Source organism: Daucus carota, chromosome 4 (genome assembly GCF_001625215.2).
Source record: "Daucus carota subsp. sativus chromosome 4, DH1 v3.0, whole genome shotgun sequence".
Taxonomy (NCBI): Eukaryota; Viridiplantae; Streptophyta; class Magnoliopsida; order Apiales; family Apiaceae; genus Daucus; species Daucus carota.
The window spans coordinates 34,058,640-34,201,050 of NC_030384.2; the positions used below are offsets into that span (position 1 = coordinate 34,058,640).

The 142,411-nt window shown below is 33.7% G+C and overlaps 15 protein-coding genes across 19 annotated transcripts; 7 read left to right on the forward strand and 8 right to left on the reverse strand.

Moving 5' to 3' along the window:
• Positions 1-2,107: 2,107 nt before the first annotated feature.
• LOC135151918 (sodium/calcium exchanger NCL1-like) lies at positions 2,108-3,518 on the reverse strand. Its single transcript, XM_064091014.1, has 4 exons — positions 3,379-3,518; positions 2,998-3,229; positions 2,632-2,877; positions 2,108-2,483 (listed from the first exon to the last, which is right to left on the reverse strand). Exons 1-4 carry the CDS (start codon positions 3,414-3,416, stop codon positions 2,235-2,237), a joined length of 765 nt encoding a protein of 254 aa, XP_063947084.1. The 5' UTR covers positions 3,417-3,518; the 3' UTR covers positions 2,108-2,234.
• Positions 3,519-26,164: 22,646 nt separating this feature from the next.
• LOC108217941 (sodium/calcium exchanger NCL1) lies at positions 26,165-30,405 on the reverse strand. Its single transcript, XM_017390853.2, has 9 exons — positions 29,840-30,405; positions 28,596-28,808; positions 28,267-28,457; positions 28,041-28,192; positions 27,675-27,951; positions 27,429-27,541; positions 27,048-27,279; positions 26,690-26,935; positions 26,165-26,541 (listed from the first exon to the last, which is right to left on the reverse strand). The coding sequence occupies exons 1-9, from the start codon at positions 30,252-30,254 to the stop codon at positions 26,293-26,295; spliced, it is 2,088 nt and encodes a 695-aa protein (XP_017246342.1). The 5' UTR covers positions 30,255-30,405; the 3' UTR covers positions 26,165-26,292.
• Positions 30,406-34,808: 4,403 nt separating this feature from the next.
• Positions 34,809-38,476, forward strand: LOC108217280 (inactive RHOMBOID-like protein 8). The gene is made up of 6 exons (XM_064092600.1): positions 34,809-35,201; positions 36,347-36,510; positions 36,619-36,782; positions 36,868-37,133; positions 37,242-37,368; positions 38,064-38,476. The coding sequence occupies exons 1-6, from the start codon at positions 34,867-34,869 to the stop codon at positions 38,178-38,180; spliced, it is 1,173 nt and encodes a 390-aa protein (XP_063948670.1). The 5' UTR covers positions 34,809-34,866; the 3' UTR covers positions 38,181-38,476.
• Positions 38,477-38,609: 133 nt separating this feature from the next.
• LOC108216560 (putative 1-phosphatidylinositol-3-phosphate 5-kinase FAB1D) lies at positions 38,610-48,641 on the reverse strand. 4 transcript variants are annotated; one of them, XM_017389354.2, is made up of 14 exons: positions 48,145-48,641; positions 46,271-46,380; positions 46,152-46,185; positions 45,389-46,060; positions 44,870-45,014; positions 44,442-44,783; positions 43,030-43,857; positions 42,529-42,863; positions 42,034-42,160; positions 41,733-41,897; positions 40,965-41,169; positions 39,799-40,877; positions 39,458-39,721; positions 38,610-39,217 (listed from the first exon to the last, which is right to left on the reverse strand). In XM_017389354.2, exons 2-14 carry the CDS (start codon positions 46,320-46,322, stop codon positions 38,972-38,974), a joined length of 4,494 nt encoding a protein of 1,497 aa, XP_017244843.1. In that variant the 5' UTR covers positions 46,323-46,380; positions 48,145-48,641; the 3' UTR covers positions 38,610-38,971. The 4 variants fall into 4 exon arrangements, with proteins under 4 accessions (XP_017244843.1, XP_063948667.1, XP_063948668.1 ...); XM_064092597.1 differs by having other exon boundaries at positions 48,116-48,641; XM_064092598.1 differs by lacking the exon at positions 48,145-48,641 and adding an exon at positions 47,782-47,892.
• Positions 48,642-51,811: 3,170 nt separating this feature from the next.
• Positions 51,812-63,789, forward strand: LOC108219131 (protein PELOTA 1). Its single transcript, XM_017392420.2, has 16 exons — positions 51,812-51,971; positions 52,064-52,146; positions 52,756-52,831; positions 53,307-53,381; positions 53,453-53,509; positions 55,033-55,078; positions 56,284-56,359; positions 59,002-59,077; positions 59,214-59,246; positions 59,341-59,409; positions 59,630-59,736; positions 60,727-60,799; positions 60,952-60,990; positions 62,583-62,677; positions 63,123-63,229; positions 63,459-63,789. Exons 1-16 carry the CDS (start codon positions 51,921-51,923, stop codon positions 63,530-63,532), a joined length of 1,137 nt encoding a protein of 378 aa, XP_017247909.1. The 5' UTR covers positions 51,812-51,920; the 3' UTR covers positions 63,533-63,789.
• A 6,156-nt stretch (positions 63,790-69,945) lies between these two features.
• On the forward strand, positions 69,946-80,951 carry LOC108215874 (protein PSK SIMULATOR 1). 2 transcript variants are annotated; one of them, XM_017388476.2, is made up of 13 exons: positions 69,946-70,053; positions 71,057-71,435; positions 72,839-73,164; positions 73,325-73,417; positions 73,513-73,603; positions 74,188-74,281; positions 74,932-75,029; positions 75,297-75,369; positions 75,807-75,901; positions 78,252-78,368; positions 79,783-79,859; positions 80,094-80,138; positions 80,215-80,951. In XM_017388476.2, exons 2-13 carry the CDS (start codon positions 71,112-71,114, stop codon positions 80,732-80,734), a joined length of 1,953 nt encoding a protein of 650 aa, XP_017243965.1. In that variant the 5' UTR covers positions 69,946-70,053; positions 71,057-71,111; the 3' UTR covers positions 80,735-80,951. The 2 variants fall into 2 exon arrangements, with proteins under 2 accessions (XP_017243965.1, XP_017243964.1); XM_017388475.2 differs by having other exon boundaries at positions 70,029-70,273.
• Positions 80,952-81,874: 923 nt separating this feature from the next.
• On the forward strand, positions 81,875-85,823 carry LOC108217281 (sucrose transport protein). Its single transcript, XM_017390119.2, has 5 exons — positions 81,875-82,072; positions 83,382-84,625; positions 84,861-84,924; positions 85,013-85,056; positions 85,285-85,823. Exons 2-5 carry the CDS (start codon positions 83,396-83,398, stop codon positions 85,459-85,461), a joined length of 1,515 nt encoding a protein of 504 aa, XP_017245608.2. The 5' UTR covers positions 81,875-82,072; positions 83,382-83,395; the 3' UTR covers positions 85,462-85,823.
• Positions 85,824-87,577: 1,754 nt separating this feature from the next.
• On the forward strand, positions 87,578-95,820 carry LOC108219253 (uncharacterized). Its single transcript, XM_017392588.2, has 14 exons — positions 87,578-88,048; positions 88,410-88,499; positions 88,732-88,793; positions 89,261-89,361; positions 90,274-90,363; positions 90,675-90,797; positions 91,423-91,500; positions 91,999-92,084; positions 92,736-92,784; positions 94,272-94,328; positions 94,432-94,562; positions 94,664-94,747; positions 95,071-95,140; positions 95,416-95,820. Exons 1-14 carry the CDS (start codon positions 87,792-87,794, stop codon positions 95,548-95,550), a joined length of 1,413 nt encoding a protein of 470 aa, XP_017248077.1. The 5' UTR covers positions 87,578-87,791; the 3' UTR covers positions 95,551-95,820.
• Positions 95,821-102,018: 6,198 nt separating this feature from the next.
• LOC108217283 (GRAS family protein RAM1) lies at positions 102,019-103,665 on the forward strand. Its single transcript, XM_017390121.2, has one exon. It carries the CDS (start codon positions 102,257-102,259, stop codon positions 103,631-103,633), a length of 1,377 nt encoding a protein of 458 aa, XP_017245610.1. The 5' UTR covers positions 102,019-102,256; the 3' UTR covers positions 103,634-103,665.
• Positions 103,666-110,628: 6,963 nt separating this feature from the next.
• Positions 110,629-116,204, forward strand: LOC108215961 (FHA domain-containing protein PS1). Its single transcript, XM_017388603.2, has 6 exons — positions 110,629-111,022; positions 111,822-112,030; positions 112,130-115,018; positions 115,137-115,269; positions 115,365-115,735; positions 115,823-116,204. Exons 1-6 carry the CDS (start codon positions 110,755-110,757, stop codon positions 116,066-116,068), a joined length of 4,116 nt encoding a protein of 1,371 aa, XP_017244092.2. The 5' UTR covers positions 110,629-110,754; the 3' UTR covers positions 116,069-116,204.
• Positions 116,205-116,561: 357 nt separating this feature from the next.
• On the reverse strand, positions 116,562-119,315 carry LOC108219566 (protein SENSITIVE TO PROTON RHIZOTOXICITY 1). Its single transcript, XM_017393070.2, has 2 exons — positions 119,139-119,315; positions 116,562-118,268 (listed from the first exon to the last, which is right to left on the reverse strand). The coding sequence occupies exons 1-2, from the start codon at positions 119,298-119,300 to the stop codon at positions 116,691-116,693; spliced, it is 1,740 nt and encodes a 579-aa protein (XP_017248559.1). The 5' UTR covers positions 119,301-119,315; the 3' UTR covers positions 116,562-116,690.
• A 2,851-nt stretch (positions 119,316-122,166) lies between these two features.
• LOC108215873 (tetratricopeptide repeat domain-containing protein PYG7, chloroplastic) lies at positions 122,167-126,941 on the reverse strand. The gene is made up of 5 exons (XM_017388474.2): positions 126,672-126,941; positions 125,267-125,321; positions 124,152-124,435; positions 122,822-122,968; positions 122,167-122,652 (listed from the first exon to the last, which is right to left on the reverse strand). The coding sequence occupies exons 1-5, from the start codon at positions 126,852-126,854 to the stop codon at positions 122,368-122,370; spliced, it is 954 nt and encodes a 317-aa protein (XP_017243963.1). The 5' UTR covers positions 126,855-126,941; the 3' UTR covers positions 122,167-122,367.
• A 421-nt stretch (positions 126,942-127,362) lies between these two features.
• Positions 127,363-133,620, reverse strand: LOC108219512 (dihydrolipoyllysine-residue acetyltransferase component 5 of pyruvate dehydrogenase complex, chloroplastic). The gene is made up of 7 exons (XM_017392995.2): positions 132,906-133,620; positions 131,882-132,276; positions 130,404-130,595; positions 130,222-130,309; positions 127,981-128,051; positions 127,811-127,894; positions 127,363-127,692 (listed from the first exon to the last, which is right to left on the reverse strand). Exons 1-7 carry the CDS (start codon positions 133,381-133,383, stop codon positions 127,588-127,590), a joined length of 1,413 nt encoding a protein of 470 aa, XP_017248484.1. The 5' UTR covers positions 133,384-133,620; the 3' UTR covers positions 127,363-127,587.
• Positions 133,621-134,965: 1,345 nt separating this feature from the next.
• LOC108216124 (uncharacterized) lies at positions 134,966-136,158 on the reverse strand. The gene is made up of 3 exons (XM_017388803.2): positions 135,861-136,158; positions 135,700-135,757; positions 134,966-135,568 (listed from the first exon to the last, which is right to left on the reverse strand). The coding sequence occupies exons 1-3, from the start codon at positions 135,935-135,937 to the stop codon at positions 135,296-135,298; spliced, it is 408 nt and encodes a 135-aa protein (XP_017244292.1). The 5' UTR covers positions 135,938-136,158; the 3' UTR covers positions 134,966-135,295.
• A 784-nt stretch (positions 136,159-136,942) lies between these two features.
• LOC108216123 (uncharacterized) lies at positions 136,943-140,349 on the reverse strand. Its single transcript, XM_017388802.2, has 6 exons — positions 140,084-140,349; positions 139,578-139,999; positions 138,987-139,328; positions 138,291-138,668; positions 137,821-138,041; positions 136,943-137,715 (listed from the first exon to the last, which is right to left on the reverse strand). The coding sequence occupies exons 1-6, from the start codon at positions 140,224-140,226 to the stop codon at positions 137,470-137,472; spliced, it is 1,752 nt and encodes a 583-aa protein (XP_017244291.1). The 5' UTR covers positions 140,227-140,349; the 3' UTR covers positions 136,943-137,469.
• Between the last annotated feature and the right edge of the window lie 2,062 nt (positions 140,350-142,411).

Genomic DNA, 142,411 nt, shown 5'->3' on the forward strand with positions numbered 1-142,411 from the left:
CAAGTTGAAATAATGATAACATTCTATATTTCAAATATAACTAGCACCCTCAAAACAAAATATATATAAAAAATATGTCTTAGACGTCTATTTAGCCAACAATTATAACACCCCATTGTAGATGCCAACTCCAACCATGAAAACCTTTTAGATAAAAAATGACTTGATGTACCAAAAATAAAAAATATTGATAATCTGATGAAAATATGACTATATTTATTGAACAGCTAGCAAATGCCACGTCATCAATTAGAATATTAAAATAATATATTCTAATTATAACAACTTTAAATAATAATAACATGCTATATTTAAAATATAGCTAATCAATATAACCAATAACATCGAAACAAAATGTGTTACAAGTTGACCAAATTTTACATAATATGTTACACGTGCAATTTAATCAATCTCATTAGACATATTTTAAGTAATAGTTTAGCCGCTTTGATTAATATAAAGTTCTTATTTTTTTCATATCACGACATTCAACTCATATTGACATCGTCCATAGTTAGAATCGTTGACTAGTTAAAAGTAATTGTTTAATTATCTTGATTATTGCAGAAAGACATGAATAAGTCATTATTTTTTATGTATTCACATAATTGAAATCACCACATATTAACATATTTATGATTGAATGGTGAAAAAAATAAACAAACATAACAGGTGACAAGAGTAGTTATTTAAAAATAACTATTTAATATTGATTATTATGGAAATATACAAATAAATATTTATTTTTATTTCTTCACATCGCTAAAATTAACTCACATTAACATATTATGTGTTGTTCATGAACTTTTTTTATAAAAATTATAAAATAATCATTCCTGACAAAAGCGACCGAATATTAATCAGTGGCTTTTGTTTTTATAGTTTTTTACTTCTCTTACGCGGGAATATTCCCGCTCAAAACATAAAAGTTACATAAAATTTAAAAGCGACCGCAAGACTTAGCCGTCGCTTTTATATTTAAAAGCCACCAAACAAAAGCGACCCCTCATAAAAACGCATCAAACAAAAGCGACCGCCAATAAAAGCTACCAAATACGGTCGCTTTTGTTTATCAGTCAACTCAAATTTCTATTTCGAATAAAAGCCATCACTTTCGGTGACTTTTATACTTGGTCGCTTTTATTTGGTGGATTTTGATCTTTTTTTTCTTGTAGTAGAGAATAAAGCTGGTTCATCAACTATCCAAAACATATCTAAAATTTATTATTTATTTTTTTTTAAGGAAAACATATCTAAAATTTAGAATAACTTTGATAACATAAATTTATTCGCAAACAAATACAGCCAAATACAATTGGAAGTCATCTAAATGGTCAAGAAGGAATTACATGTTTCCCATGAGTATAATGCCTATAAGCCCCCATAAATCACAGTGAATGAATTTAAAACACTCATCGCTAGTGTAGTATCTTTTACAGGAAAAGGAATTCTTGATTGTTTGGAAAATTGACACACATCACAGGTACTGGGGAACTTATCTGATTGTAAATCTAGGTAGGAAATTATTTCAATTGTAGAGAATGCAGGGTGACCTAATCTGGTATGCCACCCTAGTGCAGTGATGACATTACAAACATCTTGATGAAGAGCATGATTTATGTGGAGCTGATACAAGCCAGCAACAGTTCACCACTGCATTAAGTCACGGAGAAACAAGAGAAGCAAAGCAACGAAAGAGAATGTGGAAGTAAAATGCAAAATGTTTATCATATCAGACAATGCAATAATTAGTTCCTTTACAGAGTCTTTGATTATATATATGCAGATCTAGCAAAACCTTTCTAGCTTACACTAGAAATAATTACATACAAATTTTCTATATCATTTTCTGCAATCTCTTGTGTTTCAGAAACAGTGTCCATAACTTTCTGGTCAAAGTATTTAAAAACAACTTCAAGCTGCTTATAACATTTTATGATGCCTGAAAAAACAAGTACTATACATAAAATATTTCAATTTGGAAACAGTTATATACTACGAGATCACAATATAAAAAATATGAAAGACAGGAACAACATACAGTAATTGTACATGTAGTTGAATCAAATTGCATTATTTACTTAAAGGGATAAATGTTATGATATAATTCTTAATCAAAATACTTCGGAGCCTGAATAATGAAAATTTTATTATTAAATGTTTTAGTTCAGAAGTTTAAATTTCTGATTCCACCAATGCATACATTTGCTCATTTGCTTGTGTAAATAGACGGTTCAGGGCGACCAAAAGTAATCATCGACCAAATAAACGATGATCAAAGATAATGGATACAGCGAGTAGGCAATGAACATTATCCAAACTGGGAAACGGGATATGAATGATGCGATAAGCCCCATTATAGAGCAAACAATAACTACGATCATCACTTCAGCAGAGAAATGCCATACTAAACCACGGAAGTATACAACTGACAGAAGAACAGAAAATCCAAGAACATTGTTCATGAACACCCCATCATAGATCTGCAGTCACAAATTAGTATAATTTACTTTGTTAGTTAGATACTATATGAGGGAAAAAATGATGTCCCAGTGACAATGGTGTGTCTTTGTGTTTTTGACTTGTCAGATACTTCTTGAATTAAATTAAGAAAAATTAAGTGATGCGAACCTCAGAAAATGTCAAACGGGTATTTTTTGGTATCTTGTCTCTTACTGCTCGAATGGCTGATATAGCTGTTCTAGCACTTGTAGCCAACGGAACTAAAACAAAGGCAACATAAAATGATGGTATGTCTGCAGATGTTGCAAATTTCTGAACGCTGTGTATCAGGGGCTCGGCTAATACTGCTAACATTACTATTCCAACCACCAACAGAAATATAGCCTTTATCCACGCCCTTGCAGATCTGTCCACCTACACATTATATTATGTAATCAAATGAAAAAGATTTCAATTTAAAATTGTTGGCAGTGGGACTGCTCAATAGCCTTGACAATTTGTAACCAAGATTTGATTCATGGTTTAATTACTTACATTGTATTGTTGAGTATTGCCCCCAGTTTTCTTGATCCACTTTTTGAGTCCTATTGTGAATTCTTCAAGACTAATTTCTTCGTTTCCATCAGTGTCAAGATCTTCAAATATTTTCATCAGTGCCTCATCTTCAGCCATTTGCACCTTATCTGCACTAATATCTGAGAGCAATGCCTTCAATTCAGACTGCGTTAAAGATTTACTCTTGTCCACATCTAGTCTTTCAAACAACCTGTAAAAAATTCATTGTTGGTTATATACTCACAAAAAGTTATTGGTATAAGCTGAACAAAGTTTTAGAACAGCAGTCAAGTGTTTGATTGCAAAGAGACTGAGAATATTAAAATTGACCAATATATGCAAGAAGCACTGTGAGCTTACTCTATGATGGCAGACTCATTAGCTTCTCCATCTTTCATATGTCTAACCTGCTCAAGAACTTGCTTCTTCACATTCTTCAGTTTCTCTTGTTCTTCTAGCACCAGGGTAATTGCCTAAAAAACCATGTACAGAGCAATAAAAGTTAGAAGCAGAAAGCCAGGAATACAATATATTAACCATGCAGAAAATTCAGATACGGAAATAATTCAATGCATTGGAACTACCCCACCTCCAATTTGACCGTCCCTGGTAAAATTGAACATGTTTGGCCGAATTTTTCCTCAAATCTTGGAGTGCATGCACATATTAATTTGGGGTGTGGCAATACATATAAGTTGTCTTTGCACAAGTTGTCTGCAAAGGTGATGAAACCATGTATATATAATTGTGCTAAAGCAGAAATCAATCAGCCTGTATTGATGGGTTTGAGAAAGAAAACTTGCTTCCTTAGAATTACGCCACCAAATTTAAAATGTATGTTGATTTATGTAGTTTTGTGTTAGCCAACATTATTGGTGCTAGATAATTTGATAGAGCAGAGCAGGAAACATTTTAGATCTTCAATGGGACAACCTGTAAGTAACTGCAGAGGAGTTGGCAGCCTGCAGTGTGTTTGAGAATCATCGATCACCTCCTTAATTACCATATATATATGATTCACAATTGAAGATAAAAAGATGTAAGTTGAATAAATAAATAAAAATACCTTGTTCTTTCCAGGCCGGTGTGTTAAAACTATTAAAAATGTAATCCTGAAAATACCTTGTCCTTTCGAGATCCGTTTCTTCTCTATAGATGTCATTCAGGACATCACACACATCACCTGCACCATTTCCATCAATGTTGCAAAGCTAATAGCTAGTTCCTTGGACAACTTAGAGAGAGTTATAGAACAACGTATTTTAACCAGTACAATAATGAAGGTGTTGTTTTTGTGATGCGTGTCATCTTTTGATGTTAGATTTTGCTTTTTAATTACCTTATGTTGTTGTGCATGATGGAGCTCTATAATAAATTGCCTTCAAATTAAAAAGATGACCATAGAGGACTAGGTGTGTGTGTCCTACTTTAAGCAATGTCAAGAAGCATAGAGCTCATGAAGACAAACGCTCAAAATTCACATAGTACACTACACCTGTTAAACAATATTCAAACAAAAAAAATATCATTTAAATTTGTAGGATGGAGAATATCATTCAAGTCCTACAATTGATGTTTCTGCACAACTAGTTTTAAATTTCGGTTTGCTTGTCTACCAACATAGAAAGGTGACTTGATCATTTCATCGACAAAGTTTTGGTCCAAAAGAACATTTACGATGTCATGGGGGTTGAATTTAATCTTGCTTGTAATTCCATTCAAAAATTAAAATGTGGAGTATCAGATCTCCCGAATGTAAGGTTTTTCATCATCATTATCTCAGGTTTGATCTGTTCTATGCGCCTTTAGCGGCACCTTGACTCGAAAAAAAACTTTTTTAATTAAATGGTCGGTTTCATGTATGAATTTAGATATAGAATATCATAAAAATTAGTTATTTTATGAATCCTTAAAAAAATTCAATATAAGACTGATTATCCTTCTCAATTAAAGGAGTCATCCATGTATGTCAAGTATTTCTTAGCAAACCTAAAGAGAGACTCACACCCTATCCTCTTGATTTTTTTTTTATAATGAAGTGATCATCTAAAGTTTTTATGGTAGATGACTTACTTTTGTCAGTTTTGGTGTCTCAATTTAGACAATAGTTTAAAAGGCAATATAATTGAAATTCAGATGAACAACACACAGCTTTCACAGATCATGAAATGTGCTCATATACTGATATACTAAAGAATATTTTATCCCTCCCCCGTAGTTTGCTCAAACTCGTAGAGACCTATGGATACATATCATCAATGTAGATTATGAAATCGGACACTTATAGCCTATTTTTAGATGACTCAAACTTGTTGAATAAAAATAGGCTTTAAGTGTCAGATTTTATCTACTTCGATGATATGCACCCATAGGTCTCTATGAGATTGAGCAAATTACGGAGGAAGGATAAGATATTCTTTAGTATCTTAGTATGTGAGCAAATTTCAGGATCTATGACAGCTGTGTGTTGTTCATCTGAATTTTGATTATATTGCCTTTTTAAACAATCCAAATTGAGACGCCAAAGATGACAAAAGTAAGTCATCTTTCACAAAAACTTTAGATGACCACTTTATTATAAAGAAAATCAATAGGATAGAGTAAGAGTCTCTCTCTAAGTTTGTTGAGAAATACTTGATGTACATGAATGACTTTTCATTGAGAAGGATAATCAATCTTAAATAGAATTTTTTTAAGGATTCATAAAATAACTAATTTTTTATGATATTCTATATCTAAATTCATATATCAAACCGACCATTTAGTTAAAAAAAAGTTTTTTTTCAAGTCAAGGTGCGGCTAAAGGCGCTTAAAAACAGATCAAACCTGAGCTAATGATCATGATGAAAAACCTTACATTCGGGAGATCTGATACTCCACATTTTGATTTTTGAAGGGCATTACAAGCAAGATTAAATTCAACCCGCATGACATCGTAGATGTTCTTTTGGATCAAAACTTTGTCGACGATCAAGTCACCTTTCTATGTTAGTAGACAAGCAAACCGAAATTTAAAACTAGTTGTGCCGAAATAATCTGTATTCCTAAATTTGAGTGCTATCTTGGTATACTGTTAAAACTTAATTTTGTAAAAATTTACTTATGGGTGGCTTGCCACTATATCAAATAATCTTTTTAAAAAGTTTTAGGGCTTATACAATTAGGTGACCTTTCTATGTTGATAGACTTTAGGCAACCAGCTTCCCATAACCTGTTGTGTAATGCTTAGTGAGGAAAAGTTATTTTAAAGTTTATGTTTATATACATACTACTATATTTATTTATTTACATACTACTCCCTCTGGTCCTTTATATAAGGTACTTTGACTTTTTACACACAATTTGAGAAGCTTTGACCACATATCTACAATCAATATTTTTAAAATTTTCTTTTTCTGAATAATAGTATTTATGTTATATTTTTATTCAGAAAAAGAAAATTTAAAAAATATTGATTTTAGATATATGGTCAAAGCTCTTAAAAATATGTGTAGAAAGTCAAGGCGTCTTATATTAAGGACCAGAGGGAGTACTATATTTTGTAATCATTGCCTTTCTATATTTCTCTTTCAAGTTAATCAGTGGTACAATGAATGACATTATTTAGTGAACATAGAGGGATTTGATTGGGGAGAAGCTTTACATTAAATTAGGGATTGATTTGGTCCAAAAAAATAAATTGTTTTATATGAAACTATTGCGTTAATTTTAGCACTTGTTTTCCCAGGACACAAGCCCCTAAAGGAGTTTGATTGTGATATTGTTACTAGTTTGTTTGATAAAAATATTAGTTTATATAAAATTATTTTTTGTATTTCAGGTTTTATAATTTTCCTTCAAAAATCAACAAAAGCGGCTAAAGAACTTCAATTGGCATTTTCCGCTTTTGTTTAACTTCAAAAAATGACCAATGTCTAGTAAATCAAAAATTCCAAAAATATTTTATTATACTTTCTTGGTCTCGAAAAATATAATAATTTTCAAAGTAGTAAAACTCTTTTCAAGGATGCTATGAATATTATTTAAATAGCATTTATTTTTTAGAATAAATATTTTTAATTAAATTTTCTTATAACTATTTTTCAATATCAAGTGTTTTTGACAGACAAACAAATCAGTTCTTTGCTATTACAAGTAACTTATAATTTGAGAAAAATACAGAAGAAGTCATTAGTTTATTTTCTAAAAAAATGCATGATAATGTCAAAAGTGTACTCTACCTTACCTTTGCAAAGCTTCCTTCAACTCTTACAGAGAGATGCTTGTTTTCCCACCATGGACCTAAATTGTTTTATGAAAAAGAAGTAATAATGATATGTTATAACCAAAGTTAGAATGCAAGAAAGAACAGACTTCATAAACCTATAAATTTTAACCCCATCATGTATGTTATACTCCTATTTTTGAGGATACATCACTTTCAATATCAAAGGCATGTACTTTGCAGGAGGCAATTGATTCACAGCATATTTTAGGAGGACAAAGAAGGAGACATGTAATAGACAAGAGAAGTATTTAAATGTATTCTGTACAGTTTGATTTGTTATATGTAAGTACCTATTAAGTAGATGATACTCTAAAGATAATATAAAGATCAATAGAAAACAAAGTATGTTTCTCAAGCACTCACAATTCATTGAAGAAACAGTTATGCATATCCAAACTTACAAAGAAAGGCTGCAAAAATCATACAAAGAATTCAAGCAAAGGAAACAACGGGCCACTATAGACCTGAAATGCTAATTAAGGTTCTCATACCAAAGTTGTAAACTTCATGAACTTCATGTACATCACCCTTCACTTAGTGTTCAATTCTCGTATCTTCAGTAACAACACTGTACATTGAAAATTTAAGTAGTCTAATTTGACGTGTACTATGGATGTTTACGAATTTGAATAAGACATTAAGTCATCGTTGCCGTTAGATCAAACACTACTATATGCATCTACACCAAAAATTCACACTTAGGGGAATGAGCTTACTTACCCTCGAGCATCGACCAATATTGTCCCCAAGTGTTTGTTCCTCGAGTTTGTGGTCTCAATTGCACATCAGCCCTCAAAAGTAGAATATAATTTTTTTTTTAAACATTTCCTCGAGGCCATAATCAATACATACACATTACCTGAAACTAACTGAGAATCTCACGGTCAACAGTATGTGCACGTGAAAATCCACTAACCACAATTTTGTGGCTTTGGTAGGCTGTTTAATTAGCTTTTTTGTTTCACTGTAGATGTTGGATATAATCAATATTCATACAATCAAATAACATATAAACAAGTACATACTATATACAAACAATTAAATAAACAACTAGTGTGACCTAAATACTATTCATGAGTTCTGTATAGCTATGAAGATAAATACTAGCTATTGAATGATTAACAGCATTAATTTAAGTATATATCAAGCATCAATACATTTTTTGGACCTAATACGTCACATCTGACCAAAAATCTTGTAGACAATTATATATCCTGATATGTGAAATTAATATTATATATGCATCAGAATAATTTAGATTAAAATGACAAAACATCACCTGAACTAACAATTAACAAATTAGAGCTGCTACAAAGTTGAATCTTTGTATCACTGATATAAATTTGGATAAGATCATTCGTCCTTTCACGCAATTTGGCTTCACAGCTCATCCAGCCCTTCCATTTCAATATTTTAGAGGTTGATTCCATTTCAGTCCCTGCAAATTGATGTATATTAAGAACAAATATTAAATATATATAATCCAGTAGTAACCATGATTGTCTTACAACATAAATTACCAATTTATACTACAAAATGTAACAATTTATTAATTTCTTGTTTTTATGAATTAGAAAAGATCAAGCTCTTATTAGATCTACATGTTTGAATAGCTAAAGAGAAAGGGACATTATTAGATCACCCCTTTAATGACCAGATCTACGTGTTTGAAAAGGTAAAGAGAAAGGGATTATATTAGTTCACCCCTCTGATGATCAGATCTATCTATTTGAACAGCTAAAGAGGAAAGGATTATATCAGATCAGCCTTTTGATGACCGGATCTACCAGTCAAAAATCAACCGATTATCAGCCCAGCTGGTCATGAATCCGAGGGCACTGATCACCCAAGTGGAGATTTTTATACACACACAAAATAAACACCATATAAATATGAGGAGAGAATACATGTGAATATTATATGGGGACAGGAGGAGGGTGGGGAGGAAAGGACACAGGCATAGTGATGGAAAGAGAAAGGTGGTAAGTAGTGAGATGAGTATGGTAGATGATATAATGTAATTGATAAATGAAAATGAATGAAATTACAGGCCCATATGGCCCAGATTGATCATATTGGTATATTAATTTCACACACAAATATATATACCTAAGATACAAGTGGGCTTATTCTCTGAGGTTTTATGGGCCCAAAATTATTAAGAACTATTATATATAAATATGACTTTACACAACATTAAAAAATATATTATTACACAAACTATATATATAATCATTAATATTCTTAGTGTTCATTTTAAGTAACAACACTGTAAAATTGAAACTTTAACTAGCCTAATTTGGTGTGCAATGTCATGTGTTTATGAATATAACAAATGATGCATTAAGTCATCGTTTTAATTAGATCAAAACTATATAAACTATGGACACACACTAAAAATTCACACTTAGGGGATTGAACTTACTTATCCTCAAGTATGGAACAATATTGTCCCCTAGTGTTTGTTCCTCAAGCTTGTTCTCTTAATTGCACATCAGCCGTGAAAGTAGAATATAAAAAATAATTTCTACCATTTTCCTGAGGCCATAGTCAATACATACACATCACCATTAGGAGAATCTCACCACCACCAATATGAGCTAATGAAAAGCCACATACCATAATTTTTTGGTTTCTAAAGGCTGTTAAGAATTTTTATTTTACCCTGGATGTTGGATATAATCAATACTATAAATGTTAATGGTTTTCTTTTTATACTAATAATCAGAAATGTCTAGTTTTTCCGTCAATTATGTGATATTTATGGGTTAACATATATGTGATATGTAAACAAAACCGATTAATATTTATATTTTCTAATGGTGAAATTTAGTGGCCAGTTAATGTATTACTAGTGAAATTAATCTATTGATTTTGCATTTATGTTGATCTATGTAGTTTTACTCATATTTGTTAGTTGAAATGTAAATCATAGATAAATCATCAATGTGTTAAATGTATTTTACTTGCAAAGTTTAGTTTCAAATAATTATAATCTATTCCTTAAATATTTTTTAATGTTCAAATTTGTATTTATCCTTTAATCTATCATGCATTTTTTTTACTTGGTCTGTCTATGTCCAATTAGCTTTAAGGATGAAGCCAAATATTTGCTACATCCATATTAAGGTTGATTAATTACAATTTTGATGATTTTGCCTTTAAATAAATATAAAGATACTTTAGAGAACATATTATTAAAATAATATTAATCGTAAGTTTTTTAAAAATGTATCACGTCGGATAAACATATGACTACAAAAGAGAATTATTATTTTTAATAATATATGATATATATATATATATATATATATATATATATAGGGTTGCACTCCACACAGAACACTTTAAAAAAAGAACAACACAGAACACTATCATAACACTTTTTCTTTCATAAAAAATGATTTGTTATGATTATAATTACATAGTTAAGCGCTAACTAAACTTAATATATGAAATCTAACATCCAAATCTATCCAAATTATTAATATGAAATATTATAGAATCCAGAACAGAATGCAAAACAGAATCCAGAATAGAATCATGTATATATTCTTTACATGATTAATATCACATAGAATCATGTTATTTTTAATCCATAATTGTTGTTAAACATGCTAGATACTATTATTATTCATAATAAATGGTTAATTAGCTTAAAGTTAGAATTTAATTCAAGTTTTAGATGAGATTCTATTGTTCTTCTTTGTTCTTCTTTTAAGGGTGTTCTGTTTTGAGCAATGCCCTATATATATATATATATTTTAAATCTAAATTATTCATACCCACACACACACAAACACATAAATATATATATCATATGTAAATAATGAGTGTTGTATGATTGTGAATACTTATTGGGATTCACTTAATTAATCAAAAGCATAAATCTAAAATAATTCTAATCATATATAAAAATTTAAACAATTACAATGTGTACTTGAACATCAGAATTTTGAAAGTTTTCATTGCATAAATTGATAGGAAACATCCTAGGTCTTCCAAGTAACTGCAGAAGTGTTGTCGGCCTGCAGAGTGTGGTTGAGTATCACCGATCACCTCCTTGATTACCCTGTGATTAACAGCATTGAAGATAATTAATAAGCTGTAATTTGACTAAATTAGAAGAATTAAACATAATACCTGACACTGCATGCTCGAGACAGTGGTCTATGATGTGTTATAACCATTAAAATTCAATCATAAAAATACCTTGTTCTTTCCATGCCCGTTTCCTCTATAGATGTCATCCAGCAGATCACAAACCACCTGCACCATATCCATCAATGTTTCAAACCTAATAGGTTGTTCGTCCCGAATCTGTTGCACCAGTGCACGCACCTCATTAGGGGTGAGGCCATACATGTTTGGGTGCTCTCGGGCACAACTGATGGTTCTTTGCACCACTAGTATGAACAAGTCATCACTCATGCCAGTAACAATAGTTTGGTTGGGATTCTCTTCTTTGTCCCTTAAGCGCCGTTGTTCACTGGGAGCTGTATTTAAATAAATGTCACTAAACAAATTTGTATATAAAAAGACAACCATGGTAAGAGATAAAAAGTTTATAGATGACAATTCATTTCAAAAATAAATACCACAACATGTATATAAACTTACATATCACTTGGCTCACTTTCATGGGCAAGCTTCGTCTGCTCATGGTGCTGTTGTGTCTGATCATTTCCACCAAATGTTGGATGGCGGCTCGTGCCCGCTTTAGTCTCCTATCAGTGCATATCTGCCTGTACCTCTCCTGTCAATTAGACAAAAATTTATTTAGAAGCAACAAGAAATCGTAGTAGTATCATGCAGAGTAGCTTAACGGTAACTCATTACCATTATAGGCCTGGCCTTCGTACAAATCATTAAATCCTCGTCGTTCTTGCACTTTGAATGTGAATCGACATGGATATTCTCGAGATGTTCCTGCTTGCTGCCTAATTTCTTCACTGAATTCTGTCAAACAATAAAATTATCAGGAAGACGTACATCGTACATGATTCATTTGATGAGAATTTGATGCTAGAAAATTAGATAATACCAGTGCAGGATCCTCAAATGGGAGGGTACCGGAGGAGCTTGGATTCGCACAGCTCTTTGGGGTGGTCCGAACAGCAACCTGATTGTGGGATCTCTTATATTTCCAATAGCTGATGAAACTCCTCTTAACTGGTGCAGCTGAGTAACTAGGTCTTTGCTCCTCGCTGCTATCTTCCACCAGCTTGCTCGACTTTTTGTGCACCCTGTTAACAATGGCACTGCAGTTCTTTTTAGCACCATCGCCCTGTGCAGGAACTTGAGTGCACTTAAGCTGCAAAAACCGAAAAACATTACTAAACAAACTATCCCCATTCTGCAATTATTTTGTTACTTAAAATTATAGCTTTGATTTAGTAATTATAATATAAAATTCCTTTCACATTGTTGCTATCTATTGAAGATAGACATAAAAAATACAGTATAGTCTAGTAATAAGGTTAATCTTTTGATGCTATTCATGGTAAGTTCCATTATTTACCAAAAATAGTTCTTGAAGACGTGAATTCATGTGTATCTTAATTCGACACACTTGCATATATATCAAATTACCTTCTCTCCTTTCACAGGAGAATCATGAAGTACAAGGTCGGCAGATGAACAGTTAGCAGGAGCAGCTTCATGACTATCCTGGTGCTGCTTCTCCTTTTTCTTATTCCACACAGAGAAGTCCACTTCTATTACCTAATTAATGTGCAAATTTAATTATTTGAAACTTCACCACTTCACAAGTTGAAATTATATATGAAAGATAAAACCAATATTAAGGAAAGCCAAACCTTTCCAGAATCAATAGCCCTCAAAGGTAATATAATGGAGTGACGAATGTCTATTATATTACCCATATCACTATTCTTTGTCAGGAGGCATCCCATGTGGTCTGGGGTATCTCGTTTCCTTAATCATTCAAAAAAGACATATAAGACAAACCCTAGAAAATTTATGGAAATAAACAAAAGGGGAAAAATAAATGCATGCCATGGCGTACCTGCAAATAAATTGAACTTCCCCTTTATACAGTAGTAATTTAGGAGGAGGAGAACAAAAAAAAAAAAATTAAGTCAGGATTCTTATATTAATAATTATTCATATAATAAAGCATTAATCATCTATGTATCAAAACTTATTACAATTCTTACAAAAAATTAAGAAATATAAAAGAGATAGCATAGTTAAACTTAGTACACAATTTAATCAGTTACTTACCACATGTAGCTCCTGAAAAATATTCAACGAGAATGTATTCTACAGTGGCATAGGTATTTGTTTTCTGAAATTTGGCCGAAGCTCCTTTCAGAATCTTGATCCTTTGCCCTCGTTGCCAGTATTTTCCTTTCCTCCAAACTTTTTTACAAACCCTGACAGCTACATATACGTAACAGAAAATTAGTAATTTCTTGTTATTCCCCACGTATTCCAGATAGTAATTTTTCTTGCACTTACCATTGCTATTAATACCAAGCAAGTCTTTTCTCGAAGAATCAATATTGACCACCACACATTCTTCGTCCATGCTGCAATCAACTTCCTCATCAAAATCAGAATGCATGTTGAGTATCCAATTCTTATACTGGCTCTCCATTTCTGAAAGTGACAGCATCTTCCCTTCTTTAAGAATTCGAACATGAATTCCTATATGTCCATGCATGTGAAAAGATAAAAATTATTATTGTATTGTTAGTTATGATAATAAAGATAAAAGAGAGGAAAGAGTGTGTAGTGGGCATCCATTATTTGAACCTAATACCTTGTTCAATGCATGGGAGTCGAGCACCAAAGCTCTTCAAGGCTTTAGTGTAAGGATTTTCATCAAGCAAATCAGTCTAGTAATAAAAATCACTCATCAATCCAAACACTAATTAGGAAAAGTCCATATAAGGATTAAAATGCCCCTATGAACAATGGACCCATTAAAGTTTGGCAATATTCAAATATATACATACCTTACATGGTGTGGGGATGAAACAAGCATTGGTTTCTACAATCAGAATGAGAAAATTGTTAATAAGAACAAGTATAAATTATCTCTATATCGTATATATGTACGTTCATAGAGCAAGAAGTTCACCTATAAAGCATTTTACTCTAGAGTAGCATCTCTTCAATCTGTGTGCTTCATCACCCATTCGGTGCTTAGGCTCCATAAAAGGAAGTCGTGCCTGCAGAGGGTAAATGTTTATCATTTAAATATTTATCAAATTCATTACTGATCAAAATCTACAATAAATAGCTTACCCAGTAAGCATTTGGAAGCAGTCGGCCCATGCGCCTCACAGATACCCAACTAAAGCTTTCGATACCACACCCATTTGCATCTAGCTCTTTAAGGATTCTATCACTATTCTCCTCGCCCTTCATAATCAGTTATACATACTTAAAAACAACAATGTGTGTGTATTTCTTGATTTTATAAATAACAATTCTACTTTAATTGATACCTTGTGCAAGATAACTTCAATTTGTAAAACAAATCAACAACTGCTTAATAGTAAAAAGTGAAAGTACATTCACTTTTAACTTTCTCATTCCTCATAAGTTAAAGGTTATGTTTGTACTATACGTCTCATTTTAATCCCGATTATTTTATATATTATTAATTAAAATATATATAATATATATTACAATTAATGTGCATGGATATAAGCTAATAAATATGTTTTTTTCCAATGTATAATTTTATGCCAAGCTAATACTTTTTTGCCCTGACAATTAGCTTAAGTAATAAACACACCTGAATAAAATATTAATAATCACCCTTGCAAAAAATACAATTAAGGTTGTTGTGCTGGTTAGGTTTATCCATACCTGGGTAATTGGAAAGTAAACACATCTCAATCTTGCATTTCCTTTACCAGATGTGTCCGATGATCCTGAAAATTTACAGACATTCTTATAAATAAACTTAATTATTATAATTGTTAAGAAATCTTGTTATATATAATGCATCGTAATGCTTACCACAAGCTTGTGGGGTGAGAGATAATTCGAGCTCCAATGTAAAATGGGGGCCATTACAAGCATGAAATTCAGTAATAGATACCTCTCCCCCATCAATTTGAGCCAAATTTTTTCCATTGACCTACATGAAAATGGATGAAGATTCAAACTGAATGTTTATAAAATTAATCACAAACAAATAAGATGTGAAAACACTGTATTGTAATAAAGGTCAGACCTGAAACTCTATTGGCCTGAATTTTGCGTAAACATGTGGCTGATGATCAATCTGTGGCTGAGCAATATAACCAGCCTATGTAAGCTTAAAAAGGTAAAAGAGGAAGGCCATACCCGCCCTGGCCTTTCACTAATTTAATTTAATAATAGTAGCAAGAAAGTTACCAGAATGTAAGGAAAATAAATATCCTTAAGTTTGCAAAGGAGTTTATGTAACTCTAATCTTCCCGCATGTAGATTAAAAATTTCAACCTGCCATTAATTCAGTGTTGGTAAGGGTGTTCAAAGTTAATAAAGGATATATATTTCATAGTGTATAAAAATAGAGAGGGCTCATCGGTGAGCAATATTGCAATTTATGTTAAATTTTATATTATATGTGTCTTTAATTTTCAATAATAATTTAAATGCATGGTAATGTTTTCAAGGACTACGGCCAAAAAACTAAAACATTACCTTTGTAAAGCTTCCCTGAGATGCTTTTCTCAACTCTTCCTCTAAGATGCTAGGTATTTCACCTTCCGTCTAAATTATTTTTGAAACATAAGTGAAGTGTATAACAAGATAAACATATTTAGAATATTATATGAAGACCAAATTTATAAATATAGTGAAATTACCTTCCATATATGAGTTCCACTTGAACCATCACCTTCAATTTCAAAAGTATGTACTTTGTCAAAGGCCTTTGATTTTGAGAAAATTTTAGCACACCTAACCAATCAGATAATATAGGAGATGAATTAAAATTTACTGGGGAGAGTTGAATTTGTTACGTGTATGTAGGTAATATGTTAATAACTTTTTAATGCATACCTTCCTAACTGAACAGAGGAAACAGCTACTCCATATCCGAACTTGCCAATGATAGGCTGTAATTTTAAAAGAAACAAGTTAAATAAAACAAACAACTGACCACAAAACCCGGAAATCCTAAAATTACAAACCAAATTTGTAAAATTAAAATACATGCATGGATCAACCTTGTCTGAGTGTCCATATCTTTAGTAACAAAATAGAATACATTCTCTAAATTAATCTGTCTAGTCAAGTTCATGTTATCCTCTAATATACAATTAGTGTCATTGAGAACATATAAAATATATAATTAATCAAATATTAAGTGATTATTGACCATTAGGTAAAAGTCTACTAATTGATTAATGGACATAGAAAATGCTTCTTTAAACGAATAAGCTTACCCTCAAGTATGGATCAATATCGTCTCCTAGTATTTGTTGGTTAAACTTGTGCTCGGAAGAACTTTGGCCCCTAAAAGCTCAAGATAGAAAAAAATAAGCTTCAAAAATACAAATACACACACACACATATATATAATTCCCATAGGCTCATGTCAATGTTAAGCATACATTTTATTTGATAATGATAATCGAGGACCACAAGTCTATGCTTGCTAGCCATAAATTATCTCCTTTTGGTGAGGCTTTTCAGCTTTCTTATTTGTAAGTACAAATTCCACTCAAAAACTATATAAAATTAAGGACGAACCCCTTGCATCCTCATACATAAATTATATTATATCTAAAACATGCCCAAATCTATATCTTACCACTCCACAACAGAAGTCTCATGGCTAGAAATGCTACTCCCATTGTTAAAAATGGAGATGTTGTCTTCATTGATATCGATCCTACAAATATAACATATATCAATCAATATGGAATAATATTTGATGTTTAAACAATTAAACAAAAACAATAATATATTTTTGTAATTTTTATTGAGTTGAGACAAACATCTGTACCTAATCCATCTCAACTCATTGTCGTCTAACCATGAAGCTTGGAGCGAATTATCCTGATATGTGAAATTTTAGTGATGGAACATAAATTATGTTAATTAAACTAACAAGCTTTTATAGAGAACCAAACTTACAATTAAATCGGCTATAGCTGCTTCAAAATTGAACTTTTCCTCTACTGACAAAAATGTCGATAGTAATTTTGTTCGTTTAGATGTCTTGGGCTCGCTGATCTCCCCGTGCTTCCTTTTCAATTTTAAGTTGAGCTCCATTCCTGTCCCCGGTAATAATTCATGTTAAGCCGCCCGTATATATATAGCAAAAATATATAGTACTCTAACAGCCATAAAACTTGAGAATGAAATGTGATAACTATATAAATTACCAATCTACAAACTACAACAAATTCCAGATTTTTTCGCGAATTACCAGATCGATCTTTAGTAGAGTACCGAAATCAAAGAGCTGTTAAAGAACACCTTCGCTTAGATCTACAATTAGCAGATCTACCCTGTTGATGAAGAGAACAATTGGTCACTATTGGAGGTGGTGGTAATAATTGAATTGAAGAAGTTGGTAGTGAACGGGAGAAATCACATACACAAATTATATATGTTAACAGAAATAATTGGTTAAGAGTAATTTGAAGGGTAATTGGCTGAAAAAAGATCTAAGGTGGTGGAAGATGGTGGTTAAGCTTGTACGATGATTTCCCTAGAAATGCACAAAGAACCCACACTTGTGCTATTCTTGTAAACAGTCAATTCTTTCCTACAAGCTGCCTGATGAAGCCTCACCTAGTTTTTAGGGAAGAATAAGTAACCTAGATGGGCTAGGGTTCGAACATGTCCTATGGCCCACGTCCATCTATTGGTTTAATTTTGTGGTATTCCATGGTGGGCCTTCATCCATGGCCCATTATAAGTCATTGACATTCCATGGTGGGCCTTCATCCATGGCCCACTATAAGTCCATGTCATACAAGCCAGGATTCTACATAAGATTTACTTCAATACATAAGACTGCCCACCTCCAATTTAACAGACCCTCATTAAATTAGACATGTTGTGTCCAATTCTTCCTCAAAGTCAAAGTGCCCTTATTAATTTTCCTGTAAAACAATACATATAAGTTGTCTGCAAAGGTGATGAAATCATGTATAATTGTGCTTATCAAGAAATCAATCGGCCTGTATTGAGGGTGTGAGGGAGAGAAAACTTGCTTCCTCGAATTACACCACCCAATTTGTACAATTAATGTATTATAAAGTTAAGGACTACAAGCCGTTTCTTCCTTATAATTTTCTTAAATACTACTCCCTCCGTCTCAATTTATAGGTCCATTTTGGAATAAACACACATATTAAGAAAAAAGTTGGTTAGATAGAATCTTATCTCATGTATCATTAATTAGTGCATTGATAAGTGAGAATATTGTTGAGTTTCAAAAAAATCACAATAAATATAGGGATTTAATGCATTGAGAAATGAGAATAATGTTGAGTTTCAAAAAAATCACAATTAATATGTAGATAAATTGGTATTGAAAGAAGAGAGGGACAAGTATTTTGGGACAAATTTTTTTTTCCAAACTGGACCTATAAATTGAGACGGAGGGAGTATTAAATATCATCTTCTAATTCAAAATCTACAATAAAGTAATAACGTGTGTTACAAGATATAAAATAATATTTATAATTTTAGTATTACTAACAAATAGGGTGTATATTACTTACTTATTTATTTATTTCACTAAAATTATTTATATAAATGTAAAAAAAATTATTATTATTATTGTGTGTATATATATATAGACAATAAAAGTTTTTGATACAATAATTTTATTTAAAATGATTGAGAAATTTAACATTATATTCGGTATAACACAAATTACTAATCTTATTTTGAAACAAGAAAAAAGTTCCATGAAACGAGGGAGAATAAATTCAATCAACATGGCTTTACTTAGGATTTTGAATAAAATTAAAAAAGATTTTTTTAAAATATGTAACATACTATATATATTTTAGGTATGTGTATGGGGCACCCATTTTTCGCTATGTTACATAATTTCAAAATTTTATATTTAATTAGATTTTTAGTTTAGATGCTTTGTTTAAAATTTAAACATTAACTCTATAAGTTGTTCTATAGGAAGTTATTAATACGATGAGTGAAATGATATAATTGTGATATTTTGTATATATAAGAATTAATATATTTGGACCTTTACAAGCTCAATCAAATAACTAATTTACGTAAATTTGCTAGTTTTTTTTAACTAGCAGTGCACAAACTAACCGGCCGAAGTGTGCAATGCCAGCAATAAATTTCAAACTTATTTGTCAGCAATTCTCACTTTTATGTTATTATCTATATTATAGATAAACAACATGGTTGGGGCTCAAGAGAAACTCATCCTTAAAATGGAATCACAAAACCATTTATTTCTGTTTGAAAATCCTAAATTTTAAATAGATTTTCATGATCTAAATTTAAATACATGCTTTTTGCATGTGTTCAAAAATAATTCTAATACATAATATATAAACATAACACTTTTTGTATGTTATTACTTATTAGTAGTAGAAGGTTGTAAGGGTTACTAGGGGTTCTCACACTAAGGTTTTGCAAGGAACAAACAATCATTATCGACCATATTCCATCGACCACACTTTTTTGTAATATCCACAATCAGAAACTTAATGATAGTAGAAATTAAATAAGATAAGCATGAAAATCATTTGCAAGTGATATAGAACACCATTACACACCATATATTTCATCAACCAAACTTTTTTGTAATTACTCTTCAATGCTGATTTTAGACAATTAAACGTTGTTTCTCTTATCAATGCCCTTCAATAGCATCAAGTTCATCTTTATTAATTCAATGCATTGGGACTGCTCCACCTCCAATTTGACCGTCCCTCATAAAATTAAACATGTTTGGCCCAATTTTTCCTCAAATCTTGGAGTGCATGCACATATTAATTTGGGGTATAACAATACATATAAGTTGTCTTTGCACAAGTTGTCTGCAAAGGTGATGAAACCATGTATATATAATTGTGCTAAAGCAGAAATCAATCAGCCTGTATTGATGGTAGGGGTGTGCATGGTGCGGTTTGGTGCGGTTCCGGACATTAACCATAACCAAACCGTTAAATGCGGTTCGGTTCGGTTAATTATCATTAACCGTAACCACACCAATTAAAACGATTTTTCGGTTGCGGTTAATAATTAGTCGGTTGCGGTTTTTTTCGGTTTTTCTACTTTTGTCCATAATAAAATTTTTTTTAAAAAAAATATAAAATTTTCATAAACATGTAAGTTCGGTTACTCATGTTTCCATATATGAGGATATAGCAAACATTACATACTTTCATCTAAAAACACTTAATACATAATAAAAACTAAAACATACATTTTTCAACAAGAAATTAGATGATGTCAAGTCAATATAATTATCCATAATTAACTAATCATAAAATTCAAATAAAAAGTCTTCAAAAAGTACATAATAAAAAAAGTAGAATAGGTTTCATAATAAAATTTGATTAGCAGATTAACAACATAAATATTTCTGCTCTGTGGAAAACTACAGTAGTCCTAATCTTCTAAGTAAGCGCTACTCCAAATATTTGGGTGCTTTTCAGTTATTTAAGTGACTCAACAAGTGAGTGTCTCTGGACAAGAAGCCTCGATATATAAAATAAGATGTGAAGTGTAAAAATGATTGAGGTGCTTTATTACTATTATTAATATATATATATATATATATATATTTTTTGGTTCGGTTAATTTCGGTGCGGTTTTAGCATAAAACCGAAAATAAAACCGCACCATTAATTTCGGTTATTTTCGGTTTTATTTTCGGTTTGGTTTTTCTCGGTGTGGTTTTTCGGGTTTTTCAGGATTTTTTTGCGGTTTTAATTTTTTCTGCTCACCCCTAATTGATGGGTTTGAGAAAGAAAACTTGCTTCCTTAGAATTACGCCACCAAATTTAACATGCATGTTGATTTATGTAGTTTTGTGTTAGCCAGCATTATTGGTGCTAGATAATTTGATAGAGCCGGAAACATTTTAGGTCTTCAATGGGACAACCTGTAAGTAACTGCACAGGAGTTGGCAGCCTGCAGTGTGTTTGAGTATCATCGATCACCTCCTTAATTACCATATATATATAATTAAACAATTGAAGATAAAAAGCTGCAAATAAATAAATAAAATTAAACATAGTACCTGACACTGCATGCTCGAGACAGTGGTCTATGATCTGTATTATAATCATTAAAATGTAATTACGAAAATACCTTGTTCTTTCCCGGCCGGTGTGTTAAAACTATTAAAATGTAATCCTGAAAATACCTTGTCTTTTCGAGACCCGTTTCTACTATAGATGTCATTCAGGACATCACACATCACCTGCACCATTTCCATCAATGTTGCAAAGCGAATAGCTTGTTCCTTGGACAACTTAGACTTTTCTTCCCCGATCTGTTGCACCACCATACACACCTCGTTAGGGGTGACGCCCAAGATGTTTGGGTGCTCTCGGGCACAACAGATGGTTCGTTCCACGACTAAATATTTTCTCTGGTGCTAATTGGAATAATATCTATATTTGGAGGGTTAAATCCGCCAAATTAAAATATTCAAGCTGCATCGGAACACACCTCTAAACATTCAAGGTTAAAAGGAGATGAAGCCTACTAAACAAATTTGTATATAAAAAGACAACCATGATAATAGATAAAAAGTTCAGAAAAATACTCAACAAGAATGCGTTTAATAATATATTTATTTATTTTCAAATTTCGCCCAAGGTCATTTCAAAATTTTGATCCTCAGCCCTAGTTGGCCAAGATTTTCCTTTCCTTTGTACGTTTTTAGAAACCCTGACGGCTACATATACAATAACAGAAAATTAAAAAATTCTTGTAATTCCCCACATTTTTCTAGCACTCATCATTGGCATTAATACCAAGTAAGTCCTTGCTCGAAGGATCAACATCATTGACCACCAGACTTTCTTGGTCCATGTTGCCATCAATTTCCTTGTCAAAACTGGAATACATGTTTAATATTCCCTCATCCCCATTTTAACAATCTTGTTTGCAAATTTCACATATATATTAAGAAATATTGAATGTGATGTGTTATTATTATTGTCATTGTTAAAATTGAATTAATTACTGTACATATAACTATAACCAAGTTTTCATCCATTTTATTATAATTTCATAGTTATTTGCCTAAAAAAATTTAAAAAGTTGTGTGAATTATGATAGTTAACCTTGAAAATAATATAAAATTGCATTGAACAAAAAGAGGACAAAAAAAATTCATGAAATGCTAATACACAACATCTCATGAAAAGTAATGAGTCTTGAAGATGAGTGGAAAGCCCATAATTGATAAAATTTCTTCCATTATCAGATGTTAGAAATATGTTTTCCTTCGTGACAAAACAAAACACTTAGTGTACGTAATTATAAGTAAAATGTAGTTGATCAACATATAGCATGCTATATGTAGTATCCGTTTATCAGGTACCCCATCAATCGATGAGATCTTTATATATAGCAAATAGGTTCTTTATAGTTTAAGAGTTGATAGAATATATAAGTTGATCAGCTAATGTAATTTCTGTCTATCAATGGATGTCTAATTAGGATAATAAATTGTAAATATTTTAAGTCATCAAAACTACTCAAGTGAAATGAAGATCAACAGCTAAATCTAATTAAGCAATCAAAAATGCGGTTGCTTTTAGCTAAAAACGACCGTAAGGGTCGCTTTTGATTAAAAGCCACCGAAAACAGGTGGTAGCTTCTAAGGGGGTCGCTTTTATCACTTCCAGTCGCTTTTGATTAAAAGCCACCGAAAACAGGTGGTAGCTTCTAAGGGGTCGCTTTTATCACTTCCAATCGCTTTTATATAAAAGCGACCGTTTTTTTGTCGCTTTTATTAAATTTTAGATTAATGATTTCACTTCTATTTTTTGATGAAAATTTGAATCTCCGGCCTAAAAATCTTAAATTCTACCAATATCGGTGGAATTTGATAAGCGACCATGGCTTTTTCTGTTCACTTTTATATGACAATTTATAAACAAAATTTGCCTTTTTTTGGTACCTCCTGTTTAAAGATCAAGGAAGGGGATTAATTATAAAAAAATGTTATAAAGTTGCCACAATCTTAAACTTAAAATATCATTAACCATATATAACATTCAATAACTTCCAACACAGAATTCCATTACAAACCACAGAATGTTTAGTTAATTCAATATACTGTTACATCCTTACCATAAAGTAACTGCTAGTCCTATGTTATAAACTATGTATTGTACACAAAAGAAAACAGAAGTAACAATACATATTAACACAAACAGTCTCGAATAATTTTGCACATGGACTGTACATTTATGCAATGTAAAATTTTCCATGGAGACGTAAGAAGTACCAAAATTTCTATGCATGTCGTCGGCTAAATTGGTTAGTTGAAACCCCTTACTAGGGAGCTGGTTGATGGGAAGAGTTTCCAGCTGGCAAGCTATGCTTTTTTCCGGGGACTAAGAGATATAGGAATGAAGTATCCGGCATTCCTTCCTTTGAAGGATAGGCACGAACCATACACCTCTTATCAAAATCTCACACTCCAGTCATACACCTCTTTATCTTTGTCTGTAATTTTAGCTAAGCCCATGTGGATAGCTAGATTTGTCAAACATATCTGTAACAAGTATCACTTCATCGATTACTCATATTAAAATAGCATACATTTGTTTATAACAAGTTGAAATAATGATAACATTCTATATTTCAAATATAACTATATATAAAAAATATGTCTTAGACGTATATTTAGCCAACAATTATAACACCCCATTGTAGATGCCAACTCCAACCATGAAAACCTTTTAGATAAAAAATGACTTGATGTACCAAAAATAAAAAATATTGATAATCTGATGAAAATATGACTATATTTATTGAACAGCTAGCAAATGCCACGTCATCAATTAGAATATTAAAATAATATATTCTAATTATAACAACTTTAAATAATAATAACATGCTATATTTAAAATATAGCTAATCAATATAACCAATAACATCGAAACAAAATGTGTTACAAGTTGACCAAATTTTACATAATATGTTACACGTGCAATTTAATCAATCTCATTAGACATATTTTAAGTAATAGTTTAGCCGCTTTGATTAATATAAAGTTCTTATTTTTTCATATCACGACATTCAACTCATATTGACATCGTCCATAGTTAGAATCGTTGACTAGTTAAAAGTAATTGTTTAATTATCTTGATTATTGCAGAAAGACATGAATAAGTCATTATTTTTTATGTATTCACATAATTGAAATCACCGCATATTAACATATTTATGATTGAATGGTGAAAAAAATAAACAAACATAACAGGTGACAAGAGTAGTTATTTAAAAATAACTATTTAATATTGATTATTATGGAAATATACAAATAAATATTTATTTTTATTTCTTCACATCGCTAAAATTAACTCACATTAACATATTATGTGTTGTTCATGAACTTTTTTTATAAAAATTATAAAATATATAATCATTCCTGACAAAAGCGACCGAATATTAATCAGTGGCTTTTGTTTTTATAGTTTTTTAATTCTCTTACGCAGGAATATTCCCGCTCAAAACATAAAAATTACATAAAATTTAAAAGCGACCGCAAGACTCAGCCGTCGCTTTTATATTTAAAAGCCACCAAACAAAAGTGACCCCTCATAAAAACGCATCAAACAAAAGCGACCGCCAATAAAAGCTACCAAATACGGTCGCTTTTGTTTATCAGTCAACTCAAATTTCTATTTCGAATAAAAGCCATCACTTTCGGTGACTTTTATACTTGGTCGCTTTTATTTGGTGGATTTTGATCTTTTTTTTCTTGTAGTAGAGAATAAAGGTTCATCAACTATCTAAAATTTATTATTTATTTTTTTTTAAGGAAAACATATCTAAAATTTAGAATAACTTTGATAACATAAATTTTGCATCAAAAAACTTTGATAACATAAATTTATTCGCAAACAAATACAGCCAAATATAATTGGAAGTCATCTAAATGGTCAAGAAGGAATTACATGTTTCCCATGAGTATAATGCCTATAAGCCCCCATAAATCACAGTGAATGAATTTAAAACACTCATCGCTAGTGTAGTATCTTTTACAGGAAAAGGAATTCTTGATTGTTTGGAAAATTGACACACATCACAGGTACTGGGAACTTATCTGATTGTAAATCTAGGTAGGAAATTATTTCAATTGTAGAGAATGCAGGGTGACCTAATCTGGTATGCCACCCTAGTGCAGTGATGACATTACAAACATCTTGATGAAGAGCATGATTTATGTGGAGCTGATACAAGCCAGCAACAGTTCACCACTGCATTAAGTCACGGAGAAACAAGAGAAGCAAAGCAACGAAAGAGAATGTGGAAGTAAAATGCAAAATGTTTATCATATCAGACAATGCAATAATTAGTTCCTTTACAGAGTGTTTGATTATATATATGCAGATCTAGCAAAACCTTTCTAGCTTACACTAGAAGTAATTACATACAAAATTTCTAGATCATTCTGCAATCTCTTGTGTTTCAGAAACAGTGTCCATAACTTTCTGGTCAAAGTATTCAAAAACAACTTCAAGCTGCTTATAACATTTTATGATGCCTAAAAAAACAAGTACTATACATAAAATATTTCAATTTGGAACCGGTTATTTACTACGAGATCACATTATAAAAAATATGAAAGACAGGAACAACATACAGTAACTGTAAATGTAGTTGAATCAAATTGCATTATTTACCTAAAGGGATAAATGTTATGATATGTTTCTTAATCAAAATACTTCGGAGCCTGAATAATGAAATATTTATTATTAAATGTTTTAGTTCAGAAGTTTAAATTTCTGATTCCACCACTGCATACATTTGCTCATTTGCTTGTGTAAATAGACAGTTCAGGGCAACCAAAAGTAATCATCGACCAAATAAACGATGATCAAAGATAATGGATACAGCGAGTAGGCAATGAACATTATCCAAACTGGGAACCGGGATATGAATGATGCGATAAGCCCCATTACAGAGCAAACAATAACTACGATCATCACTTCAGCAGAGAAATGCCATACTAAACCACGGAAGTATACAACTGACAGAAGAACAGAAAATCCAAGAACATTGTTCATGAACACCCCATCATAGATCTGCAGTCACAAATTAGTATAATTTACTATGTTAGTTAGATACTATGTGAGGAAAAAAATGATGTCCCAATGACAATGGTGTGTCTTTGTGTTCTTGACTTGTAAGTTACTTCCTGATTAAAATAAAGAAAAATTAAGTGATGCGAACCTCAGAAAATGTCAAACGAGTATTTTTTGGTATCTTGTCTCTTACTGCTCGAATTGCTGATATAGCTGTTCTAGCACTTGTAGCCAACGGAACTAAAACAAAGGCAACATAAAATGATGGTATGTCTGCAGATGTTGCAAATTTCTGAACGCTGTGTATCAGGGGCTCGGCTAATACTGCTAACATTACTATTCCAACCACCAACAGAAATATAGCCTTTCCCCACGCCCTTGCTGATCTGTCCACCTACACATTATTTTATGTAATCAAGTGAAAAGATTTCATTTTAAGTCAGCAGTGGGACTGCTTACTAGCCTTGACAATTTTTTAACCAAGATTTTATTCATGGTTTGCTTACATTGTATTGTTGAGTATTGCCGCCAGTTTTCTTGATCCACTTTTTGAGTCCTATTGTGAATTCTTCAAGACTAATTTCTTCATTTCCGTCAGTGTCAAGATCTTCAAATATTTTCATCAGTGCCTCATCTTCAGCCATTTGCGCCTTATCTGCACTAATATCTGAGAGCAATGCCTTCAATTCAGACTGCGTTAAAGATTTACTCTTGTCCACATCAAGTCTTTCGAACAACCTGTAAACAGTTCATTGTTGGTTATGCACTTGCAAGGAGTTATTAGTATAAGCCGAACAAAGTATGAGAACAGCAGTCAAGTGTTTGATTGCGAAGAGACTGAGAATATTAAAATTGACCAATATATGCTAGAAGCACTGTGAGCTTACTCTATGATGGCAGACTCATTAGCTTCTCCATCTTTCATATGTCTAACCTGCTCAAGAACTTGCTTCTTCACATTCTTCAATTTCTCTTGTTCTTCTAGCACCAGAGTAATTGCCTAAAAACCATGTACAGTAGCAATAAAATTTAGAAGCACAAAGCCAGGAAGTAGGAATACAATATTAAAAATATAGAAATTTCGGATACGGAAATGAATGACAGCACTTGGGCATGCTCTATGATCTGATTACCTCATCTAAATGCTTGATTGGCTGTCCAGGATCATGCGAATGGCTTGCGGGTTCATCCACTGCACACATAGTTGTGTGAAGCCAATGTTTAACTGTTTTCATAAACTCTGTCAAACTGATTTGTTCATTCCCATCATGATCAAGTTCGTTCAAAATATTCTCCATAACCTTTTCCCTGCTTAATACTGACTTGCTAAGTTTGATTCTGTTGAAAAGTTCTGTAAGCTCGGCATGAGATAATTGTTGGTCTCCATCTTTATCCAACTTTTGGAATAGCCTGGAAATGTTAAATTGTACAAGAAAATTAACGATTTGCTTCAATATTCTCAACCTAAAAGTGTGAAGCAGAATTTCCAAGATAGTAACCTAGAAATTGCATCTTCATTAGGCGCACCATGGTCATCCAGGAGTCTTTCTGGTACGTATTCTTGCACATGGTTAATGACTGCTAAGACATGAGTCTGATGTTCAACTTTCAAATAATCCAACCTTCTATCTTGTATTGAACTGTGAGAGAACTGAAAAAAAAAAAACAGGCTCAAATAAAAGTTTCAGAAAGCTTATATATCATATTAATTTGAGAAGTGAATACCTGATAGCTGAAGTACGCAAGTAAGAGGACAATCAGAGCAAAAAGCGTCACTAATATGTCAATGTTATATGCCCTAGAGTTATATGATACATTAAAAATCTTTGGCGCTAGTATAATGATAAATGGTACTACTGAAACAAGCATAATTTTTGCCGTGAAACTAGTCTCTGCATCTGAGGTCACACCATAACCTGTGACAAAACAAACACGAATACATAAGAATAGTGAAGAATAGCACAACATGGATGACTAGTTGCAGTCCTGAGAAAAAAATAATATTGGTAGAATATAAGATCTATCAAAATTAAATCATATGGAAAAAATCAAACCGGATAATAGTGATGGTGGTTTCTTTTGTTGGCTTTCTGCAGAAGGATCGCTGACAGGGATAGAATTGGTTTTATTAACAAAGACTTGTCGACCCAAGAACAGACAAGTTCCCCACAACAGTGTGAGATTGAAAATGGTTGATCCTGCTACCATACCAACTCCAGTTAAGACATTTTCTTGAGCTCCCTCGTCACTGCTAAACAGCCCAGTTACTGCAAATAGGCCAGAGAGTTGAAACAGAGAGAAACTTTAGAATGCCTTATGTTATGATCAATATTATTGTATACTTACTAAGACAGAAGGTTTTACACTAAAAACATCAGTGGGTCTAAAATATATTAATCATGAAATATGTAAATTAATAGCCTGCCAAGAACTCTCCCAGGATCTTAAATCATGAGCAGAATTCCACCTTTGAATTTACTTTAATGTCCAAACTTAATATTCAGAATATTAATAATAGTAGAATTTAATCGGATCATATATTTTCTTGATGTATAACCAACTGTCAGCGCGGTTATAAGTTTTCACAACTTCAAGTCCATATAGCCAAACTCAACAGAGCCCATATGTCAACATCAGAATTAAAGAATTTCAAGTCACCCTTAACATACATAATTTCGCTTATATTCTAAAGAATGCTACACCAGAACCATTGTCAATCATCAAGGGGCAAATGAATTTAAAACAGTACTAAAAAATGATGATGCATTGATATTAGAAAACAGATTTTTTTTTAAGAAAAAAGAAGATTATTATTTATTACCTATTTCCAAAGCAACCTTATATTAAAAACGAGGGGGGTAAACCTCACATGTATTGAAAATATATATTGGTAGTACATAGTTTTACTTCAGATTTACTTAACAAGACTAAAATAATATTTTCATAAAAGAAAGACAATTTAAGGATGGGAAGCATGTCATCTTTACTGCCTATTCCAACTTTCAAGGGGAAGAGCACAAGCTGATACTTAGATTAATCTGTGTCGAGATCTAGATCTTATTACTATGCAAAGTACATGTCAGGCAGGAGCGTAAGTAAGAGGAACGAGAGACACGACACTTGTTCTTCCTAAAAAAATTTAGACATTTTCTCGCCATTCTAAATTTTAGAAAATTATAGAAGCAACCCCAAAACATTTATTTTAAAATATACAAGTATTTTCCGAAATTTTGTTTGCTGAAACCGCACCTGATGACAGGTAGATTTTTATAGGAAAAACTAAATAGCAGAAACTTACCAAGTAGTATCAAGGACTCTGGAAGTTGAGCAATGACCGGAAAAGCACTGGCACCAAAGAAACCAGTCCCAAGAATCTCAAAAATCCTCCCACCTCCGGATAGAAGATACGTCTCGCCATGATACAACAAGTACTCATACACGATGATCAGAAAAAGATGGCCGAAAACACTTTCTGAGCATGGCAAAAAACCATACATATGCTCGCACTGCTCCTCCGAAGAATCCAATCCTTTCAACTGCAAAATTGAAGATCCTGTTTTATTTCCCTGTTTAGCACCATCATTAGTGACACTACCGTCTGAAACCAAATGATCAGGGCTACTGAAATGAGAATTTCGACCCTGCACTTCTATACTTGAGAGGAAAACAAGAAAAACAACGGAGATTGCAGTTCTTGCAAGTACTCTTTCCATTGCAGAACAGTTGGAATTTCAATTATTTTTAGCTGAGGCAGAATGTGTACTATATATAACCAATACATCTGTTATTAATGCCATATCTCACTGCTCTAGAGAGGAAATATATATTATTAGACAATGTGCATAACTCATAAACCCAACAACCAAAATATTATATAAAAAACGTGAAGATGACTTGTTTATAACGAAGACTTGGGATCAGATCGGTTTTACATTATTGTAGATACACGATTAATATTTAAATTTTGAAAGAGGATAATTTAAGCGGAAAATGGCAAAAAAAAGGAGAAGTTGCTTATCCCTCCGCAGCAGGGTCATTACTTACGTTGTGAATTCGAGTTGGCTCGACCCCCAAAAAATCAAGATTTGTTGGTGTAATATGCAGTAGTACTTATGCTTATAAATTGAATTAAAGTCTCCACACTTCTCGATGTGGGACTGGGATGTTACATAAAACTTTTTAAACAGAGGAGATTGCAACTATTCTTCGCATTGCAGATACGTTGGCTTTGAGAGAGAAATGAGAATGTTTATATGTAATTGACATTCTCACTGCTCAGGTAATCAATGGAGCCAAGTTGGCTCAGCCAACAACCAAACTATTATTCATATTAATAGGAATGACATGGAAGACTTTATATTTAATGATTAATATCATTGTCTTTTGTTTCGTGATAGAGGCAGCATAAATTTTATTTTCTGTAGATTTATTATTTTCGAAATGAATGATTGACTTATGAATTATTAAATCATACTCCTGCTACAGAATAAGGAAAGATGCAGAAGTAAATTCAAGTTCTTGTTATATACTTTAAAGTAAACTGTTTGTTAAATAAAAATAATACAATTTGGGAGTTGACTAGTCAGGCTCTATGGTTAATCAAGTGTTTGAACTCGTATTCTCTCCGATCATTTTTCCACTAAAGCTGGAATATTCAAAGAGCGAAAATGCCATAGATGCTGGCAGTGCTACTTGTTTGAACCTGAGTGTGAACTGTGATATAATTGAAGATGTACTTATATACTAGTAAGATCGAGGAACATGTGATGAGTAAAATATGTATTAATTCACAGATGTTTAAGTAAGACAAAATGGTGGACCATGTGCAAAATGCAGAAGAATAGTCCCTTAATACGTTGGTGTCACTGATATTATAATGATGATCAGCCGAGATGTAACTGTTGGTAATAATTTCAAACATGTTAGCCGTAGAGATTTTATAGGAGCCGATTAAATAAGTTTAGTGGGTGGTAGAGTTAGTTTTTTTTTCGTAGTAGTTATTTGTTTGCATCGTGCTTGAGTGTTGAGTAGGAGTTATTGTTTCCTGTTTTCTAGCTAGCAGTTTTCAGCAGTAGGTTTTACTATTAATCTTTGTATTCAGTACTGGTATGAAGTAGTTGTCTTTTGACACAAAACACTTGCCTTGTTTGTTCAGTTTTATCTCATATTGGTTAACATAACTATACAATTATATAACTATAGTAACAAGTTATTTATTTTCGGCTCAAGTTTTTTAGTATAAAACTAGTAGGTTTTCAATCCAAACCTGCCTACTACTTGGCCGTATAATTCGAACCTTCATGACTGCTTGTCGACATCATCGTAGATTTCATACTCTAATCTAAAATTATGTAATAATTGTGCAGTAGATCACACTCTTACAATTGTGCACATAATTGTGCAGCACAGAAGCAGAATTGGGCAAATAACAGTTATAAGTGGGTTTCAAGTTCCAGCTAAAACCTGCAACAGTTTAGTAACTCTTGAAATTTGACAGATTTCACAAAATAGATACCTACGATTTTTGTTTACAGATGAATACTGTTGACATGACTAATCTGCACTGTTAATATCTTCTGCCAAATGTTGCTGCTATATTGTTTCTTCTGCTGTCATGTTACGCGGAGTTGATTAGATGATGAACCCTCAAAAAACTCTAATCAAAATATGCACAACGAATTTGTTTATACGATGTATATACTCACAAAGTCACTAACAATAATATCAGCACTTTGAGAAGTTGAAATATAATATGAGCACGCGGAGCTTAAATGGCTTACAGTATCAAGATAAACATCTGAGAGGGAGATTATTATGTTCTTTTTCCTTCCCTGCTTGTCAAGATTAAAAAGCACATTTACCAATCTTATATAAATTGAAGAGCTGACCATTTCTCACCACACGTTATCACTTGTTAGACTATAATATGATCATGATAAAACTCCTTCTACCCTCTCAAAATTTTAGAAGAATTGATCATAACTCCAGCTTGTAAGAGACTCGATTTTGACTGCTACTCCCAATACTCTAATAATCTATTATGAATATGAAAGACGAAAATTATACCCCAAATAGAGTCAATGATCATGTTCATCCTCTTTCCATAATTGTCCACTTATCATAACTTCCTCAAAATCACACATCCTCCCACGGGATTACTCGGGTTAAAAGACATTTCTTCAATAAATAATCAAAAAATTATTGTGGACAAACTTACTTCTTTAGCTGCAGGAACTCATAGCTACAAGAGACCTACCATCCGGCGATCCTGAGATTTTTTCAAATATAATATATATATATATATAGGGATAGGATCAAATAAAAACTTTTTTAAGTTACAAACTTACAAACTTTTTTTTATTCTCCCATCGTGTTAATCCTTAGTTATATAAAGTATCTATATTGAAAATTCTTCAAAAAAAATCACAATTTTTTAAAATAACGCATAAATAAATCGCGTTTTCAACATATTTATAACTGGGGTTCAACATCGGGTGTTGAACACTAATTATCATTGTGTTGAATATATCTAAAAAGATGTTGAAACTATACCTCTGGGGTTTGGGTAGGGTCTAGAAACATAAATATTAGTTATATAACATGTTTCCCTTAGTTCTTATATTTAAAAATTGGTTTACGTACTTCTCCACCACTATTTTAATCGATGTTCAACAAAATATGTTAAAAAAATGTTGAACTCAAGTTATATATGTGTTGAACAAAAAAAGTTTGTAAGTTTGTAAGTTTGTACCAGAACCCTCCCATATATATATATATATATATATATATATATATATATATATACACACACACACACACACAATTCCTTTACCCCGTATCATCTTTCTACATGTCAAAGCACTCCTTTCAACGGAAATGCCACCAAAGCACGAAAGCCAGGATCTTTCAGAAAATGGATTTCCATTGCATAACATCCAGAATAGCCCTAAGAAGACATGATCACCAGATAGATCTTTCAAAGAACAAGGCTTTTTCGAATAAGCCAATTGATTTGGGACCCTGCACATCTCAGGATCGGGATAATTTCGGTTCAATTCAAAAAAAGCACCGATAGAACCGGAAGCGCTTCTTCTTACAACCCCTTGGGTTATCCTCCGCTAAGAAGAAGAAGTAGAAAACGGAATTAATATAGTGATAATTTGATTTTTATTATGGTCGTCCTTCATCGGTTGTCCACGGATAGTTTCTTCTCATCCAGCTCCTCGCAAATAATCAAATTTAAAGATGCTCGTGACCGGGCTTATAGGAATAATTTAGGAATACTTTTTTTATAAAAAAAAACTAGTCGGTTACTTCACCGTCGAGAACGAAAGAAGACTTCTATCTCCGAGTTTCACTCAGACGTATTCTGTCAAAGCAGAAGGGCCGTACCACAAAATGTAGCTAAAGGTATAGGTCATAATTATTACAGAGAATTTGAAAAACTTAAATGCGAGACGCTCAATTATCTAGTCTTAATCTAATGTTTTAATCGTATGATTGGGAGTTCCTTTATCAACCGACATCCACTTGGGAGATCCCCTGAAACATTTTTCAAATAATTGAATCATTTTTTCTCTTGTTTATCTTGAAATCATAATATTATAATGGTTTAATGATCTTTTAACCCTCGAGGTTTGGACAAAAGTTCTAATGCGGCCTCAATGTTTAAAGTCGTTCGATTCAACCCTTCAAGTTTTCCGAATGTACCTTTTAGCCCTTATGATGTATATCAGTATTTAACGGGGTGAACAAAGTTGACATTTCACGCGTGAGGGTTAAAAGAAGCATTAAACATTTAGGGTTAAAAGGAACATCTAATGTATTTTAATGTATTTTTTAGGAGTTAAATGGAACGAGATGTATACTTTAGGGTATATTCATTATTTTTCTATTACAAAAATATTATTAATTATTAAAAAATATTTTCTCATCCTCAAAAGCAAGGTCATTTTATTTATTAAAATCCATGACTTAAAATAAATGCCAAAATTTTCAAAAAAATCATTTTTCAATAAGACATGTTCCAAATAGAGTCATATATTTTAATATTATACTTCACAAAAATAATTCAATATTTTAATATATAAATTTATCAAAATATTTTGACATGAATGTACAATAATATATTGTTGAACAACAAAATAATAAAGTAAAAATAAACAACAAAATTATTAATTTTGTAAATCCTTTCTATCGGGTTTAAATTTGGCGGGAAAGAACCATCTGGAATAACAACTACAGTATACTCTAACAGACATTTGACACACTAATTTCTCTCTCTAAAATCCACTCTCTCTCTCTCGGGCTCCCCGTTGGAAATCGATGGCGGAGACTCCAATCGCCATCATCGATGACTCTCCGATCAAAACCAAAGTGTCGGCGCCGCCTCACCGCTCTCGAATTTCGATGGACGGCGACGATCCCTCTGTTCCGGTAGGAGCACCGAAAGTTCCTTTCTTCAGGAGTCTAAAACAGAGGAAGGAGAACGGGTGGATCATCTCTCTCTTCGTGTTTCTCCACGTAGTTGCTTTCGCTACTACGATGTTTGTCAACAATTGCTGGCGTAATTCTCACCGTCATTGCGCTCTCTCGTCCCTCGGAAGGTTCTCGTTTCAGCCTCTCGCTGAGAATCCGCTTCTCGGTCCTTCCGCTTCTACGTGAGTCACTTTCTCTCTCGAGAATTTCTCGATTTAGTTTACGAATCGTGAAATTTGTTTGAGTTCTCTATTGATGATTGTGAATGAGATCGAGTGCTCTTTGTTTATGTATTTCGTAATTGCATGTCTCTTGATTTGACTCGATTTATTCGAAGTTTTGTCTGGATTCAGTTGATAACCTGTGAATTTTGTTGCTAAGTTTTGAATTTTAGAGTAGTTGATTGTTAACTGTTGGCTTGATTGTGTTAGTCTCGCTTAGTTTCATATCTGATTCACAGTTTATGAGTCAGATGCAAATTTTGGTTGGAATGAGGCTTCAAAAATTTGAACATCTTAAAGGCGGAAAATATGATGTGAAAAGGAAGAGTAGAAAAATCTATAGAGCATGAAAATCCTATGATGAGGCTTGTAATAAAAGGAGCGCGAGGAATTAACATCTGATTCGAATTGGTATGGTCAAGCTTTAGTTTAGTTTATAATATTTGTACGACTGGAGAGGAAGAAGTGATGAAATTATAAATTTTGAACCAGATAGTGAAAGTTTCATTCCCTTCACACCTAACTGCGTTCCTTCCAACCAGAAGGAGCTTTAGGCTTTTTGATTCTGTGTGAGATACTAATGAAGCTTTGACTTGACTTGCTAAATAGGAAGATGTATTAAAATATTAGTTTGAAGTGGTCTGTGTACAAAATTTACATGAAGTTCTGGTATGATGCCTTCTATATTCATATAAATGTGTTTATTCCATAAAAGATTATGTAGAGAATGCATCTAATGTTGTATAGTTCTTTATTTTTGCATTTGCTTTTGTTGCAGTTCGTAGTGATCTCATATATATATAGAGTTTTATGCTCTTTATGTATATATGGAATTGTTTGTTCGACATTCTTTTATTCTGTTGCTTAAACTTTGATATTAAAAGCTTTCCGAGGACTTTTACTTGTTAGCTTTCAGAAGCCATTTATGTGTTAACCTTGGAAGGCTTTTACATTAGCAGTGGCCCGAGGATTTTGTTTTGTTTTGTTTTTCTCAAAGGAAGCAGATGCTTAAAATGTTAGAAACTGCTGTATCACCACCAAAGAAGATCATCAAATTTGCCTTAATGTCCGAGTGAAAACTTGTTCTAAAATAATTGCTGTTGCAGGCTGGAAGAAATGGGGGCTTTGCGAAGAACACTTTTGGTGCAGAATCATGAAAATTGGCGCCTTCTCACAGCCTCATGGTTGCATGCAGGAGTTTTTCACCTTATAATCAACATTGCCAGCATACTCCTCATTGGAATTCACTTGGAACAAGAGTTTGGACCAGGTAAAAGTTCTGAATTTTTACTTTTTTTGTCTCAAAAATCAGCATTATATACAAACTTATGAATTTTAGCATTTGTGTTTATAATGCGTACCTTCATTTTTAATTCAGTAAGGATTGGAGTTATCTACATACTCTCTGCTATTACCGGTAACATGGTGGCTGCACTATTCCTTCAAGACAGGCCAACTGTTACTTCCTCTGCAACCCTATTTGGCTTGCTTGGTACTATGCTTTCTGGTCTAATCCAAAACTGGGCAATATACTCTAGAAAGGTTCTTTGCATTTTTCCCCTTTTCCTACTCTGTCTCTTAAACTACTTAATATTGACTCTTGAATTCCTGACTAATCTTATTGCAGAATGAAGCTCTCCGAATATTTTCCCTCATCTTGGTGATAAACTTGGTCCTTGGTCTGCTACCATATGTCAACAATTTTTCGAATATTGGAGGATTCTTCTGTGGCTTTATTCTTGGCTTTGTTCTGCTATTCAAGCCTGACCTGGGAACATTGGCTCAAAGTAAAGCAGGTTTGTTCGAGTATGAAGTCAAACATTCTTTCAAACTCAAACAGAAACTGGATAGGCCTGTGCTGAGGATTGTTTTCCTTGTCCTCTTTGTTCTTCTGTAAGTTCTAGTCCCCCACCACTACCACTTCCCCCTTTTCTCCATTGTTACATCACCTATGGACTTTATCAGATTTTATCTTTACAAGTTTAGTTTTCTTATGTGCAGACTTGCTGGCCTTCTCATAGGGTATCTTCGTGGAATCAATATGAACAAGAGTTGTACATTGTGTCGGTATATGGATTGTATCCCTTCCAAATGGTGGACTTGCAGCGATAAAACAATGCACTGTGAGGTATATTAATTTTTATTAATTAACACTTGTGACACAGTTAATTTAAACACTGTAGCCTTTTGAGAGTTAAATCTGTTACTAATTTCTAATTAGTTAAAAGCTTGGGGGAGACAGATTCTTGTCATCTTTTATGAAGTTCTTAGCTTGGGTAAACACCATTACCAAATTTAAGTGAAGTGTATCTAATTTTCTGCTAGTTTCAGTTTCTTGGTTCTTGTTTAGGCAAATATTTGGCCCGTGCCTGTTGCCTACCCATTCCTTCAGTTAATCACTTCCATTCTTCCCCTCCTGAATTTGTGGACTGACTTGTTTGCTTAATAAATTCATCTGATCTAGCTAGTCATTCTCAAGACTTAAGAGACTCAGCTGAACAACTAATAGACACGTCACTGGAAGTTACATAAGCTGATCCATATGCTAGATACTATGTTGGATGATTTGATAGCATTCACAGATGATATCTTGGATAGTAATCAGTATTATTGATCATCCTCGGAATCCCTGCATCTTTTTTATGTTCCGAATAGCTGAGTTTTTGGATTGGAAATAACCTGTTTTTCTGCGTATTGAACTGACATAGTATAGAAATTAACTGCTACTACAAGGTGAACACTTTTGGGCATTTTCTGATGATGTTAATTTTTATTTGTGCTATATACTTGGAAATTGACATATTCTTCACTCTCTAAATGCAGACAATGGTAAGTGAAGGGCGGCTAACATTGACATGCGATGGTAATGACAAGTTCAAAGTTTTTCCCTACAGTCTTTCACAAGCAAGAATCAACGACATATGCAATTTAATGTGCTAAAGCATGTGTTGATTTGTGCAAGTCTCCTGGCTTGAAGAACAGATCTCCATCTTTAAGTTCATGTCCAGTATCAGAATCTTCCTACCACAGTCCTACATTTTTTTCTTGTACATAAGCATGCCATGGTTATAGATGACGAATTGTATAGCTATGCAGATCTTGCCCTTTTATGATTTCCTTCATATTTCATAGGCTCTTACTTGAATGTCTTTCTCATTTGTCCAGGTGCTTCAAATAGATCGTGATACGATAGTATTTCTGCAATGAAAGTTGTGTATAGTTCTACTAGTTACATAAATGTAATTCCAGGAAACCGCAATGTTATATTAAAAGGAGGCAACATTTTTAATGGGAAAGAAAATGGAGCAAGTTTAAAAAAAATTTGGCTCACATATATACTGAATAAAGATGTAGACAATTAATATGAGATTAAAAAGATTAAAATAAACTTGTAATTTGGGACTGGAGAATACAATTTGAAACCGAAGGAACATCTATACTGCAACTTCCCTTTCATAAACTGCAAGAAACTGTAGCATGTACGAGTTCGCAAACTATTTGATTCCTATAAATGACTTGCTGGAATTTACAAAAAAACTGCTCGCTTGCAAAAATATGCAAGCACATAGTAAAGAACTATGGACAGTAACTTCCAAAATTAACTACTTGCATATACAACAAACTCAACTGACAATACCATCCTGTTTCACCTGCTCTGGAGAGTTAGCATCAGAGTGATTCTTATCCTTCCTCCCTTAAGACTTGCTACAAAAAGATTTATACTTTTCAGGTCAGCACCAATTATCCGGAACACTCACAAAATGGGTAGAAATGAACTTCCTGAACCTCTTCTTGTATTCTTTTGGGGAGATGACCGTTGGTAACAGGTTTTTCGGGACAACGAGTGATGATTTTACCCAAGTTTCAAAATGTTTGTCCCACGTGTACTGCCTCAAATAATCGATAATGCCACAAACAAGTTCCCCTTTCTGAGAGTCCACTCCAACAAGCAAAGAATAGTCCATAACATTGATCGACTGCAAATGCCATCAAGAAAACTAGTTATTGCATAATAATGCAAACAGTATATGTTTTATCTCTCTATCAGGGTTTCATAATAACTGATTCACCACAATAATGTCTATCTATAGGATATTTATAGCAGGAATAACAGTCATATGACAGCTGTCATGTGTTTTCATAAATACCTAATTGTATAAGTACTAGAACTTTTTAGCAAAAAGAAAATCGATACAGTATATGAAGACAGTACTCACATTGAGGAATGTAGTGTCGTTCCACACAGCTCGTTGTAGATTTCTTTTTGCTTGTCTGCTAACATAGAAAGGTGACCTATTCATGTCATCGACAAAATTCTGGTCCAGAAGGACCTCTCCAGAGCCATCGGGGGCTGAATTCAATCTTGCATGTAATGCCCCTTTAAGATCGTACTGTCTGCTGATTGATCTCCCGAAGGTGAGGTTCTCCATTACCATGAGATCGTGTTTTCTCACTTTGCCACTCTTTTGCCACACAGTGACCTGCAACAAAAACTGGTAACAAGGTCCGTATAATATTTGAATTTAGAGATGAACTATCATAAGAAACAAGTTAAAACCTGATGAATCCCCAAAATCTTTGCCAGGCAAGTCTGGTTACCCTGCTCAAAGCAGTCATTCATGTACGTAAAGTACTCCTCGGCAAACTTGAGGAATGACTCATATTCTATCCTCTGGATCTCCTTGACAATAAAACGGTCATCTAAAGTTTTTGCAAAAAATGACTTACTTTTTCCACCTTTGGCATCCCAGTTTCGACAACGGCTTAAGGAGGCAATATAATCTACTTCGGATGAACAACACCGCCGACGCAGATCTCGAAATTTGCTCGCATGCAGAGATACTACAGAATATTTAACCTTCTCAGGTAACTTGCTCAATCCCATAGATACCTCCGGGTGCATATCATTAAAGTAGATCAAGGAGTCTGATAGATATAGCCCATTCAACAAGCATGAGTCATCTGAAGCACCGCCAGAGTACAGACCATCTGAACTAAGGGAACCAAAAGATGGCCAATTGATAGGAGGTACAGAAGAGGGTCGAGAAACACTACGTGATCTCTCGTATGATTTAGCATCCACTCCTCTGTCTCCGGTTAAATCATCATTAGGATCAACCAAGACAGGTGGATCCCTCAACAAGGCAAGAGCAGAAGCTACTACACTTGATAATTCATCCTCGTGATCAGAAACAATATAATTGTCAGCCCCGAGTGGAATATGAAGCCTTGAGCCTTCATCATTTATCACATCATGAATCCTTGATCCTTGGGCATAGGAATTAATAGGCTTAAAATTCAGTGAGTAACCTTTTTGGAGGTCCTTCATGTACTCATACCTAATCTCTGGTAATGGCGACCATATCCACTCACTAGATACCGTCAAAACGGTGCCCTTTCTTTGAGATAGATTTGAATCAGTAACATCCCCTATAGCATCTCTAACTGGATAGGAATCATTGGAAATATCAGAACTGGCTAAGATGTGCTTGTATAAACTATCAACGTTCTGCATCCCCGTATGAAGCTTCTGTATATCATCTTTGCTTGAAGATGCAGTCAAAAAGTTATTTTGCTCTGCAGGTCCTTGAATATCTCCTTCAATTGGTACTTCAATAGAACCATTTGCTTTGAAATCTGCACCAACATGATTATCAAAGTCAGCACCATAGTCAAAAACTTTTTCACATTTTACTGCATAATCAGGTTCTTCCCCAACTTTACCATCTTCCTCCACATTACTCTGTCCATGCCTCTGTTCGTCAGAGATCATAGCATCAGTGGTAATCTCAGATGAGCACAGTGAATGAAGACGTCGATCCCACACGCATGATGCAACCAAAATATCCCACTTTACACGGTTCAGACTGACAACTTTGTAAACTGTATCGTCCAAGTCCCAGTTCTTTATAGTACCCTCAAGGTCATCCTATTTTTGGAAGGAAAGAAAAACAGAGTAAAACAATCATGTTCTAGATTACCAAAATTTCATTGGACAAATATTGCTTAATGCAGTCTTTCAAGATGTGAAAGCATATTTAATTGCTCTTTGGCACTACATTAGGCAGAAATCTGAGCCACTGTGTAATGAACATATGCTAAACTAGTGACTTTTACTCATTTTAATTAAATTTAGCCACTAAATATCATGAAAATTTTAAGAATAAAGATTTAGAATATGGAACAAAGAAATACAACTTCAAACACGTCAAATGACTTTTTAAGTTATTTAGTCAGAACTTTATAGATCATGACATGACAAGTCATAATATTAAGTGGGACATCCTTTTGAAGTGAAGACATTATGATCGAAGCAAGTTTATAACCTACATTAACTCTCATTGTAAGAATTGCTTTTATGCTCCCCTGCCTTATTTTACAAAAACCTATATCATTTTTCGTTAAAAGCAATATATTTGCAGCAGCCATTACCAACCTGAACCTTTCTAGGTTATCTTTCATAAGAAATCAAAACAAAGTAAGGAGTATAACCTTAAATTGACATCGTTCCTGCTTCAACATCTCCGCGATATCAGAGAATTCTCTCAGTGATCCTTGAATTTTGATTTTTGATCCGTTAAAAGACATACTAATGTCCTTCAAGAGTATCTCAGCTTCAAGAAATATTTCAATTCCTTCCTTGTACAAGTTTGGTATCTATATGAAGGAAATATCACCATTAATCGAAGCAAAGATACGTGTAAAATTGATTGGAATCATCGCCTCATTGGCTGAAGAAACACTGCATAACCACTGGAAATGAAGAAATAAAGCTACTCCAAAACATACTTACACTTTCAATGTATTTTCCAAGACGCTCTCCACTTATTTGACAGGAAAAGTTTAGCTTCTCAGGAGGTAGTGATACAGAATATTTTGTAACTGGTGAATATCTGAGCATTGCAATCATGGGCCCCAATCTGCGATATGAGCAACTTCAGTAAGATATAAAAAATTAAAAAAGGTGGTATCTAAAAACACCTGAGACAGTCAAGCAAGATTGAAATGAGCATTCAGTTAACAGATAAGTGAATAAGGAAACTACATACGGACACGGTGGGGAAAGCACAAATATTATAAGAAAATTATTTGGGCCCCACAAAAGTCATGCTTCATAATTTATACAGCGAAAACAAAAAATATAAACCCCAACCTATAAAAACTCCTCTTGATAATAAGAGGTAAAGGGTTCAAGTCTTTATGAGGCATTGGTATGGAAGTATATGTATTTGTGCAATTAACTAGATAAAATACATAAACATATATATCTTTTCACAAGTTCGCATACCCAAAGAAGTAGAGGAAGTTATTATGCAACTGATGCCCACAGATGGAAAATCTGCTAGGCAACAAGTGGTTCGTTAAGCTGAGCTCCAAAAACTTTCCGAAAGACAAACCACAGGCAGCAGCTGACATTAAGACCCTTCTGGTAGATTGTGTTTTTCCAATTTGAGGCTTACAATCACCACAGCGACTCCACATCCAAATCTTCCCATCAGCTTCACCCGGAAGATGCTTTTGCATAGGAAAACGTCTAACTTGGATTGTGAGCTGCTTATTGTGATGTGCATAGTAATATATATGAGCTTCTGGCAATCCACTGCACAAGTTACATAACAGCCTCTGCAGAAAGCAGCAGATCATGAGAAAGTCATAAAAGCAATTCACGCAAATATTTAAATATAATTAAATTTAAAGATATCACAGAATAATTTATTCAATAGAAGCACATGGAGACGGATTGTATAATAATATTACGATTAACAAGCAAACATAGTTTGTACAAAACCTGATTGAGTAAATTATTCTGCAAATATATTCCAAGAGGAACATCAAAATTCCGGTAGAACTTGATATGAGAAAAGTGACTCTTCTCACAGACACTTCCGGTGGAGGAATTCCTGCGAGACATCAGTACCAAAATACTTCCAGTATTCAACACTGGGTTACTGTCATCCTTAAACTGCACTCGATCTTTATAGTCACCCCCGGTATTTTGTGTAGCCAGTTGGGCTTCTCTGTGAATTGAAGTTCCAACATTTTCAAGAGCCTTCTCTTCACAAATATTATCCTTTGTCAGGCTATCAGAATCAACATTTGCCTTTAAATTGGTCAAAATATCATTAGAAGATTGAACTTGACAGCAAGGAACCTCTTCATGGATGCCAAAATATGTCGAAATAGATTGCTGAGAAAAAGGTAATACAGAAACACTGTCACAAGAACTCTTCAGGGAGGGTGAGATAAATGAAAACCTGGAAAAAGCCAGAGGGTTATCTGGTTCATAAGGCAACAAAGTATCACTTTCTAATCCTACATTGCTCAACCCTTCTTTATGGAATCCACTAGCAATGTGAATGTCAGTTGCACCTAATAAATGACTTTCAGCACTAGTATCCTCAGACCAAGGAGCATTTGCCTCACTGGGGAAGAAACATGGTTGTACATCAGTTGATGACATGTTCACCAGTCCATTGAGACGGGGGGTAGAGAACATGGCATTTTGATCTAGAAGGAAAGCCGTCTCAAGAATTAAATGATAAGCCATAAGGACCGCATGCTGGACCACAAGTTTAATCTTCTTCAGTTTTTCGCTATTTGTTCCTTTCAATAAAATCTGAAATTTTCAAAATATTGTTACTTCTTTGAAATGTTCTACATGAGAATCTACAATGTTAATATGACAATGATGTGTGTGTGTGTGTGTGTGTGTGTACAACAGCTACATCCAGCCAGTATCATGCCAAGACAACTTAACGTATTTGCTTTTCGCTGAGGATAAGAGCTCTCATGGCAAATACTACTATGACAAAGTAAAATACCTATAAAAATGGAAACAAGTTTCTGCTCAATTGTTAGTTTGTTACAATCTTACGTTATTACTTGACCATAATTGCTAGCCTCTATCATACGACACCATATTTCACAAAAAAAATAAAATAAAATAAATTATCACAACAAAGTTTAAGAAACAATTTTTTTTATTATTATCTATAAACTTCAAAGACTCAATTTACCTCCACAAAAAGCGTAGAATTTCAGCCTACTATGACGACTATTGAATTTTGTATTTCCAATTCTTTTATTGATTAACATCAGAAAAGAAAGTTAAACAACAAGAAAAATAAGGACTACTTTTGAAAACTCAAACAAAGTATCGTTAAGATTAGATGTAAACTTTAAAGGCTGAGAGGAACTTACTGTGCAACCCCGACGTGTAGGACAACCATCAAGGAACATCAATGTTTTGCTGGGTTTTTTCCCGCTTTCACTAGAAACAGCGTGTTCCTCTACTAACTTCTCGAAATGAAAGGAATTACATTGTCTAAGCTTTTTCCCAGACAATGTATCTGATGATAAAATTAATGAACCGGTACAGCGAGCAACTCTCTGCAGGCGGTGGAGTTTCATATCAATAACTACTGTCATTCCTTTTGCAAGAATAGATTCTTGTATATCACGAGAAACTGTCTTCTCGACCAAAATCACATTTGGATTGCACTTTGCTATATCTTCAATAATGGATTTAAGAGTATCCTTCTCCTGCTCACAACGCACATTATTAACAAGAGTTGAATATTGAATAGTAAGGTACAAAATCAAAACATTCATTATTTGAATCTTGTAACCTGTTTCATTGATTCAAAGGATGACAATCCCCTCAATGAACGATCAAGAGCACCCTGGATCAACAACAGCCTAGGCTTCTTGTAATTTGTTGGCATGTGCTTGTGTGCAGCATGCTTTTTAAATACCATGCCTTTAACTAACTGACTGCACATCAAAACGAATGTAAGTTTCCAGAAATAGTGTCCTCTAGACATTGGTGACAGGCATTTAAATACAATACATTGCTGCATTAACTTGATTATCATATGGGAAAAGATGTTTGTATAGTTGTACAGTTTTTTTATCCTACAAGAAGCTAACTTGATGAGAAAAAAACTTATGAAAGAGAGAGGGGGGAGGGGGGGGATGCATTTAATAAACTACACTCTCAATAACTAACAAACAAGTGAAACAAGATAGCTGGTTGGAATCAAAAGCTAGTTATCGAGATATAATTACTAGAACTGAACAGAGAGCTTGAGGAGATTAACAACAGCAATCGGCCATTAGCAGCAACAAATACAGGTTTAAGTCATCACCTTTCGCTTCGAGAACCAGTTGCAACACATTTAACCTTGACATATCCATCAGGATCCATTGCCTTGCCCTCACCGATATCAGGCTTCACAAAGGAAGCAGCTTCCCATGATAAGGAAGTCACTATATCCGCCCAATTGTCTCCATCTTTACCCAAGCAAGCAACTCCAGCTGATGTAAGAAGACGATACACAAGGGCTTTAAACTTGCAATTTTTCACATTCTCCATTGCCTTTTGCTTCTCCTCTTCATATCTGTAGCTCCCGCAACTTTTCTCTCCAAAGCCACTTAAAGAACTAGGTCTTCCCCATTTTGTACCATCATCACCTTCGTCGTCATCATCGTCATAATTTGCTACACTACAATCCATGTCGTTTTCATGGTCTTCTGTTTCTGGCGGTAACCAAAATAGGGGATCCATTTCAATTTTATTGGAATGAGTGTTTTCTCTCTCTTTGTAACTCTCTGAGTTATTACCCTTCTGTATATATTCAGCATCATTACGAGTGCCCCCATCAATAAAACTAGTTCTTGCACCATGGCTGTTCTTCTCAGTTATATTTGACAGGAGGAGTCCATTTCCATGAGATGGTAAGCTCATGTCACGAAGACTGTCCACTGGGAAATGATTGTACTTATCTTGAACACTGGCTGAACTGCCTTCTTGAGAACCCCTGTAAACACACAAAGTATAGGATTGCTCTAATTTGTTATTTTTAACAATAAATGCTTCTCTTCTTGAAAGGATATGGGAGAGGCAGGTACCTGCTTTTTGAGTATCCATCGACTAAACAGTCACCTAAAAAATAAGAGGCCACTTATTAAAATTACAATTTTTAAGATTGTTCAGGTTATTAACTAACAGGAAGTATAAGAAACTTCACTGGATGCCAAGACATGGCTAGTCTTGCTTGTGAGTGAAGCAACCGAACTCATTTAAGACTTGTACCCGACTTCTCTAACCAGCTTAAGAAATCCAAACTCAATCAGCAACCTGTATAAGAAATATAAGCTACTTTGTTCCACCAAAAATTTGAAATAAAGAAAAAAAGAACTTTAATCACTAAAGTGAAAAAACCACTCTTGTTATCGTCACATTTTAAACACCAAAAAGACAGTAGATAAAATATAATAAAACTAATCTGATTTATTAGAAAGCTGAAAATGTAGCAGAATGCATTCAGAGCTAGTAAGAGATTAAAACATATTCTTTCCACAGGCCATGAGAAAAATAATCATTTACTTTCTACCTTCTCACGGAGAGATAGCACTAATCAAATAAAGGTATAAATCAATAAGATACACCACTTTAAGTTTCCTAAAAATTGTAGTGAAATACTATTATTGTAATTATGGGGTATAATCTAAAATGCAATCAAAGGCCAGCCTCCTATCTCGCATACTTTTGAGAGAAATTCCTCCGCAATGTTCAAAGTTAAATATAAGGAAATAAGGTCAGACAGTTACAAGGATCAATAAATGCAAATCCCTTACTAGTAGACTTTCGAAAATGAGTATAAAAAAAATGGACAAAGGCAAGAAAAATTACACTAGACTAACGAGATCTGAAAAGCCTCCGCTTAAAGCATTAACTCTTGACGACTCTAAAGAGAAACAACATATAGAAATAATTATAAAAAAAGAAATTCATAAAAGCAGGTTCTATGTCAGCAACATTATAAAAGCAGGTAGTGAGTCGGAACACGTTTCACATATGAACAGATAAGTATGCAACAAAAGAAAAGAAAGCAGAAGCCACGCAGTCATGATGATCAACCATTTCCTGAGTCACGATTTTAGACCATTCCTTGAGTCACGATGTTAAACCATTTCTTGAGTCACAATAACTAATTATTTCTCAAAGCCAAATTAAAAAAAAATTACAAATTCATAGATGCAATGATTATGATGACAATAAGCCCCTAGAAAGTAACTATTAAAACTTACAATTTAATCTGGAATCTTGTTAGTCTATTGTTGATGTTTACGCTACATTGTCTAATTTTTTTAAATACATCAAAAAGTATACATAAATATTTAACACTTATAAACCATATTTTATGTCAGCAAAATAAAAAAAAGGAGGCGCTACGTTGTCACACGTTTCTCTTCTGAACGGATAACTATGCAAAAAACAGTAGCCAGCTAGTCCAGATGATCAACCATATTCCATTCATGCTATTTAACCATTTCTTGATTCACGCTATTCACCCATGTCTTGAGAAACGATAATCTACCATCTCTTTATGCCAAATTTACACAAGGTTTATTGCTTTACAGATGCAATGGTGATCACAAGCATAAGCCCCTAGATACTAATTTATTCTAATTTTACATCTAAAGCTAATCTGAACAGAAATGCATCACAAGAAGCTTAAACTAACAATACACTTACAATCAACAATCAACCAAGAGAAGCAAAGAACAATCATAAGTATTTGCCAACACATATGAAACTCAAAACAAGCACATAGCAGCTTACTGTAGTCCTGTACTTCAAGTTCCAACTACAAAAACAAACAAGACCCTGTGAACAAAAAATCCCAATATGCTCAAACAAACACATACACAATTGAACTTGCATATTACAGTAGTTTTCTTGAATCAATACAATCAACAAAACAAACCCATATATCAAAGTTCTTCATCAAAGAAATGAACTTTTCAACTCACCAAAAATACCCAGATAGGAAAATTCAAAAAAACAAGCAAACAAATACTATACTTACAAAAAAGGGAAATTTTTGGAGAAACTTACAGTTGCAGCAAGACAGTCTCGAAGAACCAAGAACTCCAATTGCATGTATATGTTCTTTCTTATATTTTATGTATATAAAGCAAAGCAAAGAAAAGAATGTGTCTGAAAACTTGGCAATTCAAAGAACTCAAGAAGGGGAGATGAGTGAGACAGAGAGAGAAAGCAAGGAATGAAATGGGAATGAAGAGAGAAGAAACAAGTAGAAAAGCAATTTCTTGAGGTGGGTCCTGATATATTTTGGATACTGTTTAATGTTGGTACAGTGTCAACAAAAGTAAGTGTGGATTTATAGGACTGTGTTTTATGTTTTTTTCAATGAAAAGTCAAGAGATTTTTTATTTTTTTTTGACTAATATGGCTTATAGCCTTACAAAGTGAGTATCTGTTCGAAGATATTCTCGGGGTGAGCCAGAGTCGAACCCATGACCTGGGACGACAGAGGATAAACCCTTAACCACTGGGCTATCCGATCGTGCTCAAAAGTCAAGAGATTTTGTTTGGACAAATACAATGGTTAGTATAATCTGCTAGAAAATTATGTACATGCGTGTGGGTGTGTGATACATGTATGTATATTTATTATTTTGTGATTGTGATTAATTCATTGGATTTGTTTTACAAGGCTTTTGATATCTAATGTTGGAAGTATTGTTAACATTATCCCATCAAATCCTTTTACTAGTAATGACCAAATAAATGCTCCCATTGCATCAAGTCTTGAATTTCTATGATGGTTCGGTTTAGAATCTAGATTTGTGTGAAAACATTAAATATAGTTATCTATTGTTATTATTTTATAGCCGGTAGATTAAAATGGTGATCTGTATCTTTCAATTTATTAAAATTAAGAAAATATTTTTTAACAATTAATTGTCAAAATGTTTATGAATAATATATAATCATGTGTATAAAATAATAATTAAGATATTTAAAATATTTCAAAAAATTTAAGATATTTAAAATATCATGAGAATATTTAGAGAAAACACTTCAAATGTCACTACACTAAAATATTATACAATATATCTTGATAAAAACTCATAAATAAAGCCGAACAGGGACGGAGCCAAACGTCAATGTCGATGGGGACTAATTCAAAATAATATTAAAACATATTTGATATAAAATTAAAATATAAAATAATTTACACATAAATCAAATACCGTATGTTGTTTTAAATTCCGAGATCTCTAAATTCATCTATTAATTCCTGACAAAAAAAATTCATCTATTAATTTACCAGTATTAGACTTGTATGTAATAAATTTAATAGTTGGAAAGGGTCAAAAATTAAAATTCTATATTTTTAATAAAAGTATACACAAAAAATAGAATACATATACCGATATTATGGTGACCTCAGGCCTCTCAAGTCGAAAATGTTAGATAAAATAAGTATATGTATAATATTTTACGTTGATTAGATAAAGAGTATTTGTGACAGATAAATAACTAATACATACTAATTTGCTAGTATTTTTAGTCCAACTTGTTGGCTCAAGTAAACGTAAAATGTTGGGATTATGTGTACAAAATGGAATGACAATGTTTAGACTGTTTGGTTAGCATGGGCAGAGGACATTGAAATGATTAATTTATAATAATTAAAAATATTTAAATTATTTCTCATTTCAGTTAAAATTCAATTAAACATTAAACATATAAATATATTATGATTATTATACTTGCACGTCACTGTTGCGTCATTCATTTCGTTTATGAGAAATGAACACTGTTGGTGAATATAAGCTCACACGAGGACGAAATAATATACATATCATACCATAATAATAAGATTTCTAAAATCGATCTAATTAGATAATATTTTCATATTATGAATATAGAATTTTCATAAATTACAAGTACATTTATTTCAAAATTCTACGAAAATATCATTAATGAAGAGTATAAATGAGAATAAATGTTGATATAAGATGTGACTATGACCATCACGTAATTAGTACATCGCCGACATGAGTAACATAAAATAAAAAAGATATTATCGTCTTAGCATTTTTCTATAATCTTGGGTTCATTACGTGAATTATTTATAAAGTTCATATTGAAATAATACATTTTCTATATCACGTCGACATGCTCGTATGTAAGATTTTAATAAATCAAAAACTCGATTCAATTTGATTTAATAAGATCTAATGTATAATCTAAAATAATCTTAAACTATCATACATAGTTGTTCTCATGTGTTGCTGGTTATCAAATACAAATTTCTGAGTGTTTCCAATGGGGTTGGATACAATCATCGGCTAAATTGGACATGTATGACATTTATGTAAAATTTGCTGAATCTGTAAGACGTTGTGTTTAGATGTTAGAGCAACTCCAAGGCATTAGACCTCTTAGGTAAAAGTGTTTATGTGGCACCTACATGGCATCTATGTGGCACATTTTAGATCATAGGTAAAAATTCTACACTCCAACCATGACCCCTTAGCAAAAAAATATAAATAACTAAAATTGGGGTTGCTACATTTGTAAAACATCTAAAGCTATTATGTATAATTTTAGATAATATAATTATACATAATACCATTGGAGTGAAACTAGAACCTCTTAGCTATAATTTTAGATGATTATTTATATATCATATTATAGCTAACAAATATAAATAAGAACCTTGGAGATGCTCTTATTAGCTTAGATTGTTACAAATAAATTATATCGATTTAATATGATAATAAATTATGCGTGATCTTTCTATAAAATTCTTAGAAATCTGTAGAGTTTCGACAAATATAATAATTTATAGGAGGTTAACTAGAATTATAAACAAGGGTGTATATGGTTGTAATGTGATTTTTTTGAAGAGAATGACTATATTTTTTATTTTTGATATGCCAACTTAGTTTTTAGGTAAAGATATTCCATGGTCAGAGATGCTCTAACTACGAATTAAGAAAATAAGTTTGTAGTATGACATCAGCCATCCTCAATAGCTATCACTCACCTCCACAACCTACATGACATCACTCATTCGGAACCCGATCCCGGTCAATTCACTTACTAAGACTTGACCCCTCCCCTTTCCACCGGGACTATACCTGTCTACGTGCCCGCAACCCTCAATATTCTCTTAAATATATTGATTTATATTTTAATTCGTATTTTGTAATTTGTATTATAGTAAATCTCTCTCTGTATTTGTGTATAATATAATTTTTATAAATATATCTTTGTTTTTTCTTTCTATTGGTTACAATATCAAGTAAGTTAAAATATGTTGTGTGGTTTTTACTCTGACTCAGTGTTTCACAAATCGAAAATCGGACCTAATCGGTTGAGCTGCCGATTCAGGGATTAATCTGAAGGATTTAATCGGAGTGAAAATTAGATTTATTTTAATATTAAAATATTATTTAATATTTAGTTATTATTATATTAGTTATTTAGTAACTAATATATATACTATATTCATAAACTCTATAATTATTCATAATTAAAGTAATATAATATAATATTTTAATTTTAATAATTTATCATATATACTTCGATTAAGAAATATATATAAGGATTAATTGGATTTCAAAAATCGAATCGGTGGACGGACTTGCAGAAGATTAATATGGGATTAATCGGTTAAATCGGAAATTTTTAGAACACCACTTAGACTGATAAATAAAATTACTAAAATAAATAAACTATTTAAACCCGACCCGAACATGCTTTCCCTCTGTTGTTAACTTTCCGTAAATATCTGTGATTCTGAATTCTGAATCAGAGAGAATTCTATACTTACAGATTTTATCAGCCCAGAGATGAAGATACTTCGCAGGGACTTTGTTTCAAATGGGGCTGGTAGCGTCAAGGTAACTCAAATTTATACGCGTTTCTGTGTGTTTAGTGTTTAATAAGATATTATTAAGTTTAGTTATAAGATTATATTGTTTGATGAACGCAGATGGTTCCTGAAGAAGCAGATGATTTGTGGTTGGTTTATAACTTGATTACTAAAGGCGACTCTGTTTTAGCTAGTACTGTTAGGTATTGATCCCTTCCCTTTGTTTTCATATTTTTGGCATCTAATAAATTTTGATGTATTAGATTTTAATCTTGTTTAGGCGACCAAGTGAGTAGTTTTAAGCTTCATTTTGACAAGGACTAGTAAGTTTGGGTTAGGCTGGAGGAGGTAGTCGAATTTGAATAGTTTGAGCTCGAGCTTGGTTTGATTACTGATCGAGTTTAGTTCGGGTATTAAAATGTTTTTAAGTGCTGAATACTGAAACGATGACTTCATTCTTTATTGATTCGAATTGTGATTACATAATCCTGAAATTTGATTGTAATATGATAACCGTAGGAATTGAATTTTAATTCAATGGTTTTGTTTTTGGTCAAGTATATACGTTTTGCATGACTTAATATATCGTCCTATCAACAGATATAGTCTATAAAATCTTCACGGGCAGCTTTTTATCACACCCATGTAAATTTGAAATAAAAAATTGAAATCTCATGTAAACTACAATACCAGGCCGTAAGATTATCATTTTATCTATAAATATGAGCTGAAGATTAGTAGTATCTGCATATAGGCTATATCATGCAAGTAGATGGCGTATTTTGATGATTCTCCTTGTTTTTCCTTTGCAGAAAAGTTTTGAGGGAGGCAGCTTCTGGAGGAAGAGATGCAGAGCGTGTAAAGTTGAAATTGGAAATCAAAGTTGAGGTACTACCGTTTTAAGTTATTAACACCATAGACTCTGCTTTAGCTCGGGCTCAAGACTGATAATTATTTGACATTGTTATTATGGTTTTAAATAATTAGACATTTGTATACTGAGGAGATTCAGTGATGCAAATAATAGACTATATTCTCATTTTTTTTCGTAAGATAGAGCTTACTAATAGAGATGAGGCTTTAATCACTATGTTAAGGGGTATCGAGCTTCTTAATAGATCCATGGTTTTCTGAGGTTCATTTGTTGGATCAACTTTTGATTTTGTAAGAACTGCTGATCCAGCTAAACCATTGATTTTTTTTCCTGAATCGCCTTCTTACCTTGGTGCCTCGTAGCCTAAAAAATGATAGCTTGCATTCATATTTTTTACTGATATAGAGGAAGTCTGTATAATTTAATAAGCTGTACTGTGCTGCTGGGAATTGTGCGTTCTATATGTTCTCATTATTAATGTGTGCATAGTCCGTAGATTATGACAAAGAAGGATCTGTATTGCGTATACGAGGAAAAAACATTCTGGAAAATGAGCATGTAAAGGTATGTACAATCTATTGAGAACAAGTAGACGTGGATTTCGTGTGCAATGAACTTTAAGAGATTCATTTCAGATTGGTGCTTTCCATACTCTTGAGCTTGAGCTACACCGACCTTTTGTGATAAGAAAGGTATGTTTTCTCTTGGTTTCTGCGGTCTTTAAAATTTGGTTATCTATCTATTAAATCCGTCCATTGTTGTTGAATATACATGTTTGTTTTATGATCATGATTTTATTGAAAGACTGTATTATAGTATTAAGAATCATTTCTTGATGCAGTGTGTGTTAGTTAACAATACTTAGGGACTGTTTAGCTAGGGGTAACTGACAAAGGGAAAGGGAAACAATTAAACTCATTCCCTTTGTTGTTGTTTATCTCATTAAATTGTCATTCCCTCTAACCCTTTTTAGTTTGAGGTTTACGCAGTATTCCTCCTTATCCATTCCCCACCCCCACTAGGTATTTGCTTTCTCTTTCCTAATTATTACAATTTATGTCTGAAACATTAAAAAATAGAAATAATATGTAAAACATTTTTAAAAATCAAAAATATTTTTTAATATAATTTTTATAAATTTAAAATGATATCTATATGATTTATATGTCAATTTATTAAAAAAATTAATGAGACTTTTAAATAATAAACTATATTGATTTATAAAAATGTACATAAACTATATTGTTTTTGTAACACCCTAGTGGCCTAGTCCCACATCGAGAAGAGTGGAGACATTAGTTCAATTTATAAGTTTATAAGCATAAGTACCGCTACCAATTGCACCAACAAATCATGATCTTTTGGGGATCTATGGTGGGCTTGTGGATTCCCAAGCTGTTGCATTTGAGCCAGTGTATTTCGGCCCATTTTTGGATTCAGAATTTGACCCGGGTTATCACAGTTGCAAACAATTAAGCATAAATACATTTGACTCTTTTGAAATTATATAATATTAGAAGAATCAGAGGTAAAGATAATCATATAACTTTTCATTCCGTTTCCGGACCAAAACCAAACAAGCAAAACAATTTAGAATCATTCCCTTCCTTTCTCCTCATTCACTTTTTCTATTCCATTCCGTTTCTCTGAGGCGAACCAAACGGCCCCTTATTGGTAGTGGTACAGGAAGCTGTGCAATAAAATGTTACATGTGGAATAATAGAAACCAATTGTCAGCTAAACATTGAACTAATGCCTGGACCCTGGTGCTGTCATTTAATACGAATGGATATGCATGTGCGCGCACACGCACACACACACAAACACATGTGTATCAAGTGTAGGCGTGGTACAACACTCGATATTTGAATGCCAGTACTAGCATGTCTCTGCGAATTGCTAATAGATGTTGCAAGTTGCTGATGCCGACATGTGTTGGCTGAGATAAATCAATGATTAGACAAGACTCCTATTGTAAACAAAAAAATTTCGCTTTTAGTATCTACTTATGAAAAACAAATATCCAACATTAGGTATATTTACATTTGATTACCCTCTGTTCGTAATATTGTAAATTTGTCTAACAATGTTATACCTTTAGGACCCGATGCTGTATTAATTGTAGAATTATATGTGCAATCAGAATTTGTTAGAACCACTTATATTTCCTAAATTAGATATGTATATAATTAAATGGGGGATGTCCTTTTACCAGGTGGTTTGGGACACAATGGCACAGGATGTACTCCACCAAGCCTCTGGTATGAAATTCCTGCTGTAATATCTTTAGGTTTAAAATTTCAAGTATGAATACATCAATCAGAAATCATCTTGAATATATACCTTAGATCTTTGCCTTTACTAGTTTCTATTGCTTGCTGCTTATTCTAGACTTCAGTTGTCTTTTCCATTTTCACGTGATCAGTTAGTTTGATAAAGATCTTTACACATTTTTTTAGTTTCCCATACAATTAAGACCTCAATAAAGTGTAATACATTTTTTAATTTTTGCCTGAAGAATGGTAAATTATTGGCACTATATTGCCGTCTTCAAGTAATAATTTTGTTGTAAATACTGAGAATTGGATCACTAGAGGAGAAGATACTTAAGCTGTTAAGGGGAAAAGGTACTCTATGTTATGGTACACTTAAACTCTTCTAGAATGCGTGCTCAGCTGTGGGTCTGGTATGAGTTCTAGTGGGTAATGTTACAAAATTCGAGGAAAACAATGATATGCTTTATTTTTTTCTTGATACATAATTCATGATTTCATATTTATGTTGATTCTGACTAGTGTTTACGAGACAAAAATATTAGAAGGCAAATTATGGGGATTGCAGATATAAAAGAACTAGTCAGTGCGGAGGTGAATAATGGGACGAGGAGAATGTACATCCAGAATGTGCACTCAAAGAAACAGAAATTCTATTTTAAATGAGAAGTACTGATACATTTAACTCCTATATTTCTCGAAGAACATATTATATAATTCAATACCACCTAGAGATGTGTAGTCCCCTACTGGTACATCAATGTACATGATAAATACAAATTTCCACAAGATCAGTAAAATTCCTGCTGGTTGATCTGCTTCACATTGCCAAACTTCACTGGATACCACTTCTTACTATCTTGTACGAATCTGCTGTGGTGTGATGAAGCTTGATGAAATGTTTTAATAACAAGAGTTCTCTGTTTAGAAACTAGTACCAATAACAGCTTGAATAGGGTTTTGGAATTTCTAAGTGAAAACAGTTGTATATGTTATGTTACTGGAATGCCTTAATTTTGTGTCGTCCATCTCCTGTGGATATATATATGTTGAAGGCACTATCTATATTGATTCGAGAGTGTTACATTTTTGTACATGTTTGTGTGTTTGTTTCTTATTCATGTTTGTGCGTTTTGTTGGCTTCTTCTTACTCATGTTATATGTGCATTTTCTCACTTTAGCTTGTCCTCCAGATCCTTCTGTAGGCGCTGATTTGGCTGTTGTTATGATGCAAGAAGGACTGGCACAAATCTTCCTCATTGGAAAAAGGTACATTTAAGTGAAAAGCTAACATATGTTGCTCTACTTTGGTTTGGTCTTGAAATGACAAAAGTCTTTAGGATAGTCTAATTGTGTTAGATATCAGCCCATTACAAGGTAACATGGACTTTGGTGATCCAAAATATATAAGGATAATAATTGTATGTTTAGACAATTATTATAAAGAATATGTTTTGGTCACAAATATAGAAGACCTAGTTGGAATTGGATTCTGATTTTAGTTGGAAATCAGAATTGGATTAGGACAATATGTGGCTGTTTTAGAATTAGATTCTGATTTGTCTAGTTTGAGATGGCTATATATACATAGTCATATTGTGTTTGATAGGTGTGCTCAGGATGTAGACTTAGGTATCGCTTGCGGGCGGATACTTGAGTAGTAGGCTTGAGTATCCAAGTTTGGTTGGTTGTATTATTGATAATTGTTTTGATTAATAATACAAGTTGGGATGTGGGTTTTCCACGTCAAACATATTGTTGTGTGTCTGCTTTGTATTAGAAGATTGAATCTCATTTTTTCCTAACAAGTGGTATCAAGAGCCGAGGTTAGGATCGTGATTGATGGGGTTGAATATAAATTCGGGATTCAATCGAGAATGCAGAGTATTGTGAATTTTGTTAGCAGGAAGAGGCAAAGTTGCGTGCGGTATGACGGTTGACTTGCACCGTGGATCAATCATGATGGACTCAATATGGAAGAAGATTGGATGGTTCTTCTAGAGGCCGAAGGATTGTGAAAGCAAGGATCGGGTGACTCATGGATGGAAGAGCACTCGGGGTTGATGCACGTGATTTTGTAGATGGATAAAATTTGGAAGAACGAGACATGGAGATTCTTGTTCGAGGGGAGGCATTGGCGGATGGACGTCGATGTCTTGATCGTGATTGTTGATTGTATTGGGCTGAAGGGGAGGATTGTTAGATATCAGCCCATTACAAGGTAACATGGACTTTGGTGATCCAAAATATATAAGGATAATAATTGTATGTTTAGACAATTATTATAAAGAATATGTTTTGGTCACAAATATAGAAGACCTAGTTGGAATTGGATTCTGATTTTAGTTGGAAATCAGAATTGGATTAGGACAATATGTGGCTGTTTTAGAATTAGATTCTGATTTGTCTAGTTTGAGATGGCTATATATACATAGTCATATTGTGTTTGATAGGTGTGCTCAGGATGTAGACTTAGGTATCGCTTGCGGGCGGATACTTGAGTAGTAGGCTTGAGTATCCAAGTTTGGTTGGTTGTATTATTGATAATTGTTTTGATTAATAATACAAGTTGGGATGTGGGTTTTCCACGTCAAACATATTGTTGTGTGTCTGCTTTGTATTAGAAGATTGAATCTCGTTTTTTCCTAACAAATTGTGCTGGAGCAAGTAGTTGGAACTTCTTTGTCATTTACTATTTTTGTAGTTCTTCCTAAGCTTTTCGCAAATTTCTTCTTTTAGATGGTTACTATACTAGAGTTGAGGGGGGAGGGGATCAAGGAAAACATGTGACTGCATCTTTTGGTAATTATGATGAATGGCAAGAAATTGAGCAGATCATGAAATTTCATAAAAGCGAGTTTGTGACAGAGGATGAATATATATAGTCATCATTGAAATGGCTCATAGTCTTGTTTAGTAGTTACCAGATCTGTAGGACTATCTTTGAATTTCAGAACATATTAACCTAATTAAGCGCCCATGAGTGCGAAAGATATATTGCAGTTGATACTTTATCCATCTTTCATAGCAAGTTGAAGCACAGGGCATGGGGGAGGGAAAGTATTTATTTCTTATATGATCTCTGCACAGGCTTAATTTGTCCAAAAAATTTAATATACTGCATTGTTATCACCAAGGCGATCAGTTGACCCGAAGGTACTCAGGCGCTGAGTTCCTCGAAGCTCGACTTGGCCCCTGAATAACCATGATTATGGTGTACCATCGCCCGATCCAATCAATGACAATAAGCAAGGACATGGAGATGAATATGATATGATATTTGCTTGTTTTCATTATCACTTGTGTTTTTATTTGGGTGGACATGGTTAATATTTGGTATATGGATGCTATTATGTAGTAATTTTACTTAATTTGAAGTTATTATTCTATTACTTTTGATTAAAATTATAAAATTGATCTGTTAAGTTATATTATTATTAGTCAACAAAAGAAAATATAAAATTATAAAAGACTTGTCGACTTTTTACGACTAGTCGGGCGACTTTTTGACTAGTCTTCTTAAAGTTACTCAGGCGTCGAGGCTCGATTTGGTGCCGTAATAACCATACGGAATCCTAGTAGTTAAACCTAAACAACTTGGCATCTTAAATCGGGAAAAAATGCTCAAATTAAAGATGCTTCAGCTGATTTAATTGAATTGAAGGGACCTTAGAACAGTCTTTGCAGATGCTTATATTAACATTTACTCGTAATTTAAATGCTATAAACGTCTCCATCTTTCTTGTTAGTTTCTATATAGAGATCGTTCCTAATGGGTGAAGTACTGTAAGTCAGTTATCCCATACGTGTAACTTATACCATCACAAGATTGAAGAGTACAGTTCTCCATATATGTACACTGTTAACTTTTTCAACATTGGACCTTTTCTAATCTGGTGCTTTGTCAACAGTGTAACAATCACCCGTTCTCGGATAGAAGCTTCTATTCCTCGGAAACATGGACCTGCTATAGCTGGTTACGACAAAGTTTGTTCCCTTTCCTTTTAATATCGACTAATATGTTTGACAGATCCTGAAGTTGTGATGGTGGAAAGTGTACACTTAGTATAGTATTTAATATTGCTGTAATTTTTGAGTTTTTGCAACTTGCTTTGCATTACAGGCTTTGAACAAATTTTTCGAGAATGTTGCACAGGTGAGAGCTCAAACTGATTTATAACTATATCTTGATAATCTGACAGAAATGTTTCATGGAATTTGGCTTATATATGATTTTTTGTGCATTACAGGCTTTCCTGAAGCATATTGATTTCCAGCTTATCCGCTGTGCTGTGATTGCAAGTCCAGGATTCACAAAGGTTTGTCATATTTTTATATTTTCCATTTAATATTACTTTTAAAACATTGATTACATAGAGGGAGGTCTTGTGTAACTAATCTCTATTTGTTACATTTAGAGCTTGGTAAATGAGTTCTGATAGACCTTGCAGAAAAAGCAAAATTAAGTATATTGCCAAAAATTAGTCATGAAAATTTTGTACGAATAATCTATCTGGAATTTTTCTTGGCCCGTCTCAGGATCAATTTCATCGTCACTTAATGCTGGAAGCAGAAAGGAAAGAGTTTAGAGCTATAATTGAAAACAAGTCGCGCATAATTCTTGTTCACACAACCTCAGGATACAAGTATGACTAGCTCACCCTTTGGATATCCTGATATCTCAAAAGATTATTTAACATTTCAGGAGTTTGCATAATATTCTAAAAATTAGGTTTGAATGTTGAAATTATTGTGCTCATGTATTACTTTAAGCAGAAATGCCAAATAATGGCTGCTAAATATGTCCCATATCATAGTCTTGCGACTTACTTGCATTACAACTTTTCTAGATAGAGGCCTTCTTCTCAACTGAATTCGTAACAGTATAAGCGAGCTGGATATATTCTTCTTGGCATAAATGATATTTCCTTATAGTTAAATTTATTGATTTTTATATGTTTTAAATCTTAGATTTTATTAAAAGCATTTTTGTCTGCTAAACCATCCAACAGTTGTGCAAAACATGAATTAAAATGGCTATGACTGAAAAATGAGCAGAACATCCAATCCTAATTAGTAGGTTTCATTTTCTATTCATTGCATAATTCAACAGGATGCCATCTTTTAATATATGCTTCCTGCATGAGGTATGATGTGCCATTACACGTTGACAATTGAGCTGCCTTAGATGATCTCCACAAACAAAACCGAAGAAATTTGTTTTAACTTTTAAGCACTGAGTGTAAGGGTATAGTTCAGATTTTGAAAGTATATATGTTCTAAAAGTTACACCAAATAATAGTATACCAAATTTGGTGCAACGCTGTTTATATGTTGTAATATTTGCACATTATAGTGTCCCATTGGAGAGTATTATACAACAACAAAGGGTTAAAGTTGCACTGTTTTGGTGTTATAGTCTCCCATTGGAGATGCCCCCAACTCTTCTAGTTATTGCAGTGTCGAATGCTATCATCTATGTTCTTGTTTGGGACGAGGGGAAGGGAATCTTAGAATCTGTGTATTAAATGGAGCTAATTGACCACCTACTCACAGTCAAGCCTCCCCGGAAAGTGTATTCTATTATGTTACAGTTGGATAGTTATTTTCATTGAAGTATCAATAAAAATATGCAGGCATAGTTTGAGGGAGGTTTTGGATGCTCCAAATGTGATGAATATGATAAAAGATACAAAAGCGGCGCAGGAGGTAGTCAGAAAGCAGATTGCTTAATCTTTATTCTATAACTATGAACCTCATAATCCAGTTATTTACCTCACCCCTCAAGTTCATCATTCCCAATGGTAAATGCACTTGCTCTTTAACCTCTAGTAAGCTATTTTTCTGTTTTGAATCTTCAGGTCCGGGCTCTCAAGGACTTTTTCAACATGCTTTCAAATGTAAGATTTTATACTTTATACACACACACACACACACACATACATACATATATATATATATATATATATATATATATATATAGTTCATTGCTCAAAGCAGAACACTGTTAAAAAAAAGAACAACACAGAACACTTTAGAATCAAATATAGAATTTCATCTAAAACTTGAATTAAATTCAAATTTTAAGCTGAACAACGTTTTATTATGAATGATAATAGTATCCACCATGTTTAATAATAAATATTTATTAGAAATAACATGATTCTATGTAAAATAATCGTGCAAAAAATATATTTATATGATTCTATTCTAGATTCTATTCTGAATTCTGTTCTAGATTCTAAAATATTTCATATCAATAATATGGATGAGTTTGGATGTTAGATTCCATATATTAAGTTTAATTAGTGTTTAGCTATGTAGTTATAACCTTAACAAATAATTATTTGTTCTTTTTATAAAGTGTTCTGTGTGGAGTGCAACCCTATATATATATATATATATATATATATATATATATATATATATTATAATAATAAATCCAGTGTTTTCATCCAGAAGACCCCATTGTTGTTTCTGGGATAGATAATTAAGAATTCACTGGAATTATTGTCACTGAGGCGAGTCATTGGTCAAGCACCTAGGATGTCTATGCACTTACCTAATTGATGAGGTGCTCGCCTAGGTGTGCCACTAAGTTGATAAGTAACTTCTCTGTAACTTACAACATGGATGCCTAGGAGATGTTTTAGCCTTGATCATGTATCGAGAACAATTTTATTGTGTCTTTTGGTTGTAGTTCCTCGGTGAGCTTAGTAGAAGCAATTTTGATAAGAGAAGGCAGGGTCAATCTGCAATAAAAGCAGATTCTAACTGAAAATTTCTAGTGTCTCTTACTTTTGTGTAAGTTTGATCTAGTTCTTCGTGTGTAACTGGAACTCAGACTCTCATATAGATTGTGGAAGGAAATGGTCAGGTAGCAAGATCTACTTGATATTACAACTACCTTAGGTCCTTGGCCCTTTATGTTATTCGTATTCTTTCACTATGGCTTGTATGTAAAATTCCTATGCTATCTTAAGTATGATCTATGGAAAAGGAGGGTTATTATCTCTTCTTTGAAAATGTTATACTACAAAATACTTTCGTGCCTTGAGAAAAATAGAGAGCAGTTTTTCTGTATTTAATTCTAAATGACAACCATGAAACAGAGTTCCTTGGTATATAAATTTGTATACATTTGTTAATCTTGGATCTGCTTGGTGGAAACTTGGTTGCTCTTGTTGGGGTTCTCATGTCTCCTAATATATACCTCTTGATGTGAACAGTCTTGATTATGGAACTAGAAGGAATAAGGTGCTCGGTGTTAATTTTTAAATAAATTCTCTTAATGAACTATCAGAATCAGTGTGTAGAAAATTTCCAGCCGCTGGAGACCTCCCTTGGGGATTACCATGCTGAGTGCTGACCTCTCTTGGCAATGGCAATTACTATGCATAGGCTTTGGCAATTACTATGTAGTTTTAGTGATAAAGGAAACTTTTGAATGATTAAATTTGATCCATTTAAATTTTATTTGAGTTTTCTTCAGGATCCAACTCGTGCATGTTATGGACCGAAACATGTGGAGGTTGCCCATGAACGCATGGCTGTGCAAACACTTCTCGTTACTGATGAGCTCTTTAGGTCAGTAATCTTAGCATGTATTCTTTTTGGACAATTTTTCCTTAAAAAAACCAGCACAACATTGTTCCCAGCTTTATAGCAGTAAATTGCCCGATTTCTCTCTCTAACACTTACGCACGCATAGAGCATTTGGTTCTGAACTTCTTATCTTATAAGCATACACACAAACACACACGTACAGAGTGCATTAATCTAAACTTGTTATTCAATATATTGTTTCCACGGTTTCTTATTACATCTTAAAAAAGTCTTCTATATGCGGTATTGATTTTTATGATGTCAATATGTATCTTTAGTCTAACTCCTGGCCTGCTGCCCTTTCTCAATTGATTAAGGTGGTGAGCCTCTCTATGGGGCAATCAGCTTTTAAGATTCCCACAACATTTTAAGGAAAAGGTGTGGAGGTTAATGATTTCATAGTAAATAAAAGTTATTTTGTTTGCAGGAGTTCAGATATAGCTACAAGGAAAAAATATGTCAATCTGGTCGATTCTGTAAAGGATTCAGGGGGTACTGCTCACATATTTTCATCAATGCATGTCTCAGGAGAGCGTGAGTGCAGTTTGTTCAGTTTTCTTCTTACATTTTAATTCAAAGTTAGAATTTCGAAACAACCTTAACCTTTAATAAACCAAATTTCTTAGATCTGCACCACCTTCCTTGAACTGTCCATAATTTCTGATAGAAATTAGAAAATTACCCCTCCCCCCTCCACGACCACATAACATGTTATTTGAGTAAATTTTGGCACAATTATCTTATCTGGCTTACTTTATAACAGAATTGGCTCAGTTGACTGGGATTGCAGCTATCCTTCGATTTCCTCTGCCAGATTTGGAAGACATTGAGATGTGAAGGCAAAACTGTTGGAGAGTAGGAAGTAGGAACTGATCTATATAGGTCACCATCATGTTGTATATTACATTTTCAGTAATAATAATAATGTTTTAATACTTACTTTGAAGTTTGAATCGTCTATCAAAAGGAATTCTCAGATAAGGTGACAGAGATAAACACAGAGATGTAAATACCTGGATTAATTTTTGGGAAATTTGTAAAGATACCTGGATTTTCAAATTTATTTTTAAAATACGGATCAGAATTGTATATAAGGTCCAAGACTTGTTGAAAGTAGTTGATTTTCAGGTTTAAATTTGTAAATATATAATTCAGGTTGTATATATGGTTGTAAAAAAATTTGCAACTAGGGTATTTTGAATAAAGTTTATTTTTAATTATTTTAATCAATAATCACAACATGATATTTGTTATTTATAAATTTTTCTAATTATCATTTTGAGAATAAATTTGTTTATATTATATCCAAGTTTGTATGTACTGGGGTTTGTTAATTGTAAAATATCTGCCTTGCCATTTTCCTTCTCAATCTACAACGTCTTCCTGTAAAATTAGTCTGATTTTGCATTTGAGGAAAATCTCTTCTAATATCACACAGAAATACATTATACTCTAGGGAAAAAAAATATCACATAAATACATTATACTCTGGAATCTCTTCTAATATCACAGAAATAATTTATATTATGAAGATTCTAAAAGCATCTCTGCCTATATAGAATCCTTAGTTATAAATAATTAATAAGTACCATAAATAAAATATATGAATAAAAATCAACTCTAATTGGGCATTTTAAGAACATCTTCAATTATATAGAAACCTTAACTATATATATATAGTAATAGATACTGCAAATAAAAAATATAAAAATTATGAATAAAAGCACTCCAATTGGTCATTTTAATTTTTTTTATAATTTTAGCAACTTCTTAATATTAGTTATATTTGACCAACTTCGAGAGACCTATAGCAAGATTTTGAATCGTCTATTATCAAAAAAATATATTTTTTATTTATAAAAACTGAAATAATAATATCATACTACTTTTATAAAACAATCAATACAATCAGTATCATCAAAGAATAATGTGACAAATTCTATATAATATCATCAAAGAGTAATATAGCTATAGCATCATACTTTTAATATGTCTACAATTTATTCTTTTTTGCGGCTGCAAAATCTATTATAGAAAAACAGAAATAACAGAGGTCCCAAAAAAATATCCCAAATTTTTTTATAAAGATATTGTGTCAAATCTTTATTGGTTACTCCCTCTAAAATATAACTGATATTTGTTATATACATATTTGTTTCACTAATTTAAACATGTCATGTGTTTTTTAGAGTTATTTTGGTATCTCTAATATTCTCATAAAAAAATGAGTTCTTTATCTTTCAAATTATCATTTTATCACTTGTATTCCATACATGGTTTTGGGAAAATAAAATTAATATCTAAACAATAATATCTTTTTTAATTATTTGAAATGAGTTCGGACTTTTGTAAGAAATTGTTAGGTTTTGACAATTTTTCAAAGATTTTGTTATGACACAGAAAAGAATGAGAGATATTTAATTTTTTTAAAGTGTTTATGAACAATATCTTGAAAAATAAAGAAAAATAAACCTCAAAATTTGGAAAGAAATCTTTCTAATATTTGTTCGAAAAAATTCTACATGCTTGTGAAAATATTTGGAGAGAACAAAATAAACATTTTTTTAATTTTTTTAAATTCGGGAACAAAACATAACAAACATCTCGTATAATTTCTTTCGATCCCTGAACATTTATAATGTATGTATGTAATTATGTGTGTATAGAGTTCTATTAAATTAGTAACAAAAAATCAATAGTTCTAGGGTCTGGTAGTCGTGTCACATGAACACACCACCATTGTCCCACTCCTACCGCATTAGCCACCCTTCTCAGATCATGTTTCACCAACATTGCTATTTTCTTTTTAACGTATCTTTTTAACTTTTAATCTTTGATCTAAGCGTCATGGCTAAGGAAAGAATATCCGACTCTAGACTAATCTTTGGGCAACGCCATCTACGCTGTCAACACCTCCTTCATCAGCAAATTGTCTTGAAGATCTGCAAAAATACTTAAAAAAAACAGGTGTGATCTTTTCAAAACATAAACCTACATGATTATGATTATGTGATTGGTTTTTGTTTTACTGTATATATTATTGTGAGATGATTCATATTTCATGATTAGGTATAATTGTGTGCTTAAATTTATTATTGTATGGGTTGTTTTCGTATCCGATTTTCATCTTTTTCTATCTATTTTTGTCTGAACTTGAAAAGATTGGATAGATATTATCGATTTTTTATTATATATAGAATCAGTTACATTTGGTGTTTTGTATCTTCATGTTCGATTTTTAGTTTTTTCGCTAGTGTTCATGATAATTGTTTGCGGTTCTTGGATGGTGACGGTGGAGCCGGTGCACTGGTGACTTAATTAGTGCGTGTTGCAATATTAGATTAGCCTGACTGACTAATTTTATTCCGTGATTCTAGTTTTAGATTTGTAATTTTGAATATTATTTGGTTTTAATAGTAGTAATTGCAAATCTTAAAATCAGTTATTTTTGAATGGATAGTTGACTCCTTTTTAAATTTGTTTATCCTTGGAATTTGACTTTCCACTACATGCATTAACTTGTATTTTTGTTTTTAATTTGAGTAAATTATGCTTTAATTTGAATAATAAATTGACCGTTTATATACAAATGAATTATCTTAAATTGATAAATTGATAAATTTAAATTTGAAATTGGTTTTAGATTTATATGTCTTAAATGTGTTTTAATGCTCTTTAAATGTGTTGTCTGTATATTATGGAGATTAGTCAACTTTTCTTAAGTTATAATCAATTACCATCCAAATTTGAAAATTGTTTACTTTTATTATTTTCAAAGATTCAAAATTTAAAAACCATTTATGGTGTCATTAATGATGACTTTATTGTGCCTTTAATGGCTTTATCGTGCCTTTTATGGCTTTTTGTTCCAATTATGGATGCCACTTTTAATGGCTTATTTACCATTTTGATGATCATTTTATTTAATTATATTTCATCCTTTACTCCTCACTTAAATTTTAATTTTTATTGTGCCAAAAAAATTAATTTTTATGTGTCTAACCAAAGGATTTTCCTTTGGTTAGAAATTAATTAATATTTCTATATTATTTTATTTTCTATCTATTTTTAATATATATATATTTTTGTTTTGCTTTTTATTAGATTTTCTATTTTACTTTAATTAAACTTATATGTGTGTGATTTTTTTGTATGTTGATTTATGTTTTGTTTGATTTGTTTTTTCAGGATACTCTGGAAGCTACGGGACTTATGGGTTTTCTTTACTTATTCATTTAAGCTTTATTGTCTAAGCGTCCGGAGTTATGCTTGCATGACTTTCGGTTACATGATAAACTTTCTTGAAAGAAAGAAAACCCTGATGCGGTTTATTGTATTTCGATACAATTCATCTACGTGTATGTAGACTTTACAAAAAAAAAATTAGTAACAAAAAACAAATAAAAACTAGAAACTAGTAATACTTAGTGATCATTTAATTTTTTAATTAAATCAATACATATACAAAAATCAACCTCTGATCATCATCATCATCATTGATTCCGACCACCATTAATGATTCTGGTTGTCACCAAATTCTGACAATTCATGACAAATTGACAATTATAGGGTGCATTAATGGATTTATTTAAAATTTCAATAAGAAATTCAAAAATTTCCTTAAAAATTATATAAATCAAGCACAAATGACGAATTCGCCGAAGAGATTATAGTTGTCAGAGGGGTGATGAGAGTCACCGGGAAAGGAGAAGGGAAAAGAACACAATGGAGATGAAGATTGTGAAGGGACGGAGAAAAAAACGGGAGATGAGGTTGTAATTGAGATATAGGGGTTGGTGGTTGAAGATTGGTGAAGGCCGAAGAAAAAAAAACGGGGAATGAGGTTGTAATTGAGATATAGGGGTTGGTGGTTGGGGGTGGTAGGTGGTGGAATTAGACTCGGCAATTTCGTCCACGACACGAAAACAACATGAAAATTTCTTGTTTATGTTAATGTTTTCAATACATAACACGAAAGTACACGAACATGAAAATACATGATTGTAATTTCGTGTCGATTTTGAGTTTATCTATCGGATACACGACACGACCTAAAGTACAAGATATGATAACCTCTTAATTTTAGAACTTAGAACCTTCATTTAATAACAATATTTAATTTCTTGATTAATGTAAACTTTCCAAAATTATATAATTCAATCATATAATTTATAGGCTTGTAGTACTGCAGAATATTTGTTAAAGATCTTAAATACAAATTAATACATCATACTGTTGCGGAACATATATTAAATATAATTAAATATGATTTTGTAATACAATATTGTTGTAGGAAATTATGTCATACTACTGCGGAACATATATTAATATAATTAAAAATGATTTTAAAAATTGTAGGAAAATACAAATTATGTATATACTGCTGTGGAACATATATTAATATAATTGAAAATGATTTTATAATGCAATACATTTGTAGTAAAATGCAAATTACTACGTTATACTGCTGCAGAACATATATTAATGTAATAGAAAACAATTTTATAATGCAATATTTTTATAAGAAAATACAAATTACTACGTCATACCGCTGCGGAACATATATTAATATAGTAAAAAATTATTTTGTAATGCAATATTTTTGTAGAAAAATACAAATACCGTTATAGCACCTAAAAATTATACACTAATATGATTTAATAATTATACCGATACTGCTGTAGCATAGGAAGTATGTTATCAACTAATATAACAAGCAATTTGATTAGAAGGTAATAATTAAATTTTAATACATATAATTATAACATTTAATGCATTCATTAATTACCTATAATCAAGTAAAAAAATATTAAATAACTAATATTAAATGCAGCATTCGATCATGACCATTGATTTAACAATAATCTAATGATTCTATATTGGTTCTAAGTTCTAATTTAAAACGGATTCTAATTTGAACCTCACACTAATTAATTAAATATAATAATAGATAATGAAAATATAGGGTAATAATATGATTTGTAGTATATAATTTAATTTTAACAGTAGTTTTATAAATAACATAGATATAGTATCAAATGATATATAAAATTTAATTAAATATCAAATTTTAAAACATTAAAATATAATTTAATATTTTGTTTTTTTTGGTTTCATATACATTTCGTGTACTTTTTGTATACATTTCGTGTCGTGTTTGTTTTTTGGATATCAGGTACACGACACGAAAGTACACGACATTAAGATTTTTAAGTATAATTTAAAATTCTGATTAAACAGCACTAGATTTTTTAGGATAATTTATAATTCTAATTGATTATTCTAAGACCATGTTTGTTCGAAAAAATATTATAATCTCAGGGGTAACAACATTAATTTTTTTAAATTTAAAAATTATAATCACATGAGATTGTATTGCAATCAATTTTTTGATACATTTTCATAAATTATAATACATTCTCCTACAAAACATCATAATCTCATAAAAATATAGCAAAACAATGACTAGAATATAAGCTGATGAGATTATAATCTCTATAATATAGATAAATAGAATAATAATCAGGAGATTACAATCCCCCAAACAAACTTGGCGAAAATTGTAGCATATGTTTTAAAATCTGAATTGAATACATCTTCATTTTATGAATAAAAAATATTTAAAGATTTGAATTAAATACACCACTTAAGATTTGGGCAAAGTAAAAATGAAATGTTGGAGTGAGACATTAGTAATTTATATTCTCTTCGTCTCTTAATACTTTCTTGTTTGCCTATCTTTAATTTCATATTAGTATTAAATATAAAAACTTCACCATATTAAAGTATTTATAAATACGAATCCAATAAAATCACTCATGATTATATTTAATCTAATAAATTAAACGTAAATTAATAATTTGTCCCACGAGAAAATTAATGGGCACTGAGGGTGTAACTATTTACTCCCTCCATTCCAATTTAGATGAGTTTTTTGCTCATTTCACACATATAAAGAATTATTAAATGCTTGTTTACTTTTCCATCTTTGCTCATATTTATTGTGTTGACTATAGTATTAGCTAGTTGTATATTGGAATAGTAAATATGAGAGGGTGTAGATGGAAAATGGTTGATAAATATGCATTGAAAAGAGCGAAGATCAACTATTTTGGGATATAAATTTTTCCCAAAAAGCTTATCTAATTTGGGATGGAAGCGAACATAAGTAATTGTCTAATTGATTACACAATTCAAAGTGTGAAACACGTCTACATACAAGTCACAACTCACAACTCACAAGTGGTAATAATAAATTTTTGCAGTAAAAAAGACAGCGAAGGCAAAGCTCCTACAAGTACAAGTAGGCCGGGGCCCTCAGTTTGGCTTACCTGGGGGCACTTTGTCAAACAATCCTCGTAAGCAATCTCTACTCAACTTAACTAGTCCACTTTACATTCATCAATCTTCCTCTTCTTCTCTTCTCTTCTCTTCTTCCCCATCACCATCAATATAATCATTATCATCATCATAATTATAATAATAATAATCCATCACCCTTTTCTCTCTACACCAACACCCACACAATCTACCCTTTCTTTCTTTATTAGATCCACCCCTCTCTTTTGCATTTTCTAGGCAAGTTTCTTCTCTTGTATTTTCTTCTTTTGTGCCTCCCCTTTAACTTTTATATTACTAATTTGCTAGAATGAAATATCCATTTGTTTATTATTTTGCACATTTTCTTTACTTGGGTACTGTTAGATTCAGCTTTGGTTTTTGTGTTCTTTTGTGATTTTGATACAGATACGATGATGGGTCCGAATCATTTTTTTTATATATGTTACTTGTAATTTTGTATGGGTTGTCTAATTGCGTATGATTTTGCTAGTGCTGAAATTTGTGTTTTTTTTTCTGTAACATTTTGTGTACTTGGGGTATTGAAAGAGTCATATTTGATTTGAGTGTTTTTTAGGTATGAATTTGATGCAAATATGATGATGGGAATTCTAATCGATAATTTTATCAGTGTTTTCTTTCTTTTGTTAAAGCTAGTTTTTTTGATAATCCTGAACTCTTTACTTGTTTATGTCACATTTTATATACCAGGGTACTGTTAGATTTAGTTTGGTTTTTCTAAATGGGATTTTAATGCAATTTTGATGATGGGTCTCAGTTAAATCTTCTTGAGATGCAGTTCCTTTGTTCCAACTTCTATATTTGTTTTGATTGTCTGATCACTTGATTTTTAGGTGCCTCAAGTTTGGGAATGCTTATTTAGTTTCAAGAACAATGTGATGGGTTTTTTTAAGGCCACATCATTATTAATGAAATGCAACTGTCTTTGGACTAGTTATACTAATGATGTGAATTTGATTTATTGACTCTTATTAACGCTCTTCGGCATTTTTTAATTTACAGGTTTTTATGGAAAATTTGAACTTGAACAGAAATTTGCATTGCGAGTGTTGATATAATGGGCGGAATCTGCTCGAGGAGATCCACTGAAGATCATCCTTCAGTTGGGGGTTTTCCTAATGTTAATGCCCGTTTTAGCTATGGTTCTGGGATGGTTTATCAATCCCGTGGAATGCCAGTGCAAGAAAATAACAATGCGGATCCTTCACCAGTTAGCGAAAGCACTAATAAGCAACTAAGAGATCCTTTTTCATTCCCTGATGTACATGCTATTCACTTGGGGATGAATGGTGATGATATTGACGACGGAATACCTCGCCTGTCTAGGGCTTTATCAAATAGATCTAGAACAACAATGTCGAAGCAGATTGCGGTTGCAAAGGTATGTACTTGGGGTTTGTCCTAGTATACTATGCTATTCTTTAACTTGTTTTTTATATTAATTCTTGCAATTTGCACCTGGATGTAATGTTATAGATGAGGAGTATCCTTTTGTGTGGAAACTGTAGATCTTGGGCGCAAATAGTGTTCTACTATGACCCTTTTCCTGAAATATTATATGCTTCCAAGTCCGCTATATTAAGAATCTATTTGAAATACTTGCAGTATTTGGGATGACGTGATATACTCAAACTTCCTTTGTATACAACGATGTGGGTCATATGGGGAAGACCAGTTTTACTCTTTAATTACCAGAAAAGATCAAACAACAGTTGTTTCTATCATTGAATCATCACTTGTCTGATGAACATGCACTTTCTTTTATAAATGCTCACTTTAATACTTAACATGATTGTTCATATTTGGCGGAATAACTTGCCTTTCTGATCTCTTATACATGTTCCTTGATTCTCTTCCATAACTTACATTCAAGGGTTAAAAAGAGGTGATACACAACTAGCATTTGAGGTGCAATCATTGCAGTTATTCTCAAAGTTGAAGAATAAAAAAGTAGTAAAATGATGCGAGTTGTTTAGCACTTTTAGCTTAAACGAGGGAATAAAAGTAAAGTTACTTCACTTGGTTTTGAAGGGTTTAGGTATTTACCAGATCACACTCATATTATTTTTGTTTTACAAGGATTCACACTCCTGTTCTGTGCACTATTTTTTCTGTCTACAGATTGCCTCTTATAGTTGATGTGTAAATGTGCTTGCATATAGACAAAACCCTTCTTTAGTTATATATATTATTAAATGACCTAAACTTATCGGGTTTACGAACATTAAATCCAGACCTAAGAATCAAGAAAATTACAACACAATTATTGCTCCTGCGGTATTCCTAAGGTAGAAACTACAATTATTTTCTATGATTGTATTTTCAATTATCAAATGAAGGTCAAAAAAGTCTTTTGGCCTTTTATCAGTTTTAATTTAGGTGCAACTGGTAATTTTTGGTCCAACATGTTGTTTTGGGTGAAATGGGTCAATTTGGGTCATGAGAGTCAAACAGGTCAACTTGTTGGGTGACGTTGGTCAAACATGTCTAGGTTAGATTGATCTTTTTGTCCCATTAAATGTTGGCACAGGTTCGGGCTGACACCAATATTTTGATCTATATCAGGTTATCCGACAAGAGCCTGAACCTTGACCTGAAATTACTATCTCTGATATTTTGCTTTAAATTTTATGTGAACACGTCAGTGGAAAAGTTAATAGAGGAAACTAGGAAAGTAATTTAAACTGGTCTTTTGACTCCTCTTTTAGTTATTATTTGCTAAATTCAATAGCCTCAAATAAGTGCCGTGTATGTAATATTGTCATCATTTCAATTTTGTAACAGGTTTCAGAAGTGAGTTCAATTCTTGGCAGAGCAGGTACTGCTGGGCTGGGGAAGGCTGTCGAAGTTCTGGATACACTTGGTAGTAGTATGACAAGTTTAAACGTAAGCAGTGGCTTTGTATCGGGGACATCTATTAAGGGAAACAAAATTTCAATATTGTGTTTTGAAGTTGCAAATACAATAGTGAAGGGTGCAAATCTTATGCAATCTCTTTCAGTGGAAAGCATCAGATATCTGAAAGAGGAAGTTCTTCCCTCTGAGAGCGTGCAACAATTGATATCAAAAGATACAGAGGAACTGCTGAGAATCGCTGCAGCTGACAAAAGGTGGATAAGCCCAGAGTACTTATAATTGTTTTAACAAGAACTCACACATGCACACGAAAATTAGATTGCCGAAATGAATAGGTTGTACTTATTATTGATACCATTATCCTTATGCTACATGAACGGTGGGACGTTATTATCATTTTCTTTGTTGTATTAGAGATGAGCTGAAGGTCTTCTCCAGAGAGTTGGTCCGTTTTGGAAATCGCTGCAAAGATCCACAATGGCACAACTTGGACCGCTATTTCGAGAAGTAATTCTCATTGTGATTATTTGGGTTTATTATTCATTATTGCATGTTAAACAAAGACAAAAGTGTGCTGAATAACTGTAATTTCATATATGAAGGTTGGGATCGGAGCATACACCTCAAAAACAGTTAAAAGAAGAAGCGGAGAATGTGATGCAGCAGATGATGAGTTTAGTTCAGTATACCGCTGTAAGTTACAGATATTTCATTGCACACTTGTTCCCTAGCACCTGCACCTTTATTTCATAGAATTTAGGCATGCAATTGATTCTTACAATTTGAAGAGCACTTGCTAAATATTTTATAGGTACCAAATAGAATATTGCACTTTTTACAAAAGTCAAAACTCCCTATCATATTGTGGCTATGTGTCTTGGTGGTGGTGAGGGCTACCTATACATCTTATGTTACTATACCTTCCAAATGCAGTGCTCAGTATGGAGCTGCAAAACTGAGCACTGCAAAAATAACTAAAGACCAACCTTAAAATGAAAATACGAGAGGATTAAGTTAAAAAAGACTAGATTATGCAGTACAATTATTAGCTTAATTTAATTAAAAGAGTATTTGCGACGTATAAGATTGGTTTGGCTGTCAGCATAGATGTTATAGTTGTTACTAAGTTTTTTTTGTTTAAACGAAGACATATAGTTTATAGCTTCTCTTTACATGTCCCAAGAAACATGAAGTAGAAACCATGTTGTGCTAAAATCGATGTGATGCAGACAACTAATGTTCAAAAATTAATTAGGGCTGAATGATATATGTTGCAGGAGTTATACCATGAGTTGCATGCTTTAGACAGGTTTGAACAAGATTATAAGCGTAAGCTTCAAGAAGTGGATAACCCAAGTATCTCTCCAAAAGGTATCCTATTCATAGTTTAATATTTGAGGAATGTTTTCTTGGAAATATTTTTTCATCCTACTATGAATAAAGATAGCTGATTCATTTCGTAAAATTTTAAATGTATCATGCCATGGTATATATATTACATCTGTATTTGTACAGTATTAATATGTGTGCCCAAACAAAATTTCTTCCCTCTGTTAAAATTACTTGTGGATTTGGCACTGTTTTGGGCATCATAAGAGTTTTTGGTGTTATTTATCTTGTGCCAGTTCTAATTGTTGATAAAAAAAATTTGTCTTCTATTATGGTTGGTTATGAGCTCGAAAGTAGGGACGGAGGCTTGTCCACTGCAATTTGGGAATTTTATCTTCTTTGATTCTCTTAATATTGTCTGCTTTGTCATGGTTTTCTCTACAGCATTCTAAGTATTACATATATTAACAAAGTTATTTTTTTATATTATTATTATTATCATTTTTAATTATTAATGGAAGTCAGTACCTTGTGAATTAGACCTATGATATAATCAAATTTTCACGACACACAATTGAAGTGTGTGTTTGGATCTTAACTTTCCTTGTTTGCCAACTGTTATATTTCAGTATAACTATCGATTTCATTGTTTATAATTCTTTAACGGAATGCTTGCACTTGTCCATCTCTAGGAGAGAGCCTTGCAATCCTAAAGGCAGAACTAAAAAGTCAAAAGAAGCATGTGAAAAGTCTGAAAAAGAAGTCACTCTGGTCCAAGATCCTGGAAGAGGTAGGAAGAATATAATTCTACACGTTATTTTTTGGTTGAGAAGGTTGTACCTACAAGCTCTTCCTCTGATATATATTGGGTGGCATTGCTGGTAAATATATATTCACAAACTAATTCCTACCATGCAGTTCAGAATGGTGCTCATTATGCATGTGAATGTTCTAAACTATCAGAGTTAGAACCGGAAAGATTGAGAAACTTAAATTATTATCATTTATTTTCATAATTGGACTGTACAAATTGATGAACTATTTTTGTGTTTACAAGGTGATGGAGAAACTCGTAGACATTGTACATTACTTGCATGCAGAGATCTCTGATGCTTTTGGCACTACTGCCGGTACTCATCTGAAACTTTGATGCCACACTTTTTTTTAGCACTTGCTACCATCATCCTAGGTTTCCTAGCGGGCGGAAATCATCCCTCCGCTTGTAAATAGATTGCCCTTTTTCTTTGTAAATCATTAATTTTTCAACTCTCACATATCCTGGAGATCAAAAACTAATATAACATGATAAGAAGTGGAGGATGAAGAAACCTCCCAGTTAGGAAAGTAAATTAATAGAACACATAACTAAAGGTTGATTAATAGTCATACTTGTGTTAATTGATTGGGTAGGATCAAGATGGAAAATTTACCTTAAGCATGTTTTTTTTTGGAAAGGGGTGGGGGGTGGGGGGTGGGGTGAGAGAATGTTTACAGATCCCTCATTCCATTTAATGTTGTCTTATTTGGCAATGTATATGAATATTAAATTCATCGGCAACTCATGCAGATGGCGATAGACCAGCCAAAAACAACCATCAGAGATTGGGACCAGCTGGACTTGCATTGCATTATGCCAATATTATCACCCAGATTGACACACTTGTAAGTTATCAACCAACTTTGCGTTTCTGATATCTAGCAAATTTTGTTGTGCACGAGTGTAGTTCTCATTATAAGATAATGATCCCCGTAGGGCTATTTAGTTGCTTGATAAATTTGGTACAGAGAAAGAAGACGTAGAGGAAGTAGAGCCTTACTCTGACGAGGTTATACACTTATGCTGCATAATGCAATAACCATGTTCACCACGTATATCTAGAAAGCAGGGGGTGAGGCAATTGAGTGACATACTGTGCAGGGTAGGTGCGCTGCATACAGGGTTTGCCACTCAACATATCCCCATATTTTGGTCAGGATTCGAGGGGGGTGCGCAAATTCTAGATCTCGTAATTTTCCACTTAAATTAAAAATGAGCAGAAACAAAGACCTTTAACAGGGCCTAATTACATAACATACTTCTTTTCTCTTCGTTTTTTCTTCAGTTGTGTGTTATCAGTTCTCCATCCCTGTTTTTTGTTCTCTGTTCGTTTAGTGGTTACAGTTGATGTAAGTGGTAAGTATATGTCTGTAATCTGTATGTGTGTGTGTGTGTGTGTGTGTGTGAGGTAACAGTTGATGATGTATGTATACTATAATTTTGACTGTAATATCCTTTTTATGTGAACTGAATCATTGACTATGCAAATAAGTTAAATTATTAATATAACCATGTGTAATAACTATGTCCACGTTGGAAAAAATTTCTATGGAGACCTCGGAGACCAGGCATATTCTGCAAACAAAACATTGTAAAATGTATTCTTTTTGTAATACATATTCTATAAAAATCAGTATTTCATTGAAAATCTTGGAAATTATGTATTTTTTGCAAGAAAAACATGTTTTTGTATAACTATATATGTCTGCAAGATTTTCAATATGTTGCTTGCCGAATATACATAATTTTTAAGATTTTTCCAATGAAATAGTGATATTCATAGAACATGATTTGTAAAACAATACGTTTTGCAATATTTTCCTTGCAAAACATACATGTTCTCCAAGGTCTCCAATAAAATAGTGGTCTCCATGTAACTTATAGGGCAATTTATGCGGTAATAACCAAATCGAAATACCGAATACCGACATACCGAATAAGCTCAAAAACCATAATTTTATATCATAACTCAACTCTTCGAGGCTGCATATCATACATGATTGTAAACATTAAAATTTCAATTTTCTAAATTACTTTACCGTCTCTTAAAATAAATGAAAAAGACAAAGCAAATATTATATATAACTGTAATAGATTTTAGAATAGTTATATATTTGAATTAGAGCAATAGGGTTCAGTTCAATAAAGTACCCTTAAATGGAGTACTGACCCAGAGTGCTATATGTTCAGTGTACTGAATATTGCATAACATCAGCAGAACATATTGACGTATAGTCTCTGGTCAGTAGTCAATTCAAGGGTACTCGACCAAAAATTTGCCAAGCAATGTGATATTAGTAGTATTATTAGTATTGTTTAAGGGAGTTGTAAGTTTTCCTGGTTATTTAAATCTTATGAACTGATATTAATAATGTTTTGGACAAGGCCCTGTAATTTTAATATTCTAGAAATGGTGTACAAATGGAATGGAAGCTCCCTGGCTGCCCTGATTTTAAAGACGATACCCAATAAACAAAATTATATTCTAGTTTGTCCCTCCGTTTAACTTTAACCATCAAATTTGACGGAAAAAGTTGTACAATGCAGCAAAAATATAGGTTTTGGAATGCAAACTGTTCCATTTTTAAAAATAATTCTACCAAAACATTTGAGCGATTTTCAAGGATTAGCATAAAGTATATCCCTCGCTTTCATTTACCAGAAGTCGAGTCTCTGAGCCTCACTAGAGGCAAATGAGTGCGTGAGTATTAAATTTGGTAATATGTCTTATTGGGAAAAGAAGGAATTAAAATGTTGTGAAAGGCCTAGCCTAGCATATAGTTACCGAAGGTCGTGGTTTGAGACTCAGTGGAGGCAATTGTGAGCGTGAGTATTTAAATTACTTGACCTAACGCGAAAAAGTTGATATATGCTATTAACGTTTTAGTTTCAATAATAGTACATGATTAAATTTATTGCCCAAAACTTAACCAACCAAGAATGTTCTTAATTAACTAATATGGATCTGTTATTAAAATGAGAAAGTACATTGCGGTTCTGCTGGATGCTATCTTTGTGGTCTAAACTTGGGAGGGAAAACGGGTACTGGTGTGTAGATATTAGTAATCAGACAGTTTCCTGATTGTTATAAAGAGTTTTAAAAGTTTGTCTGTTAAGAATAAAATTGTTTATTTTGGTTTATTTTTGACGATTCTGTGAAGTCCTTACTAAGAGCTCTGATCATAATATGCTCAGGTGACCAGATCAAGTTCTATTCCTCAGAATACAAGAGATGCTTTATATCATGGATTGCCACCTCGCATCAAATCTGCCTTGCGCTCTAAATTACGGTCATTTCACCACAAAGAAGAGGTACTGGTTCTTGTCCTAACTTATCATCTGTCCATCTTATCTCAGAATGGTTATTAAAACAGAACTTTCAAATATACAAAAATAACTTGGTTTGTACAAATATTTACCTTTAGTTAATTTATAGACAAGTACATGCCAGTTAGATTGCCAACCTAAGTAAATTCTTAAATGTGTATGTTTACTTCACGGCTGGTTTCCTTTCATATGACTGAAGCATATCATATTAAAAGAATTCAAGAAAAGAAACTATTTTTAAGAAACATGTAGGCACGGATAATTTTGGAAATTTAGTTTTATAACTAATTTTTTTCACAATTTTATTTAAATTGTATATATAGATTTCTTCAATATCTGTTAAGAATAAGATTTAGTCTATATTTTGCATAAGTGTTTGATCTTGAATAAAGGAAAAATTAGGTATAAGAAATTTCTAAAATTGTACTCCATCTATTTATTTTGTCCATGGTCAAAAATCCATTTATCCACCACATTATATGAATGTATAATTACAAATAATATGTATAATTTATAAATTTAAATGTGAAATTTTACCTAACTTGAAACTTGAGTTGCCATGTTTATGGATGTGAACAACTTTCTGGACAATTAGAATAATAATTTCGACCAATTTAAATGGGATGGGGGAACACTATAATGACATTTTAATTGAATAATATATAAGTTGCTAGTAAGTAATGACTACTTTGTGAATAGATTACATTAGCATACTTTACTTAATTAGAAAATAACCTTAGTATTAATTTCTTAAATTTCTTCACGCCTGCGTTGAGATGAAATAAACTGCCTACAATTCTTTTGGAATAATAGAATGTCTTTTTGAACATAAGCAATGCTAGGAGTTCCAAAATTGTTCTCAAATGCCGAGTGTCGCTTTTTAATTCATGGTGTCCATATGCATATATAAGGGGTCTCTTCATGTTTAAGACGCGCATCTCATTAGCATTTTGCACCCCGCCAGGGACCAGCATTTCCCTGTCCGCATCTGAAACCACAGCTAGTTTTTCATTTGTTACATTATATTCTGATTATATTTTTGAGGAGAAAAGGCAATAGTTTATGTTATTATCTTGAAGTATATAAGTTTATTAGAACAAATTTAACTAGTTATATGAGTTGGTGATCTAGGTGGCATCCATTTTATACTAACAAGAGTAATTTTTTAAAATAATATATGTTCTTTTGATTTTTTTTTTTTGCAGCTGGTTACCTAACTTGGTAGCAATGTTGATTTAGGTTAATATGAAAAAGAAGTGAATAGTTGAATAGTGTGTTTTGGTTATCAAGTCTTTGGATAATCAGCTAATCGTAGCAAATTCTCTTTCCTATTCTGCTATCATTAGTTGCACATTTATGTACTCATTTGACATGAAATTTCTCAACGCTGTTATTGCAGCTGACCGTCCCCTATATCAAAGCTGAAATGGAGAAAATTTTGCAGTGGCTCGTGCCCATGGCTACTAACACCTCAAAGTACATTTTCTTACTGAACTGTATTTTCTAGTCCTGTATGATCTTTTTAAGTGCCCCGTTCTAATGTTTGTTAAGCTTCCTTTACATCGGTAACAACTCATGCAGCACAACCGATTTTTGAATTTAGTTGATATACTTAATTTTTCATCAGTTCTTTTATCTGCTTCATATTTGTTATTATAACGTTGATTTGTGTTAAATTTTTGATGTAAATATGTTGTTCTGTGCTAACAGAGCTCATCATGGATTTGGTTGGGTCGGAGAATGGGCAAACACAGGGTTAGTCAAACAGAAGATGCTTATTTCGAGACATTTTATTGTCGTTATGTTTTTCTTAAATAATTGATTCTTTCAGGTCTGTGCTGAACAAGAAAGCTGCCGGTGAAATGGAATTGATCAGGATTGAAACACTCCACCATGCAGATAAGGACAAAACTGAACTATATATTCTTGATTTGGTTGTGTGGCTTCACCATCTTGTCTGCCAATCAAGGTCAGGCAACGGAGGAAACAGGTCCCCGTCCCCGGTTATATCACCGATTCGGTCCCCTAATCAGACAACAATCCAGTTAACACACCGGCCTAGCTCTCCATTACCTACCTTAACAATTGAAGATCAAAAAATGCTACGAGATGTTACTACCAGGAAACTAACTCCTGGAATAAGCAAGAGTCAGGAATTTGACACCGCAAAAACCAGGTTAGCCAAGTATCAAAGACTGAGTAAAAGTAGCAGTCACTCCCCTACCCATGAATATCCGAAAGATACCTTCCCAATCAAGCGCCCATCATCCCTTCCGATCATTAATTTCAACATCGACAAGATCAGAGCAATGGATGCTGTTGATCGGGTAGACAGTATTTGTAGCCTTTAAATGTTGATCAATAGAGTCCAGATCTTGCTGCCTGATAGTTGATTCTTCTAGTCATTTCAGAAAGAGGTACAGTGCAAGATCAAGAAAAAACTTTGCAGGGATTTTGTAGAAGTAGAAATAGTATCCCTCATGTACAGAAAGCCCCTTTTTTTTTGGATGATTGTAAGTCCTGTATTTTAAGTTTAATAAAACTAAAGGTATGGATTGTAGGATAATATGCGTGGTGCATCTCATTTTATTCCTTTCAATTGCTGTGGCTCAATTTACCACTTTTTTTAGGATAAGGCCCCAAATATCACTATCGGAGTAGATCGTCCCAAACATCGGTAGACCGTGTAGCGTTTAATCATCTTTCACTTCAATTCTTAATGCCTGATTGTCTAGCGTTTTGAAGTCTGAAACGCTATATCACATAGCGTTTTACTCTCTGAAATATCATATCGTATTACGTTTAGTAGGATTTCGCAGATCTTAACGTATCATGATTTTTCTTTCAAAAATCAATACGCTGAATTATTCGACATTAGTAAGTGATATTTTGGGTCTTTTCTCTCTAATGTTGGGACCGTTTGGGTAGCTTAAAAGAAGTGACTTCTTGCTTATAATAAAGAAGTGGAGCAAAATTGAGAAGTAAATAAGTTAATAAAGTGTTTGGAAAAGAAGCAGAAGCTATGAGAGAGAAGCTAGCATTCTCAGCTTCTTAAAAGTGCTTCTACTTCTTTACACAAACAAAAAAAAACAGAAGTCAGAAGCAGCCTCAACTTCTTATAAACAAACACCCCGTTGTGTTTTGGACATTATTTGTGTAAATTGTGTATTAAACACACACACAAACCCCCCTAACACTTAATGTTAAAAATTATTTTTGTGCAAAATAAATCTTATTTTGTTATAAAAAAAAAATGAATGAATCAAACGTGAGAGAAGAAATATACTTTACACTTGTAATAAATTAGTTAACAAACCAATGCAGCCGGTAAAACTACAAAGCATGCGCACTTCCACATAAACAGCAATATTTGCTGTTTGGACAATAATCTATGAATGAGGAGGGTGTCCGAAGAAAGAGAAGGACCTTAGAAGACCAAACTAACATACATTTACATTATATACACAATTAGCCATTGTCATACTTCTTCTTGAGATAACAAACTTGTAGGACTTATCAGTACCATAATTATAACACTTTCAGAGAGATCAGGAACTCGTACATCACACGTCCAAGAATAAAGATTTTCTTTAAAGGACTGACGTGAAGATTTTATTTTGATAGACGTTTATATGAAGAACGAACATTGAAGGACACATAAGGCAACCGGATCAATCGATCAAGACGAGGTAACTTTCTTTTTCTTCGAGGTTATTTGGTTGACAGGAAGTCGGAAACTTAACATGGTATAATTCATGAGTAAATCACAAACTGGTGGCTGTAGTTTCCCAAATTTTACAAAATGTTGGCTGGAGTTCAAAAATTACAGATTGGTGGTTGGACTTTACCTCCGCCTTTTAATGAGATGGCTGACGTCAGAGTCCATTAAATTTAGCCGTTAAGTCCAAAAAAAATAAAAAATAAAAAGGACAAAAGCGAGTTTTTAGAGGGCAAAAGTGTGTAATATATATATAAATATGTGTGTGTCTGTATTGTGTGTTGATTCTTTACTTTTGGGGAAGAGGGTATGCTAAACTTAGATTGGGCTTAAAGATGGACTTGAACAAAGTTGGATTTCCAGACCATTTTGCATCAGTTAGAAGAAAGGTAGTTTCTGGGTTTGGTTTAGGACTTGTTTCACTCATCTTCTTGAGTGTGTTTGTGTTCAATATTTCATTCAAGACTCCTTTTTTTAACCCAATTTTTCAAGGGTTGAATATTTTTGGTTCTAATTCTACTTCTATTACTCTGTCTTGGCCCTTCTCATCTTCTTCTGCTTATTCCAAGATTGTTAATGATACTGTTGTAACTCATGATAATGCTACTGTGGCCAAGATGCTTGATTCTGTAATTAAAGACCCTGTGGCTAATGTTTCTCAAATTGGTTTGAATGGGACTTTTGTTAGTGATAGTGTAAAAAGAGGTGATTTGGAGGGTGCCCATGTGGGAAATTCGTCTGATTTGGTTAAAGATGAGAGTTTTGGTGGTGATGGGAATGTGAATGTTGAGAAAAGTATTGAGGGGAAGGTGAGTGGGAGCTTAGTTGGTGAATCTGTTGGTTTAGCGGACGATTTGAGTTCCAGTGATGGAACTAGTTCGGTTAGTGGTGATGAATTGGTTGGTTCTGGAGAGGGTTTGAGGTTCAGGAATGGGACGAATTTGATAAGTGGTGGAGAAGAGATTCATAAGTTCTAAAACCTCTAAAAACCTGCTTTTGCCCTTTTTACTTATTATTTATTTTGGATTTAACGGCCAAATTTAACGGACTCTGACGGCACCCACCTTATTAAAAAGCGGAGGTAAACTCCAGCCACCAATATGTAGTTTTTGAACTCCGGCCAACATTTTGTAAAATTTGGGAAACTACAGCCACCACTTTGTCATTTACTCCTAATTCATTTTCGAATAATTTATCATTTCCGGAAGTTGCACTTCCTACTGCAGAATTAAAATTTGAACAACTTGTTCTGCATTTTGAACAACTGCACTTCAAATTAGGAACACACCTAAAAATGGTACAACTAGAAGAAGCTACAACTAGCTTTCATGGCGGCCCCGAAGACGAAGAGGAACCTACACCACTATGGAAGCTGATCCTCGTCGCAGCCATCGCCGCGGGTGTCCAGTTCGGCTGGGCACTTCAGCTGTCTCTCCTAACTCCTTACGTCCAGCTTCTCGGCATTCCACACACATGGTCCGCCTACATTTGGCTCTGCGGCCCCGTCTCCGGCATGCTAGTCCAACCAATCGTCGGTTACTACTCAGACCGCTGTACTTCAAAGTTCGGACGCAGACGTCCCTACATTATTGGCGGCGCATGCTTTGTAGCATGCGCCGTCGTTTTAATAGGCTTTGCGGCTGACATTGGCTATGCTGCCGGTGACAATTTGTCGAAGGAGTTGAAGCCTCGGGCTATAACGGTCTTCGTGGTCGGGTTTTGGATACTGGATGTTGCGAATAATATGTTGCAGGGGCCGTGTCGGGCCATGCTTGCGGATTTATGTAAGGATGATAAGGCTCGGATGAGGAGCTGTAATGTGTTTTTTTCGTTTTTTATGGCGGTTGGGAATATTTTGGGCTATGCTGCGGGATCTTACAAAAATTTGTACAAGATTTTTTCGTTCTCGAAGACTGATGCGTGTGATGTGTATTGCGCGAATTTGAAGTCGTGTTTTATAATAGCGATTATATTTTTGATGACTATGGTAGCTGTGGCGACAAGTTTAGTGGCAGAGAAGCCGATAACAGTTGATGAAATTGAAGACGATAGCTCGAAGGGTGGGATTCCGTTTTTTGGAGAAATATTTGGGGCGTTTAAGGATTTATCGAGGCCGATGTTGTTGTTACTGCTCGTGACGTGTTTGAATTGGATAGCGTGGGATCCGTTTCTGTTGTTTGATACGGATTGGATGGGGAAGGAAGTGTATGGGGGGACTCCGAATGAAGGGAAGGCTTACGACAGGGGAGTCCGGGAAGGATCACTGGGACTGATGCTTAATTCCGCGGTGTTGGGGTTAACATCGTTGGTGGTTGAGTTTACAATACACGGGGTTGGTGGTGTGAAGATCTTGTGGGGGGTTGTCAACTTTATTTTGACATTCGGGTTTGCTATGATGATGGTAGTGACTGAAGTTGCCTCGAATCAGCGAAAATATGGTCCTGATGGGGAACCTCTCACACCTTCGGCTGGGATCAGGGCCACTGCTCTTTTTATCTTTGCAATATTGGGGATACCTCTTTCGGTCAGTTCAGTTCCTTCAGGACACATTCACACACAAACACGCACCCTCTGAGGCCGTCTGCACTATGATATTTTAACCTGATTAACGGGAATGATAACAACATTTCAATACAAAACGTATTTAGGATCTCATTCTCATTCCCGTTAACCAGGTCAGAATCTCATGATCCAGAATTACACCTATATATACCAGTAAATTTTATGCTTATTATACTAACAACAATGTGTATAAACAGGTGACTTACAGCATTCCATTTGCTCTAGCGTCTATATTTTCTGCCGATTCTAAAGCAGGACAAGGTGAAATTAGCTCTAGTAGTACTTCTATTAGCTCATTAAAACTTCAATTAATTCAATTTCAACTTGATTAAAATGAATGTGTATACAGGTCTCTCCCTGGGGGTTCTCAATATCTCGATTTGTATACCACAGGTAAATTTGTATTCATTTCATTAAACTCAGCATTATTTCCGTATATTATAAAGTTGATGAGTGGTGATCTGGCATGTTGTGATAGAGGCACCATGTAAATTTTGTGGAAAACACTTAAAAATATTTTTAGAGGCAACACGTGTTCCCCGTGCCTCTTATCAGATCCGCCTCTGATTGTGATCTGGCATGCTGTGCCTGTGACACTGAAGTTGTTAAAAACGCATGCAGATCCTAGTTTCTGTGACGAGTGGACCAATAGACGAGGCATTTGGAGGCGGGAACTTGCCAATGTTCGCAGTGGGGATGGTTTGCGCATTAGTTAGCGGCATCTTGGCCATGGTTTTGATCCCCAAGCCTGAAGATAACGCAATTGATTTAACACTCACACCTGTGCGCCAGTACTGAAAGAGTATAAACCACACTGACGCGCAGTATATGGTTGCGTGATCATTAATATGTACGGATAGGAGACTGCAGCCGCCAAGAATTTTATACTTTGTGCTGGCCGGGTTCCTCAGAATAATTAGAATGCTTCGAGACATGAAAATGTATTACATTTCCAGGGCGCAGTGCAGAGCTGCGTGTTTTGTATCGAGAAGTGATTACCTATCTGCGATATGGCAAAATAATACTCGTAAATATAAAAGGTTAAACTCTGAATGCGGTCAGAATGAACGGGACCGACAGAGGATGATCTTTGTTTGTAAATGAAATAAGTTGTGTTAGGCATGAGTTTAAGTAATTTTTTAAAATTTTAATTTTCTTGTATGTCAGTTTGGTCATCAATGTTATGGTAAAATAAATTCTTGTTTTTATAAAAAAAATTGGATATAAATGTCCAAAATGTATTTCATATTCGTAATTTGACCAAAAACTAATGACTTATTCGTGATTTGATAAAAAACCTATTGATTTACCATTTCTTTATTGATCCTATTTAATGTTCTAAATTCACATTGATTTAAAAATTGTATTCAATTATAGGGGCATAAAGGAATTTGTTCGGCAGAAAAAATTGTTTTTTCTTAATAATTGTGTGAAAATATTAAACGGCTGTTAAATCATAACAAATCATAATAGAGGAGTAAAGTATTATATATACTTCGATCAAAAAAATTTGTAGGGATTAATCAGATTTCAGAAATCGAATCGATCGATCAAATTATAGAGAATTAATCGATTATATCAGAGATTCTTCTTCTTTTTTTTAACAGAAATAAGAGATTCTTAGAACACTTCTAATTTCAAAACTTTAAATAATAAATAATAAGTATTGGTTAGTACATTATTTGTTTTTAATCTCTACTCCCTCCGTCTCAAAATATATGTCACTTTAAATTTTTGCACGTAATTTAATGTGTAAATAAAATATAATTCTATAAATTATTTTTCAAATTTTTTTTTTCTGAATAAAAGTATAACATCCATATTTTTATTTAAAAAAAAAATTTGAAAAATAATATATAGACATATATTTTATTTGGACCTCAAATTACGTGAAAAAAAATCAAAGTGATGAGACGGAGGTAGTACAGTAAATTTTCTATAATGCACGTTATACATACATCATATATTTTGACAACAAAGGTCCAAACTAGGCCTGTCAATGGAGCGAAAATCCGATCCGACCCGAGGTCATTTTAGCGGATATGGATTTGATAAAAAAATATCCGATCCGAAATTCGATCCGATTAAAAAAATCCGATTATTAATGGACCGGATATGGATTTAGGGTGATCCGATCCGTTTATAACCCGATCCGGTTAATATATATATATATATATATATATATATATATATATATATATATATATATATATAAAGAAAGTGATTCTGAGTGACACTGTTCTTGTTTAATTGGATCAGTCTGGAGTTTGGACAAAATGATAAGGTACATGTTGCCTCTAGCTAGTTAGTTGTCTTGGATACTTGGTTTTGTTTTAGGACTCTGCTTGTCTGCTGTTATGATGCTGATATTTAGGTGTTTAAATACATAAAAGCACAGGCTTATTTTTATTTGAATTAACAGGTGTAACAAGGATATGGTACTGGTGTGGTTTCTCTTTGTGCTAAACATTGTGCTCTACATCTAGTCCTGGAGTGGAAGCTTGCTAATCCTTTTAAATTTTATTTATGAACAATTTAATTTGTAATTTGTTTTGAGACTTGGGATGTAATGTTTGACTTTGTAATTTAAATTTTAACATTGTTAGTTACTTGTTTTATTTGCATTTTAGATAATGTTAAAGCCATTTAAAAAATATATATTAGTAAGTAAATGGATTGGATATCCGATCCGAGATCCGTGATCCGAACGGATATGGATATGGATCGGCCTAAAAAAAATCCGGTCCCGATCCGATCCGAATCCGAATCCGATAAAATAAATGGATATGGATATGGATTGAGGTCGATCCGATCCAAACCCGATCCATTGACAGGCCTAGTCCAGACAGCCTTGTAGTCAAACAAAGCTTGTAGTCCTGTAATAATACTTAGCAAGTCCACAAAGCTCAGCGCCCGCCAGATTTCAACTGCTTCTGCTTTTGTCTTTCTATATTACACGTAGACACCCACCGCTACCCACACTTGACTCTCCGCCCCCTTACAAAATTCACCAAACTATTTGTTTTGTTTGCCTCACACTACTTCATAAACACACATCTCTTGCACTTTCTTTTCTGGGTTCTTGTTATTTTTCTTTTTCATCAAGAACCCAGAATTTAGTTTTCATAATGGAGGATTGTGCTGAATCAATTGAAGTGTCACAAATCAGTGGCTATAGACTTCTGTTTAAGGCCTTGACAGTTATACCTATAAGTCACTATGTGATCGGATTGTATTGTGTGTTTCTTGTGTTTTTGTACAATTTCTTGGAGTTGCATTTCTTTGAAGATCTTTTCTCTGGTGGGAGTGTTGTTAATCTTACTTATCATTCTGGGTCTGAGCTTTACCAGTCTGTTGTTTCCAAGTGCAAAATTCTTCACACCAGGTATGATTTGTTACTTGTTAATCACATTGTGTATGTGTTTGTTTGTTTGTGTGTGTGTGGGCATTGCCCAGTTGGGTTGTTTCAAAATGATGTTCCTGAGCTGCTTTTTAACTTTTAAGCAACTATTATTGTTAGTGATTAGCTCATGAGTGGCTTTCTTGTTCTGTTTACAATAATCATGGCTCACGAGCTCGCTTGGTGGAAATTGTATTGATACAAGTATAGTAATGGAATAATTCTTATATGAGTAACTGTTTAATACAAAAAATATGCCTAGGGTCAGATTCTTCGCACCAGGTATGATAGAATTGATAATGTGTGATTATATATAATTGAGCTTTACAAGTCCTTGATTAACCAGGTACTTATCAACCCCATGGCTTGCAAGTCCCCACTTTCATACTACACTTATAGAGCTTTTTGGGAGGCCTCCTGCTTTCACCTACAAAAGGTAATACTTCAGATTGTTCCACTGATATACTTGTGAATGTTATATTTTATTGGTTGGTATATTACATAAATTTAAATACTTGCACACCCTGCCCCCATGGAGGCTTGAAACCTGGACCTCCTACTACCAAGAGGAGAAGGGTATCTGCTAGACCAAGCCTTGAAGATCTGGTGCATGTTTCAAAGTGAAAGTTTCGTTAGCTTATATATTTAGTATGAATGGCTTTTTGCAGAGAATTATTTCATGCATCTGACGGTGGAACGATTGCATTGGATTGGTTAATGAGTTCAAGTGGTAATGCTAACCTTTTGATATGTTATAAATGACTTGTAAAGGCACCAGCACGCACTTGTAACATTGTTTCTTCTGTAGTTAGTGCATCCTTAACATAAACCATCATAGCCTTTTATCGACATTTCAGACTGGTAGCATTGTTAGCTAAACTCATTATTTGTCTTCATAATGGCATTGATCTGTTCTAGTGAATTCTGTAAATTTGTTCACTCCCTGATATTTGCATGTGTATAATGTATGCAGATAGCCTGGTAGAATATGCTAGGCGGGGTCCCAGTTAGATGTGTAAATACATTTATAAAAATATATGTAATGTGTATGAGAAAAGCAACCAACATTTCTTTGACTTCACCGCATCTCATTTTGGGGCACAATTACAAAACATGATTCTACCTCAAATATTGCAACTTTGCAAGCACAACAGCTTTTGTTTGGTCTCATTATTCCCATTTCCACTTATTATGCAGTCTTAGGAAGTCCTTCGGACGATGGTAATGTTATTCCAAAGAACAGTACAACTCCAATTGTAGTAGTGGTTCCCGGATTGACAAGTGATTCCTCTGCTGCTGTAAGTTGCCAATTAAGTTTAAAATATAATTATATATATGAAGTGGTACTGACGTAGTGAAAGAGATTATTGCTGTTAAGTTTCTCTCTTTATCAACCTAAAACTGGACTACCAGTATTAACCTCTCATAGACTACATGTGACTCGACAAATTCTACTTACAATAAGTTTGTGATGCTGGCAGCACGTGCGCTTGAATACACTTTCAGATTAACTTTCATGAGATGATAATATGAAACAGTGTTAGATGAGGTTCCCAAAGGATGTCTATGTATAGTCCAGTTTTTTGACAATGCCTTATTTGATAGTGTCTCTGTAATTGATATTTCCCATGTGTTCCAAGATATCTGCGATGGCGGGAGTTTTAAAAAGCTAAATATTCGTAAACAAATTACTGAAGAGGCGTGACATGGGAAATGACACATTGATAATATGAAACTAGCCAATAGCCACGCCTTAAGATGCAGCTTTTAATACATAATTATGAGCTTCATGTGATTATGAGATGTTTCCAAAAGGCACAGAAATGCTACTTTAGCTGTGATGTCAATGGATCTCTCTATTACTGCAGACTCATATTTCGAGTACATTTTACAATGTTCTGTCTTTTGTTACCTTGGTGGAAGTAGGTTACCTATATATTTTTATCTTTATTGGTAAGGTTTTGCTTAAAGTATGATGAACCTTGAGATGCTACTGTAAATGAGTGTGAGAGATTTATGCTGATTTCTCTATTACACCATCATAAAGGGTTTTGCTGTTAGATTAAAGTTGATGTAGTGATATTAGGAGAAACTAATTTTTAGCAACAGCACATTCATGAGAACTTAATCAGCTTCACTGTAATTTGGAATACTTGACTTATATTGTATGGGAGACATCTTCTTAGTTCTTTTTGCAACATTTATTGCAGTATGTTAAACTTTTTGCTTTCAAGATGGCAAAACATGGATGGAATGTCTTGGTGACCAATCATCGAGGAATGGGTGGTGTGTCATTCAGTGTAAGTCATTTTCAGTTCGCAGTTACAATTTCATCATCATGCACTTGAGGGGAAGGATATCAAAATTAAAAGTCACTATAGTTTTTCATTTTCTGTCTTTTGAAGGCATGATATTAATCACTAAATAATTAGCTTTATATTGCTCTCTTTGAAATGGCAGGATTGTCGAATTAACCTTTAATATCTTCTGCTTTTCACTTTATTCATTTAGGTGTAATAGGGCTGAATTATTAGATATTTTGTTCAAGTTACAGCTGCCTATAGTTTATCACAGCACTCAATTATATAGCATGTTTCATTATTTGATGCAGTCTGAACGCATTTATAATGCTGGATGGACAATGGATATAAGAGACATCAATAACCATCTTCGGGAAGAATACCCTGATGCTCCTTTATATCTCGTTGGACTTAGTATCGGTGCAAACATTGTGGTACGTTTAAGTGTTTTTTTTTTTGTTGTTGTTATTTGTATGATTACAATCATTGCTGGCCCGATCTTATAAGTTGGTCCTTTATGAACTTATCTCCTTTGGTTCTGAAAGGTTTTTTGATGAAAGTAAATATTTCCACTATGCTTTGGTTTTACTACCAACTTTGACTTTAAGTACATGAACTCTTTTGAAGAAAAAATAGAAAGTGAGCATCTTGGTGTCTGTGTTCGGCAATTGAAAATAAATATATAATCCAGGACACATTTTTGTATTATTTTTGAGTTAAATCTTTTCTTTTTAGTGCAAGTAATAAGTGATAACAAAGAAAGACACTCTTTCTACTTTGGCATCATTTCCTTCCTATTCATGGTAGCTTCTTGAAGCTAAGCATATTAGCATAGGTATAGATCTACTTCTTCTTTTTTCAAAATTTTAATGTCAGGGTATAAATGGATCTATATCTATATTTTGCTTGAATAGACTAATTTCAGTTCATAAATGATTAGCTCAAATGCATCAAAACTCCCATTAGAACAGTGGCTTATTACAGTAGTTTGATTGTAATCAGTTTTAAAGTATTTGTATATGATTTGTTATATGCATACCAATCGGTTGTATTCATCAGGGGAAGTATCTTGGAGAAGATGGTGACAGGGTTCCTGTTGCTGGTGCTGCTGTTATATGCTCTCCGTGGGACCTTTTGGTTAGTCGTAATTGCAAATGAAAACAATTTGTTAATGGTTTTGGTAGTGGCAGTAGGCTAGCCTGGTAATTTGTAATCGTAGCAAGATCCTGCACCTACACATTTTCCAAACTAAATATGCTTTTAGGTTAGCAATAGCTTCCAGTCACCTCTTCACTTGAGCACATGTTAGTAGCACTGGTACATCTACAGTTAAAATATATGGGCTGTTATACTGAATTAAACTGATTTGAAAAAGCAAAACAAAATTGAAGCATTATGAGCTAGTGAGAAAACTGAAAAGGATATCTGATATATTCATGAGATGGTGACTTCTTCTATCTGAATGATATCAGTAAGACGATTTTTGATTTCTACACCTTTGAAGTTGGTGTATTAAAGAAATATTTGTGTGACATAACAAATTTGGCAGACTTACTTTTCCCTGCTTTGTTCTGTCCTAGTATTTGTACTTATCGGCAAAAAACAATTATTTATTACACTTTTTTTTTTGTTCAGATTGGTTCCAGATTCATAAAACGAAGACTTGTACAAAGGTTTTATGACAGAGTTCTTGCTATTGGTCTTCAAGGTTATGCTATGCTGTATGTCTTCGATACCCTCAATTTTAATAAATTTCATGCAATTACTTCTTGCCATGCAGCTACTAATACTTTCAAGTTTTTAAGGAAGGTTTTCTACATTCTGTCAGCACTAGCCTATACCCGTGCAATACACTGATCATTATGAATTCTTATTTGAGTAGTTATATAGTATATTTGCATATATATTTTTAAGAGGGAAGAGAGTTTCTAAAGTTTAATATATTGAACTTCTCGACTTTTTACTATTATGAAATAGTGACAACATTCTTAATAGATTTAGTTCTTGACTGAACTTTTATTAGCCAATATCTTACAGTTAAAAAATATATATTCTGTATTATTCAGTAGTTGTCCAGCAGAATCCTATAATATGTTGACCTCTTCCCTATTATGGTCCTTCTCTTTCCGCTGAGATGGCCCTCTTTTTTTTGTTCACCACGGCACAAAATTATGAAGAAGCTGGAATTTAGTTGATTACTTATTTAGCAATCTTTAGTTGGCTAAAAATTACATTTGTATATGAAGTTAGAGTTCTAAACATTTTATACTAATGACGACTATCAACAACATAACCCCCTTACTCTTATATTATATCGAATATAATAAACTTCGATTTTGTTAGAAAGCCTTACAGGTGGTTGCTTGTTTCAGGAATGAGGCCCATTTTACCAAATATGGTGATTGGGAAGGCATCTTAAAGGTTAGCTTCTTACGAGAACTTATGACATCATGATTATAGTGGACTATGCATATATGGTTTAACTTGCGTAAACTATCTGGAGATATAGCAATTGTAGTCATCTATACTCCCATTTTGGAAACTATTACATCCTCTAATGCAATCTCTCCCTCAAGTACAATTAGAAGATAGAAATCGGTTACACTCATTTCCATCTTTTCTTGCATGCTCAATCTTATCAATTGTTGAGCAAGTGTTTGAGAATTCAAGTTTTGCAGAAAGTAATAACTTCATAATTATTTGTATATGTATTAGTCCATCTAAACATCGGAATGAAGGATTACGCTGAACCTTTCCAGAATTTTGGTTTTATGTTTCATAATACAAATTTGGGTGTAGCATGTCTTTTTATACAAAAGCTATGTTTTTCTTTTTTCTTTTTCTATTGCGCCTCATATTTTAATCCGGAATCTAATTTGTGAGAGCCTCTATTATAATAGTAGTTGGTGTAATTAACAATTAAAAGTTGTACTTCATGCCAAAGCTTAATCTTGCCCTGACAGGCATGTTTCTTTTGTTTGAATTTGAATGCATTACTCAGTAAAAACAGAGATGAGGATATATGCAAAGATGCAAAACGTGAAGTTAGTTACTAAATTTCTTTGTGAATCTGAACAGCCTAATTTAAGGATCAGTTAAAAGTTATTGGCTTCTTCCTTTTGTAAGTTTTTGGTTACTGCTACCAAATTTAAGGACTTTTAAGAAGTTTATCCTCTAAAAAAACGGCTATTCACTTCTTCTCCATTTGGTTAGCGAATGGAATGAAATGAAAAAGTGCGAACAAAATTAATGGTAAAAAGAGGAGATAGGAGGAAGTGTGGAAAGAAAATGAAAGAGGACAAAATTTTGTTTATGATTCGTGAAAAAATTTAGTAGGATGGAGAATAGAGCACTCTTAAATTAATCTGAATTAAAATCATGTACCCATTTGCAAGTTTCATTTTTTTCCTTCCAATCCACCCCAACCAAGCACAGTGTCAGTACGTGGAGTTCATGAAAACAACAGTTGACTGACTGTGGATTAATTATATCAACATTTGTAGCCATTTTACTGGCGAAATTTGTATAGTGATCTTTCTCCAAGCCTCAACTTTCACCTTAAACGGGATCACATTCAATAACATCTATGATTATATGATGAGCCCAATTTGAAACCAGGTTAGCTAAAAACTGTGCTGCAAACATATAAAAATTTATTTATGAAGCAGTAGACCAGATACTTATGTTCTTCCTTTTAGCAATGCCCAGATCTATTATTTTATTTGCCTTACAGAAATAGAGGAAAATTGTTTGTCGTTTCTTTCAGCCATTGAAGCATTCCAGAAAATTGTTAATAAAATTGCAGTAAAAATCAAATGCTATAAAGTATTATTCTAAATAATTAAAATAGTCCACTTTTCATTACTGACCAATGTTTTGTGTTTGGTTGGTCCTTTATGCATCAAAAGGCGCGCACTATTCGGGATTTCGATAAATATGCCACTTGTGTTGCTACCAAAATCGAGGTGCATACCCCCTTTCTGTCATGCGCGTACACACGCACAGAAAATAATATACAAAGGCAGTCAATATTACTTTTCTTTCTTGATAACATTTTTCGTCATTTAGACTGTAGATACTTACTACAGATGGGCTAGTTCTGCTGGTTATGTGAAGGGAGTGGCAGTCCCACTGCTTTGTATTAGTTCTCTGGATGATCCAGTTTGTCCTGGGGAAGCCATTCCATGGGATGAATGCAGGTAAACACTCTGTGCTATAAATACAGAAAAGATATTTAGTTTTGCTATTTTCATCATCCCTTTGTTTTCATACCTGGTCTAATACCAATCTTTATGTGCAGAGCAAACAAAAATGTTGTCCTGGCTACAACCAAACATGGTGGCCATCTTGGTTATTTTGAGGGAATAACGGCATCTGGCCTGTGGTAATATATACTAGCACTCTCGTTACAATCCTGTCTAAGAAATAGAAATTCAGTGAGTAACATGTTGATGTCATTAAAATAGCAGTAAAATAAGTTTTGAATAATGTTTATATTCTTGATATGTGCTTGTCACTTGATTATATTACACATCTAAATTTTTTTAACTATTTAATGCTAATCTTTAGTTTATAAGAGAATTATTAGGGCAGACTTGCTTTCCTTACAATCATGGAAAAGATACTGTTCTTGATGTAGTCAAGTTCAGAACTTAACATATATTAATAACGCTTGTTGGGTTTTTAATCTGCAATATGTTTTTGCAGGTGGGTTCGTGCAGTTAACGAGTACTTTGATGTTCTACATTCTAGTCCTCTCACACATAAACAAAAGAAGGTTCTGTTCTTGACTATATACCTAAATCAGTTTTAAAACAAGATTAGAGGATATTGGCTAAAGCATACTAGAGTCTAACTAAAAGTAATCACCTTCGGGTCTTTCTCTGCTATATGCAAGTCAATGTCTGTCACCCTTATATCTGGCTTTAGGGATCAGTTTGAATTCTGTCTTCTGTGGGAATGGCCATACCTGAACTCTCTAGATTAATAATTTCTAGGTTTAAAAATGTCTTTCATGTACACTATATTCAATGTTTGTTGTTGTTTCTGCAGTCACAAAGTCCGGGACACTGTACCCCGGAGGAATCCCTGATAGACCAGAGTCCATATGTTACTGTCACAAATGGTATGGTTGCACCTGCCGAAGTTGACGATAATTTAACTGAAGCAGAAATTACTCAAAATTGAAGTACTTAGATGCATGATAACTTGTGTTTCCGTGCCAACTTTAGAAGCAGCAGCAAATTGATGCCGCTGATAGGCAGTCTACATTTTGTGCCCAGCGGAGGAAGGCAAGAAGTTCCTTGATATGTTAGCTTTCAGATGTTAAGAATTCATTGTCCTTTGTATAATAGATTAAGGGATCATGGATGAATAAAATGTAGCCCTCGAGAATTGAATATAGAAACAAGTTGATCTCACCAGTTCGTTAGTATAAATTAAAGGAGCTCTTACTAACGATGTCAGAATACAATATTAATAACGTAATACAGTATATGATCCTCTCAGGTCCTCACTCAGATACTGGTTGTTAATCCTTCTCAAGCCCTCAGGTCGTTAATCCTTTTCTTAATATTTGAAATTTTAGGAGAAGCAATCAGTTAACGTGATATTAGATTTCTGGCGAGAGACTGGAATAAGACTCATGCCACTGTCAATATTTCATAATTACTGGAGGTAATTGCATATCGCACCTCTTAAGTATCGTTCAAAAATGATATGGTACCTATACTTTGGGAAACTCAACTCGCACCCCTTATCTTTATAGTTTAAACCCGAGATGCACCCCTTTGCCGTTAACTCTGTTAACTCTTTGCACTTCCGCTAAAATACTCATCCGTCTCAATTTACATGTCCTTTCTGATTTTTGAGAAGTCAAATTGACTAATTTTTTACCAACTATTAAAAATATTTATTTATTATTTTATAAAATAGAAAGTTACATATTAAAATAGACTGATTTTTGTTTAAAAAAATATCATAAAAATGTAAATCTAGTATGTTTTAATAGAGGTAAATAATAGTGGGCCCGAATTGCAATTACCTCTATTATTTGTGAAAGTCCTATTTCCTAAAATAATAAATAAATATTTTTAATAGTTGGTCAAAAATTAATCAATTTGACTTATCAAAAATCACAAGGGACATGTAAATTGAGACGGAGGAGTATTTTAGCGGAAGTTAACAGAATTCAATGGAGGGGGTGCGTATCGTTCTTGAAATGTAAAGATAGATGGTGCGATTTGGGTTTCCAAAAGTATAGGTACAATATCATTTTTGAACGTAAGTTAGGAGGTCCGAATTGTAATTACATGTACAATGACTTAACGGAGTGCAAAGAGTTAACAGAGTTAACGGCAAAAGGGTGCATCTCGGGTTTAAACTATAAAGATAAGAGATGAGAGTTGAATTTCTCAAAGTATATGTACCATATTGTTTTTGAACGATACTTAGAGCGTGCGATATGCAATTACCTAATTACTATGGCAAAGATGGGTGTTTGAATACAATATATGTATGATCCAATCTCTTACTAAATGTTTTAGGAGAACTAGTCGGGAATGATATATTGCATTGATATGTTTATTTTATTCTTCAGTACCATTTGAGAATATTAATTTTAAATTTAGAGTAATAGTCAAATGTCTGAGTCGGTCAATTGTAGAGTTTATTGCTCAGACTTTGAAAAATAACTCGGCATCGGTCTTTCGTGGAGTCCGTCACTCAGAATTTGAAAAACAAACCGGCAGCATTAGTGATCAGTTTAAATAAATGAAATTACATTAACTTTCATTTGATTACATACATGTAAATTTAAGGACAAAAATCTAATTCAAGTGGTGTTGCTAGGTTGAGAAATTGAAAAGGTCTGTGTATATGCAAATATATGATGCCAAGTTAAGTTGGGAAGAGACTGTCATCCAATGTCAAACAATCCGCCCATAAGAAAAGAAAGTTGATCTCCACTTGTGTAAGATAGGAATTCTTAATATGCCATCGACAATATCGCTTCACCGTAACAGAGCTTCCAAGGACATTGGCAGCATGCGAGGTATATTCATCCCCGATTACGCATAGACGAATAGCTGCTATTGTCGCTCCAATATTTCAATTTCATGCTTTAACTCCAAGAAGAATCTAACCTCTTCATTTACACTTCCTCTTTAACAATGCTTCATACTCTGGCATATAGATTACAATGTTGAGAATTTTAAGACCCTAGTGCTAACGCGTGACTTGCTTTCGTACCAATTTTTAGAACTCTAGTGTTAAGCACTGTACCAAAAGCAGCATCACGATTCGAACTAGGAGATGTTAGGCACCCGAACAGAGAAATCTCAATTATTATTATTTTCCGCCATCAATGACAAAATTGTAATTTTAAATGAGCCGGCTCAAAATCTAAAATGTCGGGTTTCAAGATAATCACGACTATAAATGTTAGAGACTTAATTTTAGGCAGTATAGTCAGTCTACTGTTTTTCCTAATGTCCGCGATCATTTTCGCCGGACAAATTCCGCTTAGATTTTACTATTTTGTTACATAATACAAGACAAAATAAGCAAAGACTTCTCCATTAACAAGAAAAAGATTATTTGATCAAAAAAACAAGAAAAAGATTATTGAAATTGATTGATGATGTGAACAACTTGAATTGTGTTTGGTCCGTTTGAACTTTGAACATCAAGTTGATTCTTTCAAACAGAGTTTTCAATATATAACAACTTTTGATTCCCTTCCGTATTCGTATAATATATCATTTTTGTCCAATTATTAGCCGATACAAGCATGTCATTTCGCTTCAGGAATCTTACACCATGAAAAAGGTTAATTAGCCCCCCGCACGTAGGAATTATATTATTGTTGACAATTTCATAAAGTACATATTATAAATTACTGTCACAAGTATCGAATCGATTGTTTTCCTTCTACATTTCCATTATAAATTCGCTTCTTCTGTGCTTTTGTGAGTATCCATTTCTACGTATATATTATAGGATTTTTTTTTATTCGACTTTGAATAAAACTTCTTAGGTAAAATCATTTAACTAAAATTATCCGTGTGACATTTATTTGGACTTTTAGAAATTATATAAAATCTACAATTCCAATTATCTATTTTCATATTAAAATATTCATTAATTATATTCATCGACTCAATAGATCCTTATATGTGTGTGTATAATTATAAATAACCCATCAAAATATATTGCTTCCCTAGCTAAACTTATAGCTACTCATTTTAGATTATAAAATATGGCTTAAGTTCAGTGGAGACCAACATTATTTGGAGTATTGGAGTCCTCCATCTGGTCTGTCCATTTTCTTCTAATCTAACAACTATCCTTTTTTTCTGGATTGGGTATATTATGCTTGCTTATTTCTATACTTATCTTTATACCGTATAAAAAAAATTATAACGGTCTTTATGAATCATGCGTCATATTAGGGACAGTTTTCAATCATGTTTATCTCCAATTTGTCCCCTGTTCTGCTTTATCTTGTCCCCCTGTTCTGCTCTTTGTAGTTGTCCTTCATTTCTGAGTTGTTTTATTACTTCTTTCAAGTTTATACTTTTTCTGTTGTTCTGCAAATGATTTTATACTAGAATTAATTTTCTAATTTTGTTCTAGAATTTTATTTTCTGTTCATAGCAACTGCAATTTAGAGTTTGGTTTAGTAAGTTCAAAAATGGAACATGCTTTTATGTACACAAGCCCTTTCAAAACACTTGATACGAAAAAGTGAAGAACCTAGGCATACATATGAAAGAGAGATTACGAGGATGGGATATTTGCATAAGCCAAAAACACGAAAAAAGATATTATGACAAGGTGGGAAAAACCTCTTTGTATATGCTGAAAACATGATCAGCTCAAAATACATACAAGAAGAGAACTGTGATAACACAGTACGTAACAATGCAACAAGGTGACACCCAAACCAAGCCAAACGAAGCCAGTAAAGCACTGAAGCATGGACCGACTTTTCATCGCATAACATTAACTATACCAAGACTATAATTACACATCGATTAACATAGTGCATGAAACATTCTACAATGAAGTAACTACTAAAACGAGCATAAATTACAAGATAACTTCCTCTTTTTCATCGCATAACATTAACTATACCAAGACCATAATTACACATCGATTAACATAGTGCATGAAACATTCTACAATGAAGTAACTACTAAAACGAGCATAAATTACAAGATAACTTCCTCTAGTGTCACCTACCGAAAGCTTGAACTATAGAGTCTACACGAATGATACATGACAACAACAGCTAAAGGTAGACACATAATCTAGTCCTTGGATAATTTTGAAAATGATATTCTCCTTTTTTCGTGATGATCCTCAAATGTATCACATTGCAACACAACCATGCTCCAGCAGATTTAATCGGTTGTTGCATCAAAATTATCCATTGCGCCACCTCTCTTTTTCTCTCTCAGATTCTTAGTCCACACTTTGCCTCGGCTACTGCACGCTCTCTATCTAAATCTCGCTTCTTTGTCTCCTAGCTCTTCCTGCACTAACATGGTTATCTCTTTGAGAATCTGAACGCTCTAGTCTAAAGCCCATCGTCTCCCAGACCCACCACTGGTTTCATCATTCCGCGACTTTATAACAATTGACAAAGGCACAGCGCTGAAAAACCCAAAACAGAAAGAGCATAAACAATTAAACAAATATCACATTTTCAAATAGTCTTGCTGAACTTGGCATGAATTTCAAACTAAATAAACATAACCCACAATCAACACAATACATATATTTACCAAAAAACGTGGTTCCTCTCCAATTATATATTAAACCGCAATCATCAGATTAAGGGGATACAGTGGATTAATCCAACCATTTTTGAATTTCATACACATACATACCAAGTGAGGAATCTAACTACAACTCATCTCTCAGAGTTATTTTCCAAGCAACAAACACTAGTTATGGCACAATTTGTAGCAAAATTATTTTAATTTCCAAAATTATGGTTGTCCCCCAAATTACAAAGATAAACGAAACACCACTTCAAATAATAAGATAGGGCGAAAGTTCACCCACATTAATCTAATAATTCGTAGGAACACATCTAATTACCAAAGGCGGATTCTAATACTTGATTTAACACCCGTATCATGAACTAATTCAATTACTCCGTCCCCCAAAATCGACCCATAACCCATAACTTTGTCTCCCAAATCTCAAATCAAAACAAGAAACGGGTGACAATGATAATTTGAAGATAAAACCCAATAAACGGGTAACAATAAACACCCACAATACATTTTCATATAGTCCTCATGTCTACAGCATTCAAATCAAACTACAGAACAAAACCCAAAAACAAATTAACAGACATATTGTCTACAAATTGATTAGGGACAAGCAAAATAACAATCGCCCAACGATTTATCACTATATAAATGACATGCAGGTACAAATTGAGCGACACAATGGTTTCGCATCAACAAAATGGATTAGCATTTCACTTGTTTACAACTCGATTTGAACGAAACTGACCTGAACTCATCCTTCGGTTTCGCATTAATATTATAGTGGTGGACACTTATCACAATGGTTCCACTGTGTTCCTCGAGCGATCGTTCGTGTTTATCTGATTAGGATGTTGGTTTTGATTTTAGGGGAGTGATTTTAAGGGGAAACAATGGTGTAATAACTGTCACTTGAATGACGTAGTAGACGATGATACGATTATGAAGATATACGATTTGCACGCTGCTGTATCTAGTATTTTTTAATTTAAAAAGGAAAATGCCAGTTGTCACTCGGATCTGCCATCCATTCATCTTATAATCCAATGGTTCTAGAGTAAGTCTCCAAGTACTCCAAAAAAACAAGACTCCAAAGAGCCCAACTCTATAAAATATTTATATTCTATAATTATTGATAATTTATGATCCCGATTCCGTCACTTAATTATATGCGTATGTTTAATAATGTATATGATTCTCGATAATTTACTATCCCGGTTTTGTCACTTCATCATATGCATATGTTTATATCTCTATTTTAAAAGTCGGTGATTAGTCACGATTATCATCGATTAATTAATCTTTCGTAGCTCGTCAAATTGATTAAATCTTTGATTAATACCGATCAATTCAATTAATCTCCGATTAATCCTTATTCTGCGCATTCATCGATTAAACCTGATTTCCGCTTTTTACGACACTAGTTTATATATATATATATATATATATATATATATATATATATATATATATATATATATATATATATATATATATATATATATATATATATATATATATGCTTTCATAGCATTTGACAAGTACTGCATGGATTATATATGGCCTAGTATCAGTAGGCAATATACATGCATCAATGCGTCAAAAACATAAAAATAATGGCGGGGCAACTAACATTCAAAGTCGAATATGGTCAGCAAAGGATCTAGAAGGTGGTGTCAAGACACCTTCTTGATTTGTTGTAGACGGTGGTTAGATTCGCTCCTATTTTCTCGCTCTCCTTTGTCGCCTTCAAATGGCATCTCTCTTGATCCTTCATGCAATCTCCCTATATAAAACACAACCATCATCTTTCACACCCCTCAGCATATACCTTCCTGAGAACAAACAAATCCAACCCTTTCTTCAACCTTTTCTTTAAATTACTTGTTTAATTTTGGAATCAAAACAAAAAGATGCCTTCTCCAATTATATGTTTATAAAAACACTTGCTTGTCTTTGTTTCTACTCCATGTAGTAGTACCATAAAAGTGTTTTCAAGAATTATTCCTTTTTTTGGCTTTAGACAACCTTAATATATGAACCTCTTCATTGCATTATATTCCTTGTAAAGTCTTTTCACTTTTTTGGGTTTTTTTTGTTTGCTTGTATGCATGGAAGAAACAGATGAACAGGAGGAGTTTTTGACTCTGACACTTGCCATTGTCGCGGATTCAAGATTTGATAAGAAGAGAAAAAGAAGGAAAAGAGAAGAGTCTATTGAGCCAGTGAGCTCGAACGAAGATTGTGAAGGTAGGATCTTTAGTCTCCTTCAATTGAGGGAACAGATGTTGAAACTAGACCGCAAGAGAAAAGGAGTGGCTGAAGATGGGAAAGGCCTTCATCTGATCCATCTGCTGCTAATTTCTGCCACGTTTGTCGATGAGAACAAGCTCGATTCGTCTGTGGAGAGTTTGAGTGAGTTGTTTCAGAATGTGTGCTTAACAGGGGACTCTGTTCAGAGGGTGGCAGCCTATTTTGCTGATGGCCTGGTGGCTAGGCTTCTGACACGAAAATCGCCTTTTTATAACATGATTATGAAGGAACCGAGTGCTGAAGAAGAGTTTCTGGCATTCACTGAACTTTACAAGGTCTCTCCCTATTACCAATTTGCTCATTTCACAGCTAATCAGGCTATTATCGAGGCCTTTGAGAAAGAAGAGGATAGTAATAACAGGGCTTTGCATGTCATTGATTTCGATGTTTCCTATGGATTCCAATGGCCTTCACTTATACAATCTTTATCTGATAAGGCCACCAGCAGCAGTCGAATATCTCTAAGAATAACAGGCTGTGGAAGAAGCTTAGAAGAATTGCAAGAAACCGAGACGAGACTAGTCTGTTTTGCTAAGGGATTCAGAAACATAACCTTCGAATTTCAAGGTTTGCTGAGAGGTTCAAGTGATTTTGCAGATATAAAGAGAAGGAACAATGAAACAGTGGCAGTTAATTTAGTTTTCCATCTAAACACACTCACTAATTTTTCAAAAATTTCGGATACCTTAAAAACGGTACATTTCTTAAACCCTGCCATAGTGATCTTGGTGGAACAAGAAGCTAGTAGAAATCCTAGAAGCTTCTTAGCACAATTCATGGAGTCTTTACATTACTTTGCAGCCATGTTTGATTCCTTGGACGATTGTCTTCCCCTCGACAGTGACGGAAGATTAGGCATCGAGAAGAATCATCTTGGCAGAGAGATCAAGAGCTTTATGAATTACGAAAAAGACAGTAGTAACTGCAATAAGTATGAGAGGATGAAGACATGGAAAGAAAGAATGGAAGGGCATGGATTCAGAGGACTAAAGCTGAGCTCGAAGAGTGTAATGCAAGCAAAACTTCTTCTGAAAATGAGGAGCCAATATTGTCCGGTGCAATGTGATGGAGAGAATGGTGGATTCAGAGTTTTTGAGAGAGACGAGAGCACAGCTCTGTCTCTGGGCTGGCAAGATAGGTTTTTGCTCACTGCTTCTGCATGGCACTGTGTATGATAAATGATAATTGCATTTCTCTTAACATTTAATTAATTGTTTTTACTCTCCTTTTAATTACATGTTTTAAGCAGTGTTTTTAAAATCCCCGATTTAACCGATAAATCCCCTGCAAGGTCGGCCGCCGATCAGATTTTCGAAATCCGATTAATCCTTATATATATTTCATAATCGGAGTATATTTGATAAATTATTAAAATTAAAATACTATATTACTTTAAATATGAATAATTATAGAGTTTATGAATATAGTAAATATATTAGTTACTAAATATCTAATATAATAATAACTAAATATTAAATAATATTTTAATATTAAAATAAACCCGATTTTAACTCCGATTAATCCTTCCAATTAATCCCCGATTTCCGATTAATCCTTGAATCGGTAGTTCAACCGATTAGGTCCGATTTCTGATTTCGTAACACTGGTTTTGAGAACAATATAATTGAAAAGTTTGATTATGGTTCAATGTTATTGAACCGCTTCGATATTTAAATTCTTCGCATTTTAATTAACAAAGAAAATAATTGACCGGAAATAAACACTACAAAAGTTAAAATTTAGTAATAAAAATAGTCAACTAATAAAAAATTTCAAATTAATTGATTATATATGTAGATAGAGAATTGTTAATAACATTGAGTTAATATTTCTGTCTGAGCCCCACTATAACCAACTCCACATATTAATCTACGTATATAGTTTTCTCTTATACCTCAGAACGATAAATGAATCAATCTGATGATTATCTTCCTTATCTTTTTTAAATAAGAGACACTCATCCGATAAATATGATTAAACTGAACTTAAAAACCCTGCTTCAACTGAAATACCTTTCATGTGAAAATTTCACACTGACATTACACAAAATAAACGATGTGGCGCGGGCTATTAACCTCCTAAACTTTTATTTTAAATACTCTTTCTTTCATACGCTGTCTTCTTCAAAATTAGCAACTATTAGTAGAGACATGGGCTTGGTTGTTGCGGTTCCGGGTTTTGAGCTGGTGCAGAACATGGGGCTGGGAGAGGTAATAGACGATGCCCCGCCGCCACGCCCTCTTAAACGTAAGAGGGTAGATACATGCGATGTTTGTGGCCGCAATGTGGTCAGGCATGTCCCTACTCGTGCAATCTCTCGAGATACTGGGGGATCCTCTTCAACTCAAATCAATTCCTTTGCTCGCCAAAACTACAAGGGAAAGACTACTGGCTATGAAACCTTTGCCTTCTATGATGATGGGGCACTCTCGCGTCGCGCAATTGACATTCTGGACTCTGGAGCACTTATGAAATTTGGTCCATTCTTTGCTGACGTAGAGCTGAATCTGGAAGCCCATGTTAAAAACGGCTTCTTCGTTAAGGACATTCTGCACTATGCTTGCCTAGATACTCTTGGTCTTGTGGAATTCATGCTGGTAGATTCATACATCCAGGACTTCAATGCGGTGCCTGATGACTCTGTACTCATGCCGTTTGATCAGGTCGGCATAAACATGGGTTTAGATGATGCTGTGGTTCCGGCGTTGGATGAGGATGGGGTGACCCATAAAGCTTCTGCAGGGATTCATTTGGCTGGTCCCTCAACTTCTGGACTCTGAGTCCTTGCCTCTGGCTTATCTTTGTAGGTTTAGTTTCTTTCCTGTACTTTATTTTCGGCCTGTAGGTTCTTTTGGTGGCATTTCTCGGGGTCTCTTACCCCTCCTCTGCTTGTTTAGGTTGATGGCTTAATGCCTTTTTGTGCTGATATCCTTTGATATCTCTTTGTAAGACATTCCGAGAAATTAATATAATTTGGCTTATCAAAAAAAAAACTATTATAATGTACTATTATGTGATAAGTTTTTTTTTTTTTTTTTTTTTAAGAATGTGATAAGTTATTTGACGATGGAGAACCACCCCCAACTAACATAAAAAAACATACTCTCTCCGTCCCATTTTATGTGACCCTTATTCCCTTTTGGGACGTCTCAAAAAGAATGAACCTACTATACTTACTATTTTTGAACACTACTTTTTACTATTACACCCACTACTTTCTTCCACTATCTCCATTCTATAATAATATAAACACTATTACACCCACTATTTTCCTCCACTATCTCAAATCTATTATTAAATATTGGTAGGTCCCACCACTTTACCCACTTTTCAACTAAACTTACTACATTTTTCTTAATCTCCGTGAAAGTCAAACCAGCTCACTCTTTTTGGGACGGAGGGAGTATAAGTTGGTCAAAATTATTAAAATCATTAAATCTGTAGAGTAACCAAGACGTGGAGGGTAATGCATAGACCTCTTGGAGCTGCGCATACCTTAGAATAAAGAAGTCCTGATCAGGGCGGATCTAGAAATATTTTCTTATGGGGACATCAAGCAAATTTTTAGATTTTCAGGGACACTTTTATAATTTTGTAAAGAGTGATTAACACTTTGCACCTCTTATCTTTAGGTGTTTTTTCGATTTGGTCTCAAACAATTTTTTTTGGCAGTATTCACCCGAAAGTTTGAATAGCGATTCGCTTTGCACTTCTTTGACCACTCTCCGTTAATTGACCGTTAAAGTTAACAGATTTCAGGTTTTTAACAGATTTCAGGTTTTCACTTTGCACCCCACAATCTTAATTTTTTTTCATGAGTATTTTGAAATATTTTTTTTCCATAAATGCAAGCTTGGGGAACTTAAGAGTGACTTCTCCCCTGTGCATAAATTCTTTCACATTTCTGTAGTATAACCTTGCATTACTAAGTCTTATTACCTTTCTTGCAGCAGACTGCATGGAACTGACAAATTGTTTTTACAACAATACTATAATTCCTTAACTGAATGATATGTAGTGGTGAATAACCATGCTGGTCATATAAGTGCATGGCCTAGAAATATATGATTGTAATGAATGTTGTGTAGCTACTGCATCATTTCCTTGGTCAGTAATAATGGTTATACACATATTGGAGGAACTAGCATGTTGGTTTATAAAGCTTCAGTGTAAAACCTATATGTGCTCTACATACACGATGTTGAGAATTAAGATTCCTGGTAGACAGTGATGGCATTAGTACTATGAAGTTAAATTTTATCCTTTCGTGTGGTAATCATATCCTTAAGATAATTTATCGTTCCTAGCAAATCTGCAAACAAGTTCCGACCTTGGGATAAAGCTTACAGTTTATTAAAATATAAACTCTAATCTAATATTATTACATAAGTAACACTTCATACAATAGAAATTATTAGTTGAATTGTTGATCACATTGATAAGCATTACAATCCTGTGTTGATGAGTGTTATCAGTCATCCAGAGGTTTTTTTTAATGCTTATCAGGTACTGAAATGGTGGCTCGTGATTGCTCCATGGAGAAACAAGTTAGAAACCACATTGTTCATGCCTTCAGTGAGGTGGACTCCATTCCAATTGATATACTCAGAAGGATTGGCGCAGGTAGTTGAGACAAGCGAGCCACACAGTCCAGAAGAATTAAAGTTATACTTCCCACCACTGGATCCACAACAGACTTTGTAAGCTTATCTTCCATCATTACTTCAGCAGTTACAGCTGCGCCATCAGCTTCAAAGGGTGAGAGCTTACATTTATGAAAAAAATATTCAAAATAGTCATGAAAAAAATTAAAATTGTGGGGTGCAAAGTGAATACTTGAAATCTGTTAATTTTAACGATCAATTAACGGAGAGTGGTTAAAAGGGTGCAAAACGAAGCGCTTTTCAAATTTTAGGGTGCATATTGCCAAAAAATATTGTTTGAGACCAAATCAAAAAAACGCCTAAACATAAAGGGTGCAAACGGTCAATCTCTCTTTTGTAAAATTTAGAATGGTGAAAAAATGTCAAAAACATTTTAGGAGGGGCAAGTGTCCCTATGCCTCATACTGGATCCGCCCTGGTCCTAATGTTGTACTCCTCCGTTCCTAAATAATAGTCGCTTTGACTTTTTGCACGTATTTTGAGGTGCAATAAAAACGTATTTCTACACGTTATTTTTCAAATTTTCTTTTTTTTTAAATAAAAATATAGATGTCGAACTTTTATTCTGAAAAAGAAAATTTGAAAAATAATAAGTAGAAGTATATTTTTTGTACACCTCAAATTACGTGCACAAAATCAAATCGACTATTATTTAGGAACGGAGAGAGTAGGGTTGAGCATTCGGTCGGTTCGGTCCAGAACCGGACCAAACCGAAAGAACCGAAAACTGAATTAGAATTTTTTCTCGCACCGAACCGGACAGAAATTAATTTATGGACCGAACCGAAATAATTCGGTTCGGTTCGGTTCTTGCTTTTAGAACGAATTTTTCCTGAAAAAAATGAAAAGGCAAGTTTTCAACTGTTGAACTCTCAGTGAAGTCGCATGTATTCTCCTAACTAATGGTAGACCAACTGAAGTCGCAACTGCATATAAACTAACAAAAAGAAAAGATAATAAAAATGAATTCAGATGCAGTATACTTCAGGCCTCCAAAGTTCAAACAATCTCAAATTAAAATACCAGAACTCCGATTACCGATGCTTGATTTGTGAATCTCCGATATCTGAATCTGGAATTAGATACTAGAGACGAGGGTTTATGTGTGGCTTAATACCTATACCGATACGTCTAAACTGAATGGAATATGCAAATTAGACCGTATCTATTATTAACATATATTATATTAAATATATTAATATAAAAAATTCGGTCTATTCGGTCCAGAACCAAATTTTTTTTAAAAAGAAATCGGACCGAACCGAAATTTAATTCGATCCGGACCGAAGAATCGAACAGACTGAAATTACGAAAAATTTAGAGCGAACCGGACCGAATTTATACAGTTCGGTTCAGTTTTTCGGTTCCGGTCGGTTTTGCTCACCCCGAGGAGAGAGTCCCATTTTGATCGGGATTCTTGAGTAGTGATGGAGGAGTACATGGTACTCGACAGGGACGGAGGCATTTTGAGAGTCCACAAACAATCCTGGACCACCCTCAAATTTAAAACTTTGACAACTTTTTGTTAAACGGTTTTTCTAGTGCACACACTAAACTCTAAATTCTACAGGTTTGACTCATTTTAATTGGTTGTTTCTTAATAATGGTGGACCCTCTGCAAATGCAACAAGCACACCAATCAAAATCTCTCAAACCTATAAAATTTTGTGTTTAAAAGTGCCCATAGACACACACTAGACAAACCTTTTTTTAAATAGCATAGTACGTCCAACTTTAGAAGCAGCTCATCCCAAATTTAAGTAACTCAACTCATAAACTTAGGGGTGCTGATTTATGCACACCCCAAATGTATTTATGCACACCCTATCTCCCTTTTAGACCAAATTGCCCTTATATCTTTTAGTCGTTCTTTGTTCTTTTATACAAGCTCCATCTATTGCTTTCCAGACAAGATCTCTCTTGGAGTTGGAAGACTTATTTCTTTCTAATGGTGATGGTGTTTGCGGATTTGATTATGTCCTATATGCATCACACTATACTCTTCACTAACACTTCCTTGAATTACTGAATCCAAACACTAAGTCTTGGAATTTAAAGTGCAAGGCTGTATTGAGGTAATCCAAATCAAGAGCTTGTAATATTTCTTTAATAATCCAAGACTTGAAGGTCCAAATCCCTGTGATAGGTGTTGCTGGAGATTATGAAATGATCAGAGAGATAGGTGTTGTAAAATGTGGTAGCGGAGAAGAGAGATAGTGCAGACAGTGTGGACATAATGGAAATCAAGGAGAATATAGTGAAACATAAAGATGGAGTTGAGCTTCTTGATTGAGCATTTGGCAATGTTGTTGTTGTGATTGATTTGAGGATTGAAAAAGATAGATGAGGGATGTCTGGCTAGCTAGTTAGAGTGTTCTTGATCAAATGAATCAATGTGTAATTATAGAAATAGTATGGTTGACTATGAATGTTAGTCTGGTTGCTTTGCCAGAGTCTGAGTACGAAACAGCAACCATGAAGTTTAATATTTGCTGAAAATGTACCCACCGTAATATGCATGATTCCTAGACGAGGCAGGGGTTTGTGGGGAAGGAGATTTCTAGAGGGACAATTTGGTCAAAAAAAAGATAGGGTGTGCATAAATCACCACCCAAACTTAGCAAACATCTAAATTTTACTCAAATCTATGTTAACAGGTTAATTTTATTTTTCACCCTTCATGATTTATATTTGGAAAATTTTAGCCACCCAAAAAATATTTTCAACTTTTTCATCAAATCTAGCTGGTAATATATGATTAGTTCAACTCACACCGATAATAACAGGATTCTTGTATACACATCAACTACACAATTAAAATTAGTCATTTGTTTATCATGTTAGAGCATCTCCAATGGCGTTGGCTATAATCGTTGGCTAAATTGGATCTGTAAGACATAATGTAATATTTGTTGAACCTGTAAGACATTGTGCTTCAATGGTATTGGCTATAGTGGTTAGCTATAATTTAAAAATAATATGTTATTAATATTTAGATTGTTATAAATAGAATATATCAGTTTAATATGGTAATAATTTATATGTAATCAGCGGGAAGGAGGAAAATAAATTGCGGGAGATAACGTGGAATTCACTACAGATCTGTAGTGGTTCGACAAATATAGTCATCCATAGGAGGTCGCTGTCGCTATAATTATAGATAAGGGCTTGCTATGGTTGGAGTGGTGTTTTTTTTATAGGTATTGGCTAAAATTTTTAATTTTAGAATGCCAGCTAGACTTTTAGTCAAGAGTTTCTCATGATTGGAGTGCTTTTATTGAAAAAAAAATTGAGATACATCACACTTACTTTTTATAATATACACATGATGATTATTTAATTTAATTTTCTTAAAGATTCGCATAATACATAATACGACGGAACGGAATACAATGTCCTCAAAAATGGGTTGATTTCACTCTGAGGAGAAAATCTATTTTCGTAAGCAATTTTAAATTCAAAAAATGATAACATAGCCGTTAAAAGAAGGTTGAAAACAAAATCAAAACGTTTATTTCCCTCATCTTTCCTCCATATATTCATTCAAATCCCTCAAACGAACAAATCCTCTCTTTCAATCTTCTCAGACGAACAAATCCTCTCTCTCTCTCTCTCTCTCTCTCTCTCTCTCGATGGGTGATCAGAAGAAGGAAGAAGAGAAAAAAGTGCCAGTTTTCACAGTCTTGAAGAAAAACTCAATCTTGAAAAACATATTTCTTGATGCCCCACAAACAAATCAACCAACAGCAAACCAAGAAGATGAAGAAGAACAAGTAATTGTAATTGGGAGACACACAGATTGTAGCATCACCTTGGATCATCCTAGTATTAGTAGATTTCACCTTCGTCTGCATTCAAACCCCTCTTCTCTTAAGCTTTCTCTTGTTGATTTGTCATCAGGTTTGTATACCCTTTTGTTATCTTGTATTTGTTTTAGGTATTCGTCGTTTCTTGATTGTACAATCTTTTTGTAGACTACTCGTAATTGTCTTGTGCTGATTTGTACTATTTTGAGGGTTTCTTGATTTCTTGATATAGTTTTCGGGTCTGTTTGTTCGATTTGTTGTGATTCTTGGATGTAGAATTTTATTGGAGAGTGTATTAGGGCTTCACTGACTTCTTGATAGTGTGTGTGATTTGTGCATTTCTGTGGGCTTCTTGAATTTTGAAATATTTTTAGGTGTTAGCTCCTTGTTGTTTGTGTAGTTCTTGTAGGTATGACTGGATTTGCATTAGCTTTTGTTCCCTCGTGATACACTGAGATCAGTTGGAAATCTTAGCAGTCGAGATCAATGGGCCTTGGAATTATGTTTCATGTACCAAAAAACCTAAATTCAGTGTATAAGAAAAAGTGGTCGAGTAAAATGGATACTTTACGGTGTAATTTTCCTGATTTCTATATATGTATTTAGGCCTTTAGACAAGGAGGTAAGCAGCTTAAACAAATCTTCTAACAGCTTCACTCATCAGCTAGTCCATTTTTCAACATCCATACCTGGTAAAAGAGGTATCTTGATATACGGCAGGTCTGGGAAACAACGATTTAAAATGATAGATTCCCTGTCATGTCTCTTTGTGATACTCCCTCCACCCAGACAGAGGGTCCCTAAGTGTTAGTATTTGATAGTTAATTTTGGTTAACCAGTTAATTTTTTGAGTTCTTAAGTTATTGATATATATAATCCTTCTGTTATCTTAGTTCATGGTACATGGGTTTCTGGGAAGAAGGTTGAACCTGGTGTTAAAGTAGACTTGAATGAGGGTGATATAGTACAGCTTGGTGGTTCAAGCAGACGCTACATTCTGCATTGGGTTCCAGTGAGCCGTGCTTATAATTTGGATGTCCCTTTTGTGCCACCTATGGATGTCTTGATGAGTGTCAAAGAAACAGAAAATTTGTCGAATCAGGTGAGTTTCAAGACTTCTAACGTAAGGTAACTTGGAATGTTTAATTTTGATGATGATTGCTCTTATTTTTGTCCTTATTCTTTTTATCTTGTTGTGCAGGATGAGAATTGCTGCCCATCTACTGAGACAAATCAGATTCAGTCACAGGGTACAAGTATGGGTAAATTAGACTTATCAATCTCTAAAAATGAGATAGGAGTGAGCACTTTATCCCCAGCAATGCCAGAATTTGGGGACTTTTCATGCGACAATGCAGAAGCAAAAAAAGGGAACCTGCCCAATGAAGAGCAAAAACAGAATGAGATCTCTGGCATTTTTTCAGGACAACCCTTAAAGGAGGAGTCAATTGAGGAAATTAAGAGTCAGCATTCTGGTGAAGTTAGGGAGAATTTACCAGATGTAAGTAGTCCTATTAATGATCACAATAAGGACTTATTTAGGGAAGAGCACGAAGAGAATGAGGTATTTGTCCTTTCCTCTGGAACTCCTTTTAATGATTCAGCTGTGACAAAGTTTGAGGATCAGCAATTTGATGAAGAGCACCAAAAAAATGAGATAGCTGGAATTTTCTCTGCAACTCCTCTAAAGGAGTCAGCTGTGACAAAGTGTGAAAATCAGCAATCTGATGAAGAGAATGATGAAAAGTACGAAGAGAATGAGATATCTGGCTTTTCTTCTGGAACTCCTTTGAAAGAATTAGCTGTGACACAATTTGAAAATCAGCAATCTGATGAAGAGAATGATGAACACCTACAAGCTCTTGCTGGAATCTTATCTGGTATATCATCTGCAAAAAGTCCAAGTGGCGATTACAATAAGATCTCTGCCTTTTCATCTGGACAGTTGCTTAATGATTCAGTTTTAGAGATTGTGAATCAGCAATATGGTGAAGAGCACGAAAACTTACTAGCTCTTGATGGAGCTATATCTGGTATGGCAAATGTGAATAGCCTCAATCAGCAATGTGGTGGAAAGCACGAAAACTCACAAGCTCTTGATGGAGCTATATCTGATATAGTAAATTTGAATAGGCCCATTATTGATCACAATGAACACCTGTTGAAGGAAGAGCATCAGATCTCTGACTTATCGTCTGGACAGCTTTTCAACGAGTCAGTTTTAGAGATTGGAAGTCAGCAATATGATGAAGTGTGTGAAAACTCACAATCTTGTCTATCTGGTATAGAAAATGCAGATAGCAGCTTGACTATCTATCACAATGAGCACCCATTGAGGGGAGAATCTGAAGATAATGAGGTTTCTGGCTTCTCGTCTGGGCAGTTTCTCAATGAGTCAGTTATAGAGATTACATCTCTGCAATCTGATGGGGAGGATGAAGAGTCACCTCTTAATGGAGTTCTATCTGGAATAGCAAATGAGAAAGGCAGCCCCGATATTAATAACTATGAGCACAGGATATTGAGAGAGGAATTCGATGAGCATGAGACCTCTGCCTTCTCATGTGGACAGCTTTTTAATGAGTCAGTTTTAGAGATCGATCATCAGCAATATGATGAAGTGGTCAAAAAATCACAAGCTCTTGATGGAGTTCCATCTGGTGCAGAAGATGCAAATAGCAGCTCGACTATCTATCATAATGAGCTTTCTGTCTCTTCATCTGGACAGCTTCATAACGACTCAGTTTTAGAGACCAAATATCTGCATTGTGATGGAGTGGATGAAAAGCCACCAGCTCTTGATGGATATCTATCTGGTATAGCAGATGCAAATAGGAGTCCAACTATCTATCACAATGAGCACCAGTTGAAGGAAGATTTTCAGAAGAATGAGATCTCCGGATTTACGTCTGTACAGCTTCTTGATGAGTCAGTTGTAGAGATTGGAATTCAGCAATATTATGAAGATCATGAAAAATCACAAGCTGTTGATGGAGTTCCACATAGCTTATGTAAAAACTATCACAATAAGAACTTGCCAGAGTTCTTCACTTCTTCGTTTTCTGAAGATGTGGAGATCATTTGTGCATCAAGAACGGAGAATGAACAGGAGAAGATGTCAACTTCCGGTTGCTACAGCCCCTGCAGCAGTACTGTTTTGGAAAGAAAAGATCAGCTATATCTTTATGAACAAGACCACAGCACTCAATATCACTTGAATTCTGAAGTTCATGCAGTTCAGTCATTGAAGAACAATCCAAGCAAATCAGAGCAAGAAAGCAATTGGCCAGAAATCATAAGAGATTCATTATCCGATGCCTATGCTGTCATTAGTGATAGTTCCGAAGCTCTTGACAATGAGAGTTCCTTAAATGGAGACAACAAGCAGAAGGAAGTCACAGTCGTCACTGGGACACCCAAGATAGACCTGATGAACTTGTCTGTATGTGGTGAGAGTATTCATACAGAAGTTTGCTTCGAACAACTTGACGAGAAAACTGAGACAGGAATAACTTTTGCTACCAATAATGTGTCTGAACCCAAAGATGCAAATGTCAACACCCCATTGAGATCAGAGGAACAAATTGGTGAATGGTTCCCCACTAACACCGAGGTCAAAGAACTGTACAATGAGAATTTGGACTATGAATCAGTTCCAGAGGAACTTATCTCTAACATAGAAGTGTTTGCAGAAGAAATCTTTACTCCAGACAAGGAGAATTTTACTCCGAACACTCCTATACAGAGGTCGACCAAGAAGACCGACAAATTAGAAGATTTCAAGCTTTTAGATCCTCTATGCTTATCATCCCCGACAATGAATTCTATTTGCCGGAACTTTGTTCAAAATGAAGAACTAACATTCTCTTCTGACAAAGAGAATCACACTCCAAAGGTCCTTCAGAAATCTAGATTGGTGCAACCTGCCTCCAGGAATTCAGCGAGACTGAATGTAGAACCAGCAACAAAGAACAGAATGAGCAGGATTCCTTTTAAATCTCTGCTCTCCAACTCCTCAGGCAAGAGCTGCAGCAATGACACTACTAGTAAAAGCAGCAATTCTGGCAAATATGCGCAACTAATTGAAAAGGTCAATTTTACTTGCATTTTGCTTCAGTTCTTCATAATTAAATTATTTAGCTTTAAGATGCCCTTCACAATTCTCTTTTAAAGTTTTACACATGTCTCTTTGTATTTGTATACTACAGAATACTGTTGCAGGAGACAATAAGCGGTGGATCATGGTAGCAGACACTGATTGTCTTCTAAATAAGGTTTCCAGGAAAGCATTACAGCTTTTGCAAGGAGTGAAGGGGACTCGGCTGATCATACCTAGAGTTGGTAAAATTACTACTTAATTTGCAGCTCCAACTTCAAGTTTTGTAGTAATAATTTTCAGATATTATCCTCTCCAATAATAAATACTTTTTTTACAGTGATAAGGGAACTCGATTGCATGAAGCGGAGAGGTTATTTGTTTACAAAAGCAAGAGAAATCTCATCAGCATTACAATGGATCGAAGATTGTATGAAAAATACGAACTGGTGGATTCATATCGAGAGTTTAATGGAGGAGGGAAGGCATCTTACACCTGCTCTTTCCCTATCTACAACTGAAATAGAAATGGAGGATTTGACTTTCAGTTCAGCCTCATTTTCTGCTTCTCTGAGTCTTCTGGAGATTGTTTCCCCAACGCCTGGAGATCATATTCTTGAGTGCGCTCTCCTCAATAGAGGAATGAAAAATGGTGAAAACCTTGTCATTCTTAGTGATGATGTCTCACTGAAGATTAAGGCCATGGCAGAAGTAAGATTTGTGTGACCCTGTTATCTATTTGTATTCAAATACGTGACAAAATAAATTTGCGATAATTGTTTGTTTATCTGTTTGCAGGGTATCATCTGTGAGGCGGCAGAAGAATTCCGCGACAGCCTGGTAAATCCATTCTCTGATAGGTTCTTGTGGGCTAAAAGCTCTCCAAGAGGATTGACTTGGTCTTGCATAGATGACATTGTTCTGAGGGAGAAGTACTATCGCGGCCCTTTCAAGAAGCCGCCATCAAAATCAGGAGAAAGCTTGAAGGGTTTGAAGCTCATATTGGTCCAGAATTCTCACTTCAGTGGACTAATTCCAAATTGACTCAAAATGAATTGTTTTTTCTTCCAGTTTGCACGAACTCGAAATGAGTAGTTATCTTCTTGTTAGCTATGTTTATATCTCTGTTTAACCATCAAAATCTTTATTTTCTTGGTCATTAAGGTGTTAAGTTTTCTTAGTTACAGCTCTCTTTTTCATCTTGCAAGGTGTGTTGCAGATCAACCAAAATTTGTTGTAATAAATAAGTATTACATATATTTACACAATTAGTCAACTAAAATCCTGTCAAAACCTAAATTTGTGTAGATGTCATGTTATAAGCCTAGTTGGCTTTATATATGTGAATAAATATTTGGACTTTTATTATTATCTTCAATATTTAACCCTGACTGACTTGATAGTTCCAATTAGGAATCTCCATTTGTAAGTCTTAAAGCATAATTTAAACTGAATTCAGTTGCGTAGATCAGCTCTTCACTTTACTTTAAAATATATGCTAACCACAAAGACATGGCATCACTAGATGCATGAAACAGTGCATAAATGTGATAATATTTATTTAAGACTGAAGAGTCATTTTACAAAAGAAAGCAATTTCAACAAGAAACCATAAACCCCTACCAGATGCCAAGTTCAAAGCTTCTACAATGAATCAATGATATGTTCATCCCAAATTATTAGAAATTGAGCTCCTCCCAGTTTCCCTAGGGTAATTACAAGCATCCGAAATCAGGAAAGATAAGGAACTCGCTGAATCTTCGAAGGGAGGTCGAGGGAAATCACTAAATCCACCGAGGCTGCCTGTGTCAAAGTCCAACGGCGAGAAAATCCTTGTGTCGTCATTAGCAATTCCTTTCCCATCCAAAATGTTTTGGAAGTCATTGGAGCTGAAGTCAAAGTCAGTTTGAGCAACCTTACTTGGCGCTTCATTGCCCTCCCCGTGATCAGACAAGTCAACCATTCCTTTATTTTCATCCAGAGGAATGGCAGGAGTGTGGCCTTGGAAGAGTGTGATGTGCCCGAAAAGCTTGTCTTTCCTTGAGAAAGTTGTACCACAAGAGCAGAGCCATTTATCCCTGCCACAATGCTTTTCATGTGTTTTAAGATCCGCAATTACGGAGAACTTTTTCGTATTGCATCTGCTGCAAGTGTAGCTTTTGTCACAATGGGTTCTCTTGTAATGGTTTTTCACGCACAAGATCGTTTTCAAAGGCTGAAACTTTTTGTGATCCTTGTTCCGCTTGCAACCAATGTAGGGGCAGGAATACCTCTTAATCAGAGGTGCCTCAGAGCACATCTCCTTGTGTGGCTTTGCAAGTGCAGCTGGGGTTTTGTATTCATCCCCATGACCTCTCATGTGCATTCGCAAATTGGCATCCCTCTTAAAACCCTTTCCACATATTAAACAAAAATGCGTGTGAGGTGCAAGGATTTCTTCTTTTTCTAGTTGCAAGATTTCATACGAACCCGGAGGTAGGTGTTCACCTTCATCAACTTCTTCTTCATCCTTCTGATCATGTTCTTCAACGTTGTTCCCAATCAGATCAATCTGGTTGGAATGATCTTCTACCTTGTTGACATTATTATTTCCGGTTATGGAAGATCCGGAAGGATATCCAATTCCACCAGGCTGACCAAGTTGGCTTCCCAAAGGATTGCCAGAGGAGAATGTGTTCTTGGCTGATGGCAGAAGACTACCGGCAGTTGAGATCAGCTGAACTATAATCGAGGTGAGATCAGCATTGATTAACTGCTGTTGCTGAGCTGCAAGTTCTTCAGATCCTTTTACTGCTTCAGTTCTCCGACCAACAATCAGATGTACCAAATCTTGAAGCTGATGAATCTTCTCCTCCATGATTGAGAGATTAGTCAGCATCACCTTTGGATCCCATTCACAATTTCGGATTGCATTACAAATGCCATTCATCTGACCATCCAGTTGACCAAGAATTTTCATCTGATTATCATTGTTGCAAGTATATGTACAGGGGTTTTGAGAAAGTTCACTGAATCCAGGAAATTGTTCTTCGATCCTTGTCGAGAAATCAATAAGTGAAGGGTCATCCCACTTCTGCAGATTTTGTTGAGAACTGAAATTGATAAAAGATTGTTGGTCAGGAGGGACCTTTTTTTGGAGTTCAAGTTGGGTCGACGAAGGCAACTTTTTCCATGTTTCTGCTGCACACAACCTCTTTTGAAGATCCATTATTATCTTTTCTAGCACTAATTCAAAGCTAGAAATCTGTAAACCAGCAAGACAACCGGAGAAAGAATTACTTAGAACCCTCAAAGCGTCAACCTTAGATAAACTAGGTATAATCAAAACCACCAAGTAAACAAATAGAGCAAGAAGATTGTCTTAATAGATTACAAATAATGAAAAAAAAATCCATAATACCATGAAAAAGGATAAGAACGTTATTAAATAATAACAAAAGAAAATCGCCTTTTTCATAACAATTGTGTATATATGCGAGTGTTTCTTAGCATCTGATCCCCAAAGAATTCATTCAATTAAAAAACATATGTACGAAGCTGAATAACTCTAAAATCAATATATCTTCACACAAAAGATCAAACTGCTTAGTGATTTTCACATCAACCTAAAGTCTCATTTATCTCCAAAATCACTCGAATTGACCAAGATCCCACTTTCAAAATCTTTCATTTTTCAATATACTACAGTAAAACTAATCAAGAGCTAACAAAATCAAAAACTCAAAATTAATGACCTATAATCCAATAACTCACTCAATCAACATATCCCAACAAGCCTAAACTCTCATCTTCATTCAAAATTACTCAAGTTGACCAAGATCCCCCTTTCAATCTCCCAAGTATATCCCAATATATACTCTAGAAAACTATCACAGATACACATATCTATAAATTGAATCCATATTTCATTTCAATATACCAAATATCAAAAAAAATTCATTCTTTACAAATATAAAGCAAAACCCATGTTTCAGTTCAAAATACTAATACAAAACTAATCAAGAACTCAATTTTACCCATCAAAACAGCAGCTGAAAATTTCAAGAAAATACAAATAAAAAACCCAAATTTATATAAAATATAAAAATGAATAAATATAAGGTCAAGAACTTACCAGATTGAAGATTAGAGTAGATGCAGCTGGCAGGAAGTTGAGGATGAGCAAAGATAGAGAATGGGGAAGAGAACACAAACTCAAGTCTGTAAGTATATATAAGGGTATCACATCTCTCTGGTGCTGAGGAAGCTTACTAGTCTGTGTCCATGTGGGGTCCATGCTTTTGATGCAATTAATCTCGGCCCTTGATCAAGGTTTTGATGGTGATGTGCACCGTTCATATCTTGGTCAACACTACAGATTACTACGTTATGTATATCTCTCTTTCTATCGTGTCAATTAAAATCATGATTAGTTGCTATCATAATTAATTTTTATAAAATGAGTCAGAAATTATAAAACTAGAAATTTAGATAAAAAAAAATTATTTATTTTTGACAAAAGATAAAAAATTTATTTTAATATATTTAATTTCTGTTTTAGAGATGAAATCATCATGCTACTTTCAATTCTCGCTATTAAAACGTCATAAATTCAATACTTCATTGGTCCTCTTTTACATGTCCATTGTGACTTTTGACGAGTTTATTCTAATATGCAACTTTCAGATTTTAGAAATAATAATTAGATTATTTGTAATATTTAGTCAAAATTGGTCATGATTCTCGAAAAATAAAATGAACATATAAAAGGGGAAGCATGTACATAAAAAGGAGCAGAAAATTATTCATTTAATAATCTTTTTAATTTCATATAAAATTAGATGTGATCATAAATATGATGCGTCTTTGGTTTGGTATGTATTGACTTCGCATGAAGTGTGTTGCTATTTTTCAAGTATAATTAAATAATTTGTAAGCTCCTCAAGAAAGTTTAACCAATGTGCAAAATATGATTCAGAAAGATGGGAAGTTGTAACATCATCAAAGTTCAGAGTATCGGAGATATTTATAAACTAACTTAACATCATTTTTTTTCATTTCAAAATATCTTGTTTTATTTTGATTTGATTTAACAAAATTGACGAATTTTTGATGCACAATTATATTCAGAAAATTTTAAAAATTATATTATTAGAAAGCATATTCGATCTACTTAAAAATGTTTTTTAATTTTTAAAAATATAAATTTTATTTATGATTAAAATTTGATTAATTTAATTATTGAAAAGTCAACAATGCTATTATTTTGAGACGAAAAGAATACTAAAATCGATAATACATTTCGACCAATTTTTGAAATGATGTTTAATCCAATATTAATTAAAGTGTCTGTTTTTATACTTATATATAAATCTATGACAATTTACAAAACAATTCATTTCCAATTTCTTGAGCATCTGCAGACCAGCAAGAACTTTGGTTTACATTTAACAAGAAAAAAGAACATTGATTTACGAAAATCTAACTCAGATTCAGGATCCACACAAACCCCAACAACCCAGCTGGATGAATCTGTTACACAACTTACACTTACCCTCATCTCCATTATTTACACTAAAAAATTATGAAATGCAGCTACTTATGTACCACAATCTCAATAATTCCATTTTAAAATATTGAGGTTTCAGAGTCAAGGGACAGGAAGCCCCCTCTATGAATAAAATATAATTTTGTAAAGTCAAAATGTCGCATATGCAGTGATTAGAGGTGGCAATATGGATGCAAAACCATTAAACCAATCCAAACCAAACCAAAATTGTGAATTTGGATCCATTTAAAATCACATTTAGAAAAATGGATTTGGTTTGGTTTCTAGTCTCACATTTCTCACAAAATATGGTTTCTAACCACATTGGTCTCACTTTTAAGATTTCTTATAACTCTCCACACACACACTATTATGTTCTTTTTCTTTTCTTTCTTTCTTTTTGCTAATTATCACACATGCACATCCCATGATTCGAACTCATGACTTTACTTGGAGAAGCCAAGAGCTTAAACCACTCCATCAACTCACACACTCACACATACTTTTGTTATATTTAGTATTCATTATATTGTGATTTGAGTGTATTAACTTTTGTTCATTATATAATACTTATTTTTACTTACCAAACTAGTTACCCAAAATTCAAACTAAAACCATAACCACATTTATTAATATATGGTTCGGAAATGATTTTGGTTCATCTATCCAAACCAAATCCATTTTATAAGAACCAAAACCAAACCAAAACCATATTTTGTCACCTCAAGCAGTGATTATGTTCTAAAATAAGCCGGTTTAATATACATCTTTGATAGCAGTTAATTATTAAAAGCTCATGATTATAAAATTATAAATAATATATATGAAAAGATAATCCAAGTTATGAAATAATAAGGGTTCTCTGATTATCGTCTAATGGTATCTGTTGAACATGACTTTATTTTAATAATGCTACAAAGAATTGATATAATATTAATAATCAAATCTGAATCTAATTTTAATAGCAAAAAAATAATATAAACCTAACATTAACGAGTAAAATTAAAATTTTTATCCATTTCCAGAATGACTCAAAGCCTACTTATCCGTGGCTGATTTACTTTGGGATTTTGAATCAGAAAAAAGGGGTCAAAAAGATGAAAAGGAATCCTGAATAACCATTAACAAGGCGGCAACTTATAGGTTCTAGTGGAAAATCATTACATATACGACTAGAATCTTTCTATCCAAATAGTATATATCTCTCCATTTTGCATGTGGAAGATGATGGCTGCCTACAAATTACAATTCCATTCCAACCCCATTCTTGTTTATTGGAGCAATTTCTTTTACTGAATGTGATGTAAAGTCAAGAATGGAATAACCTTCTCCTATTAATCAACATTACACTCTCTTTTGCTCTCATTGTTTCTCACACCATTCTGTCCACATTCCATTTGTACAAATTATTTTCCAGATTGTGTTTCATCTCTTAAAATACGATGGATCTAGGGAAGGTCTCACATGGAGGAGCTATTTCAAATTATCGAAATAATGAGCTAACAGATAACAAACTTGCATATTACATATATATGCAAATATTTTTGAAAAATAATAATAACCGAATTAGCTGAAATTAGATTGGCTTCATTACCAACCAGCCTAAGAAATGTGATAGCCAAAAATAAAATTTTCATTTCAATACCCATATCAAGATACTTGAGCTCTAATATATCACCCTTTTAGATCCCGGCAAAATCACCCAGATGAGTTTGCAGTTAATATACCACTGACTCGAGGTCAGACCAAAATGTTTTGGAAGTACAAATATAAAAAATTAAGAACTTACCTAAAGACACATATGATACACAAGATGCTATCCTTTCTTCTTTGATTTAATAGGAACTCCTTTGTACATCTGAACTTTTTCCTTCAATGCATCTCGCCTTGGCCGTGCTATAGTGTTGTTAGGATCAAATAGCAAGACTTCTTCAAATGCCTTCAAAGCAGGTGTATATTCTTTTTTGGTCTCATATGCATCACCCAGGTTGTTCCAAGCCGTAACATAGCCTGGTTGGATCCTCACGGCAGTTTCAAACTGAGCAATGCCTTTGTCAACTTTCCCATCCCGAGTGTAACTCACGCCAAGAGCATTATAAACCTGTAAGAGGTGGAAAATATTATATGAACATGAGATAAGTCACTAAATTCACCATAAAAGGTGCAACGGAGACGTGAGTGTGTACATATGCACATATTGTCTATCATTCTTAGTATCCAGAAACCATTTATGTTTCAAGAGGTTAAAGAAATCAGAGAGGATATAATACTTGTGCAAGATCCTGATCATCTCCATCCCATTTTTCAATTGCCTGAAGCAAGAATTTAGTAGCAGCAGGGTAGACTTTTCTCCTTAACATCACTGCTCCAAGTTCAAATAATTCCGTCGCACTAGCGTCACCACTTCTTACTTGTTCCTGAGAATCACTAGAATCAACAATACATAGGGAATAGAAGAAACATGTCGCAGATATGTTGCTCATCTTATCCAACCAGGTATAGAAGGCAGTATGTAGAGGACATGCATTATAACATGAATGAGACTTAATTTGATTGCTTTTTCTTGCACAAGTCTATCACTGTCCTTGCTTTTTTGAGGAAGAGTTGCTAAATAAAAAATTCAAAACTGTAAATTCTTTTATTTCCTCCTTTTACTTTTTCATTTTTTGCATAGGTAAGCTTATTATATAATAACTTGTCGCAAGTAGAGGTGGCCAAACAAACAAGTCGGATAGGCACGACTCGGTTCGGCTCGTCTGAAAATTTGGTTGCAACTCAGCACGTTTCGCTTAAATGGCCAAAGCGTACACGAGTTCACGTTGGAGGAGACATGACTCGCCTCGTTTCGGCCGCCCGCATCGCCTCGCCACCTCATCTCGCCGCCCGCGTGGATAGATAGAATCATTCTGTAATGTATTTTTAAATTTCATTTGATACATATTTTGTTTTAAAAGTAAATGGGGTTTGTTCCGTTTTTTTTAGAGGAGTTCTCTCGAATTATTTGTATATTTTTTTTCGACTGATAGAATTAATAGAGTATTGTCCTCTTTTATTTATTACATAAACAAATTAATAAAATAGTAGTAACTCGTGTAACTCGCTCAACCCGGAGAATTGTACACGAGTTGAGCTAGCCAGAACTCGCCTCGCGATCCATTCGCGAGTCTATTCCTGACCAACTCGCTTCGTCTCCAACTCGCCCGCCTCGTCCTACCGTTCGTCTGGCCGCCTCTAGTTGCAAGATACAAAGTTCTCAGAAGTACGAGGCGTACTAGTATTATTATTTAATAATTTGTTGCAAGACACAACGTTCACAGAAGTATGAGGCATACTGGTATTAGAACAACAAGTTGACCATGCGAGAAGCAAATTGATATAGAAGCATTATTTAGGAGGTTTGCACATTTACATATATGTGTTTGTGAGCTATATACATTATAGGTTAAAAGTCTACGAAATGTTGGACCTCTTAATTCAAAATAACGCAACAAAGTTAGTTCATGTAGATATGGTTAAGTTCTCTATATGCAGTTTGTTGTTTTTTTAAGAATTTATAATTTATGATTAAGTGAAAAGAAACTATAAAATATAGACATTTACCTGCAATTCTTTTGCTGAAAGGTCGAGCTCTCTACGAACAAGAACTTGACGAATTACAAAAAAAGTCCCAACCCCAAGCAAGCCTAGCAATGAAAGCACATAGGAGAGTTGGATCCCCAATTCAAATAACTCCCCAATCTCATAAACAGGATCTATCTGGGCATATCCACTTGCTTGTGCCGCTTGTGCAGTTGCTAACCATGAAACTGATCCACACGAGAAAGCAGAGATGCCTAATAGTTGTCCTTTTAAATTCATGATATCTTCATCGACCAAAAGGGAGTCTGGAATTATGGAAACAGAACAATCACTTATGTCAATGAAGCAGTTGTGTCTCAAACTTGTAATGTATGCTTGTAACATGATAATTAATCATTTTAAGTCATTATTACATTCATGAAAAGTAGATATCAAGAATTCAGATTTAAAAAAACGGAAAGGACTGGCAAAAAAAAAGAGAGAGAGAGAGAGAGTTAGGGCCTCAGGATCCGGCTGCAGTCTGGGAATTGGTAAAGCAACAATTGCTGCAAAAAATAGCTAACAATAGAGGACCAATAATCTACATCAAGCTCAGATCCTCCTAAACACAAAATTGTGATGCACTACTTTAAGAGTTGGAGTTATTCACATTGTACAACAAAAACATATATAGTGTCCGAGTAACAACTTATGACCTAAGAACGAAATCTTGACCTTAAGAGATTATTGGCTATGCCACTGTTCTCCGATATAAGCATTTTAATTATAAAGTAAAATTACTTAATGAATCTAAAATTGTGGAATTTCGAAAAGAGAAAGCTAGCCATCATAGTTACTTGTTTGTAAATATACGAGCATGGTATGAATGTTTCAATTTATATGGTTAGAACAACTTTAATGTGTAAGTGTAACTAATTATAAGTGTGATAAAGATTGCTGCATGGAAAATATGGAAATTGGCAAGTGCTGAGGAATCTGGCCTCCAAGCTATCTAGCATCCTTCCCAAACAAACGCAAACACATGACTACATTGATGAAAAGACACCAGACATACAAGTACAACTTTATAGAATTAAATATGAACAAGATTGAAAGAAAACATTTATAATCACTAATAGATCAGCCTAAGTAATTACCTTCAGATCTCTTCGAGGGCATAAGTGGTAGTACAGGAAATCTTCTTCCATATATCTGATTCATTAATCATCAAATGTAAACTTAGATACTTATGGTCTTAGTTTTCAAACTTACGTCCGATCATCAAGATCATATGAATGTGTGGGGGGATTATTGGGGAGCAACAGATAATGAGAAAACATATATGCTATACAAAAAGTGCCAAAGTCGACTTTTATGGCACAGCTCCTGAAGCACAATTTTACTAAGCAATTTTTTCACTAAAAGTAAACTAGTAAAAACAATTCTAATACATGTACACACACTCAATGAACATCTATGTTGTTGTTACAATTAGTTATTTAGCAGAAAAAAGAAGAAGATATAATTGGTGGCGCCACCTCATACATAATAGAAAAATGTCAATTGACATCAATCAACCAAAATTCAACAACTCAAATATATGATATTTGTTTAGCACGATTTGGAACGCTCGAATTCTCCAAGGGTTCTTCATTAACTTTCTCTAAAGAGAGCTGAAGAAGAAGATCCATGGGTTGCGCCTGAGGTGGAAGATAATATCAGGGTTATTTTTCAATTTCTTTATAAAGACCTTTTCAGCTTTAACCATAAACTCCAAAGCATTTGCGAGTTCTCCCTCGGGTTTTTTGAATTTTGTTTTATTTACCATTTGGCCAAAAGTCGCTACTTTTCTACTCGCGCATATTGTGCCAACCAAGGCTTTCACATTATTGTGACTCAACATTGATGCTATGTTCTGATTGCATAGATAAAGTATACAGAGAAGGGGCCATGAAAGTTTTCTTCCACTAAAGAGTAATAACGGATGGAGAAGTAGAATTAGATTGATAACGGTAATGTATGTAATTAAATCATCATAAGAAATAAGATCAATTTCAGTCCCCTTCCTAATATCATCATCTCTATTTCCAACATCACTATTCACCCAATTTCATCAAGAAATAAGATTAAGATCTTTCAAATTATTTCACCATACTTTTAATATATAGTAATATAAAATCATATTACGTCCTCAAGATTTTAGAAGAACTGGGTATCTCGTACCCCCAATATTCTCAAATGTAATATGGACACTGATAAAATATTAGTGCAAAAATCAGCCCCCCACCAAGAATGGGAACTCGAGGGGGGGTGTTAAGATATAAGTCCTCCAAACATTTAGATTTCGAGAGAACCGGTAGCTTAACATTCTTCTATTAGAAACCACGTTAAAAGCTTCGGTGCATCCATGTTAGACAACAACAAATTACAAATACAATAACTAGATAAGATCAAAGCTTTACACACAAACTTAAAAGTAAAGATAAAATATCGACATAAAAAAATGCAAAAACAAGAAGCATTAACATAATACATGTATAGAAGCACATGCATATGATTTACCTGAAGCGAGATTTTGTGGTTTTTGAACTTGGGCTTGTTGGGTATTCTTGGCAGAGCTGATCCATAGCTTTGAAATTCAGCAAGTGGATATTTATGGGTGCCAAAGATCAAATTTACAAGAGAATTTTGAGACCCAGATGAGTAAATATGAAGAGGAGTCGAAGTATTTGAGTGGAGCAGCATTTCTAAAACTGTGGTGTTAGATTATCTAACTGAACTGAGGAGCATCTCTAAAGAATCCTAAACAACTCAGTGTCTGAAGATAAGTTTATCTTATATTCTTATGTATCATATTGTCTTTTGTCTGTGCTTTGAACCGGACCAGACCGGACTTTTCCAGCTTCACCCGGCAACCAACCGGTCCAGCCCAGATTATTTCTTGGACAAATAATATTTAATCTGGTATTAAAAATGTTTTGCATATGGGCTTGGATTAATTTTTTTTTATCCGAAGTTGTAATGAAAATTCTGTAATATTCCCTTCAGATTTTTTTAATATATTTTTTCCTATTTAGAAAAATATTTTTCAATAATATACCAGTATTCTTGCTTCCTGGTGATAAAAATCACATAAAATGATGCCAAATTAACATCCTGTTTCAGTCTTCCAGACCATAGATACAGCAATGACAATTGTTTATGTAAAAAAAAAAAAACAGTAGAAGAAATGCTTTGAAAAACTCGGCCACAATTGAGTCATTAATTAACAATCTATATTTTCAAGCATTGCACTGGGGAGAAATTTTTACGAAATGGTATAATTATAATTTGTAATGCTACTCTGCCTGCCAAAAGCAACTATTAAAAAGACAAACAAAACATTCTGGCTTGCGAACTTTTTTCTGGAGTTGAGCTTTGGTCGGGCCTGATAAGAGGGGACTAGAGCCGTCGCTACAAGAAAGTATTCTCAATGAAGCTAGAAAGTGAGATCCTTAGGATCCTCGATTATCTTAGCTAGTGTTTGCAGAAATGATGCTAGATCAGCACCATAAATTACACGATGATCAGCTGTCACATTTACCTGCAAAGTATATGAATACGGTCCAAAGTAAGAAAACAAGGTTAACTCCTTCGAGAAAAAGATGACCAAAAAATTAAAGATATATATAAGTTAGACCGATACAGCCAAATTAATTTACCTGCATCTGGTTTTTCATGCCAATCCGACCATCTTTGGTACCAACAATAGTGGGCTGAGATGCTCCTACAGCCATAATTGCGCCCTGAAAAAGTATGAACAAAAATATTAATAACCAGAAATCGGAGTACAAAACTTGTGCAGATGCCTCGAGAGGAATTTAACACTTACAGTGCCTGGTGGTAAAATGGCATCAAAGCGATCCACACCAAACATGCCCAGGTTGGACAGAGTAAAAGTGCCTAAAGACCAGCAAGCAGCATTATTAAACAATTTTTTTTTATTAAAAAAAGGCATTGTTGTACATCAATACAACAGTAGCAATTGCAGCAGACGAATTTGGAGTTACATATGTTGTCAGAATAATAAGACGGAGGTGAATTTGTTGTGTGTATCTGTGCCTGGGACATTAGTTTATTTTTAAGGTGATAATCTAAGCATTCATAAGTGACTGACCCATCTGCATAAGCATATGGCGCTGTTCTAATAATTACTTTACTTCGACATCGGAAGGTAAGATATTAGGCTGTAGGCAAACAGAAGAGCATGTGATAAAATAACAACTTAAAAGAATAACCTATATTTCACAGTTAGAATGCCCTATGCACTGCATATCAACCTACAGAAAACAAGAGCACTTGAAGAGCTACTATTCAACCGTTTGCTTTGACTGTTGTTTCAGCTGACAAGAATGCATTATTCTATCTATTCATGTTTCCGAGTACATCTACCGAGTATATTATATACAAAGTACAAACACAGCAAACAGGATAAAATACAATACAGGCCCTAGTGTCTCGAGAGTAAGTCATGAACCACTAAAACCTCTCAACAGAAAATTGAAATATTGGGTAACAATCTTTTACCCCCTTTGGCAAGACAGCCATCACTTTGTACCCTTTTATGAATAGATAAAGACGCTTATAACAGTTGGATGCTTGGAATGCTTTAATACATTGACATAAATGTAGTTTTATGCTTGTAAATTGTAATACGAATTAATAATGAATTACAAATTAATATAGATAAAAAAAATTTATAGTAAATAAAATAATAAATATTATATCTTTTATTTGTAGATGCCAATTCGTAAACCCTAAGCTTTCACAATGAAGTAGATTAATATTGTTAATTGATATGAAATTGTCAAGTATGGAACTTATAATACATGGCGATGACCAAGCAAGGCTCTTATGCTTATCATATATAGGATATTACTAGCACTTAAATCTTTCACAATTCAATGCACAGAGTGACTGGCCTATTTTCAATCCAGATTTGGTCTACACTGTCGAAGTGTAGAGCTATTTTACCGCTGTTAATTTGTCAATACAATTCAATATTATGATTAATTTGTCAGCTTTAGATTGAAGATTGATTCCAAAAAACAGTTGCCCATGTGCTTCACACCTTCAACTAATTTATAAAAAACCAGAACCAGAAGGCCGAATAGGTCAGTTCACATATGTAATGCAAATGACAATCTCTAGTGCAAGTCCTTTCCTCAGCCGGCAAGCGGGGTTTCAAAAAGGTTATATTTTGATGAATAGATTTGATAACTTAATGCTTAGTATTTCTGGCACCAATTTCATGCTCTAAGTTATGAGGAAGGGGGGAAGAGTATAACTGGCCCATTATAAGATTGAGGTTAGAAGGATTATATAATTTGACAACGTATATCAGGGTATCTACCTCAGTAAAATGGTTATTAATAACTTTGATGAAAAGTTTAGCTTGGTGGCAGTGATCAAATACAAAATTACAGATGCATATGGGTATGAACAAGACAGGGAGAATTATTTAATCGCGTGATAAGCTGAGTAGGCTTGAAAGTAGCGATGTGACCTTTACTGAAGAAGCTATCATCAAGGATCAGAAGAAGATTACTTAGGTGAGATGACATCATAAATCATAAAAGATGTCTAACATCTTAACTAATCAAGAGCTTTAACACAGAGAGTGGGAGAAGCAAGGGATGATACAACTGATGTCAGTACATCATACCATCTTTTTTCCTCATGCAGATAATAGTGAAATACACATGCTTTGTCATATGACTCGTATTAGATAGAATCAACAGTAACTATTGAAGATAGCAAAAAAGATGTTAGTTCCCAATTTACATGGGCCGCAGAGTGACTGGCTCTATTGAATGCGGGGATGACTGGGAATCTCACCCACAAACATTTGTGACAGTACATTGTAAGTCACCCTAGTATCTATATACATGTATAACAGAAATAGTAATAATCAACAGATTCTTCTATTGCAGTAGGAGAATGAACTGATGACGTGAATACTAGGTATGTTGGGACACAATTATTGATGGCAAAAAATACCACGTACTATAAACATTTCATAAGCAGTCGGTAAGGTTTATATGCATGTCAAAAATAACAACTCTGCAAGTACCTGTGGTGTATTCATGTGGTTGCAGCTGCTTTGCACGAGCCTTGTCTACCAACTCCTTCCACTTGCGTGATAATGTGTATATGTCAACCTAAAGAAAAAAAGGGAGTCCACATCCACAAACATTTTCAATATAAGAAACCTATGGAAAAAATACAATATAACAGAGTCAGATAAATATTCACCTTGTCAGCATCAGGAAGGACAGGTGTAATCAACCCCCCATCGATAGCCACAGCAACAGCAATGTTAATGCTGCTGTTATATGTAAAGCTCTTTCCATCCCTACAACTCGAATTCACCACAGGATGTGCAGCCAGTGCAAGAGCTGTCGCTTTTGCTAGCATTGCCGTCATGGTCACTCCCTTTGATTTTATCTATAATTTTTTCAAATACAAAGAGCTTTGTATTATATAGAATTTGTAAACCATTTACTTATTAAGAAATGTGTGTGTGTGTGTGTGTGTGTGTGAGTAAAAACAATTGGTAGCAGAAACAATCTCTTGGAACATATAGCAGGTAAGAAACACTAATGACTACATTAATATCACTACACATCATAGCAAACAATGCAGGATTAGATGATTGCTGACCCGAGCTGAACCATTAAGTTCATTATTTACAGCTGATCTGAGCTTATTTACTCAAATATAATTAATCTTTGGCCAAAATAATCTAGCAAAAGATGAATTTCCTACTTCCCTTTATGTCTTGAACCCCCCCCCCCCCCCCCCCCCCGGCACAAATAGTCTGACCTAACTACAGATCCAGAGCGCATATCAACACATGATTATTATTTTATACACATAATATGGGAGGAATTATGAAGGGATTCGGATAGTATCCACTATACAGTTCAACTGGTGAGATTTTTTGAAGAAAAAGAGAAAAGATGTAAAAGGGTCACAGCATTCACAAAACATGGATCATTACTTCTACATAAAAAATGTAGATTTCAACTTGAATCAAAATGTCATTTTATCCTTTTATAATGATTCTACTTTACCAAGCCAAAGAAAATTGTATTCTAAGATTCTGTATAAATTCTAATAGATAATGAAAAGAAATGCATGTAGTAAAGCCACTACCAAAATTGTAAAATGTTCCAATCCTTGACATATTATTTTTGAAAATGGAAAGTATCATGAAACTAGAGCCTAACGTTTCTCCTCAAAAGAAAATAATAATATAATATAATATAATGAGATTAACTTTGTTGTAATATCTTTTAAACATGAATATTTTATAAAAGTTGGTGAATGGCATTGGTAGTTTATAATTGAATGAAATAAAACAATTACTTATAAAGGAACATCATTGATATTGAAGAAAAAGAGCAAAGTGGACTTTAAAAAAAACATTAGCAGAGATGTATAATGAGAGAGATAAGATAGACAGGGTCTGATAAAATAAATATAGAGACTTTACTCATTCATGTATTATCTTTTAATGAAATTTTTTTCTGTAAGCAAACTTTATAATATATAAGAAGTCACATATCAGGATCATCATTCATCACATTGTATCTCATATTCACACTCAAACATCTTCATCTTTACTTGATATATTATTCATTCAACAATGTAATAGTACACATGCAAAGTTTTCATATTAATAATTATTAATAATTAATAATTTATGAATTGGGACAGAATATACATACCTTCTTGTAGAGGGCATCAAGTGCATCAGTTGAAATCGTATATCCAACCCTAAATGTAGGCACTGCAAGGCTCTCCAACATATTTCTACTGACAGCCGCCTGCATTGCGGTAAATGGAACAACCGAACCCAATTCAACTTTCGGGCCAGCATCTGGCTTAACACTAACATTTGTCTTAGCCGTATCAACTACAACACCTGTAGCTGCTGCAGCTTCAACATCCTTGGCAACAATCCTACCCATTGGTCCAGTTCCAACAACACCACTTAAGTCTACCTTCAACTCCTTGGCCAACTTCTTTGCATATGGGGATGCCACAATCCTTTTACCTCCTTCTGATGCAGGATGCACTGAAGATCCAGTTACTGACTTGGCCTTGGGGGCAGAATCATTTGCTGAAAATTTGTAACTAGATTCAGAAGAGATGTAAAAATAGAATGACAAGGTATCCCATTTTTATTTACCCCAGTATTTAAAACATTCGCATATATAGATATAAGAATCAATGATAGAGGCCATGTTATAATCCAATAATCACACTTCAATTGCTTAAGTTTGCAAATCCAAAACTCGACCTCCAGAGCAGCTACATTTTTAACTAAATATTAGATAGCCAGAACAAGGTTTCGAAGATGAATCTTATTTGTGCAAACGGCACTTCAAATCAGGGATTCAAATCCTACATAATCATTCAAATGTCAATGATGCACCTAATGGCTAATTAACCATCATGATATCACCTGTACCGATGTCCTACACAAATAAACAAGAACATGTACATACATTGCCCCCTCATTCCAAGTACAGATATATAAATAAAACAAAAAATAATAATGCACCCTAGTCCAAAAACTTTAGTAATGCACCTCACTTAACATGAGATGATCACCTGCACTTAGATATCCCAAACAGATAAACAAGCAATGTACGAGCTCCCTCGCCCTTTGTACGATCAAGCAAATATAAATCAATCAAATAACTATCTATCAAACAACCAAAAACAAAATCAAGTCCCAATTCTTACCCTTAGGAGCAGAAACACTAACAGCAGCCTCCACTGGAGCAGGAGCCGCAGCAGCAGCAGCAACCGGAGCAGAAGATGAACCCGCATTAGTCGAAGCCTTATCTTTAGCCATTTGAATCTCCTCCTCAGTCTCAGCTAAAAGACCAATAGCTGATCCCACAGCAGCAACACCCCCTTCATCAACCATAATAGCAGCCAAATAGCCATCATAAAAAGTCTCCACATCCATATCAGCCTTATCAGACTCCACCACAACCACTGACTCCCCTTTGGACAACTTATCACCTTCTGATTTCACCCAAGACACAATCTTTCCTTCAGTCATTGTAGAACTAAGTGCAGGCATGAAGATTTCCCTGATCTTGGCCTGGATTTTTGTGGGTTTCTTCAACTGGGGTTGGGCTAAAAGAGTGGCTGGCCGGTACAGAGAGGGGGTTTTGGTGGTGGAGATGAAGGAAGTGTTCAAAAGATGAGCCATTTTTAAATGGGGTTGGGCTGAATTGAGGAGAAGATTAGGAAATGAGGAGCAATTGGATTGAAAAATCAAGAAAAGAAAGAAACGGGGTGTTGTATATGTTGGGAAGAGAGTGAGTTATGGTGAGAATAAAGAGGTGGGTGTTTGTTTGTTCATAGATTGTATCGAAATTGGGCGGAGCTTTCAACTAACTTCACAGGTTACACAGATCATCTGTACAAGTCCTACAGTGGAACATACGAGAGTTACCAACAAAAACAAAAACAAATAAAATACGAATTTAATTATATATATAATAGATATTTAATGATTATATACATATAAAGAAGGTCGTATTTATACTTTATATCAATATACAAGTGCTTAATATTTCTCATGTAAATTATATAATGACGTTAAAAATGAAAGGATTTTATTATACATACCCAAGTCGAAAAATATTTTTGCAAAAATACTACATCCTTTACAATATTTTGCAAAAGTATCAAACTTTTAAAAATATTTACAAAAATAATGATGCAACACCTTACAACACATTCAACCATACTTGCAACACCATGCTTGCAACGAGATGTTGCAAGATGCAACCCTGCACGGACAATCAAGTGAATTGTATATGGTTGCATCTAAACACCATAGTTTTGTAAATATTTTCTAAACATTACTCCATCCATCCCACCCGATTCTTTACATTATGTTTGGGTACGGAGGTTAAAAAATATGTATAATGTAGCGGAACACATAAAGGAAAAGTGGGTGAAGTGGTGAGATCTATTGATTTTTAATATATAAAAGAGAGATAGTGGAATAAAAATAGCGTGAAAAGTGAGGAAATGTGGGAAAGTGATGGGACCCACTAACTATTTTAGAAAAATTTTGTAATGTAAAGAAATTAGTGAGACGTACAAAAAAGGAAAATGTAAAGAATTTAGTAGGACGGGGGAATAGTAGTTTTAAAAATATTTTTAAAAATTGTAAAATCGCAAAAACTTAGAAAAAAATGATAGTTTTAGTAAATTTCCAATTTTTTTTAAAATATTTTCTATTAAAAAAATATAAACAATTATATAAATAATGAGAGACATGCTAACATGTCTATTCCTAATTATAACGTTAAATACTCGAAAAGAAACATGAACCGTCATATAACTTTTTAATTGTAATCTACTAACCCTTTTTAACACTATATTTTTCTTACAAATGAAGATATATGAAATACGAAATATATAATATATAATTAATTAAAGACTTAATTACAGAAAAATGATCATAACTATTTTCATTTAACACGGAAATGCTCAAATTATTTACTTAAACAAATGATGGTCCAAACTATTTATTTCTTGCCGCCCGATTACACTCCGTCATTACTAAGTCATCATATTTCCTAATACTGCTATTGAACACTTCACCGTGATGGTTAACAAACATATCACCGTGAACTTGTGTTTTAATGAGCATTTCCAATATCTCTTATGATATTTTACCAAATTCCTGTTGGAAAAGCTCATGAATAGTATACTGCAATATAAACTTGGAATCCTTGTACATTTCAAAAACTTATGTAACAGTCTGCACACAAGGATCCAATAAAAGCGCCTTTCATATGATAAAAATGGAGAACAATATTTATAGAATGAATTCACAGTTAAAACTATTTTTTGAATGAAACCAATGGTCCGACAAGATCCTTAAGCCACGATCTAGACTGAAGAAAGGTTCCCCCAACCCTCAGCTTAATTTGTTAGAAATTTCAACAAGCTTCTTCAATAACCTCAGGATGCTATATACATTTTTCTGGATTAACTAAGCACAAACTCTTCCTTATATACATGATTACAGTCGTACTCTTTCGTGATCTTAGTTTTGCATCTGTCGACGAAGCTTAAGGGCTCTCACAATTTTTTTAAACGCATCACACTGCAGAAGAGATGATGCAGTTACGGCCAATGTTAAACCCTTCTATTCTCACTGCAGCTGGCTTCTGCATGCATAGTGATCGAGAACATTTACTATTATTCCGTCGAGACGATGCAGAATATTCAGCAGATGGTGATAACAAGTTCAACTTCTGGTTTCCGAATTGAGCATCTTGGGTCACTGGATTCGAAGCTCGACATGGGGGAGATCCCATAAAGAATGGTGGTGAACAAGGTACCTCATAATTATCTTCAGGATTGTAGTTGCCCTGTACAAGACAGAGCAGAAAAAAAATGACATGTTAAATAACATTCATGGTTCAGAGCTAATGTAAATTTCTGACAGAAGGGATGGAATGTTTTAACAATAGTTAAGCAACCAATTAAGAACAAAAGATACCTTAATAAAGATCATGTCTAGGATCTCGAATCTAGAAGCACTGAACTCCAGTTGGCATCTGGAATTGAAAAAAAACAGAAACAATAATAGTAGTCAGACACAACAATCAAAATCAAGAATTCCATAAATTTGGTCACAGTTTATGTAAATTCGGTACATACTTTGATTCTGAACTGAAACATGGAAGGCGACGAGGCCTCGGACAGAGTAGAGAGCCATCAGCAATTGAATAAGGCATTATCCCCAATTCTATAGCAAAAGCTATAAATTTGAGGGGTAGTTTCTGTAAACTCTCTTGTGTATAACTAAAGGATAGTGCTCGGATACAAACTGTGCTTAAAGTTTGCCGAGTTCAAATATGTTGGAGCTAATTAATGAACGGAGAGAACATACTAGTTGTGCATGATGCTAGTCAGATATATATATTCAGTAGCAAAGCCAAGGTTCAAAAGAGATCATCGTCCCTAAATTTTGTCGTTTCAAAAAGACAGTAGAAAATATTATTCGCATTTTGTATGGTTCTTCTGTTTGACATCGGCTTCTTCACATACACAGTAATAGTTTTAGTGTTATTTCATAGAACTGATCAAATTACTGACTAATGAAGTTAAAAAATCTTAATATTTTGTCAATAAATCTATGTAACAGAACAACTTGACCGATTGATATGTATAGTTTTTGTACTGTCTCTGTGTTGGCTGAGAACACAAAGCGGAAATAATGAATATAAATTGGGGACCGGCCACAAACCAGCATTTGGTTACTAGTTAAGGGCGCTAAGCGTGTTGGCGACATTTGAAATAGTTAATGATTCCTGTGTCGTCGGTATGAGAACTAGGTTTTTGAGGATATATTTATAAATCTGACAGAAGAAAACCAGCCCTGGGAGTATACAATTAGGCTCTCTAAGAAAGAGTTCGACATTTGACCTTTTATCAGAGCTCGGCTTTGGACAGATTTGAATAAACACCAGAGATCCACAGCAAATAATATGCAACTGGAGCTTAATTATTTATTAACATTGAATTTAGGCCTATATATGCAGCTCAAGTACAGACTCATGAATGCATGGTTCAGTACAAATATGTCATTTTTACATCATTTCAGAATATCAAAAAGAATAGAGAATTTAATCCTATTTATAATATTTCAGAATAAGTTAATTAGTAAAAAAGAGAGTAAAGAATTGAATATACAGAGAGCTTGGGAGACAAAAGGAGGGACAAGTATGAAGGATATGAAGTAGTGAAAACAAGAAAAGCTACAATATATGCATTAAGTTTATTAATCTCAATATAATACATGATTCAATTGCTATTTATCTATCCTTTACCTGCTAAACAAGTAGGTCCATCTAAAATTCTATCCTTAGTGTGTCACATGAGTAAACTTTTTATTCCACCATACATGAATCCTGCAGCTTTGCTTTGCTTTGTAAAGTTTGTTTATTTAAAGCTTTATTAGAGCCCTTATTGTGTGTAGATAAACCCAATCAATTAAATAAAGGGAAAAAGAGAACTAAAGCTACCATTGTCCCCTTCTTCATATCCTTTGCTTTGTCTATGCTCTTTCACTTTCCACCTTGAAGAAAAATCAGAGATAAATAATCCTTAGATTCCAAATCTTCAAAATCTATGTCATCCCACATGATTCACCAAGTCTTCAACCTCTTTTTCTCACTAAAGGAATTAAGAAAAGAGAGCCGTAGGATATTCAGACTCCATGCAGATCATGCATGCACATTCATCATCTAGTCACCAAAGCAAAAATTCAGTGTGCAGGAAAGAAAAGTGGTGAGGAATCTCTCTGAAGTTTCCCATCACCAACTCTCACTTTGGTCATCTTGTCTTCGCACCAGTGCAACTGTTCTTCACTCAAATCATTCATCCGCAAAACCCTGGAAACGACTTTTAGGTCAATCAGAGCCATCACAATCTCCATCTCCTCCACTTGCTTTAACTTTCTTTTCCTTATGCATTTTTGAGCCCGCCTAAGATCTTTCACTTTTGACGTTTTCTGCAAACACAGAAAATTGTTTATATCTCCATATGAACCAAATATGTAAATGCACATGCATACTCATTTTTTATTAAATATTTTTATATACTCGACTGAAATTACCTTTTTATTTACTTTCTTTTGGAGGAGGATAAGGGTGGGATCGACTGGACCTCTTCGTCGATTTCTCTTGAAGAATGCTGACATTATAACTTGACAGGGACTTGCTTTATCTGCCTTAAGAAAATCCATAAATGTTGTGATTGCCTCCTCCATTATGTGAAGAAATGCAGCTGAGGAGATTCTTGAGCCAAGGTAGTCATCTCTTTTATCCTCATCTGAATCTGATTTGCATCAAAAAAGATAATCACTAATTAACTAATTAACAAAAAGAAATCATTTAACTATCACTTAACTTTGTGAAAATATAAAGTACCACAAAGTAAAAACAAAAGATTCCAAAACTTTCTCGACAAAATAATCACATTGTGCTACAAAATTAAAGATCATTTAGCTGAATACTTTTACATATGTTTGAAAAGAAGCCCATTTAAGGTAAGTCTAATTAATTAATGGAAGAATTATGAATGTACCTCTATATTCCGGTACTTGAAGTAACTTTGGTGCCAAACTCCTCATCCTAGCATAAACCTCAGGCCTTCTTCCATGCTCATAAGGTTCATTCTCCACATATCTTTGCAGAAGAACTTGAAATTGTTGAAATTGCTGAGCAATATAGGCAGGACATCCGGGGTCTGCAGATTGACGCGAAGCTCTTAATCTTTGAAAATACACATAGTTCCAATTCAGAGCTTCCCATGTCAAACAAATTTGAGCAACATAAGCTCCCTCAAGTTCTTGATACGGATTGTGGCGGTTGTCAGATGGTCTTCTGCTGTTTTTTGTAGACAACTTATGGACGATCCTTTCAGAAATTGATCTTGGACATACCTGAATAGACCTTAGTGATTCTGGCAAATAAATGGAAGTTCATTATTTATTTTCCATGTACTTAGCAGAACAAAATTTTAATAGAGAAGAAAAAAAGCAAAAGCACATTATGAAGTTCATATGGAATCATTCTATTTCCCTTTATAAGATTCCTATTACATATTCATATCTCCCACAAACTTGATAAAGCAGAGTAGTTTACGTAAAATATCACGTTCTTTTAATTTATTTACACTTTATTTTTAATAACCATAATATCCTCATATGTTCATCAGTATAGAAATCTATCCTTTATTCATCAACTTTAATTTGAGCAATAAAAACATAATATACGGTACCTGTTTCCTGGAGTTTTTGAGCACTAACTCTATCCAGAAAGAGCATTTCCTCGTCGTACTTCTGGAACACTGTGTAAGACTCCCACTTAGGACAGCTTCTCCTCGACGACGATGAAAATGGATCCTCAGTTCCACAATTAATAGAGCTTCTCCACTCCGAGGAGTTCTTAGAAGTTGATCCAATAGTACAAGTATCACCAAAAGTTTCCTCATTAACAATATCCTTTTCTTTAACTTCAATTTTCCTGGTCTCAGACTTTGGCGGTTCAAAAATAAAATAATTCTCTTCATTGAAACTCTTTTCCAGCTTTCCTTTTTGAGTTCTTCTGGTAATCAACTCTTCTGAAATAACACATTCAACATATATCAAGTCAGTTCTTCAGACAACTAATTTATACTCCTTCCGTAACTCTCATTTCATGTTAAGGTGTATATAAAATAGAGTTTCATAACTTATTTTTGAAATTTTCTTTTTCTGGGTAAAAATTTGAACAAAATTTACTCCGGAGAAAAAAAGTTTAAAATAATTCATGAAACTATACTGTACAGGAGCCTTAAAATAGGACTCTTTGTATAAACTATTATACTCACCACTGTGATCCTTTTCAGAAGGGTAAATGATGGTGTGATCATTTGCACGAAAATTAGAATCCGAATCCGTATCTGTTTCACCAAGATCTTCCACAATAACTTGATCATAATCAAAATCTCTTTCCAACTCAGAAGCCGGTGAGCTATAAACAGACAGCTGATCATTAGTGTCAAAATGAACATCTTCCTGATCCTGGATTACAAAATCGTCGTGTTGATAGTCTATTATTTCCTCCACAAAATCATCTTGGTCCATCCGAGACCTCCCTGCATGTAAAAATGAACGTGCCTCGCCTCCATGAACCATACGCTCTACAAAGTGATCCTTCTCCGCGCATTCTTTGTTATAATACGAAAAATCTCCCTCTTCTTCCTCCTCCTCGTCTTCATCGGAGTATATATACTCATATTCCTCCTCATTCCTGCAAACAAGAGAAAAAAAATCAGATTTGAAATAAATCTACACAGAATGAAAATTGATAATTAAGTTGAGTTGTCTACAATACCTTGGATAAAATGGATTACCGAAAACGAAAGAGAGGAACCTGGCTAGAGAGATTGAAGAGAGGTAGAAGAAGAGGAAGAGAAGCTGGAAAGAGATGGAGAAATTGTAAAACAATCTAACTAATGTTTCTTTGGAACATTGCATTTTTTGCTTGCTGGTTTAAAATTTTTGTAACATAGAGTCTAATGACTCTATCTCTCTTTCTCACTCTTTATTACATAAAGTAAAGCACTTAAAGGAAATAAAGACTGATGATTGGTTGCTTTCATTACTTCCCATCCTTGCTTGACTATAATGTCCTCTTTGCATATGGCCTGGTCCATATTAGAGAGAGGTTTGATTAAGAGAATTGTTTAATTCTAGTTTCTAGTGATTAGCAAATTAAAATTGACGTTTGGACTTAAAAATTAATTTCTAAAAGATTATATTAATTTCTTTTCTAATTAGAGATTTGATATATATCAAATTAAACAAATAACTGTTATTAAAATAGTTTCATGCAAAAACAACCATTACAAGAAAAATGGCGTTGACTGTGAATTTCAACCCGTGGCTATTTTCAACCAGGAATGATCGAAATTAATTAAATTTGATCAATTATTTATTTTCAACTTGTCTAGTTTTGAAGCGGTCAAAAATGATGTTTTTCGACCGGTTTCTAACGGTCGAAAATAAGAATTCTTATTATACATATCCTAACGGCTCTTAAAATTCTTATTATACATATCCTAACTCATTCAATCCGTCAATAAGAATACTAATTACTTAGTGAAAATATATCATTCAATCCAACACTGCTAATGCCTAACCGCTAATTATCAAACATAATCATATCATATATAATAAATATGTCATAAATAGAGACCATATTGATATTCGAACAGATTTTTTTTTTTCAGGATCTTATTATACAAACCTAAAGCAAACATGAGGAATCATCTTTGATCCTACTTTTTATTTATTTTTTTTTATTTTTTTTTTTGACAGAAATACACTTGCTCGTATCGATATACGCCAATACTCCGAGGAGTTTCTTTCATTCAAAAAAGCTTATCATCTAACCGAAAGACATGAAAATGTCTCCGGAAGCTTAGACAATAAGTCCTTAATGTCCGAAAAGAAATCGTCCCAATTTGTAAGACCACGCCACCTGAAACAAATACGATCCATTAATAACAAGAAAATTAATAATAATAAATTTAATAATTAAAATCAGTATAGATTATCAAAAAAAGGTACAAGTAGAAGAAATGATATATAAAATATTTTGACAAAAAGAAGATAAAATAAGAAAGAAAACAGAATAAAAATATATCTAACCAAAGGGAGACCCTTTGGCTAGATATATATCAAAATAAATAATTACTAAGAATAATTAATAAAATGTATTAAAATAAAACTATAATTTTCAAAAAATATCTAATATTTTAAATAAAAATTAAATTAAATTAAAATTAATAAACAAGCCAACAAAATGGCACCAAATTGCCGATTATTAGGCCAAGAATATACGCCATCAATTATGGCCACCCATATACGGTACGAACAAAACCATGAATCAAGACTGCAAATAAATATCCTACTTTTTATTGAAAGTATATAAACCACGTATTCTAGTGTCGGTACGATTTGTATATAAAATTTCAAATCTCGCTCTTCACAAGAAACAAAATCTGCAAAAAGAAAACACCAAAACCTAGCAACACGCATATGTGTTGCATCTTTAAAAAAGAATCAGTAAATTAATAAAAATAAAAGTAAATCTTTTTTGCCTCTAGAACAGAATGAATAAACTGATTAATAAACTTCAGTTAAGAAATGTATTATACTCGTAGTGTTGCTCAGTAGGTTTAAGAATAATGTTTGCCTCTTAGCGGAAGAAAGGGACTTCATGGCAGGCGAGAGGGTATTTTTGTCACTAAAGAAGAGAAAATCTGGAGGCTTCTTTCCGCCTTTTGTAACTTGGCCATTAAGAGTTCCGAAAATATATATTTAGGCCACTATTTTCTTGTTCCATGTTTATGTAAAAATGATAGTTGCGCCTCGTGAGATTATAAGAATCTTGGTTGGGAATTAGCATTTAGTGGTTAGTTGTTAGCGGATTGAATTAGCTGTTGATTGAATTAGATGTTCTGACTATTAGATTAAATTAGCTGTTTTTCATAAAACTGTTTTGTAAATAGCTGATTCACTAGTTTTTTCTAATACAAACCAAAATCGCTAATTCAAAAAACTCCTCAAAATAGCTTTTTCAAAATTAGTTTTTTGGATCTAAACCTCTATTTCAATCCGCTAACTACCAAACATTAATATTAACTTATTTTAGTGG

What these genes read in the sequence shown, in the direction of transcription:
- LOC108219566 (XM_017393070.2), bottom strand. Translation starts at nt 119,300, where the DNA reads ATGGACCCCACATGGACACAGACTAGTAAGCTTCCTCAGCACCAGAGA. An exon ending in CTACTCTAATCTTCAATCTG is followed by an intron (nt 118,269 to 119,138) that starts GTAAGTTCTTGA and finishes GCTGGTTTACAG; the next exon opens with ATTTCTAGCTTTGAATTAGT.
- LOC108217280 (XM_064092600.1), top strand. Translation starts at nt 34,867, where the DNA reads ATGGCGGAGACTCCAATCGCCATCATCGATGACTCTCCGATCAAAACC. An exon ending in GGAACAAGAGTTTGGACCAG is followed by an intron (nt 36,511 to 36,618) that starts GTAAAAGTTCTG and finishes TTTTTAATTCAG; the next exon opens with TAAGGATTGGAGTTATCTAC. An exon ending in CTTGTCCTCTTTGTTCTTCT is followed by an intron (nt 37,134 to 37,241) that starts GTAAGTTCTAGT and finishes TCTTATGTGCAG; the next exon opens with ACTTGCTGGCCTTCTCATAG.
- LOC108217281 (XM_017390119.2), top strand. Translation starts at nt 83,396, where the DNA reads ATGGTACAACTAGAAGAAGCTACAACTAGCTTTCATGGCGGCCCCGAA. An exon ending in CGATTCTAAAGCAGGACAAG is followed by an intron (nt 84,925 to 85,012) that starts GTGAAATTAGCT and finishes ATGTGTATACAG; the next exon opens with GTCTCTCCCTGGGGGTTCTC. An exon ending in TCTCGATTTGTATACCACAG is followed by an intron (nt 85,057 to 85,284) that starts GTAAATTTGTAT and finishes AAACGCATGCAG; the next exon opens with ATCCTAGTTTCTGTGACGAG.
- LOC108219131 (XM_017392420.2), top strand. Translation starts at nt 51,921, where the DNA reads ATGAAGATACTTCGCAGGGACTTTGTTTCAAATGGGGCTGGTAGCGTC. An exon ending in ATCTTCCTCATTGGAAAAAG is followed by an intron (nt 56,360 to 59,001) that starts GTACATTTAAGT and finishes CTTTGTCAACAG; the next exon opens with TGTAACAATCACCCGTTCTC. An exon ending in TTTTCAACATGCTTTCAAAT is followed by an intron (nt 60,991 to 62,582) that starts GTAAGATTTTAT and finishes AGTTTTCTTCAG; the next exon opens with GATCCAACTCGTGCATGTTA.
- LOC108216123 (XM_017388802.2), bottom strand. Translation starts at nt 140,226, where the DNA reads ATGCAATGTTCCAAAGAAACATTAGTTAGATTGTTTTACAATTTCTCC. An exon ending in GGTAATCCATTTTATCCAAG is followed by an intron (nt 140,000 to 140,083) that starts GTATTGTAGACA and finishes TCTTGTTTGCAG; the next exon opens with GAATGAGGAGGAATATGAGT. An exon ending in TCAAGTACCGGAATATAGAG is followed by an intron (nt 138,042 to 138,290) that starts GTACATTCATAA and finishes GATGCAAATCAG; the next exon opens with ATTCAGATGAGGATAAAAGA.
- LOC108215873 (XM_017388474.2), bottom strand. Translation starts at nt 126,854, where the DNA reads ATGCTGCTCCACTCAAATACTTCGACTCCTCTTCATATTTACTCATCT. An exon ending in GCCCTCGAAGAGATCTGAAG is followed by an intron (nt 124,436 to 125,266) that starts GTAATTACTTAG and finishes CCATAATTCCAG; the next exon opens with ACTCCCTTTTGGTCGATGAA. An exon ending in TTTCAGCAAAAGAATTGCAG is followed by an intron (nt 122,969 to 124,151) that starts GTAAATGTCTAT and finishes AGTGATTCTCAG; the next exon opens with GAACAAGTAAGAAGTGGTGA.
- LOC108216560 (XM_017389354.2), bottom strand. Translation starts at nt 46,322, where the DNA reads ATGAGTTCGGTTGCTTCACTCACAAGCAAGACTAGCCATGTCTTGGCA. An exon ending in GAGTAATGTGGAGGAAGATG is followed by an intron (nt 40,878 to 40,964) that starts GTAAAGTTGGGG and finishes ATGTTGGTGCAG; the next exon opens with ATTTCAAAGCAAATGGTTCT. An exon ending in ACGACACTACATTCCTCAAT is followed by an intron (nt 39,218 to 39,457) that starts GTGAGTACTGTC and finishes TGGCATTTGCAG; the next exon opens with TCGATCAATGTTATGGACTA.
- LOC135151918 (XM_064091014.1), bottom strand. Translation starts at nt 3,416, where the DNA reads ATGAAAGATGGAGAAGCTAATGAGTCTGCCATCATAGA. An exon ending in GCAATACTCAACAATACAAT is followed by an intron (nt 2,878 to 2,997) that starts GTAAGTAATTAA and finishes TATAATGTGTAG; the next exon opens with GTGGACAGATCTGCAAGGGC. An exon ending in CCCGTTTGACATTTTCTGAG is followed by an intron (nt 2,484 to 2,631) that starts GTTCGCATCACT and finishes TTGTGACTGCAG; the next exon opens with ATCTATGATGGGGTGTTCAT.
- LOC108219512 (XM_017392995.2), bottom strand. Translation starts at nt 133,383, where the DNA reads ATGGCTCATCTTTTGAACACTTCCTTCATCTCCACCACCAAAACCCCC. An exon ending in TAGTGTTTCTGCTCCTAAGG is followed by an intron (nt 132,277 to 132,905) that starts GTAAGAATTGGG and finishes ACAAATTTTCAG; the next exon opens with CAAATGATTCTGCCCCCAAG. An exon ending in TTGATGCCCTCTACAAGAAG is followed by an intron (nt 130,596 to 131,881) that starts GTATGTATATTC and finishes AAAAAATTATAG; the next exon opens with ATAAAATCAAAGGGAGTGAC.
- LOC108217941 (XM_017390853.2), bottom strand. Translation starts at nt 30,254, where the DNA reads ATGGAAAGAGTACTTGCAAGAACTGCAATCTCCGTTGTTTTTCTTGTT. An exon ending in ACCACCATCACTATTATCCG is followed by an intron (nt 28,458 to 28,595) that starts GTTTGATTTTTT and finishes GTTTTGTCACAG; the next exon opens with GTTATGGTGTGACCTCAGAT. An exon ending in CTCGTTTGACATTTTCTGAG is followed by an intron (nt 26,542 to 26,689) that starts GTTCGCATCACT and finishes TTGTGACTGCAG; the next exon opens with ATCTATGATGGGGTGTTCAT.
- LOC108215874 (XM_017388476.2), top strand. Translation starts at nt 71,112, where the DNA reads ATGGGCGGAATCTGCTCGAGGAGATCCACTGAAGATCATCCTTCAGTT. An exon ending in TTGGACCGCTATTTCGAGAA is followed by an intron (nt 73,418 to 73,512) that starts GTAATTCTCATT and finishes TCATATATGAAG; the next exon opens with GTTGGGATCGGAGCATACAC. An exon ending in GGTCCAAGATCCTGGAAGAG is followed by an intron (nt 75,030 to 75,296) that starts GTAGGAAGAATA and finishes TGTGTTTACAAG; the next exon opens with GTGATGGAGAAACTCGTAGA.
- LOC108216124 (XM_017388803.2), bottom strand. Translation starts at nt 135,937, where the DNA reads ATGCCTTATTCAATTGCTGATGGCTCTCTACTCTGTCCGAGGCCTCGT. An exon ending in TGTTTCAGTTCAGAATCAAA is followed by an intron (nt 135,758 to 135,860) that starts GTATGTACCGAA and finishes TTTCAATTCCAG; the next exon opens with ATGCCAACTGGAGTTCAGTG. An exon ending in TAGACATGATCTTTATTAAG is followed by an intron (nt 135,569 to 135,699) that starts GTATCTTTTGTT and finishes TGTCTTGTACAG; the next exon opens with GGCAACTACAATCCTGAAGA.
- LOC108215961 (XM_017388603.2), top strand. Translation starts at nt 110,755, where the DNA reads ATGGGTGATCAGAAGAAGGAAGAAGAGAAAAAAGTGCCAGTTTTCACA. An exon ending in TCTTGTTGATTTGTCATCAG is followed by an intron (nt 111,023 to 111,821) that starts GTTTGTATACCC and finishes CTGTTATCTTAG; the next exon opens with TTCATGGTACATGGGTTTCT. An exon ending in CAGAAAATTTGTCGAATCAG is followed by an intron (nt 112,031 to 112,129) that starts GTGAGTTTCAAG and finishes CTTGTTGTGCAG; the next exon opens with GATGAGAATTGCTGCCCATC.
- LOC108217283 (XM_017390121.2), top strand. Translation starts at nt 102,257, where the DNA reads ATGGAAGAAACAGATGAACAGGAGGAGTTTTTGACTCTGACACTTGCC.
- LOC108219253 (XM_017392588.2), top strand. Translation starts at nt 87,792, where the DNA reads ATGGAGGATTGTGCTGAATCAATTGAAGTGTCACAAATCAGTGGCTAT. An exon ending in TGGGTGGTGTGTCATTCAGT is followed by an intron (nt 90,364 to 90,674) that starts GTAAGTCATTTT and finishes TATTTGATGCAG; the next exon opens with TCTGAACGCATTTATAATGC. An exon ending in ATTCCATGGGATGAATGCAG is followed by an intron (nt 94,563 to 94,663) that starts GTAAACACTCTG and finishes CTTTATGTGCAG; the next exon opens with AGCAAACAAAAATGTTGTCC.